At 37.9% G+C, this 144,179-nt stretch overlaps 1 long non-coding RNA gene across 1 annotated transcript; it reads left to right on the forward strand.

Annotated features, from left to right (window-relative positions):
• The first annotated feature begins 26,888 nt into the window (after positions 1-26,888).
• On the forward strand, positions 26,889-83,236 carry LOC133214595 (uncharacterized). The gene is made up of 5 exons (XR_009726165.1): positions 26,889-27,028; positions 27,593-27,673; positions 71,511-71,594; positions 73,628-73,819; positions 80,777-83,236. It is a non-coding gene; the product is annotated as an uncharacterized LOC133214595 (long non-coding RNA).
• The last annotated feature ends 60,943 nt before the right edge of the window (positions 83,237-144,179 follow it).

Below are 144,179 nucleotides of genomic sequence, written 5' to 3' on the forward strand. Positions count from 1 at the left end.
GAAAGCTTTGGTGGTCCCTCTCAATTGCTTTAATGTGAACTGAAAATAATGATTAGTTTTTTTAAGTGTAATAAGATCATACCTTTTTTATTTGCCAAATGAAATCTAATTTATTGTTACTATTATTTAGCGTTTTCCTTTATTTTAAAAAGTTACATGCCAGATTCTCATATTCAAGCAAACATTGGAGTTCAAGGAAAGCAAAATTATTTTTTATTAGGTATTTGTCTCATGGAAAATGTTTTCAGCTGTCTTATTTTAAATTAATCGCTGTTAGATTGACTTTACTTTTATTTTCTTTAACAGAAGTAAGAAAAAGAGAAGCTGACAGCACAGCTTTAATCTTAACAGGATCTTTAGTAATGCAACATTACTAAATGTTTCATTACAATTACAAATGCAACATTACTAAATGGTCTAGTGTGCAGCATCCCTGCCCATGGCAGGGGGGGTTGGACCTAGATGATCTTAAGATCCTTTCCAACCCAAACTATTCTATGATTCTATGATAATGAGGGCAGCTGCTCACTAGAAAAATGGCTTTCATTTATTCACTCATTTCATCTTGGACACCTAATGTGATTGACAAATGTGTCTATTCAGGTTTTTCACTTGTTCTGACATCGTAGTGCTGGCAGAACTGCATTGAATTTCTTGAGAAAATCAGACTCTGTTCCCACAAATCAACAGGTGCAAACTTATGAATGTTGTTCACACCAAGCACTGCAGAAATAATCTTAAGAGAATAATTATGCAAGAAGTGATGATATGTCTTTCTAACAGAGAGCCAGCAGCCAAGTCATGGATAGTTTGCAGTGGGTTCCTGGGATCTGACTGACTGCCCAAAGAGAGTGATGGTGCATGAAAATTCTGCTGCATTGCCTCTGATACTCAGAGTGGAATATAACATTTTATTTACTCACTGACTGAGCTGGTGAGATGCCTTAACGCTTAGACTATGTAGCACCTTGCTTACTGGTGAATAAATTAGTAATTCAGGGCAGTTTTCTTAGATAACCAACTAGTCAGTCCTACCTTCCTGGCCTCTGGCGATAATCCTGATGTCTCAGACCTACGGACTGTTAACCCATGGAGTGCAAGAGCATAAGGCAATATATTAAATCTGGGTGGGCAACTGTAAAACTCTAACAACACAATTCAAATTCTATTTTGCCAAGATTTCTTCTTCCAAAGTGAGTTCAACACATCAATCATGCCTTTTTTCTTTAACCAGGATCTTCAGGGGCCCCTCTGCTCCCTACAGGATTATATTTCACAGGCCATCTGTAGAAAATCAAGGAAAACCCTTATGCTTCTTCTGTCCTAGCCTTCCTCTTGCAGAATAACACAGCCAGAGGTCACAGATGAAAACTGAAAAAAACCTTTCTGTTTTCTGACGCTTTTCAGCTCACTCAGGCTGTTGCTGATTTTTATGACCCAGAGCTCTTCGTGCTGATGTTGACTACCCTCAGGCAGTAGCTATACTCTAAAACCCAGCTAGGTGACTAGACAAGCAGCTGAAGTGATACTCTATTGACTTTCTTATAACAGGCTTTACTCTTGGAGACTGTATTCTCCCAGCATGAAAAGTCCTAAGAATGAGTTTGACAGAAAACTTAAACTAACCTTTTGGAAAACACAGAGCTACAATGAAGGAGCTATTCTTGAACTGTGTAACTAATGAGAGAACCTTTCTGATTTTGGTTATTACTACAATAATTTTTTTCCATGCCTCATCTAGAAATTATCTATGTCACCCTGTCATTGCTCTTCTGCATTATATTTCTGCTTCCCCTGATTTTATCAGGAAGTCTCTCATCTGCACACCAGATTGACCTGATAGCAATAAACTTCTGTTCTCACAACAGTGGGAGTACTTAGACAAAGTCTATGTGCTTGAAAGACACAGACATTGCAAATGATGCTAGCAGTGATAGGTAAAGACAGAAATGATAAAAGCATTCAAACCAGAAGAGAGAATGAAAGTGTCTGAGTTTGTGTTTACATAACAGCATTAGTTTTCTAGGAAGTAGATGAAGGAGGGAAAAAGAAATAAAGGACTTTAACCAGAGCTCCAGAGAAGTTGGCACACCTTGCTGAGGATAAGATTGGGCCCTTCATCTTGACCTGTCAAAGACACAGATGCACAGTGTGATGCATATGGTTTTCTTCAGGAAAAAGTCCTAAAAAATAAGGTTTTGCTGAAAGGAATGAGAAAAAAAATCATTGTTTTGAGTAGCAGAGAACTTCCTGTACCACATGGCTATGGTCCAGCAAAGCATGGAAAAACTTTGTAAGTGCAGCTATGGAAGGAATCAATATATCACTGTAAAGCTAGAAGTCAGGTGTCTGTCTAATTGCTTGCCTGAATTAAGTCTAGTGTGCCATACTTCTTCCAAGATTAAGCCAAAAGGTGAATGAGCAAAGCAAAATGTAAGCTTCAAAAATACTAGTAACCATGTTAAGATTTTGTGAAGCATATATGTGTATCTCTATGTAAGCAATATAAAAAGGACTATTGTTAGGCTAAGCAGTTTATATCAAGCATATTAGGCATCTTACCCTTACTCTTACTGCTATCAAAGAAATTGTTTAATTTTAAATCATAATGTTTAAGTAATAACAGTCTAATTCCTTTAAGCAATGACATATATTTATACTTTTTTAACAGCAATTTTTTAATTAGTATATTTTCATTAATAAAAAAATGAATAATTTAGAAGCACAGTAACAGATGAATTATGATAAGAGAGGTTTTGTCTATGAAGAACAGTTTAGCGATTTTTCCCATATATAATACTGGGCACCAGCCCAAAAGCTTTGCTGTCTGCACTGTGGAAACCAAAGGGCTGCAGTATCTTTTAGTTAGTTCCTTTGCTTTGGCTCTGTTAATACAAAGGCTTCTGCTGCTTCCAGATTCCTCCAGCTATGACTGATCAAGGCAGCTCTAAATTGTAAATGGTGTACAGTCCCAAAAGTAACATATTACATAGGGGAATATCTCGCTTGCATGATGCTCCAAAGGGCTATGGCAGACCTTGACGAACAAGACGGCATTTATATTCGATATCGTACCGATGGTAGCTTATTCAATCTAAGGCAACTGAAGGCCCACACTAAGACCCTAAATCATCTTGTCCGTGAACTGCTCTTTGCTGATGATGCCGCCACTGTTGCCCACACAGAAGCAGCTCTGCAGTGTTTAACATCTTGCTTTGTGGAGGCGGCTGAGGTTTTTGGGCTGGAAGTCAGCTTGAAGAAGACAGTAGTCCTCTACCAACCTGCACCGCAAGAAGATTATCGCCATCCCCATATTACCATTGGCGAGTCAGAGCTTAAGTCAGTTCAGCAGTTCAGCTATCTGGGAAACATCATTTCCTCGGATGCCACGATCGACAAAGAGATAGACAACAGAGTAGCAAAGGCATATAGAACCTTCGGAAAACTCCATAAAAGAGTCTGGTGCAATAAACATCTGAAGAAAAGTACAAAGATCAGTGTCTATAGAGCCATTGTATTGTCTACACTTTTATATGGGTCTGAATTATGGGTCATCTACTGTCACCACCTGTGACTCCTGGAACGCTTTCATCAGCGCTGCCTCCGTACAATTCTAAACATCCATTGGACTGACTATGTGTCTAATGTCACTGTCCTCGAACAGGCAGGGGTCACCAGCATCGAGGCCACATTGCTGAAACTGCAGCTGCGCTGGGCAGGGCACATCTCTAGAATGAAGGATCACCGCCTCCCCAAGATCGTGTTTTATGGTGAACTTGCCACTGGTAGCCGCAAGAGAGGTGCCCCAAAGAAGAGATACAAGGACTCCCTGAAACAATACCTTAGCCTTGGCCATATTGACTACCATCAGTGGTCCACCTTGGCCTCCAATCGGGAGACTTGGAGGCACACCATACATAATGCCGCTGACTCCTTTGAGAGCTCACGATGAACTAGTCTCGTGGAGAAAAGACAATGCAGGAAGAATCGCACCCCACCTGTTCCACCCAAGAAGACCTTCTGCTGTGCTTTTTGTAGCCGGATTTGCCTATCCCACATTGGCCTTCTTAGTCATCAGCGCGCTTGTAGTAAGCGTGGGTAAAACTCTTCCAAAATCTTCGTTTGTGAAGTCAAGCCATGATGATGATGATGATGATCTAGCTTGCAAGGAGCCAGTGCTCTGTGGGACTACATGGTTGCTTCCGTCTTTGTCCTAACTGAGCATTCTGCATAGTGATGGTCGAAATGAGCATTCTACATAGTGGTGGTTGATTCAGAACTAGGTCAGGCAGCAAGACCCAAATTCTAAATATCATGGTTTCTGGAGTGGGATTTGGATGCACTTACCCCTTTAAAAATATGAAGTAACTTACATTACTGAGGTGCTGGAGCACATCCAAAGAAGAACAACGAAGCTGGTGAAGGGTCTAAAGAACAAGTCTGACAAGGAGTGACTGAAGGAACTGGAGAAAAGGAGGGTCAGGGGAGACCTCATCGCTCTGTACAACCACCTGAAAGGAGGTTGCAATGTGGTGCATGTTGGTCTCTTTTCCCAAGAAAAAAGGGATAGGATGAAAGAAAATGGTTTCAAGTTGTGCCAGGGAAGGTTTTGGCTGGATATTAGGAAAACTTTTTTCACCAAAAGGCTTGTGAAGCACTAGAACAGGATGCCAGGGAAGTGGTTGACTCACCGGCTCTGAAGGTATTTGAAAGACATATAGATGTAGAGTTTAAAGACATGTTTTAGTAGTAGATTTGGCAGTGCTAGGTTTACAGTTGTTCTCAGTGATCTTAAGGGTCTTTTCCAACATGAATTATTGTATGATTCTATGATTATGAAATAGAAGATTCAACCCCAGAAATTCACACACAGTGCTATGTAAAATACATTATCCTCAAATCTGTTATCTTTCCTTCTTAATCATAGATCATACTTCATTTCAAGAAAAAGGAACCCAGACATGCTCTACATGATAGTTCCATAGGAGAGAATGAGCACAGCAGCAGGATGAACACACAGCAGGATGTTATAATTGATGCCAGACAGAAATCAGTGCAGATTTATGCCATCTGAGAGTTCAGCTTATAAACCTCTATGAACTAAAACATGAAGAAAATTGAAAACACAAAGATGCAAGTACTGATCTCAGTTAAGATACTGATAAACTTGTGCAATGTCACTGGTCTTGATTTCCTTGTTGTACAGTTTTAAAGAGCCAGGTCAGGTCATTGACTCAAAATTTGTCCAAATTTACCCATGTATTTTTGGAATTGAGAATAAAATGAAACAAAGTAAAAGCTTAGTTAGATTTATAAGGATCAAACTGAGGTACTCTGTTTCAAAAATGCATCATAAAGGCCACTATAGGCTATTCTTTCTTTTCCAAATAAACTCAAGATAGAATCCTTTATATGATGATACTGTCACGCAGTCAGTACAGCTGCCTGCTCATGTGAGAGAAATGTTGCTGCTGTTAAAAAACAAGACACTTTATTACAAGATGCTGTGTATCAGAAAAACAATGATGTAGCTGATAAAGCTTTATCACCTTCAGGACTGGCATTACATAAACTTACAAAGTTTCTCGGTTACTGCACTTACATCCAAGGTGACAAAAATACTTTGACTGAGTCATTTAACTCAGAGAGCTTTCTTGGCAAGGACTCGGTATCATAGACAAATCTTCCGAATCTTTCTTTGTGTCGCTGGTCAGGGGAAAGATGGGAAGAAGTGCTCACTCTTCCACATTTTAAGCACTCAAGCAACTCTTGAAATCCAAAGGCAGATAGATACCTAGGGCAAGAGACAAAACCACCATGTTTTTCTTTCAATGTAGTTCAAGGCTTGCAAAGAGAGAAAATAGATTATGATTGTTTTTAATAGAAAAGTAACTTCCAGAGGAAGACAGAATACACAAGGGTCTTCTCCATCACCAACCAGTGGAAGACATAGACAGATGTGGCCTATAATTGCCAAGTTTAATGATGTCAAGTAAAGAGCTTGGGCTGTCTCCATCACAGGAAAAAATAATTTATGCAACATCAACACAATAAATATTTGGCCGAGTTCTTCAAAATCACATCTGTTCATCATGTATTAAGTTCGGTGACAGAACAAACTGTAAAGCAGTATGTAATAAAACGGTGTAAGCAAGTCAAGTTGGTTGACTAAGGTTGCACTGGTAATTAGGAGAACTGGTTTCTTGGTTGTCATCATGTTCTCCTATAAGTCGTATGGACCTGTGATGTCTAACATTTAAAAGTTCTTCATGCAGCAGATTATACTACATAATTGTTTTTTATTGCTAAAACTGAGAGCATTGTCACATGATTATGCCATAATAAAAGATGCCTTTTATTCTATTATCAGTTATTTTTTAATAGCAAATATAACATTATCAAAATATTAGTATTTTTTGACGCTTAGTAACTTGTGGATGCAAAAAGAAATTCTTATTTACCTTTCTGTCATTCAGTGTGGTGCAGCATCTAAACCAGATTATTAGAAGTGCAAGATTTCTCTTCAGCAGTTTTCATGGTTTTCATGCAGCTTTTCCAATTGTCCCTGTCTTTCACACCTGTATAATCAGATATTAGAAAATAAGGAACTCGGGGGGCGGGGGGGGGAGGGTGTGGGGGGAGGGTGTGGAGGGAACTTAAAAGAACTCTGCAATAAATACAGATTGTTTACTGAATTATGCCACCTTTTATTTATTTTTTTAATTGTTCTGTGGTTTCTCTTTGAAATTACAGTTTGGGTGTTTATTTTCCTGGTTGGTTCTAGGGTACACCTCACTACACAATACATTACTGTCCTCTTAAAGTAAGGAGCACTCTTGGCATTTCTGTTTATTGTAAATTTTAGGGGTGTATCTAGCTGAGAACCAAAACCACTGAGATAACTGTAACATAGATCTCAATGTAACTTTCACTAAGTGCAAATATTTGTTTTCAAATGTTTATAGTACATTTTGAAATGTGAAACAATTACTTGTATTTAATTAGACATGGAACCACAGTCCTCTGTCTCTAGACAGAGTTGTCCTGTTTTCCTAAGCAACAGGTCACTTGCATTAAGGGACAGCCTGAGTCATGCATAAATCGATGTGTTACATACACACCATTGTCACATTGCAGTTAGATCTCATCAGTTAGTGAATTCAGGTCCAGTAGTTGTGAGGCTCATCCTTTGAATTAGAGCTCACCATACTTCCAGTGGGAGAGGGATTTAACCTTTGAAGGTTACTGAGGGGGAAAAGGCCAGTGGGATAAAATAGTTTTGTATTTATTCTGGTTATCAGACAAGTCAAACTAGGCTGACTTCCAGCGCAAAGCACAGAAATCTTGCATCAAATTTGCTAAAGAACAAGGGAAGGCAGGTCACTTTGGTACACAGTACACTGATCTCCCCCGTTTCTTCAAAAGTCTGGGCTCCCCAGGTCCCTAACTAGACTATTAACTGGGCCAGAAAAACTCAGAATATACACTAGCTCCAGTTTGTTCTCAAAATAGATACATTTCACTGCTGGATAAAATGATTGCTCTCAACACATGAGGTACTTTTCCTGGATTAAAGGTGCTGTAAACCATAAAGGGAATCAACAGTCATTATTTTCAGGTCTCTTTCAATCTGTCATGACTTTTAAATCCCCAAAGTTCCCAGGTTTGCAAGAGGACCTCTCCAAATATGCCTCTTTAATGAACACTGAAAAAAATAACGGCAAGCATGTAAACATGTTCCAAGCTTTCAGTCCAGTTTTTTGCTCAAGCCAAGAATGCTCAGTCAGATATCAGGGACAAGTTAGGTCAAGTATTATAGCAAGTACAGGGTTAATTGTGTTCCTCATCCTTATTTAATGTAAACCGAGCTTTGGCATTGTAAAGAGGGAATGTGGGAGGGAAGGGAGTTACTCCTCTGAAGTGTAGAAAGAACATAGAAAGGGGAAATACTCTCAGAGATAAAAGAGCAGAGCCTGTCACAGCACACAGAGAAAACGACAAGCAGAGGAGGAAGCAGGTGGTGGGTTTTAGATTTCAATTGAAGTGCGGGACAATTCAGTGACCTGTGAGAATGGTTTAGCACTTTTCATGAGCCTGAGAATTTTTGTAGTTTATGTTTGCTATTCTTACACCTTATTGGCATGCATGGTGATCTCTGAATTGTGAAAACTTTCAGCTTTATTTGTTCAGAATAAATATTTTTTGATGGGTTTTAAGGTAAGGGAACACTTGTTTCTATATTGCTTGTATCATGTAGTCAGTTTGCATGTTTTCTGGAATAATTGCAGTGAATGATATTATACATGTAGAAAATCAGAGAAAAAATGAAATGTTTTAAACAGCTAGTCTGGACACATTTTATATATATATATATATATATACTGCACCATAATCCTGTCATCAAAATGCTTGCAGGGAATCCAGGAAGGTTTCCTGCAGATATTTTGTATCTGCAAGGAAAGCTGTATGTGCATGTTTGCTTTTGGTCACTGAATACGGATTTTTTGGTTTCACGTATTTCTGATACTTCTCCTTGGTTCCATCCTTTCCATCCTTTGTACTTCCTGAGAGAATTAAGTTCTAACCCTTAGCTAGGAAAGGGGCAGTGTACCATGACAGTGACACCAGACAGCAGGAAGTTTGCACCAAGACCCCACCAGTTTAATGGAAATCACTTTAAAATCCAACAGCTTTTCGAGTGCAAATATCGAGGCTGTGAAGCATAGTTTTCTGAGGTACTTTTTCCCTGCTCTGAACATTCTCGACTCCTATTCTTTTGGGCAGAAGGGCAACAAGAAAGCTTTCCTGCCATGAACAAATCCTTTAAACATTTTAACTCCTTTTGCTAAATAAAGTTCATCTAGCCAGCTGTGTATGCTGCAAATTATTCATTGAATCAGTATGGGTATTTTTTATGGAAAAGCAAATACATCATTTGTTTGAAAATGAGTACAGCAAGGGTGTAATGAGAGAGCAAATTCGAAGGTCACACAAGAGTTTCTTGAAATGCGTTATTTTGTATTTAAGCAGTGAATTTACTCTGTAATTTTAAAACTTCTAATTTGCTAGTCAGCAACCTTTCTTTTGATTATTTGTGCTGCATGACTGTTCTTTAGGACTTGTAAGCATTTCCCTTTAGAAGTATGTTCATTTCTATACACTTCTCTTGAAATATTCAGACTTCTGAAGAATGGTTACATTAGATATTAGGAAAAAAATCTTCATTATGAGGGTGGTGAGGCACTGACGTAGGTTACCTGCAGATGTTATGGGTGCCCCAAGGCCAGGCTGGTTGAGGCCTTGAGCAATGTGGTGGAGTGGAATGTGTCCCTGCCCCGTCAGGGGGATTGGAACTACATGATCTTTAAGACCCCTTCCAACCCAAACCATTCTAAGATTCTATGACTTTATTAATCACGTATACATTTTATTTTTTTTTTTTTCTAAAACCAAGTTTAACACAGGTTTTAAATTTTGTTCAAAACTGTTTTTCAGGTCATTTTAAGTTAAGGTAGTGAGGATATTCCTGTAAACATTACTGTGTATGACTGATGTTGTTTTAAAAATACAAACACTTTTGATTCAGTCTTTACCATCAGAAAAAAAAATTCTTACAAACTATTCGAAGAAACTGTTTCTTCCATTGTTGAATGTATCATGAAATGTTTATTGTAAAGCAAGAGACAAACAGTATTTCAAAGTGGATGGTGTAATATAAAGTAGCATTGAAAAAACATGCCCAGCGCAGACACCTGTCATCCTCAAATAAGCAGAAAGATTAATATACGTTGTTGAAATTGTTACTGCTGCTTCATTTCATTGCTGGTGTATGAGTCATTGTGCAAGACCGATTCAAAGTTACGATGCAGAAATTTGCATAGAAGACTTGGTTCTTGTGTGGACTCCTTCCAAAAGCATCTTCCAAAGTAGGGGAAATGAGGCTGGTGAACAATAACAAAAGGAGAAAATTTCATTTGACAACCTTAGTTGGCCTAGCTTTAAATTCTGGAGAGTCAGACCAGAAAACAGAAAGGGGATTCAGATGTGGATTTGATGCACCGAAATACATCAGAATGTTTTCAACCAAGTTATGATTTATTCTAATAAATGGTAAACTTTTGTCAGATTTAAGAGCTTGACAATGATGTGGTTTCAGCATTTTGGTTCTGACTCAACTCAGTTTCATGTTATTTGAAGTTGTATCTCCTTCTGCTAAGGACTGGGATTTTTGTGGCATGGGTGCAGTATCTTCTGTGTTCACCAGGTGAGGACAAATGCTGGAAGGGCAAAGATGAATGTGCATATTTGGTTCTGAAGTCTCACCGCAAAATTTTCTTGACAATAGAATCATAGAATCATCTAGGTTGGAAAAGACCTTTATGATCTTTGAGTCCAACTGCAAACCAATGCAAAAGCATTATTTCATGTACCTGTGAACACTCTGAACCATTGAATTGAGGTATGCTGTGGGGAATACTTTATTTTGTTCCTGCTTTTGGTGTTTTCAAAGGGTAAAATTTATCCTGGAAAAAGGGTACAGACAAAAAATTTTTATAAGTGTGCAAATTAAAGAGGTGAATTGGGGTGGAATGAGTGAAAGGGGGGCTCTTCATCACTGCTGGAAACCTCTCTGAGAGCACAGTGCCTGTGAGCCAGTGGGAGAACACTTCACACTGAAGCAAATCCTGTGACTCCCACACTCAATGCAGTTTGCAGAGTGGCTGTGGCTGTGCTATGAATACGGTGACCCCCAACACTTGAATAGGAAATTCATTTTGCTGTCGCTGTGTTTATGCCTCTGAGCAAGTTGGAATATCACCTCACCTCACTCCATCTGCTTATAGGCACAAGCACAGCTAAAGAGAATTCAGTTTTTCACTTAAATGAATACTGGTGGGAGCTCAAGGTATTCACTTTGCTTTGGTGAAATCCTGGAAACTGTTCAAAAACTGGAGAAAAGTAAAGGACAAAGTCTGTCTCATTTGGGTTGCTTTTCAAGGAAACAGGAGCTACAAGAAGATTAAAACTGTGATGATAGGGTAGGAGCAGATGTTCACTCTTGAGGGCAATGGTGGAACAACAATTATAACATATGTCGGTATCCTATAGACAAAAGAAGACTCTTACCAGTAACTGTAACTTGATAGAACAAGACAAATATGCCAGTACCACTTGTCTTTATGTTCATTGGATATGTACATTGGAAAAAAAAAAGAGAAAAGTAGAGACACCACCTTTCACATACATGCAAAACCTCTGAAAAACAGTGATATATATAATTCAAGAAAGACAGGATTATACAAATGTATTTTTCTTTTTAGTGTAACAAAGAGGACAAAATTGATATTTAGTGTTGGATGGTGAGTAGAAGGGAAAGCTTTTGTGAAGGTGCTACCTTTCAGTTACTTTGGGAGAAGGGAACTGGGTGAATCAGTAAAGAACATGACTTCCATCCCAAATATATTAAATCAAATGTTGTTCTCAAGGAAAAAACTTAGAACTAAAGATCTGGAGAAAAAAATTTTAAAGTAAGATCGACAAGAAACTGAACATGAGCCAGCAGTGTGCTCTCGCAGCCAGGAAAGACAACTATGTACTGAGTTGCACTAAAAGTAGTATGACCAGCAGATCCAGGGAGGTGATCCTGCCCCTCTACTCTGATCTCTTGAGACCCCACTTGGAGTACTGTGTGCAGATTTGGATCTCATAGCAGCCCATAGAGGGAGTCTTCATCAGGGACTGTAGCAACAGGACAAGGGATAATGGGTTTGAACTTAAACAGGGGAAGTTCAGGTTAAATATAAGGAAGAAGTTCTTTACTGTGAGGGTAGGGAGGCACTGGAACAAGTTGCCCAGAGGAGTGGTAAATGCTTCATTCCTGGCAGTATTCAAGGCCAGGTTGGACAGAGCCTTGGGTGACATGGTCTAATGTGAGATATCCGGGCCCGTGGCAAGGGAGTTGGAACTTGGTGATCTTAGGGTCCTTTACAACCCTAACTATTCTATGACTCTATGAAAGAGTCTGGAGAATGAAAGCTTCACTGGAAAACCATCTTTGAAATGCAAGCCAAGCTTAACATACTTAGCAGTGGACTTTAGGCTCCTGATGATAATTCCCACTCTGGTTGTGATCCTCAATATTACAACTGAATTTGACCCTAATTTTCAGAACTGCTGATAGGGTAATGCTTACATATGCCTGATACAAAGCATCAAATATATGCAAGTGTTTTGTCTTGCAGTTTGTCATGTCTTGTATAAAATTTTAGCAGATGTTATTTGTTTATTTAATCAAAAGCAGATTTTATCTAACATTGATGTGGAGCTTCCAAGTATGCATATACTTTTTCTCTTCTCTCTGTAAGGGAACATTGCTTTCACTGGGGAATTCTAGAAAGCTGTTCCTTATGAAGCCAGTGGTCTTGGTTAACAAAAAGGTAATTTTATGGTTTTGATAGAAAAAGCAGTAAGCAAGGAGTATTGCCCCTGGCAACTTTATGTAGAATTTTACCATATACTTCAGTGGAACTGAGATTTCACTCTGTCTCCTTAAAAAATATCTCTAACTGTACAAAAGAAGAGGTAACGCAAAGATTTCGAAAGGCTAAAAAGTAGCACTTAGTTTTCTTAATACACCTTGCAAGAAACCTTTCATTTGCTGTCTTTTTGTATCTTTTTGTCATTTTCATCAATGTGGGCCATTGTGAAAGAGTTTAGGATCTGTCTAGGGTGTGGAAGACAATGGAGAAATTGGGACATCTAACTTCATGTTGCAGGGAAATAACTCTTCCTGTCTTCTTCCTGCCAGTTGGCCTGCAACTCTGGCATTAAACAGTTTAGCAGTGAATAATGAAAAAGATCAGCAAGAACTGAGTTTGAATCAAAACACAATGGAGAATATTACAGGATGACAGATTATTTTTAAAAGACCTGTTTCCTTTGGTTTCTAAACACGTTATTCCATGTGCATATAGAACCTATATAGTGACAGCAAATTACAATACATCCAAATTTCTCTAAATGAAAAGGACTAAGCTCTTTATTTTTCTAACACAATAAATAAATAAAAAGGAAATGAACAGAAATTGTTAAAGAAAACAGGTATAGATTTTCACTGCAGTGTTTGAAATTTTATGAGAATGTTTAAGTCTATCTCTGCTTTTGATTCTTCATTTGCTCACAGGGTTTATGTCATCAAACACAGAATAGCTGAAGCACCAGTTACTGCAAGACTGGTAAATACCCATGGTTTGTCACAGCTATAGTAGAAATTTGATGGCTGCAGGTGGAGATCTGCTCCACCATGGACCTCCATGGGCTGCAGGGGCACAGCTACCTCACCATGGTCTGCACCATGGGCTGCAGGGTAACTTCTGCTCCATTGCCTGGAGCACCTCCTCGCCTCCTGCTTCACAGACCTGGGAGTCTGCAGGGCTGTTTCTCTCACATATTCTCACTCCTTCCTCCAGCTGCAATTGTGCATGCTTTTGTCTTCCTGCTTCTGAACTCTGTTACCCCAAAAATGCTATCAGCGTTGCTGATGGGCTTGGCCTTGGCCAGTGACAGGTCCATCTTGGAGCCAGTTGGAATAGGTTCTATTGGACATGGGCGAAGCTTCTAGCAGCTTATCACAGAAGCCACTCCCATAGTCCCCCACTATGCAAACCTTGTCACACAAACCCAATACAAAGTATAATTCATTCATCTACTTGGACCTTAGTTTACTCAGTGTATTCAGCAATGCTGTTGCACTGTTTTGTACTGTTTCCCTGACCTTTTATTCTGGAGACAACTTTGTGTAGAAGTAGATTTCCATAACAGTAGCTTTGCATAAAAGTAACTTGAATCCAGTAGATTTCATCCTGTCTGTCCTGGACTAGAGAGGAGTACAGGTCTTAAGAAGCATAGCTTTGTTTATGTAGTATTGTGCTTTAACCAGGAACACTTTGAGGTGCGGGGGGTTACTTCATGATCTGGATAATCTGCATTGACAATCTCACTGCAGGTAAACAACAGAGGACTAGAGTGTCATTATATTTGAAATACAATGGTGTCTGCAGATATTCAGAAACATGGGTTCCTTATCCATTTTGCAAATCTGGAGACACAGTCATTGACATTTAAATTGAATTTACTTGTCCTGTGCAATACTATTTTACATTAAGAGCAGTTTTTTATATCTGTGAGAAAGAATGACCGGTAATAAAAAGTATGAAAGTGCTATAGATGGTCTTGAAAGCCTCTGCTTGTCTGCTTGGGTATATAAAATATGAACTTGGCTGAGTTTGACTGCAAAATAGAGAATAAGAAGAAATTAAGAATTCCAGATATAATTTTTAAGTAACTTTTTAAAATGTCAGATAAAATATTGAAAACACTAAGAGGGAGGAAAGTGGAAGATAAAAAGGGAAATGAGCACAATAAATTAACATGAACAGGCAGATGCCCTGAACATGAGCCCCAGCAGGCTTCTGCAAGAGTTAACGCTAAGCATTGAGGATGCGCAGCTGGGGCTTGTGTGTGGTACAGTGTGCCATACCAACCGTTGCTTCACCCACCCACACCCAAGGCTTTTGTAACTTAATTTTGGTAACTTAAGCATCTTCCCTGGACTCTCCTGGTTATCTGGTCATGCTGGGTGGAGTGAAGAAAGCTTGATCCTGATCAGCTCCATGGCTTTGGCCAGAGCAACCTCAGGCTGCCTGGTAACAGGGCAGCTTGGTGGCTACAACACTTTGGAGCTAAGAAGAGCTTATCTCTGTGGAAGTGATATGTGCTATGCCAGCTGGCTTTGAAGCTAGAGAACACGACTTGGTCTAGTAAAGCTCTCACACTCAATTTTGTTGCTGAACTCCAAACTGGGCTAAGACACACAGACTGTTGTATATACCTTGAGAGTTTTTTGTATCTTTTTTAACATGAGAAGTGCACAGACCTGTAGAAAATAATGAGCACACTTACAGATATTACTTTATCAGTTTCCTCTCAACACTCACAGGAGTTTTGGCTAAAGTCAGCATCCTTTCAAGATTCCCTGACTCCTCTTCTCTGTAAATGTTTTTCTTTCCACTGAATCATGTTTTTTCACTCCCTGCCTTTGCTGCAGATTACTTTTCTATGATTTTGGCTTGTTCTGAATTTACAAGAGATTATTTTGCTATGAAAACATACATTAAGCTTCCTGTCTCCCACTCTAAAGCTTACTGACCTGCTCTTTGAGCCTTTCAAAATTATATGTACTATCATTCTTTTGTTCAGCCTTTGGGTATTTTCCACTCCCAACTTTTTATTTTTCAGCAGTAATTTGGAATTACTGGTTCTTCTTGCCCAGTTCAAGGTATTCCTAACAAAATGAGATGTAAGGAAGCCAAGTATTACCCTGTTGTTCCAGACCTTGGATACAGCAAAGACAGTAACTGGCTTGTTCCATGGTGAAATAACCTCATAATCAGAACCAAAATTCATGTATTTAGTTACTTCCTGTAAAAGGAAGACTCTGTCTTTTGTTATATTTGGTATATTTATGAAATCCCCAAATAATCAACTTATTGCTCAGTGGGTGAAAAATGAGGCCTGGCATTACAGGATAAAAGGATAAGTTTTTTCCAGGGAAAAACTCTGAATAGAATATTTATAAGACAACTAAGAATAGTTTAGAATGCATTCAGAGCTCTCCAAGTATCCATAAAGGTCTGATCTCCGCAGTCAGTGAAGCCTAGAGAGCAGTTCAGATGAGCCAGTTATTTAGAATAGGCTGAATTCCCCTTTCCTCTCCATTGACTAGAGTGAGTGTATATCCCTTGTTTAGAACTGATGCTTCTTCATCTAGTTCATATAGAAAGCCATTTTATGAACGACTAAGTTTAAGTATGTGTGTTACTTATCTATGCTAAGTTGTCTGGCACCCTTTGAAACAACATGGGACGTGATTGGCTTTTCAGGATCTGCTCCAGAAGGCACAAGTTTCACACAGGTCTTGTGTCACATCTGTCAACCCCATTCAGATACCCTCAGATATATTCTATAGCAGGCCAAATGGCTACAGACTCCTATTTTTAGGCAACCTAAGGGTGAGTAAACACTTGAATCTGGAGAGAAATCCCACCACTTCTGTGACTGTCAACAAGTGCTTTAATTTCTTTGAACTTAATTCTGATTAAATGAAGGGAACCAAATCCACATCTATTTCCTGCTTCTGTTTGTCCCAGAGTTCACACAGATTTCTATTTTATTGTGGACATGCCTGGATAACTAATTGATGTTTGCTAATTTTTTCAAAATCTTTCCAGGAAAACAAGGAAAGCAAGACTGTTACTGCTGTTTAGAAGGAGCCAATGGAGCAAGGTTTGCTGTCTGTTGTTTTCCTACCCTGTCAGCTCTCTCAAGCAGAAAACTATTTCATTTAGCGTCTCCCACCTTTTTTGGTTAAATGTGTGTAAAGTAAAGATAGTGAATCAGTTCTGTCCTCACAATGACCTGCTTGGCTCTCCAGGGCCAGTAGTATCATATTTTTCCCATTCAGAGGAGGAAAAGACTTGATAAAAGCCATCTGACATTTTGTTACTTCAGGATTAATCATCTGAAAAGCCCCTTAAGTGAGATAGCATCGAGTGGGGACCAATACAAATGTAAGGTAGAGCAAAATGTGACATTTTACTTAGAAGAAAAGGAAACAAGGCACTGTAGGATCAACTTTTCTATCCACTTATATTTATAACTTGCTCCTTCCACTGAGGAAGTTTGTTTTTAGTTATCTGAACAGTGAAATAAATGCATTTAATTTACCAGTAGGAAAAGTTATAGTTCTGTAATGCTGTGGTTAATATGTGAGGAGTAGTTCAGCTCTGGGAAAGTGTCAGAAAATTTGGAGGGAAAAAAGAAAATGCTCAGAGGTTCATCATAATCTTTCAATTCAATCATTCTTGCACTTTTTTTTTTATTTGATTCAATTTTTGGTCATCAAATTGGAAACTGTCAGGACAGCAATTAATGTTGTGTCTCCAAATCTTTATGTATGACGGAAGGAAATCACTCATCTGTATTGGCAGCCCTGGGGGGAAGAGGGAATGAAAACCAGAGAGAATCTAAATTCTTTTAAACTGCTACAGCAAATAATGTTGGATCAATTAGTGTGATTCTCATGAATGTGCAGCGGGGCCTCCTGGCAAAATGCTGCTCTCAGTGTGGGTCTGAGCAGCAGTACTGTAGTGCAGTGCTGCTTTTGGAAAAGAGGACTCTTAAAGTGCCTGTGTATCAGTATGGAATTGCTTTTGCAGGACAGAATGCTAACTCACTAATTGTAATGTGTTGTTTTTTTCCAATTTTCTCTTTACATCTGTCACCACTTCATTGACTGGAAAAGTGCCTGTTACAGTCATTGTTGCTTTCCTACTGATGCCATTAATGTTTTCTAAACATTTGACATTCTGTTAGCATGAATAGCATTTTACTTGTAGAACAATGTTTATATAATGTCTTCCATTGCATCTAGTAAACTGCTGTGGAAATTATTTAGATTTCTTTACAGGTGCACTGTAACAGTGCACTAAAATGTCAGGTTTTGGCCCTTGGTGTTTTACAGCAATTCATTTAACTTCCTGGAGCTTCAGTCATTCTGCTTGCACACCACTCATACATTCTCAGTAATGCCCTTGCTTTGACCTACACAGTTTCTGTTGCAGTCAGTAGTAGAGTTGATAGAAATAATGAAACCTCTTTTCCTCTGGAAACTGCTGTTTTGAATAAATATTTTTAATAAAATCACATTGATATGATCAATATTTATTAAAATAGAAGGAAACCATTTTGAAAATAAAAGGGTATCATGATAACGTTTTAACAATGATAAATTCTGAGTCTTAGCTACAATTTAAAAATATGTTAAAGCAGGCAACAGTAAGAATCATTTGTAATTTAGCAAAATAAAATATTTAAATCTTATCCCAGGAAAGTGTTGCTACTTTGACTGAAATTTGCTTTTTTTTTTTTTTCATGACTTTTGCTATTTCATCAGAAGTCCTGTATATATCTACCAAAATTTTTCTAACATAGAAACTTCAGTTTGATTTGTGCAATAATGATTATCTAGGTGACTGGCATCCCCTGTGATTTCACTTCAATGCCAGAACTGTACCCTCTGGGTTTTTTAACTGTTCTAAATCTGAAATACACATACTTTTGTTAGGTGATCTCTCCTGAAGGAAAAATTTAATATTCCTATAAAAAATTCCTTTAAAATTTGCAGAAAGTCACCTTAGTCATTTACAAATGTTTTCTTAAGTCCATTTTATCTCTTATTTTATTTTATTGCTGTATGTTTTTACTTATACACATACTCTTCTATAACACCTTTTAAGGAAACGATATAAGGAACAGAAAAAAATTTGTTTCAACACTCATCTATTCATGGTTGTGCGTGTTGTGTTTGGTAGATATTCCTTCAATTTTCTCCTCAGACATAGCCCTAATAAACTTCATTCCATCAATTTTTTATTACTAAGTTGCTCCTTCTTATCTGCTGTTTTGTGAGTTTTTTTCACTGACATAAGTAAACTCTTTCATAAACTCTTTATAACAAGGCAACGAACTCCAGAACTGGCTGTTGTCAGCTATTTGATTTTAAGGCACTGGGCAAAACTAGGTGCTGGTTCAAACCCTAGACTAGTCAGAATAAGTTTTCCTATAGGGTGGAAATATGGGAATACTTTGAGACCCAGCTTCAACCTGTACCTAGATTTTAAAAGAAGTTAAAGGATAGCCCCAAAAGATTCTCATCTCTGGGGGTTTCATATCTAGATTCGAGTGTTTTCATCTTGAGACATGCACAATGTGAGCATAAAAACTACTTTATTTATGAGCGATCGTTAGTTCTCTTACTACATATTTTTCAAAGTGAGACTTAAGCTCATTTATTATTATTATTGCCATTATTAATTTCTATTGTGGTGTTGTACAGACTCAGTCACTCTGAGTCCAAATGAAGGAGTAGAGGAAATGTGGAATCAAATGTAAACTGTTTTTCTAGGCATTGCAAATTATTGCTGTTATCATCAAATAGTTCTCATCACTGATTCTTCTTCTCACCCTATTTATTAATAGTTTGGTTTCTTATAAGCATGCAGAAATATAAAATATAAAAGAATAACAATAAATTATGATTAATGCTTAACAGTTATTATTATTTTGGTAGCTTTCTGTGCATTGTATATCACAGATTTTTGATTCCTGGATTTAGACAACTTGGTTTTACTCTTAAAACTGTTTAACTGCATAAACAATGCACAAATGATGTCCAACACACAGGAATGTGAAGCATGCAGACTTGTCTAGTAGGCATCTCTGAAATAACGTATGTCCTATAAGTCAGCTTGCCATCAGTGGGGAAATGGTGACATATCTGAGGCACTACTGCTGACATTGCATGAGGTTAATGAATGACAGTGCCAAAATGCTAGCACTTACCTTGTCACCGCCAAAGAGCTACAATTAAATTGCCCCTTAAAGAACTGACAAGCGACGAAAGGGGTTTCAGTGAAGGTCATGAGTATCTAAGATTTCTGTTCCTTTGAGCACTGCTGTAATTTCTGATTTGCCACAGAGAAATCACAAGACAAATATCCTTTATAAACCAGCAGTCTTCCCACAGAATTATTAAATTACTGGGGCACAGTTAGTATTAAACCTGTAATATTAAGACATATTATATGGCACCGCAAGTTCACACACTAAGACTGTTCTGTGTCCTAAGTTATATTTCTTTCTTGGCCAGCAGTATCTATAAGAGGTGAAGAAAGCCCTCCAAAATGCATTAGAATTTTCCTTTTGAAAGAGCACAGATTTTTTTATTTTATTTTATTTTTCTCCTGAGATATGGTTTGTATTACCCATATGAATGGAGGTTGGGTACTGTCTAACAAAGGCTTGACTGTTATCCACTGACAACAGAGGATGGAATAAATGTACCTCTTGTGCTGATATTAATTCAAGCAAATATTTCAGTCATTTTTTTCTTTTTTTTTTTGTTAATCAGGCAAAAATCCTATCAACAGAAGTCACCGAATTTGGTTTCCAGGGTTTAAATGAGCAGTTTCAAATTAGCCTCACTTTTTAAAGCCCTCATCTTTCTTATTGCATGGCAAAGGCAAACCACATTCCAAGAACATATGTAAAAAATTATTTACATATATCTCAGGTAAATGACTGAAACTATTTGCTTTATATTAATTTTGTCATGTGTAGGAGTTCTTGCAATACTAGAAATTTATTTTATTCATTTAAGAGAAAGGGAAATTTATTTATATTTTTAGATATTAATTTGAGAATGCTTTGGACTTAATAGTATGAACTTAAAACTGAAAGGTAGATAGAAGAAATAAACACAGTATTAGGCAAGCTTGCAAAATAAATCCTTCTGAGCTTTGAAATAATGTACGTATGTGGAAGGTCTGTAAAATAGAGAAAGGTGGGTTTCTTTCTCCTGAGATGGCATAAGTTGCCGACAACAGAAGTGTCCCTGAAAAAGCAGTGATGTGAAATAAGGAGATGGAAAGCCACTGTCAGCTGAGTGACAGAAACAGGCAGATAGGAAGGCAAAATCAGTTAAACACACAAGAGCTAGTCCCTGGGAAGCTGTGAAATGAGGAGAATAGCTTTGTATCATCCAGGAGACCCCAAAGAAACACTGAACATTGTGACACTAACTGTTGAGGTTCCTGAAACTGAAGCATCCTGCTTCAGGAATGGAATGCACATTTATTGACTACAGTGGTAATACTCTGAAATACTGAGCTTTCTTGGGCCTGGACTTGAGGTCTTCCAGTAGTCCTGCAGCTAGGGTACATGGTGCAATTGGTACTGAGGATCCAAACACCCATTCTGTGTTATGGTCGAAAATTGTGATGCTGAATCACTCTCCCAAAGCTAACTCATGTGAACAAGTATCAGTCATGACATCAGCCGTGCCCTCTGAGCCACTCCTGCAAAGAGTAGAGATTCAGCCATAATACCACATTAGAATATTTTAAGTATGACACAGGAATGTAAGAAATGGTCCAGCTATTAAAAATGAATGCTCTGGACAGCTGTTTACCATACCTAAAGCCAAGCAGTAGTTGTCTTTGCTTTCCAGTCAATCAGATCACCCTATTTTCAATGTACTGTCAATCTCTCAGGGCCACCCTTACAGTAAACTAGAACTTTGCTTTAGAGCATAATTTATTTCTTATGTCTCATATGTAGGAAAAGTGATACATCTCTCCAAATGTTCCTACCCTTAATTTCAAAATCTTGCTCATTAATTTGCAATAATGATGTGTAATGAATATTTATAGAAGATTTTATCTATAACTATTAATTTACCATGGAATGCCGTGGATATCTCTAGATTTTAAGTTAATAACATAAGGCAGAATTAAATGGAAGGCTGGTAAAATTTCTGTTTGCCATGTGAGGTTTGAATATTCTGTTTAAAGGGTAATATGTTCTGTGTGAATGGGAGTTCAGTTTGTAGTTTATTGGCTACATCATTGAGAACTGGGTGATGCCATAGATGTACAGGTCATCATTTTTCCCCTTGTAGGCATAAGCTAAAACCCCCTGTATTTCTGCATTTAGTAGAAAGTGAATGTTCTCACTTGCAGTGGTTATTGTGAGACTCTCAAGAAATGTTTTACTTGGTTTAAAGATCAAAGGAAAAACTGTGATTATAACCCATACGGTTTTCACCATTGTCTTTGATAGAAGGTTTCAGTCTCAGTCACCAGTCATTCCATACTCAACAGCATAAGACGCTATTTAGCTTGGCAGTGTTCTTCCCTTTTTAATTATAACTTTATATATTACTTCTGTTGTTACATAGTTTCTATAAAGAGGAGTGATTGAAAGGTTTCAATTTAATTTTGTTTTATGAAACAAAAGCTGCAGCAAATTCTACAACGTGCTGAATTTATCTAATGTGTGTGTTCAAAATGTGAAAATGTGAGTAGATGTATTCAGGAGATGAGCAATAAGGAAGAAACAAAATGTTCATAAAATTTATTAACTTTTTTTTAAATTATTTGGTTTTCTTTGTCAAGATAAGAGTTCCCTTGAGATTTTTAGTATGTAGAGATGTGGAAGTAACTTATGTTCTTCAAAATTCACCAGCATTTTATACTCTGTAATGGTACTTCTCACATGAGGGAATAATTCTAGCCAAATCACTTAAGCTCACCAGACTAAACACTTTGTACAGTATAAAGTTATTGAATTTGAATACATATACAAAACATCTGCACCTAAAATTGGTGTCTAACATGGTTCATTCATGCTTGTGCAAATTAAGTAATAATAATGATGGTCCATTACTGTAAAGCTAATGTAAGGTTTTTGTCTGTAACTACAAAAATACATATACTGCAATAGAAATGTCCGAATACCATGTTGACACTATCCTAATTTTGTTATACTATAAAGCTCAGCTCTAACCAGGGCTCTTTGCTGTATTCTATTGGTTCTCCACCTGATTAATTCCTTACTCTATGAATGTTTATCAGTACTAACAGAAGAATTTCGGTGCCATTACACATAATTCAGAGAAGAGAGTCTGGAAAAGCAAAAGCCTTTCTCTTGGGATCTCTGGTTACAGAAGCCAGACAGAAGGACCTGAAAAAGGCCTCCTGGATGTTTTTAGCGGGGATGGAGTGTTGTCGGTTGTTTTCACGTGGTCTGCAAGAAGAAAAACAGCTTAGAAATCAGTTTTTCTGCATGGGCAGCTGTAGTCTGTCAGAATTTGAAAAACACACTGTATGTCTCTCAGAAGGTAAGTGAAATGTGAAAGTATATGACAGCCAGATATAAGCACTGCTACTATTGGAGCATAAACAAATAAACTTTTCTATCAAAAATACCTACATTGAAGCTTTGTGTTCAGCTCAGCTTCTCAAAACCTTAAAAAACATTTCTGAACACTGATTTGAAATCTAAATGGCTTCTCAGATGGGCTATATTTATGTTTCTTTGCTAACTGCCAAAACCTTTCACAGTAGTTTTTTTGTTCATACAAAATATTAGGAGCAAGTCTACATCCATCTGTACCTGAAGACTTTGGTAGCAGTGAAAAGAAACTGAGGACTTCCCTATTCATCCCTTGTCTTTCATTCATCTCCTATCTTACAAGTTTCATTTGTCAGATCAGAAAACAGAAAAAAATGGCTAATGGCTAAGATAACTAATCATGCAACTGAATGATAAGCAGTCCATAGTTCACACATAATCAGCCTACATGATCAATGGAGGGAAATTCAGCAAATGCCTGCATATACCATAACCCATTTTTGTTAAAATCAAGATTGTATTAACCTTATTTTTTGCTTTCTACAGTATCCTTTAATATTGAAATCCCTATAATAAATCCTAGCTTTTTCAATCTCTTCCTGACACATTTCAGGTTTCTTGCACTTGTACAACTCATGGACATCATTATTTCCTGCTATTTTGCTGAAAGAAAGCCAATTTAAGAGAGCTTCACCTTGGTTTGGGGGCAAAGGTGTTCAAGGTCATGTCTCATTATACAGAAAGGTAGCAGTGGCTGCCCTTACTTGTCAGGGCCACAACAGCTGTTTGATTAGAGGTACATGTCTGACACTGGGATGAACTGGAACTAGGGCAAGGACTTTAGCTTAGACCCTCATTTATTTCTAACTTTGGTACTCAGGATGATGTTAGAGGACTGGCATGCTCTAATAGCAACATTGATTTCAAATGCAAACATACAATTTCAAATCAATGAGAAAATTTTTGGGGTTTTATGGCCATCATTGAGTGGTAACTTGTATGTTTTTATGGAAAATAGTAGACAGATCGGGTAAACTTAAAAGGAGGATGAAGACATAAGCACAGAATGAAACACTGAACAAGCACTTGAAAAGTGACTGAAATCTCTGTGGCTAAAAAGGTGACTTGGATTCATGAACATTGTCCATTGAACTTCGCTGCATTCAAAAAATAAAAGTTCTTGCGTTTTTGAACTTAAACAGTAGTGCATTCAAGCTACCCCCGTCCATGGTTTGTTTCTTTTTGTAATGACCCTAAACTTCACTGCTCAGTACAAAACATCATAATGATATTGTTATGAAACTCAAGTTGATCTTGCTAAGTTCTGAATGAAACAGCCCCCCCCCAAAAAAAAAAGTGCTGAGATGTAGCACATATATTAAATGAAATAGCATCTCTGTATATAATAATTTAACAAATGCTGCTCATAGGGAAAACTATAATGACAGAGCTGTAAGAGACTGGTGTTCTTGGACTTAGCCTTCGAAATTGAATATCTTGAGCAATGCAGTTCTCCAGCAATTTCATGCATTTTCTCAGCTAATCTCACATCACCAATATCAAGGTTGTCATACTGATTTTAAAGGGGAGGTAAAAAAAATGGGAAGGTGGATTGCCTTTGTCAATCTTGAACACGGTTGCCAGGCAACTTGATGACCTGACTTGGGGTAGATTGTTACAGTGACCTGACTAAATACCCCCAAATCACCGGAGAATTTATAAAGAAAATACAGCAAAGTTGGATTCTTTCTGCAGTTATAAGCATTAAGTTTCAGGTTTTCCTCTGTAAAGAATAATATACACAAGTTGTTCTTGTTATAAAAAGCAAGTTATATTATTTGTGCCAATTAAAAATGGATAATCACATAATAGAAGTAGAATGGTCTATTTGGCACTGAAATCACTTTGAATTTACGTTGTTTCCATTTTGAGTACTAAGATTGAAATATATAATTAATTTGGTATCTTATTTTGTCTCTTAGATGTGTTATTCTGGAGGGCTGAGTAGAACAGATATGTGCAGATTAAGCCAAGATGTTTTAAGGAAATCTTTGAAATGCTGATTTATATTATAAATTTTGACCTTCTATTTTCAGGCTGCGATTCTAAACTGAGTTACACCAGGCATATAAAACACATTGCTTTTTTTTTTTTTTTTCTACACTCAAAGCCTGCTTTCAATAACTTTTTAACTTTTCCAAATAATAGCTATACTTATATTGGGTGAAATCAGATGTATTTTCATGAATTATTTTATAGATCTGTTATATCAACAGTGTTTGAATTTCTGTTTGCACCAACAAATGCAAGCAAAAGGGAGGCACTCAGACCTATTTCTAACATCTTGTTCTGAGGCACTTGATCTTTTCATAGTTTTCACCTAATTGAGTCATAAGAAGACAACTCTGAAAGTGTATTACATCCTGAATGGTACAGGTCTCTGTAGAATTGAAGCATCCAAGAGAGAGACTTTTCTTGCTAAGAGGTACACAAAACAGTTGAAAAAAATAGAACAGTCTGTGAAATATTTGAGGCAGAAGAGTGTACTTTGAAATTCCATTAATTTATAGATGTCTTGGTAAGATTATGAGTGATAGGTGAAACAAAACACTTTGAGGAAAGTACATTGGAGAACGTAAAATTTACCAGTCCTAAACTCAGTTAGAAATTGCCATATAAGAGCATTCTGGACTGAAGCTTTTTGTAAGTATGCCATCGTGGGCTTTCTACAGTGAGAAGTTTATGAAAAAATACCTTCTAAGAAAGATATATGGAGCTCAGGGTGATGATTCATGAAATGACACAGAACTGGTATGAAGAACTTCACAGTTGAAGGCAAAAAAACAGACTCTGGAATTGGGTGAAAGTACCATAATAGATTCTATCACTTTGCAGTAATGTATAACATAGATGTTGGCAGGCATTGGAAAACTTGTGGTTGAACACAGCAGGTGTTTCTCACTAGGAAAGACTAGTGGATAATATTCTACGAGTTTACAGCTGAGACATTAGTCTTAGAAGTAACAAAACTTCTATTAATGGAAAATAATAGGAATATAAAATAATAGCACAAACTTGGTGCCACTAGATCTCAACAAGACCTTTGTTTGTTGTTTCATGTTGTTTCACGATGTTTCTCATTTCATATTGTATTGTTCCTAAACAATATAGATTAAGATGAAGATTAAGCAATTCAGTCTAAGGTGAAGACAACGTTTAATGTAAGAATGATAAAGAAGACAAAGAACTATTTAGGGTAGGCCTCACTGGATTGTACTGGGAAGGAATTATGAGTAAATAGCGGTGTCCTACAGAAAAAGATTCTGGGGCCTTTTTTTTAATATTGCAGTTAGTGGTAACTCAGTGCTGCAGGGAAGGATCTACCACTGTTTGGAGGAGAGATCATGACCAAAATGATGGCCTGCATTTTGTGTCTGGTGCAATCCAATGGGTCAACCTGAAAAATAGAGTTTGACCACTTTGTGGGGTAGTGCAAACAAAATAATGGTGAAATGCTGCAGAAGAAAATGAGAAGCCAAACTTTTGCAGACCAAATAGAAGAAAAGCTTCCATTTATGCTACTGAAAGAAAGAAAAATAAAACAAACAAACAAACAAAAAAACCACCCAAGACTATACAATTTGTCAGCAATTGGTCCTAGAAATTAAAAGAAATTTTATGACTGTACCAGGTCCACAAGTTTTAGTAACTTTTCAGATAGTGATGGGGACCTAAATTGTTTCAAGATGAAGCTTAATAAGTCTGTACAAAGGATTGTCTGATATACTAGAGGTGATCTGGTGTTCAAAATAAAAGCCTGAAGATGACACTTTCTGATATTCTTGAAATGGAGTTGAAAGCAATGTAATCAACACTTTTTTTTCCATATATTTATACTGAAAATCTATTTTAGTCATATATGTATACTGAAAGTGCTGTATACTTTAGGTCATACGTAAGAAAGTGAAAAAAAGTGAACAAATTAATATTTTTACCTTTCCCCATAGCTTGGTTTCCCTCTTCATGTGCAACAGGGATTATCTAGAACACTACATGATGGGTGGGATGCTCTGACGTGCCTCACAATACTGAGAAACTCACACTTAGCTGTTGTGTCTTCTAGTGCTAATGAAGTGATTGCCAAACACTGGAACAAGAAGCTGTTTACCCAAGGTCAGAGTCTTAGGAACAATTTATTTTCCTCAGTAACGTGTATGTAATGTACTGTATGTAATGTGATGTAATCCATGTTTTCAATCATATCTGCTGTTTTTCAGTGGCATATTGTGAGATTTTTTTATTTTGTCCTTCAATACACAAGTTTGTAAACATGGTGGATGCTGTTCACCTGCTCTGGCATAGGAAGTCAAAAATAAAAGTTTGTCATATAGTGACCTATATAATAATAATCTGAACTAGGTGGTTCAAGTGGCATGGTTGTATGTTTTAAGGCACTTCATATGCATTACTGGGTGAGCATGGGTTAATATGTGGGTAATATCAAGGTGGGTATAATTCATTAAGAAACTAAAAAATCTTTATAGCTGTTTCCTAAAACATCTGTTTCTGACCTTATTAAAAGCCTAAAAAGGCTTTTAGTAGTACCTGGAACTGGAGATTTTCCTCTTTCAATTTTGTCTGTGTTAAGGAGTAGAAAACATAAAGGTCAATCAAATAATTTCAGGTTGTCTCTGGAAATTATTTCTTTTTATTATTCCTTTGGATTGTTCAATAACAATCTGGCATTTGCTTAACAAGACAACATCCTTTCTGTTCACAGGTCTTTTTTCAGAAATTAGCAGTCTACGAAAGATAATGAGCTCAGTGAATCTTATTAACACAAGTTACAGCTGACTGACAAGTACCTGTCTGTCATGTAATCTAATAATGGTATTATAATTCAATTAACTATTGATTTTAGTTACCAATACTATATTCTAACTGTTGCAGAATAACACTCAATATCTGTAAAGTTTTATGATTAATACAAATTATATCAGTCCCAGACATCGCTGAACTCTCAGACATTATAGAAATGTATATACTTTATGTTTAATGAAAACACTATTCATTTTCATGTATGTACTAGCTATGAGCTATACTGAAATTTCTTTTAGTTGATCAAACTAATTATACTTGGAAATAAAGTAGGGATTATTTGCTGTTTATTTAACACTTATGTAGACCTGATGGTTTATCATTTGGCACTTGTACAGCCATTTGTACCTATGCAAAATGAATATAAAACAGGCATGAGGCCGTATTGTCCAGAGTGTTGATTTATCTATCCCATTGGACTAGCATAGACGAATGCACAAATGGCAAAGTGTTTTGCTCTCAAGCATGAAGAGAGAGTTGAGAGTCCAATTACAAATGCTAGGCTGAATTGACAGATGCACTACTGCTTCAATGAGTCTCAGGCCACCCTAACACTTTTTTTCACACCAGGGGCTTGGGAAGGAAAGGTGAGAGAATTTCTCCCATTTTCTCAGCTAGGGCTTTATTAATTTCTCATTGATGGCAGTAGTCAGGCAGTCAGGCTGGGGAGCCATTGATGCTTTGCTTCCGCTCAACTTGCCATAACTATTATAACAGAGAAGAACAGACAGACAGAAGAATCTGTGTCTAGCATTTATCCAACAGTGGAGATAGACAGTATAATAGATTTGACTTAGTCTGAGGAGGGAAATAAAACTATAGCTATGCCACTAAATACTACCTACACTCTGGTCCAACATTATAAAAATATACAGCAGCTGTCATTTACTTTATGATGATTCTTGATCTCATAGAATCATAGAATCACGTTAGCAATTATATGTTTTCAAAAATATCTACTGCAGTGATCACTTTAAGGCCTTATCAACAACATTTCTCTACTGAGTTTCCCAGTAAATTTTAAGCAAGAGTGATGTGTTGAGAAGCACAGTCGCAAGAAGTTATAAATCTTTTGATTATTGTCACTTGATTACATGAACCTATAAAGCAGAAAAGCCTAGTGTGCAGGTGTGTCTTCAAGACCCATGTAATTTTGGAATTGTGTGCCAAAAATCTAATTCCGATTTAGGTTCTTAATTCCCACTTTTTGGATGTGGCCAGTTCTCAGTTAGTTCTCTACCGGTGGGTACAGTCCCTACAGCCCTCCTACAGCAGTCTTTCAGGCTACTCATGTTTGAATCCTTTTTGAACTGTCCTGGGGGCAAAAGACTTTAAATCCAGTTCTTACAATGTAAAGTGATACTTTCCTAAGAGCTTCTGCTGCTGCCTTTCTTGACTTGTTTGGATTTCAGCTCATATTGCTTTAAAATCAACTGTGTATATATTTTGATTTAGTATGTATTTTCTATAGTAGTATGAATGTCCACCGTGCACTATTCCCTGAATCTGGTTACACCATAAGCTACAAAATCTTAGGGTCTTTTACTTGACAGATCTATCAATCAGTTTAAATGACTGTGGCTTGCCAGTTTGCCTATATACCAGTTATACAAACAGCCTGGAAAGACCAGCAAAAAATGTAAGTAATTCAAAGCAAGAGCCTTTTATGACTATTACACATAATTTACATATACAGAATAGTATATTAAAATGACTTAGTAAAAAGAAAAGCCATTGCAGAGCATTACTTATTAATGCCATTGTTTACCTCGTTTCTTGTTCCAATATGGCCCAAGCCCAAGCAATTTGTTTTGTCGGTGGCCCTGCCAGAAGACACAGACGGCAAGTTAAATGTAATAAGCAGTCTGCCTACTTTCGGGAAAGTAATACATTATTTTTCTCTCACAAACGGATACCTATCACCAGCCCCTGCAAATAAGCATTTTAACATGCGTTGCATCTTGGCTGACTCATGTCTCGTGTAGTCTCAACAGATAAGCAGCTCTTCAATATGACTCAATTTTGTTATTTTCTGAATTCTTTTCTACAGGATATATCACTGTAACAGATGAAAGCAGTACAGGTAGGAAAGCCTTTCACACCTTTGGTTTTGCTAGTGTGACTGCAACTGAAAATTTGGTGTCAGGGTCACCTGCTATGTCCCATAAAAAGAAAATCATAGGATGGCTGCTAGCCATGTTCTTAGACTGCTAACACATGCAGTCATTTTAGTACTAATTTGTCCCCTAAGATAAATATATAAAAGCAGGTATGATATGTCTGTGGCTTTTACAGTTTCACTGCAAGTCGCTTGTAGAGATTTTCACAGATATTGTCTTGGATGGGCTGTGACTCTTCAGTGACAGAAAAGTAAGTGAGAGGGACACATTTTGCCATTCACAGATGACTTATTTTCTTTATATATGTATGCCCAGATTATGAAGTAATAATGGAATATAAACAACTTAAACTTGTTTTTCATTTTATTCAATGTATGCCTTCAACCATAACTGCTAAAATAACAGGACAGGTTGGAAATAAATATAAAATGTGCCTTTTAACATGGTGCAGTGTAGAAGCATCCCTTCACCTGCTGTCATGGCCCTGAAACACTGTCAGCTTGCAGTCACAGCACTCAATCAAAACCAACATTATTACACAGACAGTCAAACCCTGTTGAAAGCAAACACTATTTAAGGATTTAATAGCAAACCGGATCATTATAATTATGATATCAAAAAAAGCCTTGATGTAATAGAGCTCTTTAATTCTTAACACACTTTGCTTTGATGTTTACCTGAGTTGGTTAATAAAAATCACACTGCTGGATGCTGGATGAGAACTGTAGCTTTTAAAATGGACAGGCATTGGAACAGCCCTCACTAAATTACCCTGTTGTCTGCCACTTCAGTTCATTGTCCAGGGTCTCAGGACAACCTGGCTGTTTCTGAAGGGAATCTTCATGACTCAGTTGACTGAAAAGACACCTGAGTTAATTAGGAATGAAGAAGAAAAGGAGCCAGTTTTACATGAGTGGGCAAGACGTTTATGCTTATGGCTGAGTCTGCAACATGAGCAGGCAGCCCTGCAGTTTGTCTTCAACCCTACTAACAGAACCTGTTTGAAGCCCTTCTCCAAGCCCATGAGCTTGGATTTCACCACATTGGAAAAACGGATGCGCACAATTTGATGGCTCTGTACATACCAATATGGCTTTTTATGGGAACAGGCAAGGTCAGGACTGCATCATCCAGTATGCAACACACTTTGCGCAGAGACAGAGCATGGGTTCTTGAGGCAAGACTGTGAGACCTTCCTGTGGCATTCCTCATCTTGTGTGGATTCACCTAAATCTTACCAGAATGATGTTTAAAAACCTTAACAAAGAGCACAGAATAGAGGCACCACAATTCTATAAATACTAGGGACTTAATTAAAAAAAAAAAAAAAGGAGAAGGATTGAGAGAATGAGGTGGGTTTTGTCTCTGCCGCAGAAATAACCCCAAAATCACATCTTTCTGGACAGGGTTTACTTGCAGAAGAACCACTTCTGATTTTTTGCTAGAGAAGACAAAATTCTGTGACACCATTTTCAAAGATAAAACAACTGTAATCACATCTCTCATCCTGAGCATTTGACCACCTGGAGGTAAAGGTCTTGGTTACAAGGATTCACCGTTTCTTCTAGTGAAAAATAGTCAAGGTACCATGGTATCTTGTTAGTTATCAGGTTCTGCTACCTGGGAAAGAAAGAGGTCAAGATTTGAATGCTGATATAAAAATAATTTGAGATAACCAGCTTCTTGCTTGAATATGCCATGTTGTGGGCCTACTATTCCAAAGAGCCTAAGGAACATAAGAAAGCAGCCCTAGGCAATACTGCAAGGGGCACATGTGTTATTGCACTGATTTAAAAAACAAAGCTGACAGGCAGACTTGCCTAAATTGGGTGGGTTGGTGCTTGCCCAGAGCTGTCACTAATTCAATGCAGATTGTCGGTGTAATATGAGTGCTTATTTTCAAATGAAACAGGGTGGAAAAAGTGTATGCAATCCTCAGGAGATTCTGATTTCAAAAGGCATGGTTGGAGCTGATTAGCCTGTTTACCCTGCCAGTTTTCACACAGACAGATAGGCAGTCTCATGCATTTCCCCAAGCAGATTCTGGAGAAGGCTGAGAAAGAAAATGAAATCTAATTTCATTTCCATTTTCTACTCAACTCATTGCTGTAATTGGAGATAGTGCTTTAGCTGGAGACCTCTTGTCATGAGTGGGAAGAAAGGGCTAATTTCTGGGACTATCTTTGTGGCAAATCATTAGTTCCTGAGCACACTTCTTTACCTTTGACTGCCAGGAGTGGGATTTATTAACCTATTGGTTATAGAGCAAAATCCATCCACTTTTTCTTTCAAAATTTTGGTTCTGGGCTACAAAGGAACTCATATTTTCACTACATTTTTAGTTACTTACAACATTTATGTTACTTACTAGGTCTTTTTTTCCCTTGCATACTTGCAGAGTATTTAATTTAATGACAAGAGTAGAAGTCTTCCTTTCTAAATGGTTCCCTGTTTCCAGATTCGAAGTCAGTCTGGCTTCTTCTTTGGGAAGCCCTATGGTCTCCTCTTCAGTTTCAGCTGTTTCCATAAACATACGTTTACCATTGCTGTTCTTTAATGGAAAAAGGTAATTTATTTCCCTAATTTTAACACCCTGCTCCTTTCTCTTGCAAATAGGAGCATCCTGAATGCAAGAAAACTTGAGTTTTGAATTTGGTTCAGCCTGTCCATGGCCCTAGAGAGCCACAGACAGTTCAGGGGGAACTGCATTAGCTCTGGAGGATTCACATAATTTGGACTGATTTTCATAAGCATACCTAGGACAGTTTTTGGATTGCAAGACTTAGGGTCCTTGGGATTGGTGAAAAATTATGTTAATTTTCTTCTTTTCTATAATTGCTAAATAGTTGTAGAGAAATTCCAAGAATGGGGAATATCACCAAATTTCAGGTATCCAAATTTAGGTGGCAGGTCTAAGATATTTTAATAGGGTTCTGCTCTAAATCACATAAAGAGACAGGTACCTTCAGACAACATTTTATCCCTCCTCTTAAGATGTATTTTACATTCTCTCCCTGCATCTCACTGGGTCTTAGGAAGGCAAACTTTGCCTTAAACAATAGATAAATGAGGAATTTGTAATGGTAAGAGAACAAATCAGTCAGAATATACAGAGCTCCAAAGAATCAAGCTTGTTAGATAGATCTTCAGGCATTTCACAAACCCAAAAGTGAATTGCATGGTAGAGCAAGCAGAAAACCATCAGGCTAAAAGAATACCTGATTCTGATTACACTAGGCTGTGTGGCACAGTGAAAAGGCTTGATAAAGGATGTAAATATAGTTTACTCCCACAGGAAGGACCTTTTATCCATGTTTGCTTCATATTTCTTCCATCTTGGAGGGAAGTACAGTAAAACTGAAAATCAAGAAAGATGTGTCCTTTTAAAAACAGATTACTTTATGTGCCTGCTGCATGTTAAACAACAAAAATATATTTATTTTATTTGTAGAACAAACTAGTCCAAGGCAATTTTAGTGTCTCAAACTGATAGCTTAGGACTAATTGGCAGCTACAAATTGCTTGTTGCCTGTCTAATGCATAAACATATTTACAGAATGGTATTTACTTAGGCATTAAAAGTATCCTTCCTAGAAACAACAGGTTATGCAAATAATGCCTTGTCCAACTTTTCACTCAAAAATAGCAATGTGATGAAATTTCTAACTTTTTTTTCTCAGTTACAATACTTGGAAAATATCTTAATTCTGACTGAAGAGTTTTAAGGCAAGATCTCCATGGTACAGGGGATACTTTGGAGGTACCCCAAAAATTCTAATTTGCACACTCCTCTTTGAACCTGTGTTATAGGATTGTTATTATGCCTCTGAAAGAGACCTAAAGCAGTTTTCTGAGTAGGGAGATACCTAGGTTTATTATAGCCAAGATGCAGTCAATTGGCAGCTAGCAGGTAGGAACAACTATGACTATGAGAGGATCTTCAACTCTGTAGTGTTTTGACACCAGAATGAGGGCTGCAGGGAAAATTGCTTTTTATTTTGGGTAATTTTTTTTTATTTCTGCAATTATGGCTGTTTAAAGCAGGATAGGGTATAAGAGCACTGGTTCCATCCAAGCCCTCCTAGAAGAGGTGTTTCCATAATTCTACTGATAGGACACCATTTAATCTGTTGCACTAGATGATTAACAGCATTAATCTGTTATCTTAATATCTGTTATCCTAATATTACAGATATTGTGGTCTTCTGTGATTTAAATCTCTAGTAATTTTGCCCCTGCTAGGCTCCAGAATCATTACTGAGACACTGAAACCATATTATTTAAGTTATATAACTGTATTGCACTAACTGTGCTAAGGAATTTCACAAAATAACATGCAGCTTGCTATGAGTAAGATTCAGATGCCCTTTCTCGTGGAATATTTCCATGCTGCACATCTAATTAGAAATGCCCAGACTAGCAGTTTGTTCAGTTTTGTTCAGTATCCTTAAAGGGCACAGAAGGTGCTGACACATGATGTTCAAATACTTTCCCATAGGCAGGGGATGGCATTAGTCTCAGCATTTCCAGTGTGACATGCATTTACAATTCCCTCACATCATTCTTTCTAAGGTTCCATACAGCCCTGCTGACAGGTAACGAAGCTCTTTGAAAACGTGGGGGATTTTTTTCATTTCAGTATTATCGCTGGTTTCTAGTCATTAAATGTGGGATAATGGGTACAGGGAATTTTTAACTGCATTGCAAAACATTAAGAAAATAATCTGGTCAGAAACTTCAGTTTGCCACTGCAGATGCCTTTAATTTTTCTGATCATCTGGAGTTTCAGACGTTAACACAGCTGATATTTTCTCAATTGGGAACAAAAATGCTAAGCAGTTTTGTGACTTTATTTTCTTACTATAATGCCCTTATGTTTTTCAGAGCCACTTTCCCTTCACTGTGTTTTTGAAACAGATAAAATGGGACCATAATTTTCATCTATCAGAAATCTTTAATCTCAAGAAGACAACCATTCACAGTAATTGTGAAAGAGTTCACCTGTCCTTTGCACTTATATATGAAATCACAACAGATTTGGGACCTTTGCAAATACAGTCTGAACCATCCATGATACTGGTTTATCTATGCTGTCTAACTGTCTGCTGTTTTGTTCTTCACCTGACAGTTTTGGTGGGACTACTGAAGCCATGCCCAATTCAGACAGTTTTCTTTCACACCTGAAATAGCACAAAATGAAAGAGATAAAAAGGGAGGAAACTAAAACTGGCCTTTCCAGCCCAAGAACTCTGTCATTTGTCCATATCAAGGGTCTTTTGCATCTCCATCACGCAGAGGCCTTGACTGATCTCAGAGGGAGAGGCAAGTCTGAAACTGTTGTCTCACAGCCAAAAAAGATATTGCCATTTTGGAAGTTAGTGGCAAGTGGTGAGGTGTATCATGCCTCTGTGTGAGACAGACTTTCACTGAGTTCTGTATGTTTAAATTATGCAGTCCTTTCCCAAATAAATGTTAGGGTGGGCGAGTTGGTTTTCTTTAAAAAAAATAAAATATCATACCATGTTTTCACTGCATGTTCTTTTCTTCAGATGCTGAAAATAGTTGTCCTTGAAGGCACATGTTATCCATAAACTAATGAGGGGTGCGTTAGAAGCATTACAGAATTGCTGTCTCCCATCTACAGATGAAGTCAGTCTAATAAAAGCAAGTATGAATATATACTTATTTATAAGACGCTACATTACCAACCCCATTTCAGAAAGCTTTATAGGGTATGAAACAGGTTTAACTAACTAGCAGGTAAAAGTTTGTAAGTTTCAGTCCTAGCAATCCCATTTTCTGAAAGCTTTGTCTTTTATAAGGAATAATAGTTTACAATATTTTCACAGAAATCAGGGAAAAATAAAGGCAAATGTATTATTTTCCATCAGCAACCTAGATATTAGTGTCCTCCTGGACACAACAGTCCAATAGAATGCTGAACTTTGTTACTGAAGAAATGTGTATTTATCTTTCAAATGTCTAAAGAAGTTTATGTGCAGTTTAATAGGATCAGTATTAACAGCATTAGCACTGATACTTAAATGGGAGCCCTGATCCAATTTTAAGCTGTGTGAGTCCTGAAGACAATACTTATTACAGCAACAGAAATATCATCTTCAATGTCATTAAAATTAAATATGAGTGTACATCAATTTCAGTGTCAGGAGACGTACTGTAAAGATCAACAATAATTCTAACTGAAGATCTCTCTGGAAGCCCATAAAGCCTGAATACCACAGTATGAGCTATATAGAAATTAGAGCCATTTAAGTAGTACTTACAGACATAGAATGCTGTTATTTTTGTCTTTCACTTTTATAGAGAGTTCCTGCAATTCAGAAATTCATTAAAGTGAAGTGCATCTCAAAATTGTACATAAACGAGGATATTTGAAAAATCTTTAACACTGTTCTTTGTGATCTGAATTTCAAACCTGGGTACTTCAGACATCTATGTGCCATATGAATGTCTTCAGATCAGTTTTGAAATCTTGAAGTTCTGTGAATAATGAAATACGTAAACCTCATATAGCTGAACTGCTATGCTAACATGAGAAAAAACTGAGATTCACTGATAGGTCCTGACTGTTTTGTGCCAATCCAGTGGTTCAAGGAAATAGTAAATCTGTGCTGTCTGTTATGCTGTGGCTGGTCGATAACTGCTTTATGGCTTCAGACTAGTACAAGGTAGATGACGAGTATTGGTGAATCTGGCTCAAATATTCACAATTATTCTTTTTTGCCTTCTCTTTTGCCTTCATCCAGCTTTGAACAAAATAAATTAGCTGCATCCAGAATATAATAAAACTACAAGAGCTTCCACTGCTGAAATAATAATTCTTTTAATAAAAGGTCTGTCAATAGGTCTTACCTAAGAGCAGTATTCAAAGTGAGTGCTTAGGCTCATTAAGGGCCTAATGCTCTGGGAGAATGAGCTACTGCATGTCAGCTGGTCCACACTAACCAATCTGTGTTCAGACTTATTGCAAGCACTTCCTTCTGTGAGTTCTGTTTCATACAAGACGTTACCATGGCTCAGCAACATTTCAGGCCTTGCTCCCACAAGTCTTCCAATGTGGGCTCCATTACAGGTCCAGCCTTAGAAAAGGCACTCCACTGCGCAGCAGGATCTGTGGACAAACCTACTGTCTCGCCCTCCTTCCTTCCCCACCTGCAACGTTCCTTCATCTGCTGGGGAATACAAACAAATGGGGGTACCCATGCCAGCACTTCCAGCTTCATTTCCCTAATTTTGTATTCTTTTACATCCTAAATCTTCTGGTGCCCGTGATATTTAGATGTAAGATTAACTCCTAAAAAGGTCATCTTTGCACAAGATAATCAGTTCTGCTAGAACCTGGGGTTTACAGATGGACTTCCTGAGAATGCAACATCCTAGCTGAGTGAAATGGGCTTGGTGACACGTGTTCCTTATGGGTATCTGGTATCAAGTCTCATTAAACTATAGTGTCCTGGGTTTAGCAGTGGCAGTCATTTATCTCTTTCTTGGTAGCTGGTGCAGGGCTGTGTTTTGACTTTCAGCTGGGAACAGAGCTGAAAAACAATGATGTTTTGGTTTGGCCAAGGACTTTGTGGGCCTCATGCTCTGCCAGGGAGGAGGGAAGCTGGGAGGAAGCAGAGACAGGACACCTGACCCAAACTGACCAAAGAGGTATTCCATACCACAGCACGTCATGCCCAGGAGGTAACTGGGAGTTACCCGGAAGGGCTAGGTGGACTGCAGGGTTGGAGGAGATATGGGTCAGTGCTTGGTCGGGCTGGGGGGGGGCAAGTTATCGGTCGCCTGGTGATGGGGTGTTGTATTCTCTTCCCTTGTTATTTCCTTTATCATTACTATTATTGGTGGTAGCAGTAGTGATTTGTGTTATACCTTAGTTACTAAACTGTTCTTATCTCAACCCGTGGGAGTTGCATTCTTTCTGATTCTCCTCTCCGTCCCTCCGAGAATAGGGGAGGGCAGGAAGGGGGGGAGTGAGTGAGTGAAAGCTGTCTGGCATTGGTTAAACCACGACAGTTCTTTTTGGCGCCCAACGTGGGGCACGAAGGGTTGAGATAATGACAGATCTGACCGTCACAATGCTGATTTATTGGCTCTCAGAGTTGTTCCTCTTGATCTCACAGCTTCAGAATGTTGTAACTTACTTAGAGCCGGTATTTGCTGTGTTAGTGTTTATCAAGTGTGGGGCTTGGGCTAAGGTTCCTGTCTCACTGTACTTTATGGCAATCACTTGTAATACGGGCGGGCTCCAGCAGCAGGGCGGGACGGACGTGGCCGTGGACTGGTACCTGGCCGTCCGGCTGCTCCTCACCGTCCTGGCCCTCGCCCTCGCCTCCGTCTGCGTGAGGCTCTGGGAAGCCAAAGGGGAACGGTCCCGGGAGCCGGCGGCTGCTGAAGCGGCCCGGGAGAGCGGCCCCGGGCACCAAGCGGGAGCGGGACCGGGACCAGGACCGGAGGCCGCAAGGGGACGGCTGCCGGTGGAGGAGGCCGGGGCGGTCGAGGAGCGGGAGGAGGCGGCGGAGCAGCCGAGCCCTGCGGCCGAGCCCAGCCCCGCGACGGCCGAGAGCATTCCCCGGAAGCCGCCCGCCGAGCCCCAGGAGGACGCAGGAGACCCCGCAGCATTTCCCAGCAAGGCAGAGGAGGAAGAGCTGGACTCAGGGAAAGAGAAGCTGGTGGTGGGAGAGCCGGCAAGCACAGCAGCTACACCAGCCCCAGTGACAAGTACAGCAGCATCGTTTGAGAGTTCTGAAGGTTTTGGATGGCCTTTGGGTATCCTTGGGACCTGCCTGCTGATTGTGATGGGGATCAGCATGTTGGCACACACAGAGAGTGTGTTTTACCCACCGCCATTTTGTCTGACCCCGAAATTTAAGCAGAGTCAGGTTTGGGTCTTGTCTGGGGTTAGACAACAATATAGGAGGACCAAGAGGTTTCCCCCAAGGCTGGAGAGTTATGAGTGGCAGGGCGTGTGGGACAGTATGGGCAAGTATCTAGTCCACTGGGCCCCTCCAGTGCTTTGGAAGCATTGGAGATGGAAGGACAGTGAATTATTTTGAGCCTGGTGGGCCCATGACCCTTAAGGACAACAGAGCAGAGATGCAACATCGAGATGGACTCATGATCGAGAGGTGGACCTAACAACGGACACTATCGCCCAGGTTATTCACAGGTGTGAACACTGCGCACAGTCTCTCGTGCTCTGAAAGACTGTTACAAGAGGTGGAGCCTGACATCATGGACCAGATGGACTCAGCAGCTTTATAGGGACTGGTCCATGCACTGCGATGAGAGTGCACTTAGATAAGAGTGATGGTATATTGAAAATGTGGGATCTGAGCATGACGTGAATGGTATGGAATAAGGGGTGGATAATGTCCTGGGTTTAGCAGTGGCAGTCATTTATCTCTTTCTTGGTAGCTGGTGCAGTGCTGTGTTTTGACTTTCAGCTGGGAACAGACAACTATAGGAATTAAGGAAAGTTAAGAAAGTGTTAATGATCTGCAGATACTGACAGGGATCTTGGTGTACTCAAGGATGATACTGATGCAGGAGAGTGGAATGCAAAAGATCTGAATCAGAGAAGCCATACATTTGACAAAGATGTAACTCCCTGGGGTAGAAGTTTTAGAGTGAACCCATAAGATGGAGCATAGATCAGGCATGAGCAAGGTTTTGGGAGAGAAGTTATTGATTAAGGAGATCTTTGAAAGAAAAAGAAAAAAACTGAATGCAGAGACTTCTTAAAGTCAAAGACAGAAACTAGGGACACTAAGGGAAGACCTGGTCTAAATGAGAAACCTGGTGTAGTAGGTGTCCCTGCCCATTGCAGGTAGAAGATGATCTTTGAGGTCACTTCCAACCCAAATCATTCTATGACTCTATGACCAGAGAGATCACAGCTTTGGCTACGGGACTTGATTTTTCAGACGGCCTATAATCAGAAGGGACAAGAAACAGAAAAGTCCTGTATTACAAGGAACTCACCATCACCATGTGGTGAACAACCTATCAGTTTAAAGGTGAGGACATACTGACTGACTGGTATTTCTGTCTCCTCTGTTTCCTGTTAATTTGATACACTCCCAACACATCTTTACTTTGCATCTGAATCTAGTAATTCTGCTCAAAAAGCAAACACCAAAATGCAAATGTCCTTGATATTGGTTCCAAGGAGTTGTTTACATAAGGAAGAACCCCTAATGTGGTTCAGGGTTAACCCAGACTCAGTTTGCCATTGCTCACTGACTAACTGAAAGGAGTTGGTGGTAATATCAGTAGTAATACAGAACAACTCTGTGCCACAAGTACTCCTTTATATCAGCTGTACACACTTGTTCTACCATAGGTATGTTCTTTTCTGCACCATTTTTTATTTGTCTTTTTGCTATTAGTAACCAGTACTGTTACTAATAGTAACACAGGAAAAACACCTTCAAGGAGCTGTGTCGGCTGGAAAGTTCTAGATGAAGGAACTTCCTTCATATGTCTTACCCATTTTTCTGTTCTGTAATAGCACTTGCTTGGCTTTTTAACACTATTTCTGCAGAAGAATGGACCACCAACACCACAGACTGAAGGGATTCAGAGTACAGGACAAATCAACTTGTTTTATCCTGTGTACTGTGTGTAAAACCGCTTGCTTACTGGGAAGACTTTGGCGAATCCCTTCGTAAGGAGAGCCCATTAGGTTCTCAAATTACCTGGGTAAGCTGGCTGTTTTCATGGGTAATCTTTCATCATATTAGAGGTACTGATTGGGGAATTAATCCTTTACATATACAGAGATGAATAACGTCTGCAAGGTCAGAATGTAAATAAACTGTTTGTTTATCTTTTTTCCATCAACCCATTTATCTGTCCTTCTTATATATTAATGAAGTAATAGATGTATTATCAAAGAGGAAAAACACGCTGAAGTTGCCAATGGCAGTTGCATTCTTGTACTCTGAACCAGCTTCATGACCAGCAGCGTTCAAACTTGCCACAAAAAGCTACATCCTTCTGGGATTCTAATGAGTTGATGCTTATTCATTCATTTCTAATGTTACACACAGTGTAACTCCAGTTACTATAATGTCATATCATGGGAAAAGACAAATCTGTTTCTGAAGACCTGGAAACAGATTTCCCTTGCCTATGTCTCACAAGAGCTATGTAAATTAAATTCATAATGTTCATGTTGATACTAGGTGAAACAAAATGTATTTTACTACATACAAGAGTCAGAGATTTAAATTTTGTTGCAGAAGTTATCTTATTACTGAAAGTGCAGGTGTCACTGATGAGAAGTTTAACAAGCCTAGTAAATGAGAAGTGCAAGTTGCACTCTGTTCTGAGTTTTGCTCATCAGAGAGGTTTGACATCTCTGCTGATGTCAGCTGTCACGGTAGACCCTTATCATTTGTACAGAAAAACAACACCTCATTACAAAGGATATAATTTTTTCCATTCTCTTTTAATCTTACTAGTCTCACCACAAACAGTCTAACTGAATGGCACTTTGCTCAAAATGTGCTGGTTTGGGATCATATGTCAATGTGACTAGAACAAAGCTGAAACTAGCAACTAAAATATTTTGATACATAATCTGAAAGGAATCATAAAACCTGTGAAAGGACTTTTTGAACAGTATTGTAAGAATGGCTTCTGCCTCTTTTACAGAGAATGAAAAGGTATTGGTCTAGTATCATATATGAGTCAAATATATGAATTTTTGTATTTTTGGAATATGGATTTGGTCAAAACAGTGACTTTTCTTTATATTGCTTGCTATAAACAGTATTTATGTGTCTCAGAATGTTATACGTTGAGAACATTTCCTCTGGAGCTGTTTAGGGCAAACAGAAGTTAACACTAACAAAGATTATTGCAGTTCCTTGGGGCATTTTGACAAGAGTTTGCACGGTTGCCAACCTGCAAAAAGACAATAGCAAGCCACCTTTAATGGTATTCCTTAAAATCCTGTCTGGCTCAGGATGTTTCAGGGTAAGGTCCTCTCTTGGAAGACTCATTTCTTTGCAGAAGTTCTGTGACAGCTCTTCTCCATGTCCTACATGAAGATCCATGGTACAATATTAGTTGTGCTGTGAAACTAGTAATTTCAGAGAGCAACTCAGGTTATTAATATTAAGGGATGGAAATAAGCACTTTTCCATTTTAAGGGAAGACAACATTAATTGGAATCCAGCTGCTAGAGCCCCTCAAGCAGGTTCACTCTACTTAGGAAAATTGATAAATTCATTTTGACCGCTTCTGATTTAATTGTGAAGAGGTGGTGCAATCTGCAAATCAGGAACTGTAGAGCTGTGGCCGCTAGTCATGGAGAAGTAAAATATGGGTTTATGGATTTTGTTGAGCAAACAACATTATTGAGCTAAACTCAGAGCAAAGGAAGAGGATATGATAGGGGGATAGGACAAGAACAGCATGACTAATGATGACTGTTAAATGAAAAGATGAGATATACTTCCCAATCTGTGTATGAATACAATATAAAAAGGGAGTTATCTTTTCCTTCATAATGAATAGCAGGTTTTAGTGGTTCCTGATGAAGCTTTGAACAAGGGAAACAGCTGGTCTTTGAACTGAAAGTATCTTCAGTATCATGATGTCCTCCCTGAGTATTCCCTCACACGCATGCTCTCCTGGGCTGATCTCATTTCCACTTCTAGTCCTCTTCTCCTTAAGTAGTACTAGGGCAGCTAAAGCAATTACAAAAGCAGAATAATCTATATTCCCTCCTAAACTGAGACCATTTGCAACATAAGAGTTCCAGACTTTCCCTTGTTTGTCCTTGCTGTTGGCTTATAGACAAATGAAAGTGTTCCCACACCTCACCATATGTATCTGCACACTGGGGAGCAGCAACAAAGGTTAAAGGGTATGAGAGGGATAGAAAAAAAAGCAGATAGCTGAAGAAGAGAGTTTAGCAGAGAGTGAAATTAATGAAGGCGGCTAAACTGAGGCAAGGTGTACATAGTAAATGCTCAAGGCAGAACAGAGAGATGTAAATATAACTGGATGTTTTCCTGCTGCTGTCCCTGGATCTGGACAGCAGTACAGGATGGTTTCACCCATCTGCAGAAACCTCCCTTTCAGCCACTCCATTAATCACTTACTGATGCTGTGTGTGAAGCACAGAGTGAGAGGGGTGCTCTCGTTAGCATGTAGCCATTCTTCATTTCAATTCCTAATGCCAGTCACACACATTAATCTGAAAAAACAGCACTCTAAACCTCAAGGAAAAAAGCATGAGTTGGGAAAAAAAAAAAAAAAAAAAAAAAGATTTCTGAGGATGGTGGAAGAAGGTAATAGGAGAGGTCTTGCTTGCAGAAAAGATATAAAGCAAGCAGAAACCCCAATTTTCTCTGCCAAATGGGGTAATAATCTATTAAAACATTTTCTGCCAGAGTCATGGTTAGAATGTGTCAAGATGTGAGTCTGCATTTTTTCACCAAATTTGGGCTTTTCTTAAACATTCTGTAAGTACTAAGAGCACTTTATTTTCAGGACACTGTCTTTTCATATATGTGGCTGAATCTTGCAGGTACCTACAACTGAGATGTAGTGAGGCTTGCTGTGATATAAGGAGAAGACCAATTACTTTGAATCACTAAGAGATGTGACGAGAACTAGTTGTAGCAGCTTAAGAGGTACAAAGGTCTTGCACTGTTCCACAAATCAATTCTTATAGTCTTAATATCACCCGCATTAAAACTTGTGCAATTACTGTGTTCTATAAGGTATGGATGACTGTCTTGTTGCAGTTGATCTCTCTGTTATTAAAGACTGCAACAACAGGTTTCCATCTCAGAAAAAAATATATTAAATATTAAATGGCTATTTTATACTCCCACCAAGTATTCTAAAATATATTGAATCTGAAGTATTTCTTCTGCACATAAATTTCTTCATGTTCATGTCACCAGGACCAGGATGATATAATTTATCCTTTATTTGGTTGTTAACTAAGTGTCTGATATAGCTGATTGACTGAGCCAAATCAGGTACCTCATATAGTCCATAAATATCTGTGCTTTTTCCTTTGATTAGTGAGATTTGTATGCTACTAACATATGCACCTGTGAGTTGAAACATGCTGAAGGAGTCCTAGTGACTACAGATAGTTAATTTTTTTTTTCAGTTAAAACAAAATAATAATAATAGAAAAATAGTTTTTTCTCAGAGCCTGAATTTTCTTTTCACTGTGGCCTTTTTATATCATTTTGGCGGTATAAATTGGCTTTGTGCTATATTCAATTTGATTATGTCTATTTCAAAGGCAAGCACCACTCTGCTTGAATGTGAATTAGAATCACACCCAATGCATGTGTATAGCTTGAATTTTGAACTTATAGATGAATGTGGTGAGAAACACAAGTTTCAGATGGTTGTGCCTCAGTGACTTCATATTTTCTCTTAATGTTTTATTATCTCTGAGCTACAGGCACTGGTCAACCGTCGCTACTTCACCAATCACTGATGTTAAAACACAAAATAAAAAAATATTAGATCTGTCACAAAGACATTCCACAGTAGGTTGGACAAAAAGTCATGAAAAGAAAGTTCATGATTTCCTTTTAATTATTATGAAAGGTTATTATGAAACATACCCAAGGTACATTTAAGTCCAAGGGAGTTTCAGCTTTTGTTGCAAGTATTTCATGCATCCCATTAGGAGCGCAATTTTACTTATGGTTTCTTGCCCCTTGAGTTTAGTTCCATGATCATCATTCACTGATATGTTAGCAGAAGTTCAATTTTTTCATTCTTTCCATTACTGTGCTAATAAAAGACTAAGTAGTTTGTCAACAGATAAATATTCTAATTTATTTCAGAGGAATTTGTGGGTTCACAATTAGATAGTGTATTTCCCTTTCTAAATTCTAACAAGCTCCAAAACTGACCAAAATTAGGGTGGTTGGGTTTGGTTTTTTTGCAGCAGCTGGTAGATTCATGGTAGGGGACACAAAAATAGCAATAAAGTGGGATTTGTGTTTACATGACTCAGTGTGACTATATTCACGTTTACAATTCAGAAAACTTGAGAAAATACCTCTCTCCTGACCCTGATACAACACATTGGCAGCTTTAGAATGAAATAGTGCATTCCTGAGCCTGCAGGTGATTCTGACTGCAGAAGATCACATATTCACAACTACCCAGTAAAACCTGAGAACTGGCAAAATGAAGGATAAAATATCACTTCAGAAGAATATTCAAAGGAAGCCACTTTAAAGTCAAAATCCTCAAACTATATTTAAGTTTTGAAGTGAAGCAATTCACCTCAAATAGGAGCAAATAAAAGATACTTTAAAAGCATAGGATTAAAAACTAGACATAAAAGAACAATGATACCCTCTTTTCAAGTAATAGAACAAACTGTATTATAAGCAGCATTTTGAAGTGTACATCAAACTGATTTTCTCCTCTTTATCCTTTTTAATCTCCACCAGATGCATTTTCTTTAAATTCAAGTTTTACATTCCTAGCCATAACTTGTCTGAACACACAGAAAGAGCATTGAAAGACATTAGTGGCATTCTTTTTCTTTCTCTGTCACTACTTTTTACAGCTGCTAAAGGCTTATCTTCTTAAGTCTCAGTTTTATAGATTTGATTTGCTTTATTTTCATTCACGTTTTAGGCTCCAAACAATTCCATGCCACTCTTCTCTGGAATGTTCGCAGTGAAAAAGGTGCATACACAGAGATACATATAGACAGTTAAGTATGTATGTATATAAATGTGTGCATATACATGTATGTATTATATAAATGACCTCAAAGAAAATTTGATGTGGTTGTAACTGGTATGGTAGAAAAAAGCTTCACAGTGATATTTTAAAGTTTATAGAACATATCGTTATTGGAATCTCAGAATGAAAATGCTGCAGGAGGGAAGAAGGGGTTTCATTAAAACACACCAATACGCAGTAGAACTTTTTCTCAGTTGATCTCTTAGGGTCATTATTTTCTCAGGAATGACAAAAAAATTTCCTTTCCCATACATGTTAGGATATATCGTTTTCTCAAGAGATTTTCAGTAACGAGTTTTTTCCTTTCTTCTTTCCCTCTCATCCCTTCCATTTCAATTAGTTGTGGATCAGGATGAATATTCCATTTTCACTGTTTCTTTCAACAGAACTGCATGCATGTGAATCAAACTGATGTGTTAATAGGTTGATTTTTTCTTGTACAAGGAATAGCCAGGACTAACATCTTGCAGTAGTTGAGCCACTTAGGCAGTTTTCATTCATGAAAGCAGCATGATACATTTTAATGGTATTTAACAGAATCTGCACAATTTCAGCAAGTCTGTCTGCTGACCTTGTGCTGTAAACATCTGGCATATTCTATATTCCAAAAGACAGCAGAAATTTTATTTTTATTTTATGTTTTTCCTGCAGGTAACAAACTTGGCTGTTTGTTATTTACTGTTGACCCGTTCATCTGGGTGGACAAGAATAATCACATTTTTAAACATTGTCAAATCCACAAAACATAAAAGGTGCAATGCATATAATGCTGGAAATAACTCTCAGTGAGGAAACTCTAGGGTAAATGGTACAAAATAAACCCCTCATACATTTGATTAATCAACTCTATTCCCCTTTTCCCCTCATCTTTCAAATTCATGGGCAAATGACATTTGCCTTTCCCCAGCATGCACCTCTCCATTAGACCAGGGGGTTTGCCTGGGGCCATACCTATATATCTGATCCATGCATAATGAAGCATGAAGCTGCCAATTGTAGGGAGCGTCTGCTGTGTCAGAGACTGATAGGCATTTCATTTGCTGAACTCCCAAGGGCCCTCACACATCTCAGGTTTCATGTAGTATTTATTTTAGGCACTCACATTTCTCATCTGTGAACTTCATACCATATGTAGAATGAGTAACACAGGCTCTGCGTGAAAAAGCTCTCCAGGTAGTTTTAAATGTAACTCAGTGGAGTGGGGACATTGTGGGCTTGAAAAATAGGCTTGCATGGGAAATGAAGGAATATTAAGTTTTGCCCATACAACAGCTGTCTGAGTCTTTCACTGAATAAGAATGGCCTTATTCTAATAAGACCACTGCTCTACACTTCTACCGCATAAATTGTTTTGTAGCATGCACTGTGCAGATCTACATTTTTCACAAATTATTACTACCCTGATGTATTCTCTACAAGGAAATGCTCATGTGCTGTTTGTAAAGTGCAGTCTTGTTAGGATTGAGGCTCACAGTCAGGCTGAGCTGATGGATAGAAAGCCCATATGCTGTGCATCTTTAAAATCTGAATGCTCAATAACAATCTTGAAAGGACTGGTTTAGTTCTCAAGATCTGACCATACAGAATTAGTGAGGTAATTGTATGTCTCTTGTTTACTTTTGCTGTTAGGGATCTGAAAAACATTTCACATGCAATGCTCTCTTTTAGCATTACCATCAGAGAAAATATTAAAAAGGGAGAGTGATAAAAGAAATGTCTATTCTCCGTCAGTACCTTTACCAAAAAGGTGTTTTTAAGCATAACAAAACCTTTGACATTTGCTTCTCTGTTTGCAGGTGATTATGCCAGCCTTGTGAAAAGTCCTCACATGTAAGCATTAGCAGGGCACATACTGCTAGGACTTGCAGCCGTATGATGTGGACTAGACAGTAAAACTGACATTCAGAAAACAGATCTGTTTGACTGCTTGGGAATTAGGCTTGTTTCTGAGAAGAGATAAATAACATGCTCCTGATCACAAGCATTTAAATATGTGCGTAGTGTGAAGCATTTGGTTATTTCACTGGTTCCATTGCCAGATTACTCTTGCATAATTAAATACCGTTGTAGGTGCAGGCTGTGATGAAGGATCAGACCCTTTGCTAGTTCAAAGTGTCTTTAATGGAGCAATGTCAATTTCAAACAGAAGCTTGATGCCCAGCACTTCCATCTTCATCTAACCATCTGGTTTCATGGGTGCTCAGTGTCCAAACTTCTTTTGTGGATTAAATTTCTCATTTTTGGCCCTTGTTCAAGGAGATTTTGGGGATTTTACCATTACCAAAAAAAAAAAAAAAGAAAAAAAATCTTTATAGCCATTTTCTGTGGGTTTTATATTGTGTACTACTCATAATAGGCAATGCTGTGAATGAGACAGTTCACTGCTATTAAGCTAATGAAATATAAAGTCTAAGTGCTTTCATTATGCCAGCAGCAATTCTTTCTTACATTTCATTGCAATACTTATTCCATAGTATGTTGTACAGTAGGAAGTTCTATTGAATTTTTTTTCTTGTTATTAACTTTGAGCTGTAAAAAGGCATTGCAGAATCCTGCTCCATGTATATATAATTTTGAAAACATGCTGAATGAATACAGTTGCCTGCGTGGAATGAGGGTACTACAATAATGAATGCAATCATGTTGTGAAAAGCTTTTTATAATGTTCAGACTCACACGAGAGTGCAGCAAGATTTGTTTAGCAAGTATTATTTTGGCATTCTCTTGGCTTTCAAATTCCTAATCACAACTTTATCATAATGTAGAGGGGTTTATTTCTAATACATTATTTGTGTGCGCATACACAGATATGCTGAACGGTTTTAAAAATAAGTACAGTTCATTAGCATGGCTGAAATCATGTAGATGTTATTGACAGAAGAATAATTGTGCAATGGTGAATTCAGTTCCTTTTGCTACACCTCTTCAGCAAGGCTGTAAGCTGTTTATAAGCTGTTTATTATTGTAAATACATGCATGTGCAGGTGCCCTGGTTTGTGTGCATACATCATGTATGCACGAAGACATGACTGCATATGTGTCTGTGCATAATTGGCCTGTGGCCATGTACACATTTCTTTTATTGCTATGTTCTCAGGCGTAAGGCATGAGAAGGAAGGATGCAGACATCTCCTGATTCATGTGTCATCTACGACGCAGCTGACTGCATTGCAGGTCTTCTGCTGCCAGTCGAATTGAACCATGATGAGGAGGGACCACCCTCTAATGGAGAAAAATAGTATTTCGGCTTCGGGCCTGATTTGAATATTGGCTTTCAGCTTTGCCTTTGTAGCATGGCTGCAGCATGACGCAGTGAAGCAGAGACCATACAGTACCTCAGCACAGAAGGGGCAATTTACAGACAGCTGGCCCCAAAACGTGTCAGGTGCTTTCTATTCAGATTGCTCTCATTACTTTAATCCTGTGGTATAAAACCTCATCTCTGAGTTTAGCTTTTAGTCAGTTTGTATTTTGTACATGTCAACAAGCATCTTAGACATGTAAATCCTAGTAGCATAAATGGTCATTTCCCCCTTGAATCTCACCAAGAAAAGCAGTGTACTTAGTAGAGAGAATTCATAGTCAGGCAGTGATAGTACTCTCTGTGAGCGGTCTATTTATTTTTGAAGCCTACATGCATTTCACATTATTTTTGCAGATGAAAAGAAAGACAATTTATCCTTCTTGAAAGCTCGCTTAAGCATCAGGCATGTAAAAGCTCTAGCTCCAGAAAGACATACCCCTAAATGCAACAAATATGTTCCTCAACAGTTCCAAATATGTTTGTTAGTTGGTTAGGGTTGTTTTGGTTTTTTTCAGTTGATACATAAATTTAGAAATATCTGTTCATGCTCTTCAAGGGTACATACAACAAAAAATACCCAATTTCTCTGTCAGAAACCACATGAATAGCACACAGTATGTTCATATAACCTCACGAATTTTCGTGGCTGTTAGGTATCCTTTTAATAAGCACTGCAAATGCTTCTTAGCCAATAGAACTAATTCACTTATTTGATGCTGAAAGACTCCAAGTCTGTAAAAATAAGCTTATATATATTGTTCTTTTTAGTTTAACTTTAAAAAGGTATAAATTATGTTTTCCAGCCAGTGGGTAATTCAAACTTCACACCTTGTAAAAGTTTTCAGAGCTGTTGCAATGAAAGGTAATATTCAAATGAAAATAATGAAGGCATGATTATCCATTTTGTAAGAGGTAATTATATTTTTATCTCTCTAAAATCCCCCCAATTGCTTCAACAACAAATGAAGACTGTCGTCCTAAGCTGCTGTGTGCTACTGCTACACATTATTGACAGCAGGCTTTGATAGAAAATACTTTTTTCTAACATTTTTTTCATTTTAAATTATATTTAACAGAAAATACATGCAGATATCTATATACACATAGATATACACACATACATACACATATATATAAACAAGCATATGTGATTTAGTTTGGGGTTTTGGTGAGCTGGTTACAAGGGATATGATACCAGTATACAGCAAACAGAATTGTTTTTACACTCAATTGTGCAGGAAGCATGCACTTGATGTCAAATAAAGCAGCATACAATGACATGTCCTCTTTCTGACCACTTCTTTGTCCAGGGGGTATTTGCTTATAATATTCTTTGCGGTCAGAATGTTGTATGTATTGCAGGTGGATGGAGGGACCTTGGGGGAAAAGTCTTGACCTACACGTAGAAGAAAAGCCAGCTACAATCTGGCTCAGGATTTCTACTTTCTGTTCTTAAATCTGTGAAATGCTCTGGGATGATGAAACATAGTATGTAAACATAAGATACTGAAATTCACATCTAAATGTCTAAAATATGTTGAAGAAATTGAGAGGAGAATACAAATAACAGAGAAGAAGGGAGAACAGTCTGAGCAATACATGTTCACAAATCAAGAGCTGTAATAAATAATATAAAATACTTGAATCATTCAGCTGAGTCAGTCTCTGAAATGTTACTTACTTTTATTTTTTTTTCTTCCATTGACTTATAAGGTTAGTAAAAATGGTCACTTTACAGAAATGAGATTGCAGAATTTACCAACTCAGTCCCATGCAACTTTGCACTTCAGCAGCTACCTTTCTGTTTAATGACTTGCATGGCTTTTGTCCAGAACTAATTTCGTGTGGATGGAGGTGCCAATACCTGTGCTAAAACACTAATATGTATTCAGGTTGTAGTACACTGTTCTATAGTGTTCTGCAGTCAGTCTTGTTACTGTCACTGCTACATCTAAAAACTACTCTGGTGTTTATAAAATAGAAATAGCACTGTTGAGGTATTGGATTTTTGGATTATATTTCCCCATTTTGCCAGAGAAGCAAATAGAGTTGTGCTCATAGGATGCTGTAAATCAATGACCAAAAAGCAGTAAGAAGTTGAAGTTTTACATTGAGAGTCTTTCCCAAATTTAAGAGATGTGTCATAAAGACGTTGACCATTGGGACTTAAGATTATGTCTGTCTCAGTTAGATTTATGTGCACCCCAAACCTAAGATGGATTTCTAAGGTTCCATCTGTAATTAAAGTTAAAAAAAAAAAAAAAACATCCTGGGAGTAATTCCCTACAAATCTTAGATACCTGATACTTAAGATTGGAGTAATTCCTTTGAAAGCGTGTCTCTCCTCCTTGACTACAGGGGGAGCATGAATAATACATTTGTCTTAAATGTCTAATTTTCAGGTTTCTAAGGTATGATGAACCCCATATTACACAACTAAATTAATATTTAGTTCCAAATTAACCACAGAGAAGACTAGATACAAAACAGAGCCATTGAGGAATACCATGCTGATACTTTAACATACAGGCTGCAAACTTAAATTTTTATATCTTTATGAAGGTTTAAAACAGTACTAATAAAATATCTACTCAGAGAGCTATTGTGTCTCTTCACAGACCTGTCATAGAAATTGGCTTTGAGATGTTATGGTTAAAGACTTTATAGAAACAGAAATGAAGGGCACATTGGGTGGTAGCTCACTGTTGACTGTACATTCCATGTCCTAAGTTCTTGGTCAATTCCCTTCTTCTGTAAAACAGTTTTGAACTGAAATAATGGGAAGTTGCTACAAAGAGACAAAAAAAGAGAAAGAGAGAAAGATTAAAAAAAGGAAGAACAGGGAGAGAAAAGAAGGAAGTTTTTCTGTAAAAGCGCTAATTAGATGCAAAATTTTTTCCAGGGCTTATTAACAAAGCTGCAACTCCTGGTTAGCGCTGGATCCCCTGATACAGCATTAGTAATCCATCCTTTCTTATCACAGCAGAAGAAGCTTTCAAATCTACCCCATGCACTTAAAGCAAGGAGAAAACTTCAGACACAGCTCTGCTGCAGGTTCTCCTTTGCAAATGCTCTGTACCACAAATCTGTTCTTTTCACATCAGTGGAAGAACATGTAGCTGGACCTTGCTACTCACCAAAAGCTTGTGTTTGTCTCCATTTCTTTACTGAACAAAGGCTGTTATTGCTCAGCCATAATGAGTTTATGAAAGAACAGTTCCAGCTTTATCCAGCTGTTCACAGTAGTGTGTGTATACACAAGAACAAGTTCTCGGGAGAACTAGATACACAGGATTTGGAGCAGGCTTAGTTTCTGAATGACTTCTTTGACTCGGTCTTCACTGGCAAAGACTCTGACCACACCACCCAAGTCTTGGAAGACAGATGCAGGGACTGTGAGAATGAAGACCTTGGGCCCACTGTAGGAGAGGAACTGGTTCGAGAGCATCTTAAAAATCTGAACATGCACAGGTCCATGAGTCCTGATGAAATCCATCCGTGGGTCCTGAAGGAGCTGGCAAATGAAGCTGCTAAGCCACTTTCCATCATATTTGAGAAATCATGGCAGTCAGGTGAAGTTCCTGATGACTGCAAAAAGGGAGATATAACACCCATTTTCAAGATGGAGGAAACTGGATGACCCGGGGATTTACAGACCAGTCAGTCTCACCTCTGTGCCTGGCAAAACCTTGGAGCAGATTCTCCTGGAAGGCATGCTAAGGCACATGAAAATCAACAAGCTGCTTAATGACAGCCAGCATGGCTTCACTAAGGGGAAATCCTGCCTGACCAATTTGGTGGCCTTCTATGATGGGGCTACAGAACTGATGGACAGCGGTAAAGCAGTTGATGTCATCTACCTGGACTTGTGTAAAGCGTTTGACACTGTCCCACACGACATCCTTGTCTCTAAATTGGAGAGACATCAATTTGATAGGAGAACCACTCGGTGGATAAAGAACTGGCTGGATGGCTGCACACGAAGGCTTGTGGTCAATGGCTCAATGTCCGGCTGGAGACCAGTAACGAGTGGTGTCCCTCAGGGATCGGTGTTGGGACCGGTCTTGTTCAACACCTTCGTTGCTGACAGGGACAGTGGGATTGAGTGAACCCCCAGGAAGTTTGCCGATGACACCAAGCTGTGTGGTTCGGTTGATAGGCTGGAGGGGAGGAATGCCATCCAGAGGGACCTTGACACGCTTGTGAGGTGGGCTGATGCCAACCTCATGAAGTTTAACCATGACAAGTGGAAGGTCCTACACCTGGGTCGGAGCAATCCCAGGCACAGCTACAGGTTGGGCAGAGAAGAGATTCAGAGCAGCCCTGTGGAGAAGGACTTGGGGGTGCTGGTCGATGAGAAAATGAACATGAGCCAGCAGTGTGTGCTTGCAGCCCTGAAAGCCAATCATATCCTGAGCTGCATCAAAAGGAGCATGACCAGCAGGTTGAAGTAGTTGATCCTGCCCCTTTACTCTGCTCTTGTGAGACCTCACTTGGAGTATTGTGTGCAGTTCTGGTGTCCTCAACATAAAAAGGACATGGAACTGTTGGAACAAGTCCAGAGGAGGGCCACGAGGATCATCAGGGGACTGGAGCACCTCCTGTATGAAGATAGGCTGAGAAAGTTGTTCAGGTTGTTCAGCCTGGAGAAGAGAAGGCTGCATGGAGACCTCATAGCAGCCTTCCAGTATATGAAGGGGGCATATAGAGATGCTGGGAATGGACTCTTCATTAGGGACTGTAGTGATAGGACAAGGGATAATGGGTTAAAACTTAAACAGGGGAAGTTTAGATTGGATATAAGAAAGAAATTCTTTCCTGTTAGGGTGGTGAGGCACTGGAATGGGTTGCCCAGGGAGGTTGTGAATGCTCCATCCCTGGCAGTGTTCAAGACCAGGTTGGATGATGCCTTGGGTGATATGGTTTAGTGTGAGGTGTCCCTACCCATAGCAGGGGGGTTGGAACTTGATGATCTTAAGGTTCTTTCCAACCGTTTCCAACTATTCAATGATTCTATGATTCTAAGCATACATACGTAAATACATAGACCTAAACCGTTATGATATGCAAACCATAATTATTTCAATTCACTTTTACATTTACAATTTCTCCTTCTCTTTGTCCAGCCATGAAAAACTTAACCATGGATTTAATTTGAAGTACTCAGCTTTTCAGCAATATACATGAAAAAATGGTGAATTATCGGCAAATATTGTAGAAAGCAGCCTATTTTCTGCTTTATACAGGTATTTAGATGGAGGTATTAATCACACAGGCCCCAGAGCCAACTGTTATAGCTCTATCACCAAAAGAAAAAACAGACTTGAATTTGATGTGGTGGTCAATAATGCAATAAAAGGCTTTTCTCCATGCAATGCAATAATACATCAATATACATTCAAAGCAATGTTAGTAACCCAGAAACTCTTATACTGTTTCTAAAATATGGGCGCATTTTTATGTGTTATCACCCAGTATAGCTGTGGGAGTAAAAGGTCAAAAATGCTTTCCTTTTTTATTACTGTACTGCAACATCACAAAGTCTCTACCCTTAAGAGTCTGTCTCGGGTATGAATGAGGGTCAGATGAAAACGACACTCCTACCAATGACGTTAGAAAAAGTAGATCTTCTAACAGTGGAAATGTTATGGTGCTATCTGTGCAGTACCACAGAGTGATGCTTGTGCTGCTGTACTAAAGGCTTTTATGAGTAGTGATGCCAAGGACGAAATTGTCAGCAGCGAAAGTAAAGACCAAATCAGACAAGTCATAGGTCTATCATGAGGAAGATCATGGTGGCTTTTTTAGAAACATAGTTTGTGAAGAATTTTACTTGATTTATCTAAATCACCTTTGTAAAACATAAAACTGAAGGATTTAAGTTCAATGTGAAGAAGACAAATATTCTTAAGAAGCTCTTTGTCCCTAAACTTCATTTTTTCTTTCTTTTGTATCCTGAAATGAAGCAGCACATTCCAACAACTTCTGCTTTATGCAGATATCAAATTTTAGGTTAATTCTGAAGCTCAAAACAGTTTGCCTATTAACGTGCCAGATATGAATAGGCTAAAGTACTTAACTCACCAAATAGTTTTCCAGCAAAACGTCTGCAGGTTATGTTCCATACAAATATTTGCGCAGGAATATTTCTTTCAAAAAAATCTGTTCTATCATTTGGGTGGCTGCTTTGTAAGTCTAAGTGCTGCTTTCTCACTCAGGTGTATTTTGTGTCATTTACAGAGAGGCAAATGGTGAGCCAAGCTGAAGATCAGCAGAACCTAATTTGCTCAACTACACACATACAGAGCATGCTAAAACAAAATTAATTCACATGGGCCATAGAGCTCCTTAGTCCCAGCACTCAGGTTCCAACATGTCCACTTCATTTAATCTATGTTTCTTTTTTCTCCTCCCTTTCACCTTCCTGTCAATTTAATAATTTATTTTTGTTAAAAGGGCACATTTTTGTGGCAAACCTCAACAAGTAATTTTGTGCAAAGTGATTTGGGCGTTAATCCAATGTATCTGAAACATGACACAAACATAGAATCTTAAAAAAAACCCCAATAAAGATATAACAGGATTTTCACCTTAATATACAGTTCCCTTCTCCACTCTCTATGGAGTCATTTGGGCAATACAAACTGTAGTTCAGAATCTGTTTCAGTTTTCAGAATAGCGGGTGTGAAAATGATGGGGTTTGCTTTCATAACTGGTAGTATTCATTACAACAAAATAATTCCATTTATAAAAGGTATTTACATATTGACATGATGCAGATGTTATTTCTATATGAAAATTATAAGGTAAATTAGACTGAAATCAGTTATCAAATCATTCAGCTTCGAGAAAATTTCATCATTAGAATGAAATAGCCTTGTGGGAGAGTAAGGTGAAGAATGTAACTTTCAAAAACAGTCAGTTGTTTTATGCTTTTGGGTTTGGAATTATTTTTTGAAAACTGGTATTTTCAACTGCAGAAGGCTTGATGTGATCTGTCATGGTCTTCCTGGTTTCCTTTGGTACATTCTAGACACATTCCCTTCTCAGCCTTCCTTTTGTTTTGATTAAGGAACAGCCAGGGTACTTGCTACCCTTTCACTTCTCCACATAAATGTTTTTGTACTGCTCTGGATAAATGATATAACATAAGGAACTTTAAAATAATGTTGACCTCCCTACGAATAAATTGAGTGTAATATTAACATTTAGTTATCAGTCCTTATAGGCTCATGGTTTTGATCTCTTTTATGACTAGGCAAAAAGGAATGTACTTGAAGTCTTATTCAGTCTTAATGTGTTGCCATAATCAACCTTACACTCTATTATTACTTGCAAAGTTTTGACTGATCTAAGGGTGTTTTCAAACTATTGATTCACATTTAATAACAGCCATATCAGGAAAACACTGAAAGCTTTATTATCACATGTATTAATCATGCTTGATGACTAAATATTCAATAGTCATGACTTTCCTCTTTTTCTCCTCCACTGCCTTCATTTCACACTTCTATAACTGCTTTGATTTCTTATTGCCAAGTCTACAGCCAGAACAAAAATCACAGGTCTGCTTTTGCCTTATTCATTTGGATGTCACATGATCAAGATATCAGTATCGTCTGCAGAGTCTCTAACAAAACAACAGATATTTCTTGGTTTGAAGCTGTACAAAGACAAGGAAAAGAAGAGGAACAATCACTCCTGTATAATTGGAATTTTTATTTGTGCTTTCTATTCACATCTCGCTATTCCATCAAAATTAATGGATGAAATCAAAAATATAAGTCAATTATACCACAATTCTTCAGATCTTAATTTAATCTAGGACCCAAGGTTAGAAGAAATAGGGCTCAAAAGACCACATGTCCAAAAGTAGAATGCTCTTCTGTGTGACTATTTGTTCCATTTTTATTACAAGATTATTGTCTATTTGTATTTTCACAATATACAAAAATGGGCAAAAATCTCACAAGAAATTTTTTTTCATTTTGCTTGCTTCTGTTAGTGTTTCAAATATTGCCTTTGGAATAATAAGATATAAACTTTTTTAAAATAATGTGTCTTCATGTCAAAGACAGGGAACACAGGTTAGAACTTCCTCTAGTCATATCAGAGTCTCAGGGAGAAATCTGCTTGTTTTCAGCATTAAAAATGGAAAAAGTTACAGAAAAGGAGCTTCTGTGCCTGAAATTATTCACCTGTCTCTAGCTTCTCTCTTTTATTAAAAGCAAAAGCTGTCTTCCCTTTAATTCAAGTGCCCTTAGTTTCACAGATCCTGCCAACTTCCTAACTTTGGGTTCCTTTTTGATGTTCTGGTACTTCTAAAATAAACCTCAAAGCCTAAATAGCTGGTGAGTTTCACCTCTATCATGGCCTGGATGCAGTGGTGTCAAAACTTGCAGTCAGTATATCCTCAGGTTACTCTGATCTTCTTGAGTGAGTCATACATACAAAACCATTTTCCACTGCTCCCTCAACCTGTTCTGCCAGGTACTAACTGCTCTTCAGTGAAAGTCAACAAGACTGTCTAAAGTAATAACCTGTCCTACAAATCGAGCACATCTACACAACAAGAAAGGAAATTTCACTGAAAAACTGAATGGGAATTGTTAAATCCTGTTTAAAATATTTAATCCACTGTACATTTTGTTTAAGGAATGTTTTATGAAATTCAGTATTCTTTCTCTGAACCTCAGTGTTACTGTGTTATGCAAAGCTGCAAGAGCTTGAGATGGCAACTTATTTGATGGGGATCCTTTTGAAGAAACATTTCTCCCAGTAAAACTGTTATTACAGCTGCCTTCTAGATACATCTTCAATACTTGAAGACAGTTAATTATAAGAAAAATGAAACTTACATGCAGGAATATGACTTTAGTATGATATAAAGAGTAATATTGTCATTATTTGCACTCCTGAAAGTAAATATCTCAGTTCCAGCACTTGAGAGCAATGATTATTTCCATGAAACAAGGAAAAATAATGTTTTATCCTCTCAATAACAGTAGCCAGTATTTACTGTGGACTATACCCAGAGAAGACAAATTACCTCCCTTGGAAGTGTCGTGGTTCTTTTTCTTTTTTGCTTGTAGGTTGACTTCTCTAACCGTAAAGGGAAAAATGCAGTCCTATCATTGAAATTATCCAAGCAGTCAATGAGAGTGGGGATGGAGAGAAACACATTGTACACCCAAATCTCTCTGCAAAGGATGAACTTGTCTGTACTTAGAAATATTAGAAATAGGTGCACAGTTATATGGCCAACTCTATAAGGTGATAAGCACACCCTTACTACATGAGTGAAGGATGCCCAATGTTTTGCAGCCTCAGCTACGGGAACTAGAAATCTAAGAGAAGACTCTTCTGTGGCCAAAATTCATTAAAGTCAAGTCAGATGTAAAATAAATCTCAAAAACTAAATAGCACTATTAGAGAAAAAAGTTGTCAGTGGTATTGAAATTATCCCAGCAAAGGGAAGTTATCAAGCTCCATTAGCCATCACTATTGTTTTACTATGTTCAGAATGTATATACATGAACTGAATAAGCTTATAATGTAAAACATAGTGATGATAACATAGGAGCATAAAAATACAGCATTTTCCTCCTTAGTTTCCCTGTAAATTTGACATTGGCCCTGCTGGACCTGATGCATCAGGTGCATATATTTGCTTAAATTTTTACCATGGTTCTCAAAGTCCTTTTGGAATCTCTAGTCTTGCAGAGAAAGACACCCACCCCAGTCCTTCCAAGTATAGCCTACCCTTTTTATTATTATATGCACAAATTTGTGCTTGGGTATACCACCAGGCATTTTGCTTGTTGCCAGGTCTCCAAGTGATTCAGGTTATTCTGGTCACCGGTCTTCAATCATTGTCTCATCTGTAATACTAGATAACTTTCATGGTATAGCACTACCAACACAACTCAGTTATAAATGTGACAACTCAGTGATGACTCCTTGTTCCTTCTTTCACCCTGTTAATTTCTACTTCATTTAGTATATGCTATATTTCTATTAGATTACTACTGACATAAAAGATATTTAATCTGATATGACCACAATATCTGTTGCCTAGAGAACTTTTCTGCATAACTGCCATTTCTTCATCTGCTATGGATTCTTTTTTTTACTATAATAAGGAGTTGTTTAAAGTTGCCATCTTTCATTCTGCTGTTGATACATATTTTTTATGTACTCTAACATTAACATTTGAATTGCATTATTTTTCCTCCTATCAGCACTTACAGTTTTCTTAGTTTTATAGCTCTTCCTTAACTAAATTTTGTTTTGTAGCCAATGAAGTTGTACTTACAGGCTTATGAATTTGAGTTATCTAGAAAGATGTTTTGGCACATTTCCTAATTATCAATTGTATTTTTTTTTTATTAAATTGCCTCTTTCATCTGGCTTTTGCCATTTTTTCCACACTCATTTGAACTAGTTCTTTACAGGTGTCTTCAGAGTATTGATGGGCACAGAGATTCTGACTCAACCTCAAGACCCTTTGAGGTGTGATACAAAAGCTCTCAAGCTGAGCCGAATCCTCACCTTATTCTTAACCTCCTGAAAAGGTTAAAAATTTCTGACAAAATTTGTGCAGGTGTAACTCTCATGGTGTGTAACATGATTCCTCTCCTCAGTTCAACACACCGTCAGAACCAGTTCCTCAAAAGGATTACATTTCCAAGTCCTGACCTTAATTATCTCTCCTTTGTGTTTAAACTTTATACAATCATAGAATAGTTAGGGTTGGAAAGGACCTTAAGATCATCAATTTCCAACCCCCCTGCCATGGGCAGGGACACCTTGCTCTAAACCATATTACCCAAGGCCTCGTCCAACCTGGTCTTGAACACTGCCAGGGATGAAGCATTCACAACCTCCCTGGACAACCTATTCCAGTGCCTCACTACCCTAACAGGAAAGAATTTCTTTCTTATATCCAATCTAAACTTCCCCTGTTTAAGTTTTAACCCATTACCCCTTGTCCTATCACTACAGTCCCTAATGAAGAGTCCATCCCCAGCATCCCTATAGGGCCCCTTCATATACTGGAAGTCTGCTATGAGGTCTCCACGCAGCCTTCTCCAGGTTGAAAAGCCCCAAGTTTCTCACCCTAACTTCATACGGGAGGTGCTCCTGTTGCCTGATCATCCTCGTGGCCCTCCTCTGGACTTGTTCCAACAGTTCCATGTCCTTTTTATGTTGAGGACACCAGAACTGTACACAATACTCCAAGTGAGGTCTCACGAGAGGAGAATAAAGGGGCAGGATCACCTCCTTGGACCTGCTGGTCACACTCCTTTTGATGCAGCCCAGCATAATAAAGACCTGATGGATCCATCACCTGAAAGATGATACAATGGCAACCTTTAAGATCAGCCCTTTCTCTCTCTTAAAATCCTTTTCAAAAATATGCCAATACACTGATGTCCTATGTCGTAATATTGCCTACTCATTACGCAAGCAACAATTTTGACTTCAGACCTTACAGCATGTCAACCACTATAAGAGAAAACAGGATGAGTAGCTTGACAGACCCTGAACTTTTAAATGCCTTTATGAACTCTTTGTGCTTCAAGAAAAAAACAGACTGGTCTTTTGAAGTGGCAGGTGCCTTTAATACAATCTAAGATGAATGCTTGGCTCAGTAGATGAAGTGGTTGAGACCATAGACAATATATTTCATTTTGTGACTATTCGTACCTTAACCCTATGGCCATGGTAAAGGTATCTGTCCATGGTCTTAAAGGAAGAGGAAGCCATAGTGGTTGTAAATATAAGCCCCATTTTTCACTGCAGATTCTGGCAGGTATGTTCGTTAAAAAGACCGATAAAGCTTATAATTCCCAAACTCTACAAGCTTGTGCAGAGCTGTCACGTCCTGGGAGTTGAAAGGCCCATAAGGAAGAAGATAGGTCTGATAAAAAAAAACAGCTTCCTACTCAATTGAACTCTGCTGCGTGTGCCAAAATAAAAGCTCCCAAATGAAATAGATAATCCAGTTGTAATCATAAGATCCTTAACAACTCTCACAGTTCATGTAAACACCCACATCTATGAGGAGACCAACATCCTACATGACTCTGCAGTCCTTGCAAGTCTCACTAGTAAGCTGGAAAATACAGATTTTTCAGACCCTTTTTATTCCTAACCCTATCCTTGCTATAATGGTAATTAGAGACAGAAAATAAATCCCTGAACTAAATGGGATCCTATTATTTTGATCCTATTAACACTATGCCCTCTTCCTAGCCCTGCAGGCACTTTGAATCCAGAAGTAATCACTTCTCTGAATGTGTGCATTCTCAAGTTCTAACCCTAACAACACCCCTGAATTCCAACCCTAATTAAACTTAACTTTAATTATTGAAGCACCAATTGCACCTTAAAAGAGAACATGACTCATCAGACCTTTTCCTAACACTATGGGCCCTTCAGTGACTTAACAAAATGGAATTCTGAAGGGTTTTTTTTCCCTTCTCAAACTCATACTCCAGTCTCTAGTTACAGCTTACAGTGAATGAAACATATGATACTGTCTTTTGTGGACAGCATTTCTTCTTCTTAATTTCTAACTGCTCTAATGAACTGAACTTTTAAAGCTTTATATTCCCAAATTTTACATGAAATCTCAGTCTTAGCTTTAAAGTTAATAGTTGCAGAGAGGTTGGCTCTTACTAAGCCTTAACCCCAAGCCTAATCCAAATATTATAATGCCAAATAAGTGGGTAACTATGACAAAAAAAAAAAAAAAAGGAAAGAAGGGAAGGGAAGGGAAGGGAAGGGAAGGGAAGGGAAGGGAAGGGAAGGGAAGGGAACGGAAAGGGAAGGGAAGGGAAGGGAAGGGAAAGGGAAGGGAAAGGAAAGGAAGAAAGAGAAGAAAAGGAAAGGAGAAGGAAAGGAAAGGAAAGGAAAGGAAAGGAAAGGAAAGGAAAGGAAAGGAAAGGAAAGGAAAGGAAAGGAAAGGAAAGGAAAGGAAAGGAAAGGAAAGGAAAGGAAAGGAAAGGAAAGGAAAGGAAAGGAAAGGAAAGGAAAGGAAAGGAAAGGAAAGGAAAGGAAAGGAAAGGAAAGGAAAGGAAAGGAAAGGAAAGAAAAGAAAAGAAAAGAAAAGAAAAGAAAAGAAAAGAAAAGAAAAGAAAAGAAAAGAAAAGAAAAGAAAAGAAAAGAAAAGAAAAGAAAAGAAAAGAAAAGAAAAGAAAAGAAAAGAAAAGGAAACCCAGCTACTCCAGATTTGATCCTCATCAACAGTAACCCACTCCTTTTCCTCAGGTTCTGTAAAAGTTAACAATAGATTATAGGAATCCAGAAGGCTTTACAAATTTTAAATACCTCTTTCTATTTAGTTCTTAGGCCTTGGAGAACCGAGTAATGAATTAGATTAATTAGAGTTTATATTCTCAAACTCTAACCTAACTTGGAAACTTTTTATTATAAGGACTAATCTTTCTACAAAACGAGAAACTAATGAGTTGTAGCACTAGTTCCCTCTCCTGAACCTCATAAAACCCAGCTACACATTTACACTCAAATCAGTATACACGAGATCCTTAATCCCCAGCTTTAGTTATCACCAAAAGACCAATATATGCAGTAAAGGATTATGAAAATACATTGGCCTAACCCAAGCAGATGAAGAATAAATTATTAAAGTAGCCTTTTGGTATTTTTCTTGATGCAACCTTGATATGAAATGTACCTCCTCTAAATGTAATTAGAAAATGTTTGAAAATTTTTGAGAGTGGGATGGGTCTAGAGGACTGTATAGGGTGAAGGGAGCCAAAACTGTTATGGTGTTTTCCATACTGGGTAATACTGGGATCAGACTAATGCAAGATGTTTCCAGGAATAAAAATGTGATTTGTTTCAGAGGGAACTAGACTCTTCACTCCAGTATCAGAGATAGGAATAAACTAACTTATGCAATGTGTGTAAATGGAGGACCTGAACCTGGGAGTAAACTGCACAGGTTAAACCTTAACAGCATTATGTTCAGTTGTATAGTACATCCAAGCATATAGATCTTCTTTCTTTGCTTGGCACCTAGCAGATTCTTCCTGCAGTGTCCATTTTCAGATGCAACCCTCAGTTTGACAAAAGGTAGAAGGAAACTACTTTTACCTTGGTGTTACACCTTCCCTAAGCATAAGCTCCTTACCACTGCCTAAAACAGAACTGTATAACCCTTGCTGTTTGTTGCAGAAAATAAATAAATAAATAAATAAATAAATAAATAAATAAATAAATAAATAAATAAATGAAACAAAAAAAACAAAACCATGCATAAGTTTATCTTTGCGAACGTACCCTCAGTTACTATTAAAATGTGGATCCACTAAAATCAGATCATAACCTGAGGATATGCATCATTGAACACCAATAATTTCAGGATCTAGTCTGCTATCATACAGATTCTGAAGATTTCCTAATTATTTTAAAAATCATTCTCAAATCCTTATCCCTGCACAATTATTGTTCATGTCTAATTGATGTACAACCTCAGAGGATCATTTACCTCATAGTGTACTTGACATATCATTTCTCAGAGATTACTATTAGTCATCTCCCTTCCATGCTTTGCATAGGTCACTAAAGTAGCATCAATCTGCGCTAAAATGAATTTTAATCTGTGTCTTATTCTGATCACAACTACAATGGTATAAATACTTGAGAAAATCATATGTAAAACAGATTTTAAAAGCTATTCTAACTATTTTATTCACTTTGTTCTTTTTTATTTCCAGGAAAAGATAGAGCAATCTACTTTTGAAAAGAAAAGACAATATATCACAAAAAATATACTTATTTTGTATTGCAATTTAGCTGCTGAAGGATAACAATCAAAGAGGTGCAGTTAAAAAAGCAATGTCACAATTCTGAATCTTTGAAAATCTTGAGGCATTTTACATATTCTAAATTAAGCCTTATGGCACAGTAACTGTTATTTGTTACAAAAAATACATGGGTTATATTTTAGCAGTGGACGATCTGAGTCACATACACCCTATCACCCTGTAGGAGGCTATTTATTTGCAAAGGTCAGCAGTTTGTCTGTGGCATCTAGTAAACAAGGTTAAGTTCCTCATTCATCTGGTGATTTCTTGGGGAAATTTGGGACCTTATTATCGAAATAACTACATTTTCACCACAAAAAGACTGTTTAATTTCAAGATTATCCAAAACCCCATAGTTGTTTTGGTTGGGACTTTTTTGTGTTACTTTTTTGTGATATTCACATCTTGTGAGCTTAGCTCAGTAAAAATCAAACAATTAATTTTGATGCATTTAACTGGTTTTCAAAACATGTCAGTCAGTCATCTTGCAGTTCCTCATTAATTACAAGAAGATATTGCCTCTTCCTTTCCTTTAAACAGTCTCTTTTAGCAATAACTATTGCTTTACGTAGTATATCAGCGATGCATGAGCTACATCTGTACTAGTAAGTGTGATATAACTGGGACATCAATATCAGCAGCTCACTGGTGCTGCAGCCAACTGGATGACGTGTAGTTCAGCCGCACTACTACCTTCTATTACCTTCCAGAAAATGATAGCATCATGCAGACCATTATCAGGAAACGATCCCAAGCTGTGAAACAGCTGTGAATTACCTGGGAGAATGTTACATGGCTTCAGTCCACAGTGACCACTCTACCATCTCAACGTCTCCACGTTACAGACAATGGATGGAGTGCACCAGGAAACCTTCTTGGTATTGTTTACATGTATAGAGAAATATGAGATACTTGCATAAATTAGGCTCTGTAATGCATTACTACCAACAATAATGACACCAACACATGACCTTGTGCTGGGATAGAGTTAATTTTCTTCATAGCAACTATTATGGGGCTATGTTTTGGGTATGTGCTGAAAACAGTGTTGATAACACAGGGCAGTTTTCATTACTGCTGACCAGTGGTTACATAGAGTTTCCCATATTTACTGAATTTTGTAAATTTTATGCATAATAGGCATAGGTAGGCTTTACTAGGTGGAGGAGTAAAAGATGCACATGGTATTAAATGTGCGAAAAAATAATCCATGTTTCCCTATGGAAATTCATGAAAAAGCTGGCTAGTATGAATAAACCTAATGCAGAAGGCATTTTCAGAACTTGTGCGAGTGAAAAATCCTCATAGATATTTGCATCATGGATTCTCCAAGTTTGTATACTTAAGAAGGAATACTTGATAGCTGTAAATAGTACAACATACACCTCAGCAGTAGCTCTGTATTCAAAATCTTGTGTTCAGTCCTGGTCAAAACAGAGACAGAAGAATAAGAAGAAAATTCCAGATAGGGTAGCAAGAATGATTAAAGCTGTGCATAGAAATTAATAACAAGTGCAAAAAGAATGAGATGGGTATTTTAAAATGGAAATAAATGGAAGGGGGGATGAGAAAATGAAACAGAATAGTTACTGGTATTAAAAAAATACATTGCAGCCTGCTGTTTAGCATATTTCATGAGACAATAATGAGATGATATGGCCTCCTTGCTAAATGATACTGAGACCCAGACACCCTTCAGTTAATCAATATGTAAGTGATCTGTATGGTAAAAATATCCAGAGTTTTGGCATGAAATCTCAGGGTTTATGTAGGCTACCTTGTATCAGACATGACAAAATCTGTATTTTTGATGTTCCTGGGAGGAAGCCTCCTCTGACTCCAGTCATGTGATTTTTGAGTGCCCACTCTTCCTCTGATCTGTAGCCCAACACCATGTAAAAATATTGGATACAGAAGTGGCAATTCCTGTCAGAATAACTTCCAATTTGCAGATATATATTGCAGTGGAGAAAGGGGGAAAGAAATAGGGAGAATATAGTATACATATGTCTGCTGTGGAATTTATGATAAAAACTAAACATTACAGAAGTGACTGTAACATTTGCAGGTTTTTTTCAGAGATTTCCTTGAGTATAATGCCAAGTTTATGCTCTTTTGAATGAAAAATCAATTATTTTTTATGTAACTGTTATTATTCTTCTCCCTATCTGAACTTTATTGCATCTTTTGTATGGATTTGCAGATTGTCCTCTTTAATTTCATTTCTTGTGATGCCTCAGTCCTAGTTACCTCATTTTATCTACGTTTCCTTTTCCATTTCCAATTGTAGTTCCTTTTTTCCAGGTCTCATTTTTTCTCTAGTTTTCAAGCATTTCCAAATTCTTACTTAAAAACATTGTCTCTCTCTGGTTTCTTTTTTGTTTTTTTTTTTGCCAGGATATTTTTCACCCTTGTATTCCCCACATCCTTCAATATTTTTTTCCTCTGTTGCTAAGTCTCTCTGTCCCCCATAGGTATTTTTTTATGGTCTCTTTTTTAGACCTATATCCCTTTTTGGTTTTTATTTCCCCTCAGCTTTTCATTTGTTGTTTCCCTTGCACAGTTCTGTGCCTCTGTGTACAGCAGTTACAACCTGTGTGAAGATGAAGGAAGCAGTTAGTGGCGACTGACAGATGGTCTTTTTTTGCTCTGATTTCTATCTGATAATAATGCTAACATAGCAATGAAATCTCAGAATTCGTATAAAAATTTTCCAAATCATCAACCTCCAACAGCATGAAAATTAGTTTTTAACCAGGGTTAACCAAAAAGTAAAGTTATAAATCTTTCCACATAGCTCTTCGAACAGGAAAAAAAAAAAAAAAATACACGTTAAATAACTAACCCCAGCTCTTGTTTTTGCCTGGGAAATATTCAGGGTAGAAATAGAGGAGGCTACTAAGTGGCACAGATTGTGGACTAGTGGCTGAAGCTAGAGCTTGACAGGTGTCCAGTGTCTGATGGGCCTCTAGCACTCAAATTACTCTCAGATTAGCCAGCACATCTCCAGTAATAAAGGGCAATAATGATTTCAGATCTCTTATTTATTCATTTTACACTGAGTCTGAAAGCCATAAAACACTGTGCTGATGGATGTAAATCGTCTCAGACAATTAGCTCCAATTGTGCAAAAGCAAATTTGAAGTCTCTCCAGTTTAATAAGCAAGATGCCTTGGATTGCATTTCAAATATTAGTGAAGTAAACAAAAAAAGAGAGGAAAAGAAAGGCTTATAGTGGGCAGACAGATGTGTAATGCCCAGGGTATGACTGGAAAGCACTCTTAGGAATATAAATCTGCAATGACAACACTTCAGCACAAACTAATGCTACTGCTCTAATGCAAGTTTTCCCATCCTTTCTGTATTACTAATATATTTTTCCTTAAAATAAGTAACAGTGTTATCCTGCTTTTTATAGTATTTCTTTGTTTGATTGTTAGGTCTAAACAGACTCATGATACATGTAATTTCTTCACTAAAGAGTTGTCTGGTCTCCTCAACAACCCAGAAAACCTGTCTGCAATGTCCATGGCAGATTTTTTAGTAAAAGAAACCTGAAGAAGACCACTAGTCAGCAAAGTAATTAAAAAAAAATTTAGAAAATTTTCCTTTTATGGTGCCGAGCAACCACAGTTTAGTCTGGACACATTGAACCTCTACTGTCAGTTTTTCCCAAAGTCTTGTATTTTTACAATTTTAAGATTTCCTGGGATTTGAACCAAAAGTTCAAGATATAGTAAAATGAACTCAATTTCTTAAGCATTATTGATTATTAACTTTATTCTTGCCCTGCTGAAATGTATTCCCCTTGTTGGTCCTGAGAGGCTTGCAGTTGGATGGGGATTGAGCCCTGGTCATTCAGAAAGGAATTTGAAGGAACTGTAGGAAGTGGTGGCTTAATCAGTTTCAGATTTAAGACATCCTTTACCCTTATGGACATTAAAAAACTCATGGATGTATTTGCATAAATGAAAACCGTGACATATGCACAGCAAATCTAACTCACATGCATCAGATTTTATCATCTTTTTTTTCTGGACTTCTGCAGCAAGCAGGTATATTGTGTTCTCAGTATGCCAGGATCATGCCAGTATCATGCCAGTATCATGCCAAGATCATGCCAGGATGATGCCAGGTTGCCTGAACAATGCCGTAGAAGCCTTTAGTGCAACCTCCTATATTAGATATATAGTCACAGAAGCTCAATAGATCCCCCTTCAGCTGGCTCAGGGCTGTCTCTCCCATTTGACTATTTTAGCTTTGAAGTTATGACAATTGGCTTCTGTGAAGTTGACATCAAAGCTGAAACAGTGGCAAAGGGTGAAACTGGATGATCTCTTTGGAAAATATTGGTTTCCACAAAAGTGATGGGAAAGTAGCAGGAATCTACATATCACCAATTCATAACAGTACTGCTAGCTATTAATTAGTTCTCCAACTATGAGCGCTGTCATTTGGTATAATTTGTCCCAAATCATTGAGTAAATTTTTCAGTGTTGTGAGGGGGGAAAATATTATAAATGTAGGATGGAAATAAATAATATGTGTAATGTAACACAAAAAATTAATATAAAATCATCCCAGGGTCTCTTTTGGTGACTTTTGATAGCTAGACCACACTTACTTCATAAGCAGAAAAGAGCTGCAAGTGATATCAATTAGTTATTACAAAGAGATGGCAGTACCTGAAGCAAAAGACCTGGCTAGCATTTAGCCTAAAACCTTTTTCACTGCACTAACAGTGTAAATGAACATACACAGTATGTGAAAATTGCATTTTCAGTTGTAGAACGGCAAAATGGGCTTTTGTATATATGTCAATTGGATTGTCTCTCTCTATTTCCTGCTTTCCAACACATCTGCTATTGAGATGAGAATGGGCCTGAAGAACATACTCAGTCTGTATTAACAGTACCAGTGTGCTCATTTTTTTCCACAATGATTGTTTCAGCTTGAAGTTGGATCCAAAACAATAGCTGTCTAAAAGGAGGTCTCTCTTGAATTTCATTCATGGAGGTCATCACAATCAAATATATGGTATGCTTAGCCACTGGAAAATGAGAACAATGTGTATGATTTTGTACAAACAAGTACAAATTATGTGTTTAGAAGATATATATTTAAAACACTATGCTTTCTCAAATTCTGAACTGCTTATAAATGGCCTATAGTCCTAGTAAGCTTTTTTTGGTAAATCAAGTAACAAAGACATGAGGTTTTATGTATAATTCGAATTTGTGTTTAGAAAATGTCTTATTCCAGCTTTAGCAACATCTAACTTTAAAAGTCATTAAAACTAGTCCCAAGGCAATTGTTGACTATCTCTGTAAAAAAACATCCTTCTAATCTGATAGCCTTACCTGTTGTCCTCTCTCCTTTCATACATGGCTGGTCAATACCAATTCCACTTATTAAAAAAAAAAAAAAAGAAAAAACAGGTTAAGAAATTATGACTTGGTTTAGGAAAATGTCACTTTTTATTTATTTTTTTTTCTGGGTTGTTTGCCCCATAATTTTACTCTGAATTGCAAAATTCAGCCTAAGCTTTACATGACATTATTAAGCTCCTACAGAATCTTCCTGAAGACTGATCCAAACCATGATTCTTTTTTTAAAGAAAACAAGATCGTTATCCAGACCTGGTTGAAGTAACATCTCCTTTTTCTCTATGCTCTGCTTTTATTAATAGAGTTCAGAATCTTTTTAAGGTTTGTTTTAATTTCCTTTGTAAAATCTAAGTCACCTCAGTCAGCTCAGTCAACTTTTGGCAACCCTTACTTTATTACTAGATTTTCTAGCCTTTAATGTACAACTTCTTTGCTGATCAGTCCCTTTCTTCATTCCCTGTAGGCACTCTGCTTACTCCAAATATCTTCTTTAAAGTACTATTTTTTGAGAATAAGATCACATATTTTTCATGTCTTGTGCAAAGTATTTTTGAAATCAGAATTTAACACATTTATTTAAAGCCAATGTTATAGTTTAGCAAATATGGATATCTATCAGCATATCTGCACAATCCGTAGAGCATACCAGTTGGTGTCAAAGTAGTAATTAAATACAGCGCAAAAGCAAATCAGGTCCTCCAAATGTTAATCTCATTATCACCTTCTCAGCACTGCTTGCCAGAAAGTTAACAGCCGTTAAAGCTCTGCTGCTCATCCAATCAGAATATTAAATTAATCAGTATGGCCTGACACAAATATTGCCAGTGGTGTTAATCCTTTGCTTTGTACATAGCAAATGGGGAAATAAGCAGCTGTCTATGGAGCTCAATGCATTCCTATTAATATTTCAAATATGCAACCCGTTTTGGAATGTTTTATGTCATGGTGTGCAGTGAAAAGTTTCTCAGAGACTGTAAAATGCATCTTATGTCTGGTTCCCAAGCTCTTTCCCTTACCTGTGTTCCCCCAGCACTGGGCACAGCTTTCTCTCTATTTGTTCTCTCTGTACTGTCATACGATTTCCTGGCAAATTTTTAAATAATGTGACAACAGTCTATGAAATAAGATATGATTAGATAGATGTACCCAGACAGGCTCCAGCGTTCAACAGGCATCTGTTGTAGGGAGCCATCTGAATCACAATCTAACATTGTTCCTTTAAATGCACTTTGGGTGTCACAAAAGCTATATAGCAATTTTTTTTTCATTTTTTTATTATTTTTTTTTCCTTTTAACAGACAAATGTGTGAAAACAGGGGCTGAGTGCCTGAAAGAATTCTCCTGTGTTGTAAATCCTGGCTAATGAAAGACGTCGTGTTCTCAGAGACTTGGATACTGTTCAGCTGAGGCCCTTGCCCTGCCTTTGTTATAATAGCTGCAACAAAACCATGCTCCTGTCAGAATTAATCATAGATAATAAAAAATTATTAAATGTACATGATTCCACCTTTCATCTGGATGCCTCTATTTATAAATAATGCACATCCATAAAGAGCATGTTTACAGCCTTCCAGAATTACAACCGTGTGTGTAGGTCCAAATGTGAATGTGTATAGGTAGATGTATAGAAAAGATTACGCACGTATGGGAAAACCTATATACACATCTATCCAAGTGCATAGAGCTACTTACATATTTCTGTATGTGTATATATATATAAACCCAGAATATACATGCATGCATACACTTATACTGTGAGAAGAATAAATATTCATTGCTTATTTTAATAATTCATCATAATAAATATTTATATAACATACACAATGATGTGTTGTGGTATAAATGTTTCAGTGGCATGAGTTGGGGCTGAATACATTATTTATGAGTGACAAAGGCACAAGTAAGTCATGCAGGTCAGCAGTAAAATCCTTCCACTTCACTCTCATTAATTTCTCACCTATTATCAACAGAGCTATTTTTCAAATGTGTAGAACTGTTATAAAATAATTATTTCTGCAATTTTCCTGTATTAATGTCCCTCTTTCTGACCAGAAAAAAATAAAAATTACTGCAAATATATATTTTAAAACATTAGTATTTTGCTAAAATTCAACTCAGTCATCATTCATTAACAGGGAGTAAAAACAGCATTGAAAAAAAAAAGACGTTATTACAACTCTAATTATCTGCAACTTCTTTAAAGTAGATCTGTGATTCTGAGAAGAACAGGGGAAAGAACACAGCCTAATGCAGAGCAAACTATAGCACAATGATTACAATTTTTCCACAACTCAGTTACACTTTTTTTGTTGTTGTCAGGTGTAAACACTGGAAAAGCTCCATATGGAATAATATCTTATTTGGTAGTAGGATTTTCTTTTTACTTTCTTAACAGGCAGTTGTCTGAAGAGGTGTGGACTATTCAAGTCAGTCTTAGAGGAGATGGATTAGTGGCAGGAAAAAATTGAGACAATTAAATGTAACTGAAAAATTGAAGCATTAAATGAATTTTATCTATAGCATGGTTTACTAATCTATCCTATGACTATACAATTTATCACATTGCTATTGCCATTACTTGTGTAGTAATGTGCATTTGTTTGCATGCTTTTACCTACGTCTTTACACTAGTTTGGGTACAAGGTGCATTTATTCAAGTCTATAAGGTATGATAAAAAATTCACAAAATGTATCTTTTCCTATATCATATGATGCCATGGTAATGACAGAAAATGACTGGTATTAATATAAACAATTCTCGATTAAATGAAATACACATCAGAAAGTGCTCAACATAGACAAATACAAAAGTAAAATTTTGGAAAAGATGATTATGTGTGGATGGTTTCCATATAGATCTTTTATTGTGATGGTCTGAAAAAGAAATTAAAATAGTATGGTATTAAAATCTACATTATGAATAACACTTCTGTATATTTTTTATATATATATACATGCATCTTGGGGTTTTTACTTTTTATGCTTATTACATGATCATTTACATCTGCCATTTGGAAGAAGGGAAAGAGAAGGCAAGAGGCAAACAAACACTTTTCCTCTACCACATTAGCAAACTACTGATACCAATACCTTGCAACCCTCTGCAACATAATACCAGCATCTCTTCTTCCAAGCCCCTAAGCCTATCTGTGCATATTTTCATTAATTATAATTTGGAGGAGATGGAGAGTTTCTTTGAGGTGACAGACAAACAGCAGGATATCATGAATATGTATTGCATGTCTGAGAAAATAAATTAACAGGGGCCATCCACTCTGGTGACCCACTTAGGCTGTCATTGATGAGTGCGACAGGAAGGTTCTGTAAGAACTGAATTTGCATGACAGACTTTTCTCCTGATCAACTAATTTACCCTATGCATTTAGATTATTTTAAGCTCTACATGGCAGTCAGATAATTAATCACTAAATCACCAATAGTGACATTAAGGTGCAAGCAATACATTATTGCTGATTATCACTTAAAACTCTTGCTTACTGGGCTTCAGCTCAAAAAATTGGTGTAATCTTACAGTGAATAATGAAATATATCATCTGATATGTTCGTAAGGTTAGATGTTTAGGCAAAGAGGTTGATATGCTATAAATAAATGTGTTTTGTTGTCCTTTATGACAAAACTACACTAATGATGGAAATTCTCACAAAAGTACCCACTTGGTTGCTACCAGTTATTAGGTTATTATATTAAAAAGAAATTTCATTAAATGTCTAAAATTCCTAGAGTGAAAATGTTTGTATAGATGCACACACATCTTTATACATATAAGTATATAAATATATGAATGTAACAACCTTTACTGTGACTCACATATCTTTATACTAATGTGTGCATTTTCAGCCAAATAAATCTAAAGTACTATAAATAAATATTGAATTATAATAGGTCTCTAAAAGTATAATGACATTACAATCTGTAATATGATGCAGCAGAAACACAGATAGTATCTTCCTGTGTTGTAGTTTTTTACTGATTCACATTAGTTAGATTCAAGGCCCCCAGCAACTTGTAGGAGTCTCAGTCACTTTCTCAGAGGGTTGAGTTTGTCATTAAAGTTATGCTAAGAAGGTCAGATATAACTGTCATTTTAACAAATGTATCAATGAAGGCAGGTAAAGAGTAAAGTAAAAAAGTCACCTGGTCTCTTAACAACTCAAAAATGAAGAATAGGATTATTTCTTTTTTTACCTAGCAGATGTACAAAAAAAAGTCCTTTACTCTGAGAACACATCAGGCATCCACAATCCTGTTAATCACATAGGAAATGCATACAAAGAGCCTGTAAAACTTTGCTTTGAGACTGGCAGACTCTTAGTGCTTGCATGGTTTTGACTGACTTTAGTCTACAGTTTTAATAACAGCAGAAAGATCCAGCACAAAATTCCTTAACCCAGGAGGCCTCTGACACTTACGGAAACTTAAGCTTCTTAGTTGGAGGATAACACATTAGTGTTTGAGATCTGCTGTCTTTAATCATCTATGCTTACTTGCAGCCAAAGAAACAAGTCAGTTCTGGAAGGCTTATTTATCCTGAGGTGCACCTGGCAAATCATTTGTTTGCAGCTCCCTGGCAGTGAGTGACCAGGAATTCATCAGTCCATGCATGTGTCTCAGGCTCCTTTTGGAGATACCCACCTGTTGGGACGTAATGGACTGGGAAAAACATAATCCATTTGGTAGTCAAGGTAATTCTCTCTACTTAAATTAATTAGTTTTCTTTCCCAGCAACAGCTACTTCTGACTCTCTGGGGTTTTTGTTTTGTTGTGTTGGGATTTTTTGTATATTTATTGAAGAGTATTGAGCTGTACTGAAAAAGTCCCCAGAAGCAAAGTTCTGCATTAATACTTTTTATAAATCCACCTTGACTCCTATCACTTAGTAATTTCTTGTAAGTTGAGCTGCAAATGTATCTTAAAGGCTTATTTTAGTTCCCAACCAACAGCTGAGTTTAAGTGACTAGAAGAGCACAGTAAGAAGTGAGGCTATTCGAGTCATCAGCTGAAGTACTGTGGAAACTTAGAAAATTGTGTAGGAATGGTTTGTTCAGAAATGCTGGAAGGACACCTATTCACAATGCACTCTGCAGGCAATAATTTTTTTTCCCAGAAGTCTCTTAAAATCTATGTTTAATAAATAAAGCAGTAGCTTTTATGTGCCACCAGCAGAGAACAGGAATGGCTTATGTCCTAGGAAACTGAGCTAGACACTTCAGGCTCTCCACACGATAAATTCCGTACCCTGGGCTACAGAGGTAACCACGCAAACAGTAATCATAGTAAGTTTGCTGGTCTTACAGGAAATTCTCTACCTGTACCTATTTTTGGAAAGTGGTTTACCTCAATGCATGTCAGCAAGGCAGAGCTATTTCTATGCTGTTACTGTGTGCAACTATTTTTTACATGTTTAGAGGAAGACTCCCCATTTCCTATAAAACCAAATTGTACCTGTTGTCTTATCATTGAAGTCCAAGGGCTTCTCATATGAAATTGAGATCAAAGCTGTTCTTCATACATAGCTATGAAGATCAGAGGCTGTGAAACTGAAGCAGGTTATCCAGGCAGAGCTAAAACCCAAAAGTAAAACAGAAATTGTGTGATCCTTAGCCCAATCTGGACAAATACATATTGGAGCAAAAACAATTCAGTATCCATCTTTAAATAAGCTGAAAGTCATGGTCTTGGAAAATCGTAGAATCATAGAATAGTTAGGGTTAGAAAGGACCTTAAGATCATCAAGTTCTAACCCCCCTGCCATGGGCAGGGACACCTCACACTAAACCATATCACCCAAAGGCTCGTCCAACTTGGCCTTGAACACCGCCAGGGATGGAGCATTCACAACCTCCCTGGGCAACCCATTCCAGTGCCTCACCACCCTAACAGGAAAGAACTTCTTCCTTATATCCAATCTAAACTTCCTCTGTTCAAGTTTTAACCCATTACCCCTTGTCCTATCACTACAGTACCTAATGAAGAGTCCCTCCCCAGCATCCCTATAGGCCCCTGTTAACATAATGTATGTTACTCTGGCAAAAGCAGAAAGTGGTTGAAACTGAGACATCTTGCAGAAATGTATCCAAGATTAATTTCAATGGAAAAGTGAGATAGAAAACATGAAATCAGAAATATAATCACAGGCTTATATGTAAGTGCTCCAAGCAAGGTGATGGCTTTATCCCCTGCTCCAAGTCTTGTGTGTACAATGTGCATTAAATATATAGACAACATGTCAACAGATCTTTACTGGGAAGGGAGAATCCAGGGTTCATGCCCCACATCTGAGTTTGTGAGCACAGGTCCATATTTAAATGCATGGTCTCTCCCCAGACATTCATGGTGGGTAGAAAGAGTTTAGCTCTGCAACACCCTGCCCCCCCTTGCATCTCACACAGAGTCATGGGCAGGCTCCAAAGCAGGGATGGCAAATTCAGTCCCTCTCATACTAGGCAGAACAACACCAGCTGTTGATGAGAGCACCATCTCTGTCCTGGCCTCACACCTTTTCCCCAGCAGTACTAATTCTCGTAGCTTGCCACTCCAATATCTGTTAGTCTATTAGCTGTAAGAAAGGAATTCTGTGTTTCCTGGAAAACAGAAAAGAAGGAATTCCCTGACATCCTTGTTCACTTAGGTGAAATGCAGATATTGAAATTCATTCAAGGTTTGGAATGCTAGCGTAAGTCTTCCTATTTTAGCAGGATTAGTGGGCATAGTGCTCATGTAATTCAAGAAATTTCATATCACAGAAACACAGAATCCCAAGGGTTGGAAGGGACCTCAAGAGATCATCTGGTCCAACCCCCCTGCAAGAGCAGGGTAACCTAGAGTACATCACACAGGAACTTGTCCAGGCAGGCCTTGAATATCTCCAATGTGGGAGACTCCACAACCCCCCTGGGCAACCTGTTCCAGTGCTCTGTCAGTCTCACAGTAAAGAACTTCTTCCTGATGTTAACGTGGAACCTTCTATGCTCCAGTTTACACCCATTGCCCCTTGTCCTATCACTGGATATCACTGAAAAAAGCCTAGCTCCATCATCCTGACACCCACCCGTTACATATTTGTAAACACTGATGAGGTCACCCCTCAGTCTCCTCTTCTCCAAGCTGAAGAGACCCAGCTCCTTCAGCCTCTCCTCATAAGGGAGGTGTTCCACTCCCTTAATCATCTTTGTGGCTCTGCGCTTGACTCTTTCAAGCAATTCCCTGTCCTTCTTGAACTGAGGGGCCCAGAACTGGATGCAATATTCCAGATGTGGCCTCACCAAGGCAGAACAGAGGGGGAGGGGAACCTCTCTTGACCTACTAACCACACCCTTTCTAATGCACCCCAGGATGCCATTTGCCTTCTTGGCCATAAGGGCACATTGCTGGCTCATGTTCATCCTCCTATCCACCAGGACCCCCAGGTCCCTTTCCCCTTCGCTACTTTCCAGCAAGTCAGTCCCCAGCCTGTACTGGTACATGGGGTTGTTCTTCCCCAGATGCAAGACTCTACACTTGCCCTTGTTAAATTTCATCAGATTTCTCCCCGCCCAACTCTCCAGCCTGTCCAGGTCTCCCACCAGTCTATAAGAAGGGCAAGAAGGAGGACCCAGGTAATTATAGACCGGTCAGCCTTAACTCCGTCCCTGGAAAGGTGATGGAACAACTTATTCTTGACTCCATTTCTAGGCATATCAAGGATGAGGGGGTTATTAAGAACAGCCAACATGGTTTTATGAGGGGGAAGTCATGTTTGACCGACCTTATAGCCTTCTATGAGGAAGTGACTAGGTGGAGGGATGATGGTAGAGCAGTAGATGTGGTTTTTCTTGATTTCAGTAAGGCATTTGATACTGTCTCCCACAGCATTCTCATAGATAAGCTAAGGAAGTGTGGGCTTAACGATCAGGTAGTGAGGTGGATCAAGAACTGGTTGGAAGGAAGAAGGCAGAGAGTTGTGGTCAATGGGGCAGAATCTAGCTGGAGGTCTGTGACTAGTGGAGTCCCTCAGGGGTCGGTGCTGGGACCAGTGCTGTTTAATATTTTCATCAACGACCTGGATGAGGGAACTGAGTATACTCTCAGCAAGTTTGCTGATGACACTAAACTGGGAGGAATGGCTGACACACCAGAAGGCTGTGTTGCCATTCAGCAAGACCTGGACAGGCTGGAGAGTTGGGCGTACAAGTCACAAGTGAAGAAGTGGGATTTGAGTCATTTTTAGAAAAGAGTGGTCTATAAGCAGAGATATAAGAGCATGTAGCATGAGATATAAAAGCAAGGGAGCCCTTTCATCATTCTTCTTTCTTTTTCTTGTCCTCTTTAGATTACATGATACCTCAAAAAATAATCTGTTCCTGGAGGGATATTAATTTTGACCAAGTGATTTTGAACTATTTCATCTCAGTAGAGCATATTTTCTGTTATTCTTTTCAAATATATTTTTCTTGATTTATATATTTCCTTACGGTTTGTCTGGATTTTCAATACTCATCTAGAAGGAAAACGGCTATGGCTGGTAAAAAACGTAGTGAAATTCTTCCTGCAGCTAACTTGTGTGGGGACAAAGGCCCTTTGCAACCACCAGTTCTCATACCTAGGATTTAAAAAAAACACACAAACCCAAAACTATGGGCTCTTTTCTGCTCATGGGTCAATATCTGCCATTTACAATCAGTAGAAACAGTGGATTTTTTACACCAGAGGTTTCAGGAAGAAAAGTAACATTTTCATTTTCCAAACATTAGTTACGTACAAACTGCAAGTGAAAAGACTTATTTACATACTTAACTTAATCACGTCAATAGGTCTGTTCGGTATGTGCGTGGGTGTTCAGAGAATGGAAGCCCAAAAGACCAATCTTAGTCCCAGTGGAATAACAAAAGGCTTTACCAATTATTTCCGTAGAAGCAGGACCATGACATTATATATGAATGAGAATTGATAGTTTAGAGACACAACTGTTTTCAGAGCAAGTGTTTTGTACCCTGCCAATTTGTCCAGCTCCTGCAGGTTTGTTACTGAGTTCCATGATTCCCTATCTTCATTGGGAAAGATATAGATTACTTCACCCTTACAAGAAGCTGTGAAATTAGACCATTTAGTTTGGGAAGCAAAGAGTTATTTCATACTTCTTAGTAAAGGATTTTTTCTTAATAGTTGCTTAAAACACTTAATAATAAATCTTAATCAAAACTACAAAAAGAAACAAAGTGAGATTAACTTACAGTTCATGGTTAAAATGTCATGAACTGGTAGATAAATACACAGTCTGTGGGACAACTGCCTCCCCAGATAATTATTTAATATTTAGTAAACAGTGATATTTAAAGGACAATTTGTGAACAATAAAAGGTACTATTCAATGCAATAAAACTATCCACTTGTTTGTACTCTTCATTTTTCATAAGAAAGACTTAGAAACATAATTAACAAAAAGTCTTCAATGAGAAATGTTCCAGTTGAACTTCCAGCTTTGCAAATGCTTACCAACTCCTTGCTTAGCTCATTCTCCACCCTCCTTTCTCATCTCTTCCTTGGTCCCTTTGTTTTTCCCTGAAGGAAAAAAAAAAAAAAAAAAAAAAAAGGACTACAGGAAAGAATGACCATGAAAATGTTGAATCATATTGAAGTTGAGCCAAACTTTCAAATAAAAAAATATAGATTCCAAATACGCAAATACTCCTTTTGCTATGGTAAATGTCAACTTAAAACTTTGTTGGCTAGTTTGTTCCTGGAGTTTTCTCTAAATCGTAAGTCAGATTTTTCTTTTCTTTTTTTTTTTTTTTCTCATAGGTTGTTTTACCACCTAGGGTCAGGTCACACTTTTGCATTTCAAGATTAATTCATTTACTCCACTAAGTCCTTTGCCATTTATGTTATCGGGGCAGTAACAAGGTGATAAGACTGCAGATCATGAATCCAGAGGAAATCATTCCTTGTTTTTGGAAAGTACAAGACAACTGAAGGTCTATGAAGGTGCTTCGGGAAAAGATTGAGGCACAATCTCAGCTTTTCTAAAGATGGTCCATTGAGGGAATATCTAAGTAGGATTTCACATCCTCATAAAATATGTAGTAGGTATATTCTTAATGAATCAGAGACACAGATAACTACTGTAGGTATAAAAACATCCATAAGCTTCCTGCCACTCCTTGCTTCTTTAGAGGGTCATGGTAGGGAAATACTTTGAAATATTCCTCACCCTCATGTAAATCTTCGTTTTGGTCCCCTCCATTTCTTTCTCTTCCTCTGCACCTATCATAATGGAAGCTTCCACTTTTTCTGCTGCTTTATCTGAATTTTCCCTCTTTGCCTTTTAAACGTATCTCTGTTCCCCCACCTCTGCATCCTGTGTGTTCTCTATCTCTGCCAGCATCCTCTGTCATCCACCCTGCTTGCTCTCCCCTTCATGTGTCTGCAAGCAAATCCCCTCTCTTGGCAGCAGCCTTGGATTCATTTCACTCTCAGTTCTCTCACCATTTAGCAGCAAGGCACTGCCACCTGCAGAGAGCAGCTTTGACAGTGACAACTGCATGGGAAATAGGAAACGGTAAAATCTGGCTGCTGAAGGCACAGCAGCTACATAGATCTGGGAGGTTTTTACTTTGGATTAGGAATCAGTTCTACATTTCCTTAAATCCACTCTTATTTAATACAAGGTAAAAGAATGTGCCCACTTCAGTGTTTAAACAGGATATGGTAGTGGAAGTCGCTTGTGATAGTTTTGTAATATTAAAATTAATTTTGAAATATTAAAATTAGTTTTGTAATATTAAAATTATGAAATTAAGTCAAAGTCTGACCAGGCTATGAATGGTACACTGAATATTTAGTTTGCCATTTGATCATGTACACAGGTTTAGCAATCCCTTGTGTGCTCCTGCTTATTGGGAGTGGCAGTGCCTATCTGTGTCTGTCTGATTTAACATCTGAGCTTCTTCAGAGGCACTGAAAAAGGATTCAGACAAGATTGCACCCTGATACTTGATGCTGCCTTACCAGTGACAATCTGTGTTAAGACATACCCAGAGGTGTGTTGCTCTGTTTCTTGCAGGAAACAATAAAAAGCACTTCAGTTTTAAGAAATTTTCTTCAATACTTTTGACCATCATTGGCAACTACAGGAGTATTCAACTTTTGAGCCTGGAAATCTGTACTGGTAAATTAAATTTTCTCTCTGGAACTGAAGACAAATGTCTAATATGTCCTATTCACACTACTAAGCTTTCTTAGTTTCAGAGTAAGACAGTTGCAGTCATGTCTCCTACTGAGAAGATCCCTGGACAATGCCAACTCCTGAACTGTACCCAGTTTCTAAAAGTGTTCATTATCTAGAGCCAAGTCTTTGCTAGAGCTCTCTACAGCCAGAAGTTTAGATAATGGATTTGTAGGCTTGGAAGGATCCTTGGCAATTTTTTGCTATACTTGGTGTGACCTTTCATCATATAACTCTTTGGAGCAAAATCTGGAGGACTCAGAAGTGTTTGTTTCAAACTATTTCCTCTCTGCTGATGAGACAGCTCTCCATCTTCTACACCACGGCCCCCCCTCTACTAGCACTTCTGTTTTCATTCTGAGACAGAAAACACATCCCCTGTCAATGTCTTTCAAAGAATAATAACCACTCCCTCCCCTTTCATCCTGTCCTTTTGCAGATTCAATGCATCACAGATGTCAACTACTGCAGCTGGAGAATTTGTTTAAGTGGGTGGACAACACGTCATCTGTACTATGTACAGCTCCTTTGCCATGTTAAGGCCTAGGCATGCACTTGTGGCTGACTTTCCATCAATCACATCTCTGATAACTGATTAGGCACATCTGGATATGGAAGGGTTTGATGAGGAGGCGGATGGGCAGCTATCACAGGTGATGGCCAACTAATGGTCAGGGTAAGGGTCAATGACAGGACTGAAGAAGCAAACAGATGTGTCTCCTCTTTTCCAAACAGTGTATGTCATAGTATAACAGCTGTGAAGGGAAAAGATGACTTGTGGGACTTAAACTGCAATCTTCATAAACTAGGCTTACAGAAATTTCACAGCAGACTTTAACCAGATGAAAATACCTTCATATCTGACATATAAAGGAAATACCTACGTTTTTCAAAATCTACAGTTTTCTTTCACTGTCTCTGGACTGCTAAGAAATATTGAAAAGCTTTCGCTGTAGCTGAATTATTACCCTAACTTAATTCAGTCTAAATTCATTTTCTCTTATGTCTTGCTTGTGAGACCTAGAGAAGCCCGCAGGTTCTGAAACTATTCTCACTTTTATTGATCTTAAGCCTGACAGTCGGATTCACAAATACAAACAGCAATGTTCCTAAAATTTAAATAGATGCAAGTACAAAAGTTAGACTGCTTCCTTAAAGAGATAGACTAAATTACTCCAGTGGATAAACTAGCCCTATGTGTGCCTGAGAGATGATTTCAGCTCCTTCAGAGATTTCTGCACCTTCAGGAAATGCAGAGTTAGTTATGCAATTATCATTTAAGGATAAAATATGTTTATAAAATAGTCTTTTACAATAAAATTTAAAAAGGAGAAACCTAAAACCTTTCATTTGACTACAGAGCTGAGAAAAAGATGGTGAGAAGAATCTGTATTTCCAGTGCAAAACTGGCCCAGAAGCCCAGTTACACATAGCATGTGCACTGCCCTGTGGGAGCTCTATGTTACATGCACAGTATTTTTCTCTCACTCTTATTCTCCAGATAAGTAAAGGCTGAAGCAGGTTATAAATGCATACCTGGCAGGAGGCCAGGACAGAGCCATTAACTGTATTCTGGAAAAAGAAGTGTCATGTAATGTCTGATCAAGAATTATGCAGTTGCTGAAGATAAGAAGATTTTCCCCTTAAAATTCATGAGGAATGACTACCGAGTCCTGGAAGCTGGGTGACCTAACCTGTCAGTCAGCAGAGAGAACCCCCAGTCTGCTGTTCTTATTGCTGCTGCTGTGCTATCTCATAAGTCCTACAGCCATTGTGCTGCAGTTCAGCTCGCACTCATTCAATTAGCCCGGCTCATCCAAGCAGCCATTTGACATGACGTGTTCCTTTACAGGTGCACTGCTATAAATCAGGAGCAAGACCATGGAGGTTGGAGGGTTAGTGTCAATATATAAGCAACATAAGCAAAAACAGGCTCAAACAAGAGTAAAAAATCTAGCCAGCTTTTAAAATTTATGCTGAATGACAGATTTATGGGGTAGATATAAACTATTCAAGGCAGGGACTAATTTTTTCTTCTCCAGTATTCCACATATTGATACCGGAGCCCTCAGAGTATGTATAATTATATGTCTATTATAAAGAACATTTTTATTTTTAGACATGAAAAACAACATTGTCAGCAAAGCATAAATGTATCTTTTGAGAAAGACGGCTCACCCACCCAATCTTTAGTAATGACAGAGGGGAAAAAGTTGGTTCCTAGAACTGTATTGAACACATACAACCAAACCTACCATATCCAGTATAATGCTGGCATATAATGATTGTGTTTTCTTTCACTCTTTACCCTTCATGTTCAGTGTTTTAGGACTTTTAATCTCAGAGTTTCACTGTTATCTGTCTCTGTGTGTGGATGATAGAAGGACTTTCCATATGCTCAGAATAACTTAAATAAACTCTTCAGCCATTTGAAATGTGAGTGTTACTGTTTTAAGGAATAAAAAAGAAGATGTAGGGGAAATGACAGATGTTTTTACTCAGCAGTGTGCTCCCATGTTTTTAATAAAGATTTTGGGTATATAAATAGTGCTTTCAAGGCTAAATATTTTTTATGTGGTATTGAGCTATAGCTTTGTTGGGTTTTTTTCAGAATGAAACTCAGCTGGGGAAAAAATTATATGATGTGATATTAATATACCTGTATATGTCTTTATGATTCTGTAAAAGTATATGGATCTTTAAAATTAAAATAAAACCAGAGTAAGAATTAAATAACATTAATATATTAGAAACTTGAACTGATTGTGTAAGCAACTATGTTTCCAAACATCCTTGCAGACTCCATATGGTTCCAGCAGTCAGATCACACCCCCCAGTTTGAGACAAAAAAGTTTTATTCTATGTAGTACATAATGTCAGCCCCACTTAGGCCCTACATAATCAGATGTGTGTTTAAATGTGTGTCCTGTGAACGTACAAGTAGATATAGTTACAAAAATTGGGGTAGATTGACAGTCTAAAAACAGTTTAGTGGCAATATATTGTTTTCCTGAGCTCTAAGAATGGGCTCATGTGCTGAAAAACTCAGCTGTTTTGAACCAAGACTCTCAGAAATCAAGAGGCTTTTCTGATTTTATTAATTCTTCAAACTTTGTATCAAGGCTGAAGATCTTGATTTAGCTAATAACTAAATGAGAGCAAATGGCCACAAGTTTAAGATCATTCTTCTTCAGCACATTTAATTTTAAATACATATCAAAAGTGTTTTGCCTAAGTGAAACCTCATTAACTTCCAGTTACATATGGAGATATCATCATGATACCTCCCATCATGATACCTCACAAGTGTGATACCTCCCTTTTGCCAGTGTGTACAAAATGCATTGGAGAGGGATGGTCTAAAATGAAGAAGATAAGGCTTCATCTGAAGTCTCCAAGTCTTTCTCTAAAAGGAATTTTCTCTGCCTCTGGGAAAGTCACTAGGTGTTCCTCCAGTACTACATCCACGCTAATACACTATGGGTGGGGTTAATGTTTTTTTTTTATGCATCCTTAAGAATTAGTGCTATCTAAAGATGTACCCTAGCCCTCTACACCTTGCTATGACTGCAAGTTCCCATTACTTACCTTACACCAGTGCTAGGAAACATGTCATTGCAACAGTGGGTCAAAGAAGGGACTTGGCGTGATGGAAAACTGACCATTTCTCTTTGCTGGGAAATTTTTTAGCTGGTAACGTGTCTGAGTTGTTTTTCCACATAGCTGAGCTAACTTCAGACCAGGCAAAAAGGAGCTGTTAAGAACACACAGGCAGAAAAGGGGGAGGTCTGAACTACCCTTTCAGCCACATCCTCTGCTGTGAAAATCAGCCCCCAGACTTTCAACACAGTATGCTAGCTCTGGTGCAGCATGTGGCTAGAACTGTGTCTGGACCAAAAAATCTAGATGCAGACGCCTACGTTGGTATCTTTTCTTATATTTCCAATTCCAGTACTAGCACGGGAAGACTGAGCTCAGTTCCGCCTGTACCTGTTAATGTACACCTACACATAGCTTCTGTGCATCTGCTCTTTGTCTGGTAACTTGGGAAAAACTGAATTACCTTATGCATCAGGGAAACATTCTGAGGGAAAATGCTTTCACAGTTTGTAAGGCTTTCAAGAACTGAAGATGTGCCAGTCAAGCATCTTGAATAACTATGTTAAAAATACTCATATAGTTCCAAATAAAAAAATTATTAAGATGCTGAAAAGGGTAGTCTTATATTTTAGTATCCTGCTCTGCTCAAAGACTGTGCATGTTTTAAAGTCGTTCATTCAGGCATGGGTCTCTGTCTTATTTTCATACTGTGAACTGGTTTTAATCCTTCATCAGAGAATACTGTACAGTTGTTGAATGCATACATAGCCAGAATGCCTTAGGGAAATTGATCTTTCAACAGTTTTGTTTAGTAACATGATTTAACATGTGTTTATTTTAGGCTTGCTGGTGCAATGCATGGTACATAATAGATACTGCTATGGAATCTTAGTCTAAATAAAAATCACAAAATAAAGAGTACATTCTGCCACTATTTTTGCTTAATTTGTGGACTGCTGCAACCTGTGCAATTGTATATTAGTGCAGAACTAATGGTTCTGATTCATGTTGAGAATATCAAACAGACCTTTATTCTCCATTCTTACTATTTTTTTTATTCATTTCAATAATTTAATTTTAGATGGGAGTTTATATGTCTTGAACAACATTGTTACTAAAACGCCACATTCAATAAAAGTATCAAACGTCATTTCTTTCATTTACAAATGTGATATTGTTTCTGTTTAGAAAGGAAAGCACATTGAAACCATTATTGGAACCAGATTTCCCAAGTGCTTTTTAAATAAACTGTATGAGAGACTTTGATCTAGTTAGCTGACTGGTATCACAGCTCTATACATATGTCCTTCCCAATTCTATTGAGAGCCTATTACAGTTTCAGATCATGTGTTGTACTGCCAATGGGTTTGGTTAGTGGAATTTAAGGCCAATACTAAGGGGCTTGTAAGCTAAAAAAAAAAACAAAACAAACAAAAAAACACCACTACCACCAAAAATAAATATAAAAAGAAAACCACAAAACACCAACACCCCCCCCGAAAAAAAATGACTATGTAATGTTAACTGAAATATTTTGCAGAAATATAACTCATAAACCCTAATGTAATGATTTTTCTTCCCTTCTTGTCTAGCCTCTGTATAGACCTACCATTTAGTACGGGTGAGTGGGGTCAGTAGAATCATCACCCTTTTAAAAATATCATCCTTTTGATTCTAAGCTTTTGGAATCTGACCTACGTTTTCAACCCAAAAGAGACTGGCTTTTGCCTGCTACTGGAAGGCAATTGTCAACTGATGCATGTGTTGCTTCCATGTACATGGAAGGCTGGTGCAACATTTGGCCTGTTGATTTATCATTTGTGTAGGATATCGTGTCATGAAACACTCACCAACCTCCTGAAGAGAGTCAGAACAATATCTACCAAATGAAGTACAGTTCCAGTGGGCACCAAATTACATCTTAGATATTTTGTTACTTGTCCTTTATCAAGCAAATGTAAAATTGTAGTGGGGTTACTGACAGACTATAATTCAGCTGTCTGCTGCTTTATCACAGCTCTCAGTAGGTCTCTAATGAATATTTCTGTATGCGTGTTTCTGACTGATAATCAAACTAAGAACAAGTCCTAATTGGGTTTTCCAGGCACAGAAAAGTGCCTGTATTACATTGGCAGATATCCCAACCAGTGTTAAATTAAAAGTATGAATATAACAGACTTTCTTTTACTTTTTTTTAAATCAAGTACTCCTTTTATTATTTTTTTTTTTTTTTGAGTTTTACATGTCCATGAAACTTATGCATAAAGCTACGTAGTGACCTAGGCTAGAAAGATGGCAATGAAGGGGTATTTTAGACCTAATGAAAGTATATAAATAAGTGACTGTGGGTCTGATTCTCCATAAATTCACACCAAAGCAGATAGAAATGTCTTCAGTAGAAATGGTGGAAATGCAATGAAGACTTACTTATATATTTATCAGACTTATAGAGTAATAATGACTAGTATTCGTGACCCAAATTTGCACATTCAAGTAATTTTAATGCCATTAAGGATTTAGATCTGACCTGCAGGCAAAACACACCTCTTTGTTAAGCTTGCACAGAACTGCAGCCAGTGTAATTTACACCACATATAGTTACAGACATGAAGACCAGTTAACCAATTTACCCATACATGATTTAAGCAACGGCCTTTAGCTTGCAATGGAAAACTAGGTGGCACAAGAAAAATCCACCTTGTATCATCTTATAGGTTACCACGAATAAGCTATCAGTATGCAAGAAAGCAAATGATGGTTAGACAGCCAGACAGGATATTCCGACTTAATCAGTGCAAGAGATGAGATCAAGACATGTCTGTGGTATTCAGTGACATATATAAAAAACAGGTAACAGCATTACATAAATCATATATGTTAGTCAAGAATCTGAGTTCTACTGCATAAATTGCACCAGGACTACTGCATATGGCTTCAGTTGCTTTAGCTTGATTTTCTACCAGTATAACAATTTACAACCCAACAGGTTTCAGTTACTAGAATCATCAATGAAAGGTTTTGAAACTTATTGGTATTACTTTTCAGTAGTTTGTGGAGTATAATTTGCTCTGAATTAAATTATATATGTGGAAAAAAATAAAAAAATATTAATCCAAGAGAGGCTGAAGAAGGATCCAGCTAACATAAGTAACAGGACAGCGTTATGATGAAATTATTTCATAGCCAATGGTAAAGTGATTTTAAGTAAGATGTGAGCTCAACAGGCTATGCACACAGTATCACAGTATCACAGTATGTTAGAGATTGGAAGGGACGTCAAAAGATCATCTAGTCCAATCCCCCTGCCGGAGCAGGAGCACCTAGATAAGGTTACACAGGAACGTGTCCAGGCGGGTTTTGAATGTCTCCAAAGGAGACTCCACAACCTCCCTGGGCAGCCTGTTCCAGTGTTCCGTCACCCTCACTGAGACGAAGTTTCTTCTCAAGTTTAAGTGGAACCTCTTGTGTTCCAGTTTGTACCCATTTCCCCTTGTCCTATCATTGTTTGCCACTGAGAAGAGCCTGGCTCCATCCTCGTGACACTCCCCCTTTATATATTTATATACACTAATAAGGTCACCCCTCAGTCTCCTCCAAACTATAGAGACCCAGCTCCCTCAGTTTTTCCTCACAAGGGAGATGCTCCACTCCCTTAATCATCTTAGTTGCCCTGCACTGGACTCTCTCCAGCAGGTCCCTGTCCTTCTTAAACTGAGGGGCCCAGAACTGGACACAATATTCCAGATGAGGTCTCACCAGGGCTGAGTAGAGGGGAAGGAGGACCTCTCTCGACCTACTAACCACCCCCCTTCTAATACAACCCAGGATGCCATTGGCCTTCTTGGCCACAAGGGCACAGTGTCGGCTCATGGTCACCCTGTCGTCCACCAGGACCCCCAGGTCCCTCTCCCCTACACTGCTCTCTAACAGGTCGTTCCCCAATCTATACTGGAACCTGGGGTTGTTTCTGCCCAGATGCAGGACTCTACACTTTCCCTTGTTATATTTCATCAAGTTATTCCCCGCCCAACTCTCCAGCCTGTCCAGGTCTCGCTGGATGGCAGCACAGCCTTCTGGCGTGTCAGCCACTCCTCCCAGCTTAGTGTCATCAGCAAACTTGCTGATAGTACACTCAATTCCCTCATCTAAATCATTGATGAATATATTAAATAATACTGGTCCCAGTACCGACCCTTGAGGCACTCCACTAGATACAGGCCTCCAACTAGACTCCGCCCCATAGACTACAACTCTCTGGCTTCTCTCCTTCAGCCAGTTCACAGTCCACCTCACTACCCGATCATCCAGACCACACTTCCTCAATTTAGCTGCAAGGATGCTGTGGGAGACTGTGTCAAACGCTTTGCTGAAGTCAAGGTAGACCACATCCACCGCTCTGCCATCATCCATCCACCGTGTTATTTCCTCATAAAAGGCTACAAGATTGGTCAAGCATGACTTCCCCTTGGTGAAGCCATGTTGACTGCTCCTCATAACCCTCTTATCCTTGATATGCCTTAAGATGGCACCAAGGATAAGGTGTTCCATTACTTTCCCAGGAATGGAGGTGAGGCTAACCGGTCTATAGTTACCCGGGTCCTCCTTCTTGCCCTTTTTGAAGACAGGGGTGACATTTGCTTTCCTCCAGTCCTCAGGCACCTCTCCTGTTTCCCAAGACTTGGTAAAGATGATGGAGAGCGGTCTAGCAATGACCTCCGCCAGTTCCCTCAGCACCCGCGGGTGCATCCCATCTGGACCCATGGATTTATGGATGTCCAGATTGCTCAACTGGTCTTTAACCCATTCCTCATTGACTAAGGCAGACCGCTCCGTTGACCTATCTTCATCTGAGGTCTCAGCGGTACAGGGCTCTTCAGGACTGCCTCCGGCAGAGTAGACAGAGACAAAGAAGGCATTCAGTAACTCTGCCATCTCTGTATCTTCTGTCACCAGGGCACCCGTCCCATTCATCAGCGGGCCTACATTGCCTCTGGTGTTAGTTTTATCTGCCATGTATTTGAAAAAGCTCTTTCTGCTGTCCTTGACCCCTCTCGCCAGCTTTAATTCCAAGGAGGCTTTAGTCATCCTAGCAGCTTTCCTACATCCTCTAGCAGCAGCCTTATATTCTTCCCAAGTGGCCAGCCCTTCCTTCCATGACCTGTAAACTCTTCTCTTCCACTTGAGCATACCCAGCAATTCCCTATTTAGCCACGCAGGTCTCCTGACCCTCTTCCTTGACTTCCTACGTGTCGGGATGCTCTGATCTTGAGCTCGGAAAAAGCAGTCCTTGAACGTCAACCAACTATCTTGAGCCCCTTTACCTTCAAGCACCCTAGCCCATGGGATTTCCCCTAGCAATTGCTTGAAGAGGCCAAAGTTTGTCCTGCTAAAGTCCAGGGTTGCGATTCTACTTGCTATTCTACTGACCCTACCACACAAGATCCTGAATTCTACCATCTTGACACCTACAGTTCTAAAAATATGTTTAGCCATAGACTGAATACAGCTAAGTGAAACTCTCTGCTTAACACCTAGATATCATGGTGAGAAGAGCCATTACAAAAGGGGAGATACACGAGTGCTAGCAACATTAAAATAATAATAAGGATCATAAGAAAAGGTAAGGTATGTAAGCAGAATGGCTACAGTCTCTTATTACACAGACACAATTTCCAGAATCTTTATGGACTTTTTCCAGAGACTCTCTCCCCATCTCATTGTCTTCTACCCTACCCCACTGTCAGTGAGCCATTTTAGCTGGGGCAGTGAGAGCTAATATCACCTGCATAATTCTTGCACAAACTGCTGGCCCTGTGAACCTGAAAGTGCTGAGTCTGAGCTCGAATGAACTCCTGATCTTCTTCAAAGAGAGAGTCAGAAAATTCTCATTATATCCTCCCATTCTGAACAAGGTGGAATTAATACACTGAGACAATGAATTAAAAAAGCTGTTTTTCAAGGCTAAATCATGCCTCCAGCAAAATGAAACAAGAAATAGATACAGAATGAAGAATAGGTACTGTCTTTCATTCAGAGCAGAACTGAAAGTTTCATTTAGTTCTCAAGACGTTTTTCCCTTCCTGTGAATTATCTTTACCGGCCATGGCTGGAGGCAAGATACTGGATAAATGGAGTATTCATTTGGTAAATTTGAGCATTCTTAATTTCATATGCCTGACTTCAGATGAAAGCAACTTCTTAGAAAGACTGTTTTCTAGACTTCCTAGACATGGGTTAGGTTTCAGACATATTAAAAGTCAGAATGATGATGAAAAGGAGCAGGAAGGAAGAAATGTATTAAAGATGTTGTAGATGGTGGAAATCTTTAATGTCCTTTCTGCTTACATATTTATCATTATGCAAGCAGTTTTATTTCCCTAATACTGAGAGTTAGGAAAAGATCCTGCAGCTTTAGGCTGTTACACATGCTAAGACAACTAACATCTTGGTGACTAAAATCTGTCTTTCCAGCTTGAAGGAGCTATGTAACTTGATTGGCAGAGGCCAGAACTCCTCAAGTCTGCTTCATAAAAGCAGTTCTTGAAGAGCAGATATCTAATTATTGTCAAATCCACTATACAAGTTTACAGTATCTCATCTTATGGTTACAGACAGGTGCACTTACAATACAGAAGATGTTTCTAATTCAATTTCATTGATGAGATAATCAGGACTGACTTTCTATTAAGGCCATGTACTCTGCAGCCTTGAACTTTTTAGTCTGTGCCATTAATGGCCATTCCTACTTCTTTTGTAAAGCAAACCAAGAAGTTGGTACTGGAATTGAAAGCTTGTTACTATTATCTTCAGAAAAAACAGACTGGGTGGAGAAAGTAGATAAGTAATTACATGTTACTGGTGAAGTGTGTCTTGGGAGGAAGCCGAAGGACTTCAAAGTTAGTTCATCCCAATAAAATGAAAACCAGTCCTAGATACCTAAGGTCCAGACACACACTTCTATGGTCCAGAAGAGTATTATTGATTTTACAGCCTTGTAGAGCAAATACAGTTCGATTGCCATGTTTTGTTCTCCTCCAAAAACCTTTCAGGGAAGAGTCAACCACAGATAATCTCATGGGACAATGACTTAAGGAAACTTTATTTTGTATTGCCCTCTAATATTATCCACTTATTTGAAAAAATGCTGTTGCTATTTAAAACAGATGTTAGGAGACCAGGGTGAATCTGAGATTTTAATCAAAAAGCTCCAAGATTAGTCTCCCAAACAGTGAAATCACTGAAGTAGTTATTAATTATAAAGATACTGCAATCTTCTTATGTTTTTAACAGCTACACTAAAATTTGATATGAACTCATTTGTATAAAATGCAGCTGAGTACTCTTCATCCAATTGATGAATTTGTCCATTGTTACAGATCTAGAGACTGAAACACACACAGAAACCCCCTTTATTAAAAAGGAAATATCTCTTACTAGTATTATTTTTTTGACAGTAGCTCTAGGAGGATCCAGCTGGGAAAGGATTGTTCTTGGTATGGTACACATGTTAAACAAATTTTTTTACCTGCTCTCTCTATAAGATGCAACCATTCTTTTGAAAACACTCTGTACATGTACATACATCTATAATGTAAAATAAATTAATAGATCATAAAATGTATGGGTATTATTTTCTTATGCAGCACATTGCACTCTGTACATGAAGCAAGCATAGCTAGCAAAACCAGTGAATATTCTTAATTTCAAGACACAAAACCAGCCAGGGTTTCATTTATTCATCCAAAGCATTCCCAACACCTGAAGGTTGTCACCCAGTCTCTCAGTGCAGATTACTACAATCACAGGGATCTCCCCATCCTTATCTTGTGCTAGCAACCCAGGTACTTCGACTTACAGCTCTAATGTTTTTCTTCCCTGCCTAGGATAAGCATGTCATTGACAATTTAACTTTGCTGTTCTTAGGGCAGGATTTTATAGCAAGCTGAGTCACCTTTCCTTGAGGGTATCCTGGGAATAACGGATTGATTCATATCCCTATGTTTCTTTTAGAAAAAAAACAGGAATGGGTAAATAGTAGGTTCAGTCCAAGGTATTGTAAATTTTCTTCAACAAGTTTGACATTTTTCTCTCTTTAATAAGGACGTTTCTGTCAAGCATGCAAGCAGAAAAACAACACCAGGGCCCATAAGAGCTGAGAAAAAGGATATAAAACAGAGAAAGGACAGAAAATAAACATGCAGTCGTCTTGGGCTTTTTTGCTCTAAGGTTTATTCCAATCAGTGCTATCACTGCTCTTTAATCCTGTTCCTTGCTTGTAGGATAAAAAAAACACCCTAAAAGTTCTCTGCTTTTGTTGAAGAGAAATTTTAGCAAAGTTGACATTCATCCTGACCTGGAGAAGGAAATGAGGAGCCTTGCTCCCCTCAAGTCCCTTGTGCAATACCTTGACCTTTTAGTGGAGTGCATGTGAATCAGTGAAACTGAACCAAAGAATAACACCAATTGAAGAACATATCAGGACCCTTGAAGAAATAATTTCTTGCCTTCAAAATTCTCTTCTAATCATTTACTGTGTCACAGGGACAGTGGATTTGGTTTGGTAAGAACACAACAGTTTCCTGATACTCTTAGGAACAAGGCAACTTATTTTATTACGGGCTACTCAGTCTCAACCTAAGGCTTTAGTTCACCGTTGAACTCAGCTTATCTATGAGATTTTTCCAGGGCTTTCACAATATGTTGACAGGCTGTGGCACCTTTGTTACAGCTGATTCTTCCTACTCAAGCTGCCTTCAACAAACATGTGCCTTTTGATAGCACAGCTGTAAAATTATCACATTTTGCTGGATGTTTACTTGACTTCTGAGAGATGTCAGGTTCTTATAAAAAAAAAAAAAAAGAAAAATACTTTCTGGCATAAATTGTAGGTTCTAGAGAAAAAAAAATAATAATTTCAGCTAGTATTAAAGCAGTAATAAAAATCTCTTAGCCAGGAGCACATCTCTTTATATTTTGTGTGTGTTTCAAAACTGATTCCTAGCAAAGAAACCTGACCCTGCATGGATTTCCAGCAGCCACTTTTCAATTCTGGTTGTCACTACTGTTGGATATACTTTAAAGGGTAACAAAATTAACTGAGTTCAAATGTACCCTGACATATCTTTGAAACTATAATCAGAGATGCTTAAGTATCAATACTAAATTGAACTTAATACACATGATTATATCATGTATTTCTACAGCTTATAAATAATGTCAAAAGAACAGCTTATTTTTATGCGTAATGCTTTAACTTACAGTCAAAACTGGTTTTTGCAGAGGATTTCCACTGAAATGCACTCATAATTTTGTTGTGAATTAGAATAGGTTTATGTAGACAACATGACAGAACATCTGATATGTGAGGCCATCTTCCATTTATAGTTAGATTATGCCACCTTTACCTTTATTGATTTGAACAAGAATACTCAGACAGCATGAACAATACTTGGTATGGATGAGGTAAGTTAATAGGTCAAAGATAACTGTATTAGATGCCTCAGAGAAGCAGGCGGAAATATTTTAAGTATTAACAAGGGACTGAGGTCAATCTTTACTCCTTCAGCTGAGGTGGAGAGAGAGAGTTGAACCCTGCAATTGTATGATTGTGCGTAAATTATGCAGAGACTCACTGAAGGCATTGCACTTTTCTTTCTCTCAGTTCGATATAACTTTAATCTTAAATCTGAAGAGTTGTCAGAAGTATTCTTTTCTAGCAAACAAACAAAGGGATGTTCACTCATCAGCACACCAGGGAATATAGTAGTTTTCATGTTATATAATTTTAGATGTAAGATAAACTAGTGTTTCAATCTCTCAATTCCTCCTCCAGTCAGTGGAGAGAAATAGGTGGTTCTGGTCCCTGCTCCAAATTACTCCAAAGAAGTATCCAGCTTTCTCCTTTGGCTAAGGAGGAAAACCAAGATTAGAATAAATGTTGTGAAATACTCCTAGGGCATTAAAACCAGGCAACTAAACTAAATAGCACCAGCAAATATTGTGCTAGATACTGTTATTACATATACATGTATGCTTCACAATAATTCTATGAAAACATTAGATCAGTGGTCAACAATGTCCAAGTAAACTCAAACAAATGTTAGAAATTAGGAGAGAAACAGCAACACAGAGAGTAAGTCTAGAGGATGGCTAAAGCTGTACTTTTTGGATGACTGCTTACTTTGACCCAAAAGGTATATTGTTTAACTGGAAAAGCTTCAGAAAAAAACAGGAAAATTCAAAATTTTGCACTGGCTTCTGTGTAAGGAAAGACTAAGTGGGCTAAAACCTATGAGGAAAATAAAGAGTGCCTAAAGGACAAATATGACAAAAGAAATATGAAATCATGAGAGGCCTGGAGACTTTCAATATAGAATAGCTGCCTTCTATTTTTCTCAAAGAAAGCAAAGTAAGAAGCATAAAATAAAACTTGTAGATTGTATACTCAAAAATAACAGCAACAAAAAAAAAGGGGTTTCAGCTCACATTGTATAGGCTTGCTTGCTACAGTACTCTGTGGCTGGTAAAAGGCTAAAAAAAGGATCAAAAATACCTGCATATATTAAAGGAAGCAATGGCTATTGAAATGTTAAGTGCAACAACAACACTTTTTCCTCAGGAGGACCCTTAGCCTTAAATCACTGCAGAAGCATTGCTACAGGTTTGCCCTGTTCTTAATCTCTCCCTTGGTTTTGGCCCCCCTCCAAGGCTGGATTTGAGCACATTTATTCTTACCTAAGAAGGCTTTTCTAAGCCTAATACTTCAGAATTGCTTAGAGGGAAAGGAATAATTTATCTTAAATTGTTACACATGGATTTTTCTTGAAATTTTATCAAGGCATTCTTAAAATCTAGCCAGGTGGCTTTGTATGATTTTGCCAAATATTATCAAATAGACAATTTTAAGAGGCATGATTCTCCTGCAGATATCAATAGCTCTTGTTAAATTCAGACTTGCTGGAGGAAAACCATTTGGAATTATATTGCTATTCTCTTTCATTTCACAGCATCACATGCTTAGTTCTGTTTGGGTTTCCTGACAGTTTAACAACATGATTTTCAGTGATTTTCTTTTTCTTTCTTTGTTTTGCAGCCTTGCTTAACTGTGAGACTCATGAACATATTGAGCATTGGAATAAATCACAATTTATGATCCTACCTGCAAGAGAACAATGAGCTTGCATAAAGTGAAGACATTTGAAGTGAGAGGTTAGGTGCTTTGCTAAGTTCAAGAGACATGGCAGTTCCAGTTGCAACCTGTAGTAATTCTTTGCTAAAGTTATGGTGGGGTGTCCTGGGTTCAGCAGTAGTAGTAATTTTTTCTCCTTAGTAGCTGGTGCTGTGCTGTGGTTTTGACTTTTGGCCTGGGAATAGCGCTGATAACACCAATGCTTTTAGTTGTTGCTCAATAATGTTTAGTCTGACCAAGGACTTTCTGCATCTCATGCTCTGCCAGGGAGAAGGGGAAGCTGGGAGGAAGCAGAGACAGGACACCTGACCCAAACTGACCAAAGAGGTTTTCCATACCGCAGCACGTCACGTCCAGGATGTAAAATGGGGGAAGTTACCCGGAAGGGTTAGATCACTGCCAGGGTGAGGCTGGGTATCAGCTGGCAGGTGGTGAGCGATTGTATTCTCTTCCCTTGTTATTTCTCTTATCATTATCATTACTGGTGGTAGCAGTAGTGATTTGTGTTATACCGTAGTTACTGGGCTGCTCTTATCTCAACCCGTGGGAGTTAAATTCTTTCGATTCTTCTCCCCATCTCTTTGGGAGCAGAGGGAGCAAGTGAGGGGAATTGAGCAAATGGCTGCATGTTTTCTCTGAATTACTGACTGGATTTAAACCACAACATGAGGCCAGGAAATCTATATAGTTAGGAATTAGGATAAGAAAGTACTAGCAATCAAGCACTTTTCAATGGATTTCTGCATCTAACACTAAATCTGTAAAAAAAATAAAAACCATATTTTTCTTTGTGCAAGTAATTCAAAGTACTCACTTTTAATACAAATTTACCAGTGATTTGATAAGACAACTATGAGTATGGATAACAGTAGTGAGATTCATATAGCTAACTGTGGTTGTTTAACAGTATAGCCAATAAAATACAAGTTAGTTACCTGAGGCTGCAGGAACTATATGGAGATAGGGTCAATACAATAAACATATCCCAAGACATGGTATGTCTTGCCCTAAGACACCTACACTTGAAATGAACACTGTCCAAACCCAATGTCTGTAAGAATAATCAGGTGACGGACTATGTCTGCTGTATATTTCCACATTATAAATGTAAAAAAAAAGTGAGCATAAATCCTGCCTCAGGTTTCCAAGTTTATATTTCAAGTACTGCATCAATTATTTGTATAACGATACTTTCATTGAAGTCAGATGTGCTGTTTACTTTGTCAGAATCACCAGGTTTTAAAGATGCTTAAAATTCTGTGATTCCTTCCAGGGTGTGATTGCTTAACTTATTTACATTTCTTAGAAATAATTGAGATGCTTCTTTCGTTACAGCAGTTAGGTATAAATTTTAGACTATAGTAAAATTAGTTTAAAAATTCTGCTTTAAATATACTTCAGTTTCATTTAAAAATATCAAAAGTTACCAGCCAAATTCCCAGCTAGAATTACTAGCAATTCTTTATTGATTTCATAAGGATATACTCAGTTGCCACCAGTGACTGTGAATAAAAACATTTGAGGATGGCGTAGTCTCATGTATGTAGATTTTGTTAAAATTAATCTGCAATTTTTACTTTTTTTTACCACATTACACCTTTGTGTCTGTACTTAGCTTAAGGCAACACAAATACTTATAAAATTTTTCTAGTGATCTAGTTATAACAATATCTTACTTACAGATAGTTAAAACCAGTATATCGTGTGACCTCAGGTTTGTTCAGAACTGGCAGACTGACTCTTTCTGTGAAAAAGTCTGTAGAAAATTTTCTTATTAACACCCTGTAAACTTAACTAGGCACAATTGAGTATTTCATTTTATAAGCTCCTATGCTCTCTGCATCCTTATAGTAATGCTGCAGATCTGCAATGGGAAAACTAATAATTTTCAACTTGTCGCTTTGGGTTCATTTTCATCATCTCAGTGGCAGAAATAAGTGGTCTAGAGAAAGATAGATAGGTTAAAATGTGATTTTCCTTCAAGTTATTTTAAGTATCACTCTCTCTTTAACCTACAGGTGTGGATGCATTTCAGTCAGGATCTCAGAAAACATTATACAGCTTTTTTTGTACTGATTTTTCTTTTTTAGTTTCATAACCATTTTACCAATTTAAGACAAAATTAAGGTATAGTGTTTTGTTTGTTTGTTTGTTTTGTGTATCAGTCTTTTTGTGGCAAGTTTTGGTTTGTTTTGGTTTTGTTTTTTTTTCCCAGAGCAGTGGTTTAATATTGCCTGAAATATCACAGATGTGTGTTTATTATCTTATGTTCAATTACTGTCTTTGTAAAAGTTAAGGCAGGCAGAATCATAAGATCACAGCCTCATGTGCTATTGCTTCCCCAGTAGAAACCTCCACTGCAGTAATCCGACAATTCTTTTGATGACTGTAGGGTATGATTCAGTGAAATTGTGATACTAAAAGTTTTATCTACTCATCTAGTGAAATATCCACTTGTGATGAATTTGTGCCTACAACTGATTCTCTACTGCTTTGTGTACAAGCACTTTAAATTTATAAGGGCCTTGTTTTAAGAGTCTTTAAAACTATGAATTTCACTGCTTTCTTGGAAAGTTATTAGAATGAACAGAAGAAAAGGTGAAGTACATTCACCAGTCAGGAGCTGCCGCCTTACACCTTTTCTCCATGCTTGTCATGCAGGATTTAGACCTTTTTAATTCTTCACTTGTATTTATTCAATAATAGACCCATTCACACCACCCTCCAATGGTGCAGTAAGTTGCACTAAAAGGGCTTTCAACACAAGGGTAAATCAGGAAACACATGAGGACAAGCCTTTAAACCATGAATTGGAGTTTTTGCTATCTTCAGTAGCTGTAGAATGGATCTACCGTCTACTAGCGAACATAAGAAAAAAGAGTTCACCAAACACTTGAGTGAGGATGCTATCACATGTTCATTTTGTTTGTTCAAAGTAATTTTTAACTTACTATTTAACCCCCATCTTAAGGCTAAAATTTCTTTCCCCCAACCCTGATACCTTAAGAATATTTGTACTACGTGAGTGCATGTTATGTAAACACTTTTTGTAAGTAAATATCCTATCTGATCAGTAACTTTCTTTTAGTCTCAAATAATTATGACAGTTACTTCCCCTGGCCAAAGAAAGTAGTTTGTGTTAGAGAATATTATTTGCACACATTTAGACAAAATTAAGAACTTTTTCTTGGCTCTGGCTGGGGTGATTTTCTGAATAAATTAGAATTGGGTTGTCCTCATTCAGGTCAAGCAAAAATAAAGTGTTAATGAGAGAAGGCTAGAACTGCTAGTCAGATGGCAGACTTCAGGCCAACTTAAATCTCAGTTCAACCCTGGGACTAAATTTTCCTTTAGTGCAGAAAGACGAATACAGTGCATTTCATCTGCCATAACCAAATACAGGTATTTGAACTGACTGTAAGAAGTTGGTATGAATTATTAAATTACTGACATTAATAATCTCATCACTTCCTTGAAAGAATCCCTATACTTTCTGGTACAATCTTGCCATGTAGATCCTCTGAAATTTTTATCTCCCTAAGGTAGTGGGATACTCCTATATGATTTGAACATTCAAGATGGTGAACATTTAATATGCTTGATTGTCTCAGATACAAGAGGAAGAAATTTTGTCTGTCATTAGACCATCTGGTACACTTGAGAGAAGAACCAAATGTTGTCTGGTGTGAAGTTTCTGTTGATGTACTTCTTCCTCTACCAATTTGATAAAGTGAAACTGATATAGTGCTATAATAGCATCAAATACAAGAATTATGCAAGATGTAGGGCCTGTATCTTCCTAACTATTCCTTTAGTGCTGTTAAGTACAAAAAGGGAGGGAAAAATCTTTGCTGAGTCCACCTTGAAAGCTAATATTTCTCACACCACAGCTAAATGGACTGCAAATATGCACAGGTGTGTAACACATGAATAGGGTTGACTGAGCTAGTGAAGGGTGTGATGGAAGTATTGTATGCATGTTACTGTTAGCCCAGGCTCAGGAATGTCAACAATATACAAGATACTGCAGAGGCTGCAAGTTAATAAGGACTTACAAAGTCGTCTTGTATAAAAAAGCTGGTTTTTTTGTTGTTGCTGTTGTTGCTGCAGAGTGTGGTTATTCATTTGCATATTATGTGTATCGATTAATCACTAAATTATCTTTATTGGTAATGGAAACAATAACTTCAGTGTCAGATTTAGGGGCTGCTTCTCAGAGATTTTTTCTTAAGAATATTTTTAGATTAAAGAGCTCTTTTGCATCATAACCAGAAATAAGCACTGAAATGGATGAATAGTCTTTTCAAAATTAGCAGTGATCCAACCCAAAATAAAGATTAGTAGGATTAAACTCCACTGTAATTATATGCGATTACACACATGAATAGTGCAAAATTGAATGATTCTTGCGTGTAGTTATTCACCTGCTTAATATTGAAAGTATCTTTTTGTTTTAAATCTGACTTTAACCTTTGCAGATATCTCAACTTTTGTTCTGCCTGAAACTGCAGATGTGATATCATTAGTGAATGGAGAACTTCCTCAATACATTAAAACTTATTGCAAAGCACAATTTCAAGTTTGATTTCAAAGTAGATTGAATAACAATTATCAATGTATTGTCATTTAAAACTGCATTTCAAAATTATTTCTTCAAGTGTCTTTCAGCATTTCACTGAAATGCAGAGCAGGGGTTACTATTTGGAGGTAAAGAAGGGAGTTCTGATCTAGTTTCCAAAGTTACTCCATAAGCTTTGTATTTTTGAAAGATGTATTTTCATCTGTAAGTTATTTTTTTTAAATCATTTTATTGATCTGTTGACAAGATATGGACCAAAGTCCATACAAGTAAATACAAATATTCACTTCTCTTTAAAGGCCATACACCTCTTCTTCCCTCCCTCTTTTGGCCTGCTTATTCTTCTGAATATGAGAGTTGATTACATGATTAGGAAGCCTGAAAGGAACCTGGAAGAACTGCATTTTTTCTCCTGTTTTTCCCATGTTTTTTGTTCAACCACAGACACTTCCTTTATTCTCTTTGTGTATCAGGTCTCCACCTGAAAAACACAAACAGCAGGTGCTCTCTCACTTCTTGGTTTTTTTCTGTCTACCTGGAGTATAGCACTTTTTAGAGTTTTTGAGAAAAGTAACAGTTTACTGGCTGGTCACAGTTTGCAATTGAGTAGAGTAGTCTATAGAAAGACAAAAATAAAGCAAGAAGGGATCATCTACTCCGCATGCACCAGTGATTTCAGATTGCCGAGCATTTACCAGATGTAGCTATGGTTTTGACAGAATGAAATGAATTCTAAACATGCTTGAGAAGATGCTCTCTTGCCCTGCCATCCTCTAAAAAACAACCTCTGCACCAAAATTAAGTAAAGGAAAAAGTTTTTCTTTCCCCATAGACAAACAGCGAAAACTCTAACATAGTTGGGTAACAACCTGGATTGATTTAGTTTATTTATTTAATGGATAAGGAGAATGTTGAGCAAGTCAATCAAACATTTGAAGTACAAGCACTAAGCAGCTCATTAAACCCACTTTCTACTGCTGAATTCAGCTTCAGGAAATATTTTTATGAAAAAATTATCACAGAGCTTAAATTAATAGTAACAAAACCCACAACATTTAGCCTTTGTGTTATCCTAAGACTATACTCAATTGCCAACACTATTAACAATCAGAGATTAAGTTTTCTTTCAATTCTCCTACTCCCCTGGGGGCATTAACTAACCAGATACACAACAGCTTATATCTTAAGCTTAAATTTTAACTCTGGATAGGGGCCTCAAGACACCATTATAATGTAAGTAACAAAATATATAATTAATAATGCTGCTGGGGCTTCTGCTTCAGTTTTTCCTTTCTTTCTCTTTTTCAGTATTTGATGAAAGTCGGTTTTGTAGTCTTTCATTTGTGACAGATTGCTCTAATTTTGTGTGCCCATATCCTGTTAGCTCTCTTTATGTTTAGCTTGCATAAAATTTATCTCTTCTATGAAAAGATATTTCTTTGGTCTGGATAGTTAAAAATGCTTTGCCTTTTGCATGGAAATCGCTGATGGTTTGCATGGATCTTGAGGGAAAAAGCCTTTTGTCCTGCCCTTGCAGAAAGACTAGTTTAGAGTCAGCATGAAAGTAATCCATTCCTTTCTTTCCTTTCCTCATGCTTCTTTCTCAAAAAAAACCACATTGATTTGGTTGGCAAAGAATCTAAATGTGTTTTCTTCCTTGATTTATACCTATTACCTGTCAACACCTTTTATTCATCATCAAACAATCTCCATTCACTCAATTTCTAGACTACTCTGCACTTGTGTTTTCGAATTTGGTCCTGATGAAGTAGGAGGAAAACTTTCTCTGATGGGATCCCAGCATCCGTCTTTGTGTATTCTGTCTCACCGCCTTAAGGAGCATTAATATTACACCTCAGAGAGCTACTCTTTTTTTTATTGCGCTGGCCCATGTGGTATGAATAAACTGTAAATGCTCTAAGTATAGGACCAGCTTATCAATGTTGTACTCTGTGGAAAGGCCTGAATTGTTCAGGAAGTCAGATTTGGTGCAAAATGTTGTCAAGATGTGGTTCTTGTTGAATGTACTTGTTGATTGCTCCATGCTGTGTATTTAGACTGTGAGGCATTTCCTTGGTGACTGGAAGAGCAGTTTTAGGCTGACTGTGGATGAACCTAGAAAAGAACAGAGAGATGTCCAACACCTCAGATCACCTGGAAATGAAAGTAATGAAGGCCCTTCAGAGAGCACCTTAAGTCTTACCTAAATGAGATTGAGAAGAATGCTATATCTCCAGCTTTTGTCATGGGGTAACTATATTCTAAGTGTAATAAATGGAATCAGATTTCACCGGAAACTATAGTTTAAGACTTGGATTATTTTAAAGTGCTTTGTTCAGAAAGAGAGACTGTACAGTTCTAAGAGAACTCTCCAGTTAAGAAACTAGCAACTGGCTTAAATTGGTTCAGTTATGAGTAAAGCATTTTGTAAGTTCCCCTCAGAACAAAGTGCAAACTGTCTTCTCAGTTGAACATCCTGCTAAAACATGCTTGAAGTAGTAAATAAACAACATCTTGACTTCAAAAAGCTGAAAGAAGGGGTTAATAGAGACCAGATAAATTATGCCTTTGTAGGTACGATACTTATCACTTATACGTTGAAACTAACTCACAACTATGGGATGGGATTTGGGACTCTTTTTCCTTTTTGTTATTTTCCTTTCCATTTTTTTTTTTTTTTTTTTTTTTTTTAAGAGAGAAGAAAAGATTGGAATTGGCTCTGATCCTATTGCCACAAGGTGGCTGGAGCCCAGCCATCTGTTACAGCTGCTGCTTGCAGTCGCTGCCACTCTAATTGACAATGAACCCAGCGCCCCAGAGTAATTGAGGCTGTGCTGAGATTTAGGCAGGCGGTGCATCCAGCAGTCCCCATCTGTGCAGCAGCCCTGCCTCCCCACCCTGGAAATGGGAGCTCAAGTGGCCCCACAGCCAGCTTCTCAGGTGGGCAGGAATGGCAGCACCTGGGAAGCACAAAGAAAACCTAAAGAAAGATATACCCTTGATGAAGTCTAAAACCTCCCCAAACTTGCTGGAGGATTTTAATCTTGCTGCCAAAGCACACACACCACATCTACCATTCAGCCCTTGAGTTTATATTAGAAAAAAAAAAAAAAAAAAGGAGGGGAAAAAAGCAACTTTTCCAGTATTGAGCAGTTTATGAACTGTTCCAGTCTGGGTTTCTTTGTTAAATTGCATCTCAACAATGTTTTAAATTGAATAGTCTTTTTTTTTTTCCCCATCATAAGCATTACAGACACCAAAAGCTTTGACACACAGGGCACATAATTCAGTCATTTAGAAGACATCTTTGCCACAAGACTTTCTTCAAGGTTTTTGACATTTGGTGTGAGACAAGCTAAATCTTCAATATTTTTCTTGACTGCCAGGAGTTGTAACGCTAAGCCTTTCCCTTATGCTGTAAGCATAAACTTGGTCCCAGAATATGCCCTTCAGGTACTTCCCTTTCCCCAACAGGCACTAGTCAGCATGGTATGAATGGCTGATTTTTAAGTTTCCTGTTATTCAATAGTATTTTAGGAAGTGCTGCCTTCTTAAGTAAAAGAAACTCATATTACTTTCATGAGGGACCAGGAGGTCAAAGGAGGTGATCCTGCCCCTTTACTCTGCTCTTGTGAGACCTCACTTGGAGTCTTGTGTTCAGTTCTGGTGCCCTCAACATAAAAAGGACATGGAACTCTTGGAACATGTCCAGAGGAGACCCACGAGGATGAACAGGGGACTGGAGTACGTCCCGTATGAAGACAGGCTGAGAAAGTTGGGTCTGTTCAGCCTGGAGAAGGCTGCGTGGAGACCTCATAGCAGCCTTCCAGTACCTGAAGAGGTCTTATAAAGATGCTGGAGAGGGACTCTTCATTAAGGACTTGTCCTGGGTTCAGCAGTAGCAGCCATTTTCCTCCTTCTTAGTAGCTGGTGCACTGCTGTGGTTTTGACTTTCAGCCTGGAAGCAGCACTGATAACAACGATGTTTTTAGTTGTTGCTCAGTAATGCTTAGTCTGACCAAGGACTTTCTGCGTCTCATGCTCTGCCAGGGAGGAGGGGAAGCTGGGAGGAAGCAGAGACAGGACACCTGACCCAAACTAGCCAAAGAGATATTCCATACCACAGCACGTCACGCCCAGGATGTAAACTGGGGGCAGTTACCCAAAAGTGTTAATCACTCTGAGGGTCAGGCTGGGTACCGGTCAGTGGGTGCTGAGGTGTTGTATTCTCTTCCCTTGCTATTTCTCTTATCATTATCATTACTGGTGGTAGCAGCAGTGATTTGTGTTATACCTTAGTTACTGGGCTGCTCTTATCTCAACCCATGGGAGTTACATTTTTTCGATTCTCCTCCTCATCCCTCTGGGAGCAGGGTGGGGAGGAAAGGGTGGGGAGTGACAGAATGGGCTGAGTGGCTGAGTTGTCAACTGGGCTTAAACTGTGACAGGAATGTAGTGATAGAACAAGGAGTAATGGGTTAAAACTTAAACAGGGGGAGTTCAGGCTGGATGTAAGGAAGAAGTTCTTACTGTAAGGGTGGTGAGGCACTGGAATGATTTGCTCAAGGAAGTTGTGAATGCTCCATCCTTAGTGGTGTTCAAGGTCAGGTTGGACAGAGCCTTGGGTGGCATGGTTTAGTGTGAGGTGTTCCTGCCCATGGCAGGGGGGTTGGAACTAGATGATATTAAGGTCCTTTCCAACCCTAACTAGTCAATAATTCTATGATTCTGTATTTCCGTAACAGGTGTATGCATGCTGTAAAATAAAAGTCTACTCTTATATTTAAATTTGACAGTCTTTTGGGACTCATCTAGAACATAATGAAGTAAATGGAATCTGTGTTTACCATGGAGAGATTAAGTCTAAGATCATTGTGGAGTTTAGAGTGTAAGGCAAAATTTAGAGCTAAGTATCTTTTGTCTTCATTTCCTTCACAATCCCGTATGAATTAAAATACATGTGGATGTCAGGACTAAGCCCAGCCATTGTGTCTATCCTAGAGGGACTGATGACATTGTTTACTTCAAAGAAAGCAACATTTGTTTTTAAAAGTACTGTTTAAAGTTGTGGTGATTTCTAATTCCAGGTAAGGGCTTCTAGCCTAGGCCAGGCCAAGTGGTTACCCATCCTGGCAGCCAATCTCCAATGGGAGCACTGCTCTGTACTGCAAGGCAGCCTCATGATGTTGTCAGCATGACTTTGGATTTTATCATACTTTACTTTAGCATGATTTGGTCACTACAAAGTCTTTTACTTCTTGTTTCATTATTATTAATTAAAAAGTAACATTTTCAGTTTCATTATCTTAATTTCTGCCCTTTTCTCCCTGAAACAGAAGCTCAATATGCTTTCAGTTCCCTTTGCAAAAAATAACCTTGGCAAAGACTTTGATCCATGTAATTTTTAATATTTTGATAAGTTTATTATTGGGAAAATCTGTCTTACCTAAACCAAAACTCATTTACTGGTTCTTGTCTTCAGAAGTGTGCGGTTGTCTTTTTTTATTTCAATTTTTGACAGACTGGTGTGGAGTGATGTTGTACTAACACTAAGCAAATTACTCCAAGGCAGCTTGTAGCAGAGAAATAAAGTGTAATAGATTTTAATGTTTTCAATCCCTTAACCACATATCAGCAAAACTTCACCTGAAAAATTAATGAAACTTTGAGCTGAGTGGTGGGGATAGTTGAAATGAGAAACACATTACACATGAGTTGTTAAGTAGCTGGAGATGCAGTTACTGTATTCTTGCCTCTTATATACAAGAAAAGATGTTTAAAACTTGGTGTACAAGTAAAGATGATAGAAGGTATTCCCAACAAAATATGAAATCAGTCAAAATTCATGTGATTAGAATATATTGCTGATGTGTGAATTTTTCATATAAAAAAAAACTTATATAGAGAGAAACAGCCTGCATACAAGATTGGCCACATGCATGCACAGGAATGACCAGAAGGATATTTCTAATCCTGACATGAAAAGCTTAAAACATTTTTTTGGATCTCCATCTAGTCAGTTTTCTGCAGCACAATTTTAGATTTTCAGAGATCAATGGATTTAGACATCTTAGATATTTCTCAAAGAATTGGTTGCAAAGCAACGATTCTGCAATCATTTAAGCAAATTTATAGCAGTTTAAAAAATAATTTGACAGGACAATCACAGCTCCAAATCTTTTATTTCTAGTACTTTGGTCAGCTTCATTTTGACCCAGGTTATTTTATTAACCTAGTTTACAGCACGGCTTCAAAATCGATGAACCTAACTGATTTCTGAAGCCTGTGGCAGTGTCACTTCTCAGCAGAATGAATGTACAAACGAATGTGATGCACAATTGCCTGCAGTGGCTTGCAAGACCATCTAAAGTTCTAAATGCCTGTGAAAGCAGGGATGAGATACATTTCTTAGTTTCACTTATGGAATTATATTAAAGCCAGATAAATGGAGGGCATCTGAAAAGTGAAGAGCAGAGGGATCCTGCCTCCCTTTGCAGACTGGGTCAGCCTCTCATTCCAGGCAGCCTGCAAGCTGCTGAACCTGTGTGGGAACGTCTGCTCTTCAGCTGTGTCCATGGGACACACAATAAGATACATTTCCTGAAACTTAAGGGCTAGACTTTAGATTTATGTGTCACAGACTTTAATTGCCCAGTGTTCCTTAAGTTTAGAGCTGTGTTTTCTAATGCACCTCTTATGGATTACTTGTGAATAGAATCCCAGAATTGGAGGTAGTTATTCAAAGTAAAAAGCTTGGCCATGGTCCACCATCTAAAAAGAGACAGATTAAGGGAGAACTCATCTAGGATTCCAAAGGTGTTACTCCAGATTCATATGAGTGTAACTGAAAGCAGAAGGAAGTCCGTTGTCTACTATGTCAGTCTTGACATTTTTCAGACAGTGGGCTATAGATATCAGGCAAAATACACTCATATGTTTTGCATCCTATTCACTGAATTTCTTTGCATGGAAAACTTCATAACTTTAAAAGCAATGCTCACATATTGTGAGGAGACCTTGTAATATCTAAAAAAGAATCTGTGGGAAAGCTTTCTATCAATTTTCACACAAAAATCCATCCAGAGACTTATAAAAATACACAGATACAAACAGGACTTCAACATTAGTTCTAGACCAATTTTAATTGTCAGATAAAGCAATCTTACTGTTCTCTTTAAATATATTTACATTCTATATGCAAAGTGAAATATTTCCCATTCTTCTAGCTCGAGTGACAATTTCATGCATCTCAACAAGTAGTCCCATAAGAAAGGATGAACACAACTGTATTCTTAGTAAGAAACTTTATTGTTAGGTTTGAGGTATATGGCATTTTTACAGCTGACAATATGCATTCTCTGAGGGTGAAGCACAGCTTCTACAAACTCTTTATATCTTGATATACTGTATCTCTTGAATATCAGCTTTTCCGAGGTAGACTGTTGGGGTTTTCTTCTCCTTTCAATATTTTTTTGCTTTTAACATGCTTTTCAATTTAGGAATTGAAGCCTCGGCTAAGAAAAGGCTGGGGGTGGGAAAGAGGGCTGAGACACCTATCCTTCCTCACCACTACAGAAGCAACTATTCAGTTCATGCAATTTACAGGAAAATACCCTTTGCAGTGAAACCTGAAGTGTCAGTAACATATTGTTGCTTCTTCTAGATCATTGTTAAAAATAAGCAATATCACTGTATCCAACACCGGGTCTTGCTGTACCCTTATAGCAAATACCTCCAGGTATTATTGAACATTGTTACTTCTTTATATCTTCCTAATCTACACAGCTCATTCCCATGTCAGTTATACAGATTTCTCTACAACTGCCAGAAGAAACAAAAAGAAACCAAGAGACCAAAAGGGCTCTGGTTTTGGCCATGCACAGGCAATCCTTCAGCCATGCCTGCCAGTGGCTTGTACATCTTCTGGACAGTGAAGAGAATGGTTAGGAGCAGGAACAGGCAACTGTGTTGGATTAGCAGTTGAATGCCAGTCTCCAGAAGCAGTTTCTCACAAGGGCTATCCTCAGGAATCACTAGGGTGAAATGTCCAAAAGCTGCTTGGGTATTTAGCAATGCAAGTCTTATGAAAGTCTGCAGAATCTCCATTCTTGATAAATAGGAAACACATGTAAAATATTTTTTCCTATGAATGCCAAATGGATTGAACTCTGTCACAATATTTGTCTCCCTAAGACATATTCTTTGCTACTGATAAATGTCAAAATGGTAATATTCTTTCTTTATAAAGCAATTTTAAAGTTGACTTCATCAGGAAAACTCCTGCTGTGGTCACAGAGCTATAAATAACTGTCTGCAAAGCACCTTTAAAGTACTCAGCTACTGCAACTTGCAAACCTGTTCTGCCCGAACTAAAAAAAACCACACATTCCTGGTTGAGAAAATACAGGTGCTAAAAAACATAAAAGTTGCCTTTAAAACTAAACAAAACTTTCTTATCATTTTTCTATCCAGCACTAAAAAGGGCTAAGCTGCTCCTGACCTGAGAGTGGGGGAGGGATACAGGGAAAAGGCTATATTAAGTGAGGCCCCAGGAACAGGTAATAAATCCTTCAGTCAGGTTTATTGTTCTGGTTGAAGAGGTGACCTAGTGTGGGGTGAGAGACTTTCAACCCTAGGATTCAGCATAGTTCTAGCTTGCTAGTGGTATCCAACACGTGCTGCACTTTGACTTTCCCATCAGCAGCAGCTGCAGAAGCCAAACCAGTAAAGGAAAGTGAGGGAAAGCACACTTTAGTGCTGGTTGAAAAGTAGCTAAAAAGCAACCAGAGGCGTATACCACTAGTAAAGAGAAAAAATTGTCATTATATCATGAAGGGATATAATAATGCAGTTCTGTTTGATACAAACTCCTGCTCTTGGTCTCCCATTGCATCCTGTAAATGTGCTTCACCAGCCACTGTTTGACTCCTAACACTTAATGCTGCTACAGATACTCATCCAACTGAACAAGTTACCTATCTGGGTAATGCCTATTTAGGGATTTTAGAATAAGAGGTTTTGGTTGATAGGCACCTTTACCTAAGCTCCTGGTACAGTTACTGAGATGTACTATTTTTCTAAAAGGAGAGTTTGGCTAGCCCAGTGAAGAAATGCTGAGAGAGAAAAACACTGAAATCTGGACCCCACCCTATTAGGATTAGGTGATGGTTAAATGGGGTCATGATGGTTTGGCAGTTCTAAAGTTTAAACTTGGAAGGGAAAAGTAATGGTTAGGTAGTTAAATCTCTTTGTGCTTCTAGCTCCTTTTTTTAGTCTTCAGACGGACTCCTCAAGTCTGTCTGTGTTTTGTCATGTAAGTATTTGCACTGTAAAATAAATGGGACTGTTTAACATTCCCTTCTAAAAATGTGTGTGTGCATGTTCAGATCCATTAACAATAGGGGTGTATGCTGGGCAGGAGAGACCCTGACCCCAGGAAATTATTGTCTAGCTGCTGTAATAGCAATTGCTTATCTCTTATTTAAATAATCAAGTTAAACACCAAACAAATCTTCTAAACTTTGTTTTTTGTTAAGCTCAAAGAAATTGTGGGGAGAATGAAACACAAATCCTGCACAGGAATTATTATAAAAAATCCCCCTAACCTTCCTTCTCTATCCTGCTGGCAAGCCATATAGTCCTTCCAAAAAAAAAAAGATTAATATTTTAGAAAGCTGCAAACCAATTATAAACATGAGATGTCCCAATCCTCCAAATGCCACTGAAAGGCTAGATTGCTATCTGTGTAAGATTAGCAGGAAATTTAAATTATCATTTATTGTGAGCAAGAAATTAGTTTCAGATAAAAGCACTTCCATTTTGAAACAGCAGGGTGAAGTTGGAATTTGTCTGTTAATTAAGCCACCGGAGTTTCACAGCAAAGATTTAACTATCTTCTTAGTTTTGACCTTCTAGTTACTAAACCAGTTTTATCTGCATCTGGTGACCATGTAATATATCACAGCACTGGTGTACTACCAGATCTCATTCACTAGTGAATACGGCATATTGCTTATCATATAGTAGCCTAAGACACTACAAATGATAATATAATAAAATATTTCATGTTATTAGGCTTTTAAGACCAATAAAACAGTTAAGCAGCACTAATAGTATCAATAAAGTCAGTTGTTAGCACAGGTTTCCTTTCCTTAAACTAGTCATAGGATAAAATCAGTATATACAGGAACCACCAGCTGTGATCAGTATCTCAAATGACTATAAAGCTCTTACAGCAGGGTGATTAGTGCTTTGAATGTGATCTGAATAGTGTAAGTTGACACCAGCTTACTTTCTGATGGTATCTCCTTTACAAGGAATTAAGTAACACTCCAATGTTTATGTGCCCACCTGAAAGAAGCCCCATAAAGGGGAATAAACACATTTAAATTCTTGATGAGGTTGAGATTCTTTTTTTCATTCCGTGAAATAATGCCTAGTTATTCCCTCAGCATTGTTATTTTATAATGATATTGTTAACACATTTTGAAAATATAAGATCAATTTTGCAATTAAAACTGGAGAAACACGGTATGTCAAGTAGACGTTTTTCTGGTGGCTGCCATATGATCTTTGACCTCAAAAGTTCCTGGACCATTTCTTAATCTGTTGTAGATATCTTCTGGTGTACAGACAAAATAAAATGTTTTTTAGCTGTCTAACTGTTATTTGTCTGTGCTCGGGAGAATCAGTGGGAGGAAGCCTGTAAGATACTGCCTTTAGGGTTAAGACATCCACCTGCAGAATAAGAATGCTTCTGTAATTTTCCTAATGGCCAGGATCTGAGATGTAACATTGCTACAACAGACAGCTAACTTGGAAGAGAAAAAACAAATGGAGACCTAGAGGTAAGGTGAATATTTAAACAAAGCAATAACAGTTAGGATGAAAGACCTACATAAACCAATCTACTGTCCCTAACTCTCACTTATGGTGAGACTGAAACAACTCACCAAACTCCCAGACAATAAATCTATGCAGCCTGGTGTCCACAGCTACTCAGCACTGTACAACATTAAACTCACTGTGTATCTCATGGGGCTGCCCATGTTCATCACAAGACCTGGAATTCCTCTATATAACCTAAAAGCCTTCTAATTTAATGTTTCTCTGTTTCTGTTAATCATACTTCTAGTTGCAGAGCTTTTCAAACCATAAGCTATTTTGCAAGAGGCTAATAATTCTAATATCTCCCTTTCTCTGTAGACACCCTATAGAGAGACACCTAAATTTGGTTTATAGAATTGGCTCAGTTTACTTCTGTTTATTAAATGGGCATAACTACATGTGGCCTAAAACTAATAAATAATTTGAAGAGTGTGTTCAGAGAGGAATAGGAGAAAATGAGGCTTTGTATTTTGTATTAATATGAATTTCGGTAGAATCTGTGTGAATGGGTTAGTAGAAAAGAGAGAGGGGAGAGGTATTCTGAAATAGTAATTTTTCAATAAAGGTTACCAATAAAGCAGGGGAAGGAAAAGGGGTGGAAGGTGTTCAGGTTTTGTCCTGTGTTCTCTAATTTCAGTAAGAAGTGAGATACTTGTGAGAAGATACTGAGAACCCAAGAAAAGTTTGTGTATGCTAAGCAATATATGAGAACTGCCATTATGAATGTTATGAGTAAAACCTCACTGTCTGGAAGAAACCAATATAAACAAAAGGGGAAGCCAATATCACCTGAAGAGTAGTGGGGACAAAGAGAGGGAAGAAGATTCAATAAATGCGATGTTAAGTAGGAAAAAACCTCAAATGATACTTACTCCACAAAGAGTTGGGTAAGAGGAGCTGGGGAGTGAACTCAGGAAAGAGACTGAAGATAATCATAATGGAAAAGGCTGTTTTACTGGTAGGTAGTATGGAAAGGTTTATAAAGGCAAAGTCAATATTGTGTATATTAGAATCAGGGCTACAGGAGAATGAGGGAAGAGTCAGAGACTATCATGTTATGTCCTTGGGCAGAGAGACCCTATTCACAGTAATGGCAGAAAGGGTCTGGGGATGATGAGAGATAGTTGAGTCAAAGAGCCCTGCAAGGTACTGACAAGGAGAGAAAATTAATAGATAGAGGAATTGGCTGATAATGTGACAGGATTAAGGAAAAAAGAAGGAAGTCTGAACTGAGAAACAAAGAGCCAGGCTTCAGCTGAGGCATGTGGGAATGACACTGGAAACCGAATAGGATGTAGTAAAGAGAAGCATTGATAAAGAGAAGTAAGTAACAGTCACAGACAGGCTTATCAGTTTTACTTTTTGAGATGCCAGCAAGATCTTAAACTAAGGAAAATAAGACAGAAAGTTTTAAAGAGCTTTTGAAAAAGTGATACCTGAAGACATTCTCTGGATAACAGAAGAGATTAAATTATACAAGTTGTACTCATAAAGAGTATTAGAATTCAGGATTTTCTCCAGAGTGTTTAGCACATCAAGAGTTAGAATACGTAGTGCCTGCAGAATTAAGAAAGCGAGGAGGGCAATGAATAACAAGGTGGATCAAAAGTTCCATATGGTCAGACGAAAACTGGTGAAGAGCTCTGGGCAGAAGCACCTCAGAAGCTGGAGGATTGGGTGGGTATGAGTTAAGCTGAGAACAGGTTAAAGTCAGTATGATTGACAGACTGAAAAAAAAGTTTGGCAAGTGAATAGAGCGGCAGATCATGAGGGTGCTTAGGACTAGGCAAAGGAAACTATGATGGAAAAACGAGAGTACATCGGAGACAAGGTCTTCATGTGGAGTAGGAGGTGGGCAAGCTAAAAAGCATATGTACTTGCAGGGAGCCAAATTTGTAAAATATGGTTTAATTTTGAGAATTCAATTTAAACTGAGCAGTTTTGCAACACACAGATTTCCTCACCTGCCTTCATGCTTCTAAAGCTTCCCAGAAACCTTTTCTCCTTTTTGGAAAGCTGTGATGACTGCCTCCCCAGATACTCCTAATGTATGTAATCACCCTGTAGTGCCTTTCATCTAACTTGGCATAAGGTACATTGGAAAACCTGCAACAAATGGTCCAGCTTGAAATGATGCTGTAGAGCACTAAAATTAGTTCTCCTGCCCTTTGTCTGCTGAACAAGACAATTGATTTTTTGTGCATTATGCAATGAATTTAAGTGGTATATTTGAGACAGCTTTGTAAACATAGGACTTTGTAAACAGAGAGACTGGAGGGAATCAGACATAACCAAAAGCAGTAGGAATTATTCTGTCAAACTCTTAAATCATTTTTACTGACTGTTGCCCATCATGCTGTTGGACTAATGTGCAGGCTTGTCTTTGTGTTTTATGTGTTCATTAGAAACTCTGATTCAAAATACAACCGGTCACTGTTACATCTTCCATTCTGTTTGATGGCTTTTAAAGGTGTTTCTGGTTACAGTACTTACATTGTATATGTATAGTGAGTGCTTTTGAAAAGGCAAATTCCTGTGCTGTCATCCAAGCAATCAAAACACTCTTTGTTTGCAGAACGGTGGAGGATGGAGGCGAGAGGGGGAGATATTTGGAGAGCTAGCTGTTGCCACTCACTGACATGGCTGTTGTATCCCCATCCTCTCCTGGCTGCCCCTCAAACTGTGTGTAAAAATCTAGTGTTCAAGGTAAGGCAACAAACTCAAAGAATGTGGACCCAGCCCAGCAATAATGTGTTTCCTGGCCAACACACCTCTTTCTCGTTTCACTGCTTGCACAAAGTTGGTGTAACTGCTTGCAGGGAGCGGTGGGACAATGAGCACCAGTGCCACACCATCAGGGATGACAAATTAAACACTAATGTGTTTGCTAGAGGTTTAGTTGCTGGGCTGGGGTGGCAGATAGTGTAACCCCTCTGCTCTGTGACCTTTGTTTCTTTTACTGGGGATGGGTGCAAAGAGGTTAAAGAACAAATACTCAGCTTTTGATCAGCAGTGTGACACTGAGGGCCAGCCCAGTCACCTGAGGGGGAAAAAAAAATGTTTGAGCTTTCCATGCTCTCCATGGCAATGTGCTGAATGTTTCTGCACAGAAACATCGTTTTTAAAATGGGATTAAGATCCCCTGCCACCAGGAGCAGCCTCTTTGCACTGTATGTTTCTATGTTTCTCAAAGATTAGTCTATTTGAAGCCAGAGTAGACTTTTTTTTTCTGAAAATAAGCAAGAAACCATGTATTTATTAACAATTTCTCTGACTGAATTATTCTCTTACAAGCACCAGCTTCTCTATCACTAAGCAAAGCAAATAAGCTATTAATTCTCTGGTTTTCCTCAGGGTATGTGCATGAACAGCAGTTGTAGAAGCTCATCAAGCTGCTGTTTTTTCCCTGACAGAAGCAGGATCTCTGATGAATGCTTCATTATTATTTTTATCCAAAAAAAAAAAAGAAAAAAGGGTATTTACAGGAGAGCTTATGCTCCTCTAAATGGCACTGTTAGAACCCTCTCATTGCAGGTTTGTCTATGTCTCAGTTCCTCTCTTCTCAGCATAACCTTTCTCAAGTCTGGTACCAAATGGTGTGGAGAAGAAGATCAGGTGATTAACGGAGAGCCTAATGTCCCTACTTTAGGTACAGTTTTAGTGCACTACAGTGAATTGTGCCAAAGACCTCGGCTAAAACAACAAGTCACTTCACACATGAAAAGAGGTCTCCATTACCCAGAACAGATCAATTGCTCTCAGTGTGACTGATGAAGCTGAGGTGAAAGTACAAAACCCAGAATGATGCTAGCTCAATATTTTATTTTTGGCAATGAAAGTGATCTATTGCTGTTTAACTAGTAATTTCAAGAACATCAACACAGAAGACAGGGCAAAAAATGTTGGTTACAACATTGTTTATGTAGTCAGATTTCAAGATGAAACTAACTGCATGTAGCTCACCAATCATTGGCATTTCATCATCTTTTATTTATGGAATTCATTAAAATGTGAGACACTAATATACCACGCACTAAAAAGAAATCCTATAAACTATTCTCCTCTGTACAATCAAACCCATCAACCACATGGTAGTAGATAGCTTGGAGGAATACCTCATATTCTAGTGATGAGCCCTTCATCCCTTGTGGATGGTGCATGTGTCTCTGCAATTGTTTTACAGAGAAGGCCCATTTATTTCAATGGCACATCAGGACAAGCCAAGTAGAGCTGCAAGTAAGCAGTGGAGAGAAAATTCACCACCTGCATTTTGGCTGTTACATTTTAGATGTAGTATTTATTTTTATAAGCCCCTGGGGGAATAACTTTCCCAGTTGCACAGTATCTGCATAATCACCCAATTTTAGAGAGATTAAATATTCATATCAGGTTTCTTGAGCTGTGGTAATATCCCTCTGGGGTTCTGAGAATCCAGGAAGAGTTTTGCCACAGTATAATGATCGGTGTCTGTTGTTCATACTGTCAGGGTTAGTCTCTTCCCAGCACTGCCTGTTTAAAGGCAAGTTCTAATGAACTCTTGAGAATGGTGGGGTTTTCCCCCCATATAAGGAGGCAAGATAACACAAGGTAGTCTGAGGATGACCAAGCCTGTATGAAGGCTTTTGGTACACCTGTACACTGAGATTTATTATCTGTCTGTTTAGTTTAGACCCATCTAGCAACGTAGCTAGCTCAGATGGGGCCAAGGTGAATAACAGGTCAAGATCATGGATATAATTAAATTAAATAGAAATATTTGTGTAAGGAGTAGGAAGAATTTACTAAGAGGTATGGATGGGCTTGGTAATGTCTTTCCAAAGTTTCTTGTAGGTCTTCTTTATTCCTTTTTTCTGTTTGTTTGTTTGTTTGTTATTACAAGATTATAGTAGTGAATGTAATTTGATTTTTGGCAATCGATTTGGTGATTGATACCTTTAATTAAAAGAGAAACAAAAGTCCTAATTTTAAGTCCTAAAAGTAATTTATGTGAGTTGATTATATTATGTAATATGTCTAAATATTGTCGTTGCTCTCCTCTGCTTGAAAACTTTCTCTAAAGTTCTCAGGGCCCAGACAGCAGCCTGCTTTTATGAAACTGAAGGCAGACCTTTCTGAAAATCTACCACCAACTTTCTTGGCAATTGTGACTAGAACCCATTTACTGTGTTGGCTTTTCAAAATCCAAGTATTTTAAAGGGAATGCATGGTTGTTTTTCTATTTATCATCACTATTAACAATGACATATTTGAGAGATATCACCTTGCTTCCAAATGAGATGTGTTTTTTGAAATTCAGGTGCTTGAAAGATTCAGTGTGTACATCAGAGTTAGTTGCCTACAACTCTTCTACAGATAATAAAGAGAAAGTGGTATTATTCAGAAAAATTCTTTTTGTCTTAAAACAACTATCTAAAATAAGTAATTCATCTCCAAAAGAGTTTTCTTCCCATTACATGTGATGGTGTTATGGTTTAAGCTCAGTCGTAAATCAGCCACGCAGTCCTTGCTCACTGCCCCCTCCCTCTTTCTTCCCTTCACCCCCCCCCCGCTCCCAGAAGGATGGGTGAGCAGAATCGAAATAATGTAACTCCCAAGGGAAGAGAATACAATACCCCCCACCGACCGATACCCAGCCCGACCAAGCAGTGCACTAGCCCTTCCAGGTAACTCCCAGTTACATCCTGGGCATGACGTGCTGTGCTATGGAATACCTCTTTGGTCAGTTTGGGTCAGGTGTCCTGTCTCTGCTTCCTCGCACCTTCCCCTCCACCCTGGCAGAGCATGAGACTCAGAAAATCTTTGTTCAGACTAAACAACTTAGCACCAGCTAAAAACATCAGTGTTATCAGCACTGTTCCCAGGCCAAAAGTCAAAACCACAGCACTGCACCAGCTACTAAGAAGGAGAAAAATGACTGCTACTGCTGAACCCAGGACAGAAGGGATGTAAGGTGACTATCTCAGATGTGCACATTTATATTATAAACATTTTTAGTTAGGTTAAATTAATTGCATCACTTATATTACAGACTTTTTTAAAAAAATGTGTTTGGTTTAGAATCTGCTTTTATTCTTTATGAAATTAATGCAGAAAGGGAGGGGAAGAGTAGCATCCCAGAGTGGCCAATTTATAGAGTAACTAATCTTGGCTGTCTGTGGATAAGCATCACATCCAATTGATATTCAGACATTCAAGTTTTATAAGCTTCATCTAAAGAGAATACTTCTATCACTCAAAGCCTGCATACTGAGAATATTGCATAGTCTCAAAAGAGTGGATTTTTAAACACTAAAGAATAAGATTGCAAACTTTTTAAAAATACCTTTTTATATATTTTTATTTTAACATTATTAAAAATGTTTGAAATTCATTAATCATATACATTGTAACACAAAAGAAATTGATTCACAGAGAAGTCATTCTGGGCAGTCAACAAATTATTTAAATAAATAATGGGATTTCACTGAAATGTTAGTATGCTGCACATTTAGTGAAATATTTTTTGCAGCTGTTAGGAAATGCTGCAGTGTCTCAGACTTGGATGCCTAAAGCTAACTAGCATCTTAAATTTAAATAGTTTTTTTTTAAACCATGCTGATTATACTCAAATAATACAAGAGGTTCTAAGGATACTTTCGAAAACCAAGCCAACTTACTAGGTTCATGTGTAGTGTTATTTGGTATCAAATTTGGGGAAATAGCGAAGAAAAAAAAAAGTCATGTTGTATTTTAATAAAATTACATTCTAGCAGCTTACAATGTTGTATAATTTTCTTTGTATTTTGCTCTATAGTAACTTAATAGAGTGATATAATACAGCAGGTTATGATGAAAAATCTTTTCTTGTTAGATAGATTTTGCCAGTTCCAAATGAGATGCTGCTCATCTTGTTCAACACAAAAGGAAACCAGCAGATGGAAGCAATGAAAAGCAGAATCTTTTCTGAACTTACTGCAATTAAGTGTTTGCAATACCTACAGTATTTAACTAGTTGCAAATAAGACTGTCCAAATGTATAATATACATCTTCCTTTCCTCCGTGAGTATGGATGTTGGACAAAATGTCCTCCATTTCAGGACAAGAAGGAAAGAAGTAAAAAATTCAAGTGGGCAACTGAAAATAGGACATGCTGATTCTATTTCTATAAGTAAAATCAGATGTTTCAGCTGCCATACTTTATATGTAATTAAACTTAGTATAATTACAAACTACCAAGATAGCTACTTTGCTCTGACTATGCAGATGCAAAAACTCCTTTGGGAGGAACCAGCTTAATTCCACCGAAGTGAAAGGACTTGAGTTCCTGGCCCACTCCTGAAAACTTAGCTGGTGTAGCAGGCACTTTTCTGTTAAATAGCTCCTGTAGTTTGATCTTCACATGTTTGTTTAACTTTTTATTAACATGATTCAGTAAGACATTCAAATGTAGTTCATAATCTATGAAAACAAGCTTGGTGAAATCTATTTTTCAAGCAAATATACTCAGAGATTTCTAAAATAAAACCAAAATAATTTTAATAATGTATATAAGTCTTTAAACTCTGAGACAGATATAAATCATCTTGGTTTCATTGGCCACTGTGAAACTGTAGTTTTTAATAATAAATTGAGAAACAGGGAAAGAAGAGAAACAGAAAGTCTACTCTGAAATTTTTAAGGGTGGCAGGCTACTGGAATGGAATACAGACTATTTCAATATTATACTCTATTTTCAGTCTAAGTGTAACTAAAATGTTGAGTGTGAGTGCTCAGTTATGGCATCTATATTTTACTGGTAGCAAGCAAAACTGTTCAGGAGGAGTTTAACAAATGTTTGAAATTTATTTGAAATTCATTACCACATTTCCACCAGCTGGGATGTAGCCATGTCTCCATTCAGTCTCACACCAAAAGCATGTTACATTAGTCTGACTTTTATATGGGAAGCTGAATTTATAATTTGGAACATATCAAAGATTGGAAAACATTCAAGCCACAGTGGCAGTGAGGTGAGGCTCCAAGCACTGGTTGTGTTTAGAGGGGAATAGGAGAAACTGAGCAATGGGTTTATTATGCTCTGGACCTCTTCTTTCTAACATGCTATGGTATGCCTCATTTCCATGAAAACTTTGTGATCACTTTCCCTAATCACTATCCTTTCTTCCTTCACCCCAAGCTATAAAAACTTGTATATTACAGTCCTGTTTATTTTTAGAAAGGCTGAGAGTCCTTTCTATTCTGGTTTTGTTTTCATTTTGTTTTCACTCACTAATAAAGCTAATCCACTTTCAAGACACTAAGACAATTTAACATCTCCATACAGGGATTTAGTGTCTTTTACTATAGTGTACATTTGTACTCATGTTTTCAAGTTATCTATATGTAGTCAAATATTAAGAAAAGCAAACCAATTTTGTCTTCTTGCTCTATACCAAATTCCAGAAACACAATAGAAGCCAGAGCAACAGCAAAACCTCAACCAAAGTGGTTTGATTTGGTTTGGGTTTTTTTTTAAATGAATGTCCAATATAAGTTTTTAATTTACAGAATGCATGGAGGTTTATTTTAATAGTATTTTTCAAGAATAACACATCTTAAAAGTCTTCTGAAGAAGTCTTCATCCTGAAAATTTTCATGAGGGAAGCTTTGGTTTTGTTGTTGTTGTAACCAGGTTGCTATAACTTTTAGGAAAAAAACCCTTCAGTAGAGTTTACGAAAGGCTACTGAAACAGAGCTGCATTCTTAGCAAATCCATGGGATTGTAAATATATATGGTGTTATGTTTGCATGGACTGTCAAGACAGTGGGTGTGGGAATAAATCTGGCAGTAGCAACCTCTTAGCAATGGAAACATGCACTTCACAAAAGTAAAATGTTCCGGTATGCAGGCTCATCTTTCCCATATCCTTCTATTTCACTTTCAATACCTGTGTCTTCCTACTACTTCTGTGTGATCTCAGCTTGTGTCTTTCCCAGACACCTCTCATCAAGGTATTCAAATCTCTTGTTTTTTCTCTCTGTCTCCATCCTATTTTCATCTCATTGTCCCTGTCCTGTCAGCCCATGGCTGCTAATATTGTAAGCCACTCATAGATGCTTCTTCAACATTGTTCAATTTTGAGAATGAGAAAAAAGCCCTTCTGTATATGTTTCTACAACACTTTTTTCTCTCCCTGACCCTCCAAGAGTTCTCTAGAGAATGTTTTTAGTGTCAAGGAACACACTTTAAACATTTCTCAGCAAATTAGTATAAAATCATTGATAGTTTGTACTTGCAGATTTAAAAAAGCTGTTTCTTTAGAATTTAATGACAAAGTGAAAGCTTTAACAATTATTTTCCAATTTGGAACAAAATTTTTCCCAAAAATTGATTTGTGGTGATTAGTAGTGAGGCAATATAAATATTTTATGGGAAATCTGTTTTGTTCTGGGGCAACTGGCAAGTACAGCAGGCATAAGCAACCCAAAAGTTCCTAACAGTTTCAAACCCTCTCCCAGATATATATATATGTAACAGCATCAAGGATGTATTGACATTCAAATGTACATGTTCAGGGTACTTAAAAAATGAAAGTAAAAGAAAATAAACCCATAGCAAAGCACATTATGCACCACCAAAACCAAGGTGGCATGACCACATGGTATATCCTGGAGGTGGCTGTCAGGAGAGCTATGACTGACTTTACAAGCAGTGGGGCTATTACAAAATAATAGTGGTGTTTTATTTTAATTACAGGTATGAATGTGTTTTATTTATTCTTTTGGTGGCTTCAGTCTCATATTGGTCACTAGGGTCATAAGATATGTAGGATGGGTTATAATACAGTGTTCAGTGTTGCTTTTGGAATAATCATGAGGCTGCTCATTTAGTGTATTGTGCAAATAGGTATGGTAAGCCTACTGTTGCCTTACTAGCTGTGGTGCCTGTTGTTTAAAATACATCGTGTTTTGTACTGCTGTATTACTATGAATCCTCAAACAGACAAAATTAAGTTCCAAAACAAGTGCTTCAACAGGAGCAGTACATAATGTGTATATTCTGTCATTTCAGCTGATAACACCACTGTACATCTTGGCACCAAGAGAGCACAACATGAAGAAAACAATCCAGACCATTTACTTTTGAGACCTAAGTCAGATGCAGCAACAGTTGAAACATAGTTCCTACACCTCAGCAGGGTTGCTGAAATTGTCTAAATTTCATCACTAGGTTCCAAACCCTATGAAACTTTACAGTAATAATTGTAAAAGCAATTTGGTTGTTCCTGAAGTGGTTATTTAAATTTAGCTTCAGGAAACTGGATTGTTGCCCTTCTCTTGGGATCAAGCAATTCTCTACTGGAAAGGCTTTGCTCTAGAACTGCTTTTTACTGGTTTTACAGCAAGCGCCTAATGCAAATTTCACAATATGGCACTCTGGGGTGTGGGTTATGAGCCCTGGGAGCATTCACACATTTTCCTTGTAAAGACAACAGAAACATTTAAATGCTTTGTGCTGGCTGAAGACCTAACCACTAGGCCCCATATATGTGGTCCTTCTCCATCATTTAGGTTGGAAAATACCTTTAAGATCATCCATTCCAGGTGGCTTTTTGCTGCTGCTTCTAGCTTTGTGCTGCAGACATCATTATAGTCACTAGCTATCTAATTGACAGCAAGTGTAATATCATCTAAAACAAGAGCCTAACAGTAACCATTTTCCTGAAGTAATTACAGCTGAGTTTTGCCACCATTAAAGAACTGAACTTAAAAGAGTAACACAAATGTTCAGGGGAAGGTTGCTTTCACAAAAAGTTTCAAAAATCCTGTGCTGGACCACCATACATAAAGAGGACAGTTGTTCCTGCTATCTCCTAAAACAATGTGCGGATGGTGGTGCTTGAAATGGAGGCTAAATCCTAAGGCCTAGCCCTCTTCCTTGAGATCCCTGTTGGCTGGCTCCTGAATGGGCTGAATCATCCTACAGGTTTTCTCTTAGTTCCAGAATGGCTAAGGAAAAGAAGCTGATACTTTGAAGCCATGATTTTATGCATGAAAGCTGTGCAAGAAAATTTAATTATTTTCATAACTGTTCTGCATCACTGCTGTTTCCTTGCTGTGGTTTGTAGCTCTGTTCTCAAGCATGTAGATGGTCTAAATGCTGGAAAATCAATACCTTTATTTGTATATGTAAGGGATTTGCTCAGTATATTTAATTTGAAGACACAGTCACTTTCATATGTACACAGAAAGTTTTGCTGCTCATTTTTGTTGAAGAGTTCTATCTAAAGTCACAAAGGTCAAGAAAGTCACACTTCAGAGTGACAGATCCATGGAAAAGTTAGTAAGTCCTGGTAGTCTGCTCAGTATTCTATAGCAATTCAGATTCTGTTTCTCTGCTCCTGTATATTACCATTTTAATTGCTGTACATGAGACTAAATAATATATTCAGTAAGGCATGATGCAGAATAATGAAACGTTTCATTACAGAAGCATAAGCCTCTTCATTATATTGTCATGGGAATAGATTTGTTCTATTATAATTGTTTTCATATTTACGAAAAAAATATATTAAGCTTTAGTACACTAATTAGATTGTACTTTACAACAGTACCTTTATGTGTGATTTTCTTTCTGTTCACAGCTGGCAGATGGTGTGGAGCATATAGTTCTGCTATTAAAAGCTGAGGAATTTTAAAGAGGTGATCACAATGTGTATTGCTCTTTGTCGCTTTTTCACATTGTCCGCAACATTGGCCAGTCTACTTTCTTCTTTTTTCTTTTTCTTAAACTTTGTTTAACTTAACTTTACCTTTTTTGTTTATCTGTTTTTGTACGTTAATTCCACTGTACTGCTTCAAATAAGTCAGCACTAACTTCCTTAACCATTGCATTAAGTTTTGTGTGCTCTAACACAGTGAATTTCCATCCATATTTGATTTCATTAACTTCACTGGATTGCGGGCACATATAAATTTAATCATGTTGTTAAACGTTCCTTTGAATAATCCTATAGATACAAGAAGGCAGACAACATTATGCATTCATAAGCTGTCAGTTGGTTACTTAATAGTGTCTGATCATATGCATGTTCTCTTTATATAATAAACTTACAGCCTCACTATGCAACCATTTAATAAAGAGCAACTGTTCCACTGGTAATTTTTACTCTAGAATACCACAAAGTAACTTGAATCCCAAAAGGAATTCTCAAACTATATGAAAGCAGTGGGCTTGGTGAGTCTTAATTAATTTGAATAAAATATAAGAGATATATTTTCCAAGGCGTTATTTTCTGTGTGTGAGAGATTACTATTAGCTAATTAGAATATACTGTCTCCACAAATAAAGTAAATTACTAATGCAATAGAAAATATAAGACCTCTGAAGCTTCATAAATACTTTTTACAAAATTGGTACCAATGTAAGTATGCAATTACAATACCTCCAGTATTTCCTGGGAATTATTTCTAACTTGACAAATATTATTATATTCATAATCAAAATTATAATCCATTAGTAATTATTACTGGTAAACATGTTGCCTAACAAAATTATCTACAATTATTAACAAGACGGAATACATATACAGTATCTCATATTTTGAAAATCAGGGATAAAAAAAGATTTTGCATTTTTAGCCTGAAGAATTTTGTGTATGTCTTGATTAGATGATTATAATGGAAGATTACCTCCTGAAGCTGGTACCTCTGCCTACTGATGGTCTTAATAAAGACCAGAATCAAGAAAATCAATATGCTTATAGTCTAAGTGCTAGTTCCTAAATTCTTTAAGAATAAACCAACTCCAAGATAAAGTGCTTTAAGGTTACGAGATTCAAAGGCATGATCAGAACTTAAGCACCTCAATGAATGAATAATCTCAACAAGACAGAGCAGGGCAGTCAATGTAGAGAAAAAGATGTCTCCAGAAATGAATCCTATGGCCTTTAACTCATCTTCATCCCTTAGCCATGCAGAGAACCCAAGTACTTCTGTGGGGTGAGAGCTGCAATGGGTGAGCTTGTGTGCTTTAGGCACCTTGGAAATGTTGAAGTTTAAAATGGAAAACTCACCTTGACTCAAGTGCCTGCCAGTTCTGAGTATCCAGCCAATAGGAATGAGTGAATGATCTTACCCAAGTAAGGATTCATTGCAGTGTGTGTGTTCCTCATGCAATCCAGTGCATGAAGCCTAAGTGCAAAAATGTCAGATGACTTTCCCTGAAGAACAGAAAAAGACCCCCACAATATAGTCAGCAAAGTACCTGAGATTTGCAAAAGGCTGTGGTCACCCATAGGAAATTCCTTGTCTCCAGCAGGTGCTGGACATCCCAACTCCCGGAAAAACCAACACTATCAACCATTTTAACGGGGACAATGAGAGGAGGAAGGATACATAGAAAAATCACTGTCGATATTTTTCCTGGTGATGCTGGGTAGATGATGAACGTCCAGTACTTCTTCCCCATTTATTTTTCTCTTACCTAGCCATAAATTCTTATGCTCAGAAGGAACTGTCAGACATAACCTACTAATGCAATCCTTGCAATGCACTTAAAAGTTCTTCAGTGTTTTAAAGGACAGAAAAGACAGACTTGAGAAAGCTGTTTACTTGATTTCTTTGAATTTTTTCTTAGTAATTAGCTAGTGGGCAAAACATTCCCAGTGTTGTTTGCTCTTCTGCTCTATGCCTGCATCAGATTTAACTGATAAGACCCTGTGATAAGCTTAGTACTTTCTCGGGCAAAAATGAAATCAATTTTTCTAAAGTCCCAAACAAAGGAATGCAGCATTTTGAAATAGCAGCAAATCTAAAAAATAAAGAGAAAAAAGAAAAAAAGAAGAAGATACATAACACAGTTTTCACATGAGAAACCCAGGGAACTACAGACCAGTCAGTCTCACCTCTGTGCCTGGCAAAATCTTGGAGCAGATTTTCCTGGAAGGCATGCTAAGGCATATGAAAAACAACAAGGTGCTTGGTGACAGCCAGCATGGCTTCACTAAGGGCAAATCCTGCCTGATCAATTTGGTGGCCTTCTATGATGGGGATACAGGACTGGTGGACAGGGGTATAGCAGCTGATGTCATCTACCTGGACTTGTGCAAAGAGTTCAACATTGTCCCACACGACATCCTTGTCTCTAATTTACTGAGATGTCAGTTTGATATGTGGACCACTTATAGAAGCACCCTTGCAAAATAACTTTCAAGGCTTTTGATTGCATTGCAGGACAGGTTTTTCAGAGCTCCAGCTGTAGACTGATTTTGCCACAGAGCAATCTTTCTCTTCAAACGGAGGAGATTAATCGTCTGGCTAATGCTTATCTGCTCCAACGAGTTTTACTGTCAGGAATGGTGAAAGGAGATTGCAATACTTAAAATAATAATAATGAAGAGTATCCTGCAGGTTTATTCTGAAACTTTCAATTTTACATGTTTGAGGTCAGATTGGTCATTTACTTGTGATAGTGGGAAAAAGTTCAGACATGAGGGGTATTTCACAATAAACAGTGGTAGTTTAAAATCTCTTGGGTATTTTTACTATTTTCCAAGTTTGATCAACCATCATAAAGACACATGATAAATTTAAAAACTGCAGGCAGATCCAACTTTGAAAACCACATTTTGCTTCAGTTTTGTCAGATTAGGGCCTTACTTTGCACACTGTTACAAACACTATAGTCTCTACTATAAAACAATAAATTTCTCACTTAGAATACAACAGCATTTTGCACACATGTATTTGTCTAAATGAAATTAAAGGTTAAAAGCCTGATGAAAGTTATAATGCACAAATGTAATTGTACCATGAGAAAGATTAGGAAGTTTCAGGCCTCAAGTGAACTACAAATCACCTTTGTTAAAGTGTGGAGGTGAATTGGTAACACTCTGCAATGTTCTGAAAGCCCTTCCAGTATACATAAAACCAGAACTGATTCTATGGTATATTTTAAACTCAAGAAAGGAAAACTCTCAACTATTATGATCAACTCAGAAATAAATGTTAACCTGTAATTAACATATAGATAAATAACTATATATATAGTTAAATTTATATGCCATATTAAGCAGAAGTGGAACAAAGTAGAAAAAATCATGAACTGAAGTCTGCTTATTAAAAAAATAACTCAGGATTTTTAGCAAGATGAAAAAAGATAAAGGAGCACAAAACAGCAGTCACAGCAGGTACATATGCACAAGTGCAAGAATGAACACATCATGGTAGGAAAATATGACCATAAATACTACATTGCTAGGGCCAACTTTTCTTGCAAAACTAATAGAAGTCAATCACTCGTAAGGTAACTGATTATTTAAAGAAAACAAGCAGACACACAACAAGCATAATTTTTAAAAGACCCTTTATTGAGCAGATATGTAGTACCTTGTTAAAATTAACCTTGTCAGTGTCCCTTCCTAGACCTGATAAGAAGTTTTGTCCATATTTAGTGAGATGCAATGTAAAAAGGCAAAAGGTGGAAGGAAGGACAGTGCATAGGAAGAATTCAAAAACATTGCCTGGATGTGTAGGGATGTGCCAGGAAAGCTAAAGCTCATCTGGGCTTGAGATTTGACAGGTACACAAAAAGAGCTTGTACATTAGAAGTAAAAGACTGAACAAGGAAAATGTGGAATTGTTGCTGAATGGGAAGGATGATTCAGTGCTAAGGGAGACAGATAAGGTCAACGAACTCAGCATCCCTCTACCTCAGTCTTCTCAATCTGTTAAGAAGGACTTCAGTAATTTTTTTCATGTCCATGGGAACAAAGACCATATTTGTATTTTCATTAGCAAAATTACAGTGTGGCATTTCTTGTGATGAAAGGAAACTCTTTCCCAAAGTGTTAACACCCTAAATAATCACCCCTTCCTTATGTATTTCACTAAAATTCTCTTACCTCAAGTTCCTATCTGAATAGTTATTTACATTTGTGATGCACGCTGTTTAGAGCTGCTTGGCAAAGTTATTAAGGAGACCTGGTTCCCTGTCAGTTCGTCTTCCTTGAAACAAGAAATTAGTGAATTCATCTTTATATTTTTCATTGGCAAAATCATTCATATCTAAAGCTTTCAGTCATGAACCAGGGATGTCAGACCAAGAGATCATGAGCGCACCTGGGACTGATTTTAGCAGTGCCTTGTCCCAGGAGCAGATGAAGAACTCTAGTGAGGAAACCACAGGGCTTATGAAGGTCATTGAGAAAGCACTTTCCCAGTGGATGGGCATTTCATTAACACCTCTTTTTGAAAGGCAAAATGACATTCTGGCTACAGTACGTCAAGGTCTTGACCCTCCTCAAGAAAACATCTAATTACTATCCTCTGTCAAACCTCCCTTTTTGGAGAAGGTGATTAAGGAGCCAGTTGCTAAGCAACTTCAGGAGCACCTGGACAAAGTGGGATTTTTAGATTTCTTCCAGTCTTCAAGTAATGGTTTCCAGACAAGTTGTTATAACAGTTTTAGCTTCATATTTCATAATACTGCCTTGAGACTAACGAAATATTGCTTTATATCAACCCTGTTAACGTTTTTAACATATATTTCAGTTATTGATGATTCAAGTCATCTTATGCTGAGTAAAAAAAAGATCATGTTATTACCAGGATTTTATAAAGAACATATGCATATGAAATCAAATGTATTTTACAAAGCTCACCTTGAAGAACAGATAATGATTTTATTCATATTCATCTCCATGTTTCTCCCTGAATCCCAGATATCAACTATGCAAATCCCCTAGCTTCAGTCAAGAAAACAGGAAAAGTATCACCATCAGGACTTCACATAATGAAACCATGAATATAAAGACCTGTGATAAATGAGTTTCTAACAACAACAGGGTTTCTAATAACAGCAGGAACCAGATTATGATAACATAAAGTGGAAGTTTCATGCATGAATGTTTTAAAAAACTATAGCCTTCAATTATTGCTTAAAATGAGGAATGATGTAGACTAGTTGTCAGAAGTTCTTCTGTGGACCTGCCAAACTGCCTACTTTCACAGAGCCAGGGGCTCAGCTGCAGAATTGTAGCTAAGAGATTAACCAAGTGCCACAAAAATCAAACAAGCAAACAAATCAACTGACAAAGAAGCTTTCTCTCAGAAAACCTGTCCAAGTTGGAAACACTCAGATAATATCAAATATCTAGGTTTATTTAAATAAGTTACTATATTCATATAGATATTCTGCCCAATGTGAAACTATTGGTCATTTTTCATTATATAATAAACTGAAACAAAAAAGTAAAGAGTATTTTGTTGCAAAAGGGTGGTGTTTCTAGAAGATTACTCTGTAGGGCTATACTGGCCCCAGAAAAACAGGAGGAAGAGTGCCGAGTCTGGTGCTGCTACAAGTAATAAGATAATCCTCTCCCTAAATTCAGACAACTTGTCTTTGAGAAGCAGCCGAGCTGAACTGTGAAAGGGTTAATACAAAGTAGTGCTAGTGTGTAATTTCAGCTCTATTGCCCTCCCATATTGACTTTCTCTGGTATCAAGTTTCTATTACATAACCAGATTTATGCTGCAGCTCCGAGCATCACAAGCATAAATCAACGAGTGGGAGCAGCCGGCAGAGGCAGACAGGGAAATTGTTTTTAAGTCCTATGGACATTTGGTTCTGAGCCTGTAACTCTAGCAATGCTCATGAACTTGTGACCGCAGAAAGTGGTGTCAGCAGGGAAGCTCAGCCCCTTTTCTGAAGCATGCCAAGTTCTCCACCACTTAAGCTGCAGATGAAGTCACAGGGAACAAACAAGAGAATGGGGCAGAGTGGAGGGAAGCAGGAGGCAGCCAAAGCACAAAAGCACCATGGAACAACTCTTTCTTCTATTCCAGCTCCCCCTGTGGAAGGTGGAAGTTCTTGAACATTCATTATCCCTAGAGGAGCCTGGCAAAGTAACCCTTTCTGATTTTTTTTTCTGATTGAACATAGAAAACAAGGCAATTTAGACAGTTTATTCAATACCAACACTAGGATCAGTACAGACTTCTCTCTGCTTGTCTTACTTTTTGGTGTTATAGGAGTTTCTTTCAGGCACCAGGAGTCCTGAAAAGCATCCAGTGTTTTTAGGGGGAAGAGTAACAATGAAGAAAAACTATGTTTTTTTCTGAGTTAAATGTGCATTTCCTATATGCCTGTTTGTTAATGGTATGGCATTACCCATTCCTGGTTATCTTACCTTCAGTAACTTTCAGAATAACTCACAGCAAGGAAGTTGTTAGACAAATTCTAACACCTTCCATTCTGGCAGGTCCTTCCATTCTGAAGAGCTAAAGACCATGGTCAGTTTTGAAGCACTAATGTCTATCTAAGCAGGAAAGGTCCTCTCTCCAGCATGTCCCACCGACATGGTAACCCAGTGTAGCAATGCAGAGTTCCACCACAATGTGGCATGGCTGCACATTGCCACAAAAAACAAAACAAAAAAGGATTTCTTTTGCATCAAACTTGGATATCCCAAGTGTCCTGGGTTTAGCTGCCATTAAACAAGCCAAACGGTTAAAACCTCTTTGGTATGGAGGACGATGGCTGAAGTATAAATATGGGGAGGCCTGGCAGATTGATTATATCACACTGCCACCAACCCGCCAAGGTAAGCGCCATGTGCTTACCATGGTGGAAGCAACCACCGGATGGCTAGAAACACGCTGTGCCCCACGCCACTGCCCGGAACACTATCCTGGGCCTTGAGAAACACATTTTGTGGTGACACGGCACCCCAGAGAGAATTGAGTCAGACAACGGGACTCATTTCCGGAATAACTTTATAGACACTTGGGCCAAAGAGCATGGCATTGAGTGGGTATATCACATCCCCTACCATGCACCAGCCTCTGGGAAAATCGAAAGGTACAATGGGCTGTTAAAAACTACACTGAGAGCAATGCGTGGGGGAACTTTCAAGCATTGGGATACACACTTACCAAAGGCCACCTGGTTGGTCAACACCAGAGGATCTGCCAACAGGGCTGGCCCAGCGCAATCGGAACTTTCACATATTGTAGAGGGGGACAAAGTTCCTGTGGTGCATATGAAGAATTTGCTGGGGAAGACAGTCTGGGTTATTCCTGCTTCGAGTAAAGGCAAACCCACTCGTGGGATTGCTTTTGCTCAGGGCCCTGGATACACTTGGTGGGTAATGCGGGATGATGGAGAAGTCCGATGTGTACCTCAAGGGGATTTAATTTTAGGGGAAAACAGCCAATGAACTTAATTGTATGTTGTTGCCTGCTGTGTAATACTTTAATAGCCCATCAACCAGATGTCTTCAGGCCACCAGCGACTAGCCCTGACTTCCCCTCAACCATCATCCCAACAGAGAGCGAACTTTGACAGAACCAGACAAGTTCTACAGTAAGGGAATGATCAGCATCAGCAGGCAACGACCCAATACTGCACGCGGCCTCTCCTGTTCTGAAAGACTGTTACAAGAGATGGAGCCTGACATCATGGACCAGATGGACTCAGCAGCTTTATAGGGACTAGTCTTTGCACTAAGATAGAAGTGCAATGAGGTCGGAGTGATGGTATATTAAAAATGTAGGATCTGAGCATGACGTGAATGGTATGGAATAAGGGGTGGATAATGTCCTGGGTTTAGCAGCAGCAGTCATTTTTTCTCCTTCTTGGTAGCTGGTGCAGTGCTGTGTTTTGACTTTCGGGCTGGGAACAAAGCTGATAAAAATGATGTTTCGGTTTGGCCAAGGACTTTGTGGGCCTCATGCTCTGCCAGGGAGGAGGGGAGCCGGGAGGAAGCAGAGACAGGACACCTGACCCAAACTGACCAAAGAGATATTCCATACCACAGCACGTCATGCCCAGGATGTAACTGGGAGTGAGCCGGAAGGGCTGGGTGGACTGGAGGGTTGGAGGAGGTATGGGTCGGTGCTTGATCGGGCTGGGGGGGGCAAGTTACCGGTCACCTGGTGATGGGGTGTTGTATTCTCTTCCCTTGTTATTTCCTTTATCATTACTATTATTGGTGGTAGCAGTAGTGATTTGTGTTATACCTTAGTTACTAAACTGTTCTTATCTCAACCCGTGGGAGTTGCATTTCTTTTTGATTCTCCTCTCCGTTCCCCCAGGAGTAGGGGGAGGGCAAGAAGGGGGGGAGTGGGTAACAAGCTGTCTGGCTGTGGGTTAAACCACGACACCAAGGTACAAGCACCTACCTGAGTCCTTTCCTACCATGGACTCTACCTCCAGTCATGGTGTTCACTCTTGGCTTCAGCAGCAAAAATGTAAGCACAGATGTAAGCTTGGATGGCATTTTCACTGTCTTTGAGAGAATGAGAGCAGGAGATTGATACTAGCAGAAAGGTAGTTTCACGGACTTTACTAAAGATAAAAAGACTTTCCTTGGATCTTTGTAACTATGCCTGTTCTTAGGTGCTTTGAACTCTCCCTGGTGTGATGAACAATCAATTTCCTAACAAATTATATCTCTCATCCACCGTTATCGTGAGGATAGTTTCTGATTGTCTCTGAATTAATACCAATTTGACAGCATGGATTTCTTCTTCTTGGGAAAGAAATGCTGCTTTGGGGATGTTGCCATTTGATGCTTCTTTATCCAATCAGTTCAGTCAGGTAAGTTGAAATTAACTCACATACCCTTTCTGGGCCAACACACCTTCTAACAGTCCCCAGATGCACCTGGTGGGTTTTTTGTTCATTTATTTTTCCAGAGAGGAGCTGTGGCATATTTTTTCACAAGCAAGCAATCACGTCCTCTATATCTACAACTAACCCTAGCAATAGCTGATTTAAGCATGAAAAGAGACAAGGTTAACTTCAGTTCCCAATTGACTGTGGAGTTACAAAATCTTCCCTTTAAAAAAAATAGCTCTGGCCAGTACCTATGGTGAATGGTCTAGTTGCCTTTTGCAATCCAGGCAAGAAACCAATTTTAAATTCACCTTGTTCTTATGCTCCTTTCCCACATTCCAGGCAGATATTCCAGCTGGTGGCAATTGTACAGTGCCATCTCTTTTAAACAGTCTTTCCAAATATGAAGACAATCAAAACTTGTCAAATACCTTGAGAAGTTTGTCTTCGATTAATTAACATATTTCCACCCAAGGAATTTTTCCAAACAGAAATCGTCTCTTGTGCCTCTCTGATTTGCTTTGGTAATCACTTTATACTCATTGTACTTCAATTTTCTTGAATGAAAAAGCAGAAATACAGCATCTTGTTTTCTGGGAATATCAAAGGGTTTATATAATATTTGCACCAGAAGATATAATACCCTGTAAATATCAAATATATGGCCTTACATTTGTAATACTTGTTCTAGAAGTGACATTTTCTTCTTATTGCCATTCAACATCAAGCCGAAAACAGTTTTTTAAAATTAATGGCCTATGCTAAATAGATACTGAAGGATCAGTGTCTAATTTTAGTTAGACTATTTCATAATAAGCAATTACTTTCTCCCATATCATGTTTATATAGCATGAATAAGTTTAAATACCTGATTTAGTAAGGTCCTGACAAGAATAACATAGTGTCTTGAAGGAAGAGCAAAAACCTTGTGTTATTCACTGAAAACTTGCACAAAAGTTTATTTCAATTTATTCATGCGCCACAAGAATGAACTAATATCTGTGTTAATATTATGTGGAGATATGTAAAGAAAACTGGCTTTTTAACTGCTTTTTGTACTGCTATGTTTTAAAGCAAATCATTCCTTTCCCTAGAATATGTCTCTGGATTTTCTATATGGTTAGTAAGACAAGCAGGTTACAGTGTTTTCTAGTGTCTAGGTGGGAAATGGATGCACATGAAGGTACTGACAGTCCATCCAGCTCAGGACCCAATTCTGCTCCTCTTTCTAGATGAGTTCACTAGACAAATACACTGCCAGCAGTGAGATCTTGTTTCTAGCAAAAGAAATGAGATCAGATGTAAAATACAGTACCGTGTAATGGGACTGAAGGTTTCAGTATCTGTCCCTCAGACTTTTTCAAAGGTCTCTTGGCATTGGATTTTTCTTCTGTCTAAAGAGGCGGCTCTTGAAAGCTGCTTTTGCTGTGGTAGATCCTAGATAAAATGTTAAATAGATGGTGCATGGCTGTCTGAACATGTATCAATAACCATTCATTGCCAAGAAGTCTAGAGCATTCATAATGTCATTTTTGATCTTGTTAGCTTCAAAATGCCTTGTAATGATACTATTTTTATGTATCAGTGCACAGAGATCTTACCACAGAGCACAGCTCTGTGGATAAAATGCTCTATTCAAATACAGAGAAAAAAGATGGTTTCTCCCCCAAGATCATATCTGAATATGACAGGTAAGCAACTTACAGACATAAATAGATGTGAAATAAAATATTGGTTGGCCTGGCAAGTTGCATTTTTTACAGCTTTAGCAGCTTGATCATTGTTTCAGGAGGAGGTAGGTGGTGTAGTGAATACCAGTAGTATTTACATCTACTTTCTGCATGTGCATGTAACCCCATTTATAAGAAATGCATACCTTGTACAATAAGTTTTCTTACTTGTATGATTACATTGTTATATTTTGAGTCTTTAGTGGGTAAAAAAATCACGGATGATAGCAGAATTGATATAAACTCAATAAAGGTAAACATCTTTATGTATGTATGTGTATACATATTCAATATGTATGTTGTTCTATACAGAATACCAGTGCATTTTTTTTCCTGAACAGCTTCCACAAGTAGTTTCATTGGATTTCCACTACAGCACCAGCCAGCCCAAGCAAGTGACATTATCAGTCTCACAGTAATGTGAATGAGATTACATGTGATAATGTCAAACAGCAGATGTTGAGGTACCCAATTCAATTGGATGTAACTTGATTTTGAGAAAAACTACACTTGAATAAAAACCTGTCTAGACATTATAACCAAAAGTATTTTTTCCTTGATTTTTTTTATCTTTTCAATTGTTTTGTAATAGATTAAGCATACAATAATCATAGTGTCTATGTGAAATCCATATTTGAAACTGAGTGATATTAATGACCACATCCATTTCTTAACATTCTGGCTGACACAAATGCATTGACTGTATAACACTGTCATATGAATTCTGACAAAACATTAATAGATTTTTTTGATTAATTGGTAAGTTAGAGATAATAACAATGCTTTTGAAAAATTCTCATTTTCAGAGAAATTCTGAACCTGTAACAGTTTTGATAGCCAAAACACCAAGATGTTGGCAAAACTGATAATTGAAGTAAAAGAATATGAAGAAAAATATTGATTAGAACAAAGAAAATCTCAAAAATATTTCAAGGGGAAAATTGGTTCTTGTTACCTTGATCAATGTGAGGGGATAATTTAGACAATTTCATAAAATTGATATTGGCAAGAGCTTTTAGGGCTCAAGTAAAAAGTAACATACACTTCCTTCCCTGGGCTCATCAACAGTGACCAGTAACGATGCATTAATATATAGGCATAAAATATGCTTCAGCCTATGGTTCATGAAGAAAGCTGATACGATATGATATATTCATCCAAGAAGAATATACATGCACTTTTTTTCATGCTCTTGGATGCTGGAACAAGTAAAAAGAACAGTAAAAGCTGTGATATTTTCAAAGGAGACCTACAATACTGAAGGTTACATGTTGGGGGGGGGGGGGGTCCCTCCAAAAAACACATGCAAAATAATATGGATTTAAAATTCTACCCAGACAAATAAGACAAAATGAAACATGTAGCTGGAATTACGTAACATTCATTTGCTGTTACCCCAGATAATATATTATAAACTAAACAATTTGTGTTAAACACAACAAAAAAAAATAAATTCCTTCTTCAGTACAAACTCCAGGATAAATTTAACTAGAATTACTAGTGGCACTCCCACAACATAGCAGATGTTACTATTCTCTTGCCTTCTTGTCCTGCCTTTTAGTAAGCTAGTATCCACAGAAGCCTCATCCTGCACATTTGGACATCAGATATAGGTAAATCAATCTAAACAATTATGATAACAAAGGAGGTCGTGAAAAAATGCATGTATATGTATACACATTCCGGACTCCCCTTTGCACAGAGAATTTTGAAGGACTTGCAAAAAAAATATCAGTTTACACCAAAAATCTCTGTCACATCAATGGCTTCAACAGCTGTTTCACTCTCAACTGTTAAATGGCCCAAGGAAAAGGAAAAGCAGAATAAGGACAGAAATGTCATAAACCTTGAATAAAATAAGAATTGTTATTAGCAGTGTTTCTTCCATCATTCCCAGAACAGGGAATATTTTTTAATCCTTTTTAAGGATGAACTCACACAGATGTAATGATGCTGATTCACAGACACACTGAGGTAATGCACTTCAGATAAGAAGGACATTGCATCATTTCAGCAGGTCTTACAATGTAAATATTAAAGGAAATTTCACCATGGCATCAGCTTTTACTGTAATCAAAGACTCCAAGGTATGATTACAGTTAAAGAGGTCATACAGTGATCGACTCACTGAGGCAGAAAGAAGGTCCTGATCTAAAGAACATAAGGCAGGAGACACAAGCCAATTCTTTTGCTATATAAGAGCACATAATGTTATATTATGCCTTTTAAAAAATCAATTTAAGTTATGCTCCAGCCAACTGTTTCTGGTTAAGGGAAAAAAAAACCACAAAACCCTAACAAAACCCTAAGTCAAGGACTGCACATATTTATATCAAAGTTGAATACTGTGGAAAGAGGCTATAAAATGAGATTTTTTTCCTCTGAGGAGAGGATAAGCAACAATTAACTGACGTGTGCAAAGAAAGTGTACTGTTTAAAGACCTGTGGGTTTTTTATGTGCTACATTTCTTATTTGGAAGGAAACAAGGAATCCCATGGTTCTGATGCTTATTTTTAAAAAATGAACTTGTAGAGAGAATATGGCATGTAAACATGTGCCTCTTTCCTTGGGAGAGCAAAGATAGCTCCTAGGGGTATTGCCTGTTTATCTTTTTTAGAGTCCTGAGCTGAACCTGCCATGAGCTGCTTCCACCAAGACCTGTGGTTCCTGCCCTCTCTCAGGGGGCAACCAGGTGTGAAATGGAGAGTTTTATTTATGTAGGGAAATACAGGAAACTTTTGTTTATGTTTTATTTATTTATATATTTATGTAGGAAACTTCTATTTATGTTGTGAAATATGAATACTACATCACCTAAAAGTTAGGCAAAGCAGCTTAAAATTCATATAGAGAGGTCTGGGTCAGCCCGTACTCTCTGTGGACATCCCCTAGGCCAGGTTTACGCATGCTGGCTTCCAGCATACATGAGCTAGAGCTGTTGCTGTCGATGAAGAAGACCCACACCCACCACTCAGGCAGAGGCACCACTGTCGGGCCAAGTCACAGACAACTTCTTTGCAAGAAAGGTTAGCATGACAATTCTTGGGCTTCACTCTTTCCTTTTATAGATTCTTTATTTTATCATATTTATTATATAAAAACATACACTGTTCAAACACTTGATGCTTCTTCTCGTAAGCAAAATCCCATAGAAACTGGCTAACTTACTGACTAGTGAAGTAAGATTATTGCTTTAATGCTTTTTTGTTTTAGGTTTTTCCTGGACAAGTGTCTGTTTTGCTCCCTGGGGTGAACATTGGGTAAATCTTGAGGAATTACAGCCAGGATTTTGTTGCATGTAGCAGTCTAATTACTTTTGAAAAGTTATAAAATTTCTGTGGATTTAATGGAATGGATGTGCACATGCTCTTTACTACACGCTTTGCATCTGGTAGCCCACATACTTACTCGTACATATACAGGCTCATGCACTGTGGTCCTGCAGCAAGCTTTAGGCATTTTCTGCAGTGCTGGGCTTGCTCTGTAGGTTTGCACAATGCCAAGTTGCATTTCATAACCCTGCCTCAGCAGAGACCTCAGCCAGTTTCTGAGCACTGCAACACCAGGAATTCTTCCTTCTCACTACAAAGGCTCATCTCTACTAATTTTCTGAAACATTTAGTTGTGCAACTAGGCCAATGTTTGTGTTATTGCTCTTTGGCTGTTCCTAGAGGAAATCCATATCTATGGGAAGAAGAGACACTTAATACCTTTATATCTGAGAGAATTTTTCATTTGTTTTACTCAGAAAATGAAAAATCTTCTCGCATAGATCTTCCCCAAAACCTTTTTTCTCCAAGAAAAGCTCTATGTATCTGTTTCCAAACTTTATCTTGGTGACAGTTGTCTATAGGAAAATACTGGCCTGCTTATTTAAGCTCTGTCATTGTATACGAAATGAAAGCTTTTATTGTATCACATTACATATATGGTGAGGTAGGAGTGAGAGTGCATAAAAGAAGTCCAGTATCTACATTTGTTCATTCATTGCATCACCGTATTTAGTTGCCTATTCACATGAAACAATAATGCTTTTGTATAAATCTGATGTTTAAAATCTAGTCTAGCATGTAATTCTTATTCTACAGCCTGTGTTATTTTCCTTTTCTTAATGCTTGCTTTACAGTTCTCAGAGATATGGAAGTATCTTCCCATTTGATTTAACATCTGTTTGGGAGAGGCTTTGCCAAGGAAGAATTGCTAATAATGTACTGTGAAAAGAAATGTGACCAGGTGTCACATGCCAAGCTCTGGTAGAAGTGACATGTTTAATGCCACTCAGCTTTATTTGTTATGTGTGCCAAGGGGTCTCCTGTACACAATGAATCTTAGCGGTGTCAATGTATTTATCTAGGCATGCTTGTATGCCACAGAATTACAAAACGGCATGTACTGGTGCTAAAACTGGCTAGATGCTATATCTGTGCCTCATTAGAAATTACTTTGAAAGTTTCTCCTTTTTTCATTGGAGAAATTTTTCCTAACAATAAAAGTTTTTACAACAATTTAAATAGGTGTTTCCTACCAAATTATTCTATAACATAAGGAGAGTCGCCAAATAAAGAACCACAGTTGAATAATTGTGTATCTAATTTTCCTAATGTTAAATTTAGGACTCAAAAGTAAAAAGTAGAGTGAGTACTCTGTTTTCCAGCCTTCACTGTATCTTTCATTGTAGAGCATTTGACTCAGACTGCCCCCAGGCTTCTTTGCCTACCTTCCTCGTGCAAGTTTTAAAGGAAAAGAATAACACTGCCTCAGAGAGGGCAGCAGAGCACAGGCAGAGGCTGTCCTCAGGGACACACATCTTCTAGTTTCGTAAGCTATTTCCAGATGAAATTATCATCCCAACCTGCCTCTTTTCCACAGAATCATTGTTGGACTTTCAACTACCCCAATTAGCATCATTAAATCTGCAGCATTTTGTCTGGATATACTGTCTGTTCAGTGCACATCCTCGTATCTAAGTTGTCACACGTGATCTAGTAGCAGAAATCGCATGTGCCACAAACTTACTCCGAAAAGAATCAGTTTTTACTTTTGGCTTTTTACAAAGAGCAGCCTTTTGCCTCTGGAGGTTGCCTGGTAAGCTGCAAACACTCGAGCTCTTATCTGGTATCTTTTTTCTGAAAATCAGCTTTTGGCCTTCTGAATCAAAAGCTGAGCAGGGGTAAATCAGTCTAGGTGGCTGGAGCTGAGCCAGTGGCACTAGCCGGGCCCCCCTCGTGGAGGCAGCAGCGTTCACCCACTATAGAGTGCAGCACTAGGGCAGCGGTACACCATGGAACAGCATTTCCTTATCTTTTTTCTCTGCTTGCTTTTAACGGAGCAACTTGCTCTGCAAGTAAATACAGAGATATATTTGTACCTGTCCTGGGTACAAGAGTGCCTTAAAAGAACAAAACTCTTAAATATTTACATAAAACACAAGTTTGAGTATTCACAGAGGAAAGGAAGTGTCCAAAAGAGCATTTATATGTATCAGGGAGATGGACATACACACACATTCATGCACAGGATGTGCAAATCAGTAAGTTATGTCAATGCACAGTTTCATACATCTCAATTTGCCATATACCACTGTATAACCAACAGTGAGTAATTATGCAACATAGAACTTCAAATAAATGTTAAAGGGTTCTCTTAAGCTAAAAAAAAAAAAAAAAAAAAAAGAGAGAGTTTTATACTTCTGTATTGCTGCAAATGCTTTGTAAATGCTGAGCTGAGGGGATCAACAAGACCACGGAGCAGATGCTGCTGGGGCAGGGATTGACAACCCCAAAGTTAGCAGAAACACGGTCCTGGGTCCATGGGCTGGGGAGGGCATGAAGGCTGGTCAGGGCCAGTTAGATTTCCTGGTGCCTCCAGGACCCTGAGTGCATGCAGCTTTGAGCAAATATCCAATCAAAATGCAATAGCAGACACTCTTAGCAGCAGTTTGAATTATACCAGTAAATACCTTGCTTTTAAAATACCCTTCAAAAGGCATGGGGAGGGTGTTTTCCAGGTGACCATCCCAAATGTCTTGCACACATACATGCATAAAACAAAGACAATTTTAATTACATGTCTGTGGGAGTCCTGCTGTCAGTGTAATCATAAACTCTGATGTTTCTCATCAGCTGAGCTGCAGTCAGAAATGAAACAACTCAGCATGACAGCAGAAAGATTTCATGAGCACACCAGTCAGATCCTGGAAGTGAGCAAACTGGTACAGTGGGTAATAAAAATGTTCTCACTACACAGGCATTCAATTCTTGTGATTAAATGCATTTCACAGTGAAGGGAAACATATCATCTGGCTTCACTGGTTGTGACAAAATGGGTGAATTTAAGCAAAACGGAGGGCTTACATATTAAGACCGAGGTAGTGTCTCTAAGCAAACCTGCAACTACTAGTACACTAACTGTCATGGTATCTCAGAAATGGAAAGAGTATTTTGCTCAAACCCTGAAATTCCAAGACAATCTATACCCTGTATTTCCCTAGACAGCCCTTCAGTCCTGATCTCCTTGTTCCAAAATTACTAAAATGTACATTTTCACCAATATTTCTTCAAAAAATATGCAAAATTCAGGAATGTAATCAGTTATATTTCAAATCACTAAAATGCTACCAATTTGTCATTCAGTGTACCTAAGTGGGAAGGAGCTAGATGAGAAGTGCATCCTTTCTTCTGCCTCCTTATGTTGAGTGAAGAGCCACAGCCAAGATCAGACAGCACAGACGTGGACTGCAACCACCATGCACACACCAGAGACTTCCGAGCCTGCAGTCATGCAGCTACTGGTGGTCCTTACAACAGCAGGAGGAAGACAATAAAATGAATTCAAAATCTTCCCCAGTATATATTTATATGGACTTCCTTACCCCTGCAAGAAGGTACATGAATAACATGGGGGAAAAATAAAAGAAGTAAATTAAAATCTATATTTCTGTCTCCTTCTTGGTAATTGCAAGAAAAAAAATACACAGTCTGGAATCCACAAAATGGTCATTTTAAAGTTGTTTTATCAAGAAAACAGTTAATTCTTGATTACTGGGGGGGAGGGGGGGGCAGGGAGACTGGGTAATTCTTTGATTAAAAAGGTCACGAGACAGTATTTTAAATCTGACAGTACTGAAGTTTCCAAGGAAATGCTTATAGCTTATTTCCAGCTTCAGAGTTTATTAATAATGCTGTGTTTCAGAAACTTTAAATACTTTCTGATATTCAGATTCTTCTCGGGAGCAGAAGTTACGCCAAGGAAAAATTTACTCCTGATAATACTTTTATTGAGATTAACAGAAGTATTTTCTTGAAAAAAATTCTACTTAGTCTAAGTAAAGTTTGCAAAAAAATAAGCCCTAAAATTAGTTATTTCCTTGCTGTTAATATTAGGAACCATTTTGCCCACACTGCTTTATGCTTTGAGATATGCAATTTGATCCTAAATCAACTATTGGGCCTAAGTATTTTTTCTTAGCCTTAATGTCATTTTCCTTACCATCCTGTTACACTGCTTTTGAAGTAGCTTACCTTATTAAAAATCACACTCAGTGAAAAAAAAAAGAGTTCTGAAAATTTCTTCTTTCTTGTGGAACATTTTTAAACAGAAGGTAGCACTTAGGTCCCTGTGCCCATGTTGGTACTATTCTCGTTCTTATTTTTCTCTATAGGTTTTAATTTAGAGCATGCACTACTATTTTTCTTGGCTGACTCTGCTAGACCCAACTGTAACATCCTTTTCCAAAACGCCTACACAATAAAAACAGCTCAACCATAAAAGATTTAAGTAATGTAAAGTTGATATTAACATCAGATTTAAGAGTTTGGCTTAAATTCCGGGCACTATAAGTTAAAGTTGAAAAAGGCTCATTTACATTTTCATTGAGAAAGATAACAATTATATCAGTCTATTTATTTTTCCCATCAATCGCTAGCCTGAATTTTCTTCCTTACTCTAAGTCAAACAGTCAGTGTTGTCAAAGACAGTTTTTGTGTGAATTAATAATTTTTGGGATGTATCTATCTCTTTTTAAATAAATACGTAAAAAGGTGTTTTTTTAATTCAAGCAATTCTCAGAGTCCCTGTATACATTAGTAACCAAACAGTAATTGAAATATGCTACACTGTAAAGATTGAGGTGAGCTTAAGAAACAGATTTATTGACATGACAGAGAATAAACCCTCAAGGGATGTTACATGGGCAACTTACTTGGTTCTGGCTAGAAGAGGGCGTGCAGAATCAGGCACAGACCTTCATGCCCAGACTTTCCTTGGACATTTCAGTTCACAAATCATTTGTGGATAGACTGCAAAGTCTTCTAGGGAGCTACTGCAATCTCACCGGTCAATACAGCACAGTGGTGGCTCTTTTTGAAGCAAAAACAACAACAACAACAAAAAAAAAAGAAGCAAAAAGCTGTTCAGAACACGAGGGACTGGTTTTGTTTTGTTTACATAGATGGATGAATGGAGCGATGGATGGCAGGATGGATGGATGGATGGATGGATGGATGGATGGATGGATGGATGGATGGATGGATGGACAGATAAAGGGTGATTAATCAAAGCTGCTGAATAACCTGTAAATTGATTTGTTTTAAAAGCCTGCTGAAATATTCACTTTCTGCACATGCATTGAAAATTAAATCTCATGACATATGCATGCTATACGCTTTATACATCAAAACACAAACACAGACAGTTTGGCTGAAAGAAAAGTGGTGTTAATGAAGCAGTTAGATCTAAAAGAAAGTATTTCTTTGAAATGTTATTGTCAGATAAGGTTTATTCTGGGGGAATGTTGCCTGCTTTGAAATCACAGGTCTAGTGAATCTGTAATGGCAAGGCTGACAAAAGCATAGCACTCCCTATGCAGAAACCATGGTGATGGTCACCTTATACATATGAATAAGTAAATAAACTATATTACAGTAACAACATCTAGACTTCCAAAATATAAGGGTGACACAGAATAATTGGCTAATCAAGATTTTGGAAAAGTAAGGATTTTTTTATAGATGTGTGTTTTATGAGGAATCAAAAGCTTTGAAGCTTTAAAGCCTTTAAAGAGAGAACTAAGTAGAGAAAAATAATGCTGCAATGGCTATAATAATTAAAAACAATTATAAAAACAAATGAGTAATACTACATAGATCAACTTAGTTTTGATGTAAGTCAAACTACTCAGATACTTGCACTAAACAGATTTAAGGATTATAAATGTTTATTATGGCTCAATTCTTCTAGAATGGCTACAGTTTTACTGCTATTTTATTAAAAAATGTTAATGAGTTCCCAGCAGTTCCTGTAGCTTCCTACAATACCTCAGACTAGAGAGAGAAATTTCTGTGATAATGCAGAAAAGGAGTCTGACAGGTAAGAAGTATATAATGGTTATTTTGGATATTTTTCATATCCATCTGGTTTGATTTTTGTACCAGCATTGAACCTTCTGCAGCTTTGACCCTAGATAATCTGGTGCTCTCTCTCAGACACAAACACAGCACGGCATCGCAACCTGAAACCTGGGTGCCTTTACTGATGCTGAACTACGTACAAATGCGTCACACCATGATTTCAAGACAGTGGAGGAGACACCAACTAGATTAAATCCCTAGGAATGATTTACCACACAAATTTCACCCGTCCTTTTCTGTGCAAGCAGGGCAGGAGGTAGTGGAGGATACCGAGGACCCTGCTTCAGCCTGTGTGAGCTGGACTCCCCTCTCAGCCCTGCCTGCCTCCTGCCCTCCCACCCCAGGGTGAAAGGGGGGTGCCACGCCATGTAAATTCGGTCAGATTGCCAATGTACCAGTTCACATTCTGAGTCTCGGTGCAATGCTCCATGACAACAAGGTGAGACGGCAGAGGTTACCCGAACAGCTGCTTCCTACGCCAGAAATTCCAGGCATTGAAAACCATCTGTCTATACATTCACAAATGTATATAAGGGCAATCTATCAGGCTGCAGCACTGCAGCTGCCACTCCATCAGGCCTGCTTCCTTTCTCCAGGCTGAACAATAAGAGCTAGTTCTTCACTTTGTGTCACACAGAATGGCTGATTTGATTAAGTCCCCAACTCTCATTATGCTAGGTAGGGGTGTAGAATTTCAATGATAATCCATAATGCATGACCAGTTTGTTGCCATGGCAACATAAATTCAAGGTTACTAGCTCAGACGCATAATTGGGTGTGCATTGAGTGCTGAAGAAGGGCTGTTAAAATTCTTGTCATAGAAGAGTAGCATCCATCAAACTGTCTGAAATTGCAAAGTACTCATAATCAGAAAGAAAAATCCTTGGAGAAAAATGTTAATAAAATAACGATTACATCTAATATAATTGTTTAAGTTTAAAAAACCAAAGTGGGTAAAGTATTTTAGCTAATAAGAATGGAAAAGGCAACTCATTAACCACAGAAGACTTTGGTTGAACATTCCCCACCCCCCAATATTTGCATTGTAAGATGGACCCAAAGCAGTTCAGCTCTGAATCTGACTGATTAGCTCAGGATCTAATCCATATGATACAGTAAAAGATGACGCTTCGCATGCAGACGGCACAGTCTTATAGGCATCGTTTGTCCAGTTTGATCTTTTGTGGGTAAACATATCTTCAAAATTAGCTGCACTAAGGATAAAAGGACTTTTGCAGGATGTTTTTGTTTTGGTTTGGTTTGTTTTTTTGTTGGTTTGTTTTGTTTTTTTTTTTTTACTATTATTATTTATTTTTAGATATTGCCCTGAATTATTGCACTATACAGCAGCCATTTTAACTACCCAAGATGAAATAGGTAAGGTCAAATTGAACAGATGGAAATGAGACATTTAAAATCAGACTGAGAAAATCTCTAGCATGTATATAGTAAGGAGTGATCTTACTCCAGCAGATGGATGGAATAGATGACCTAGAAAGGCTTCTATTTATTTTTTTCTCTCTCTCTTTCTCATTTCTATTGCATTTGTGACTGCAAGATACCTGAAACCTGGCATTCAGTGTATGATTTTATTGTGGGGAGGGGATTGTTTTTTCCTTTTTTAAAAATATTCTGATAAACATGTTTTCTGTATTCCTATAATATTAGCAAGAGACATATGACATTTGCATTACTTATTCCCAAACAAGTCTTGTTTTGGTGACCATCTTTGTTAGCAAGGAAGAATAGGTAAATCAGATTTTACATGAGCACTTCCAAGATGTCAGGAGCTTAAACCTAGCATGTCATTACATGAAGAAAGATCATTACTAAATTAATATTTTCCTCAGCTCCAACCCCATTTTCCTTGA

This window comes from Neopsephotus bourkii, unplaced genomic scaffold (assembly GCF_033783945.1).
Source record: "Neopsephotus bourkii isolate Nb327-2 ecotype Australia unplaced genomic scaffold, CSIRO-AGI_Nbou_v1 NB_908, whole genome shotgun sequence".
In the NCBI taxonomy this organism is placed as follows: Eukaryota; Metazoa; Chordata; class Aves; order Psittaciformes; family Psittacidae; genus Neopsephotus; species Neopsephotus bourkii.